Source organism: Oncorhynchus kisutch, linkage group LG18 (assembly GCF_002021735.2).
Source record: "Oncorhynchus kisutch isolate 150728-3 linkage group LG18, Okis_V2, whole genome shotgun sequence".
Classification (NCBI taxonomy): domain Eukaryota; kingdom Metazoa; phylum Chordata; class Actinopteri; order Salmoniformes; family Salmonidae; genus Oncorhynchus; species Oncorhynchus kisutch.
The window spans coordinates 24,624,444-24,768,622 of record NC_034191.2 but is presented as its reverse complement, the minus strand read 5'-3'; the positions used below and the strand labels follow the sequence as shown (position 1 = coordinate 24,768,622).

The 144,179-nt window shown below is 43.1% G+C and overlaps 1 protein-coding gene across 1 annotated transcript; it reads right to left on the bottom strand.

The window, feature by feature from the left end:
- Positions 1-45,068: 45,068 nt before the first annotated feature.
- Positions 45,069-136,305, bottom strand: LOC109909202 (CXADR-like membrane protein). Its single transcript, XM_020508238.2, has 7 exons — positions 135,777-136,305; positions 56,794-56,951; positions 52,465-52,666; positions 50,622-50,789; positions 49,152-49,274; positions 48,473-48,614; positions 45,069-47,700 (listed from the first exon to the last, which is right to left on the bottom strand). Exons 1-7 carry the CDS (start codon positions 135,835-135,837, stop codon positions 47,352-47,354), a joined length of 1,203 nt encoding a protein of 400 aa, XP_020363827.1. The 5' UTR covers positions 135,838-136,305; the 3' UTR covers positions 45,069-47,351.
- Positions 136,306-144,179: the final 7,874 nt, after the last annotated feature.

Below are 144,179 nucleotides of genomic sequence, written 5' to 3'. Positions count from 1 at the left end.
CTTCTCTGCTGCCAATGACTGGAACGAACTACAAAAATCTCTGAAACTGGAAACACTTATCTCCCTCACTAGCTTTAAGCACCAACTGTCAGAGCAGCTCACAGATTACTGCACCTGTACATAGCCCACCTATAATTTAGCCCAAACAACTACCTCTTTCCCAACTGTATTTAATTTTAATTTATTTATTTATTTTGCTCCTTTGCACCCCATTATTTTTATTTCTACTTTGCACATTCTTCCATTGCAAAACTACCATTCCAGTATTTTATTTGCTATATTGTATTTACTTTGCCAATGACCTTTTTTTGCCTTTACCTCCCTTCTCACCTCATTTGCTCACATTGTATATAGACTTGTTTATACTGCATTATTGACTGTATGTTTGTTTTTACTCCATGTGTAACTCTGTGTCGTTTTATCTGTCGAACTGCTTTGCTTTATCTTGGCCAGGTCGCAATTGTAAATGAGAACTTGTTCTCAACTTGCCTACCTGGTTAAATAAAGGTAAAATAAAAAAATAAAATAAAAATTCCAATTAGTGTCATGTCTACTCCTGTTCCTCTCATCTGACGTCGCTGGTATACTAACCACCGGTCCTGGGATCCATCATTACGCACACCTTGCATCCATCATTGTGCACGCTTACAGATCATTATGATACTCACCTGGACTCCATTACCTTCCTGATTACCTCCCCTTTATCTGTCACTCTCTTGGGTTCCTTCCTCAGTCGGTTTTGTTCCTGTGTTCATGCATTATTGCCACTGTTATGTTGTCTCGTTTCATGAAACGTTTCACCTCCACCTGCTTCTCGACTCACAGCATCTCTGTCCACCGTCAAAAGGAGCAGGGAGACCGCCACTGCACTGCGACTCCTGTGTTTCACCCTGGGGACCGGGTCTGGCTTTCTACCAGGAACCTCCCACTACGCCTCCCCTGCAATAAACTGAGCCCCTGGTGAGTAGTCTATGTTCTTTTTTCTATGTTGTGGTTTTGTGTTTGGCCTGGTATGGTTCTCAATCAGAGGCAGGTGTCGTTCATTGTCTCTGATTGAGAATCATACTTAGGTAGCCTTTTCCCACCAGTGTGGTGTGGGTGATTATTTTCTGTTCTGTGTTTTTCTTCACTGTACAGGACTGTTCTTTTGTTGTTTGTTGTTTTTCCAGTGTTCAGTTGTTTCATTAAAGAATATGAACACTTACCACGCTGCACATTGGTCCTCCTCTTCTTCCACCCATGACGAGCATTACAGAATCAGAAACCACCAAAGGACCAAGCAGCGTGGTAAGGAGCAGCGCTATCTGGAGGAGGTGACAACATGGGACAAGATAGAAAGGTGGTCGGTCGACCCAGGGAGAGTGCCGGAGCCCTTCCTGGGATTCTCTGGAACAGTGCGAGGAGGGATACCGGCGAATGGAGTTGGCACAGCGATCAAGGAAGCCCGAGAGGCAGCCCCAAAAATATATTGGTGGGGGCACACGGGGAGTGTGACTAAGTCAGGTAGGAGACCTGAGCCAACTCCCCGTGCTTACCGTGGAGAGATGTGGACCGGGCAGGCACCGTGTTATGCCGTGAGGCGCACGGTGTCCCCGGTGCACAGGCATAGCCCGGTGTGTTACATCGCAGCGCCTAGTATCGGCCGGACTAGAGTGGGCATCGAGCCAGGTGCCATGAAGCCGGCTCAGCGCATCTGGTCTCCAGTGCGTCTCCTTGGCCCGGGGTACATGGCACCAGCCCTACGCACGGTGTCCCCGGTTCGCCAGCACAGCCCAGTGCGGTCTGTTCCACCTCGCCGCACTGGCCTGGCGACGGGGAGTATCCAGACAGGTAGGGTTGTGCAGGCTCAGTGCTCGAGACCTCCAGTGCGCCTCCACGGTCCGGTCTATCCGGTGCCTCCTCCACGCACCAGGCCTCCGGTGGCAGCCCCACGCACCAGGCTGTCTCTCAGTCTTCTTCCTCCAGGTGATCCCTCCTGTCCAGCGCTGCCAGAGTCTCCCGTCTGTCCTGAGCTGCCAGAGTCTCCCGTCTGTCCTGAGCTGCCAGAGTCGCCCGTCTGTCCTGAGCTGCCAGAGTCGCCCGTCTGTCCTGAGCTGCCAGAGTCGCCCGTCTGTCCTGAGCTGCCAGAGTCGCCCGTCTGGCCTGAGCTGCCTGAGTCGCCCGTCTGCCCTTTGCTGCCAGAATCGCCCTTCTGTCCTGAGCTGCCAGAGTCACACTTTTTGTTAATTATAAATAACCCCAAATTGATCGGAAATTCAGTGTAGACATTGTTAATGTTGTAAATGACTATTGTAGCTTTACAGTGCCTTGCGAAAGCATTCGGCCCCCTTGAACTATGTGAACTTTTGCCACATTGCAGGCTTCAAACATAAAGATATAAAACTGTATTTTTTTGTGAAGAATCAACAACAAGTGGGACACAATCATGAAGTGGAACGACATTTATTGGATATTTCAAACTTTTTTAACAAATCAAAAACTGAAAAATTGGGCGTGCAAAATTATTCAGCCCCTTTACTTTCAGTGCAGCAAACTCTCTCCAGAAGTTCAGTGAGGATCTCAGACACTGGACAGAGGAACTCTACCTAGAAGGCCAGTTTGATTGCTTATTTAATCAGCTGTGCTAACATAATTGCAAAATAGTTTTCTAACTATCAATTAGCCTTTTAAATGATATACTTGGACTAGCTAACACAAAGTGCCACTGGAACACAGGAGTGATGGTTGCTGATGGGCCTCTGTAGATATTCCATAAAAAATAAAAAATACAGTGCCTTGCGAAAGTATTCGGCCCCCTTGAACTTTGTGACCATTTTTGCCACATTTCAGGCTTCAAACATAAAGATATAAAACTGTATTCCATCCTAATATTTTATTTTTATTGGCCAGTCTGAGATATGGCTTTCTTTGCAACTCTGCCAAGGAGGCCAGCATCCCGGAGTCACCTCTTCACTGACGTTGAGACTGGTGTTTTGCAGGCTAGACAATCTAGACAATATGGACCCTTTCTTTCTAAAATGATCTGCCGAAATTGTTGCCACCCCTATTACTAGCCTGTTCAACCTCTCTTTCGTGTCGTCTGAGATTCCCAAAGATTGGAAAGCAGCTGCGGTCATCCCCCTCTTCAAAGGGGGGGACACTCTTGACCCAAACTGCTACAGACCTATAGCTATCCTACCATGCCTTTCTAAGGTCTTCGAAAGCCAAGTCAACAAACAGATTTCCGACCATTTTGAATCTCACCATACCTTCTCTGCTATGCAATCTGGTTTCAGAGCTGGTCATGGGTGCACCTCAGCCACGCTCAAGGTCCTAAACGATATCTTAACCGCCATCGATAAGAAACATTACTGTGCAGCCGTATTCATTGATCTGGCCAAGGCTTTCGACTCTGTCAATCACCACATCCTCATCGGCAGACTCGACAGCCTTGGTTTCTCAAATGATTGCGTCGCCTGGTTCACCAACTACTTCTCTGATAGAGTTCAGTGTGTCAAATCGGAGGGTCTGCTGTCCGGACCTCTGGCAGTCTCTATGGGGGTGCCACAGGGTTCAATTCTTGGACCGACTCTCTTCTCTGTATACATCAATGAGGTCGCTCTTGCTGCTGGTGAGTCTCTGATCCACCTCTACGCAGACGACACCATTCTGTATACTTCCGGCCCTTCTTTGGACACTGTGTTAACAACCCTCCAGGCAAGCTTCAATGCCATACAACTCTCCTTCCGTGGCCTCCAATTGCTCTTAAATACAAGTAAAACTAAATGCATGCTCTTCAACCGATCGCTACCTGCACCTACCCGCCTGTTCAACATCACTACTCTGGACGGCTCTGACTTAGAATACGTGGACAACTACAAATACTTAGGTGTCTGGTTAGACTGTAAACTCTCCTTCCAGACCCATATCAAACATCTCCCATCCAAAGTTAAATCTAGAATTGGCTTCCTATTTCACAACAAAGCATCCTTCACTCATGCTGCCAAACATACCCTTGTAAAACTGACCATCCTACCAATCCTCGACTTTGGCGATGTCATTTACAAAATGAGGGGGGGGGGGTATTTGAACTTTTCCTGGCTTTCCACAAGGCCAAATACAATCATGTAACCCCATTCATATTGGGATCTGTTTTACATAATCCACTTCATCCTGAAATAGTGCAATCCTGCCACCATGTGGAAGAAAATCTATAATACGCAGAGACAGTGTATACTATACCATACCACTGGGCCATTCCAATTCTGATTAGTTCAAATAGCGCTGCAATGTTTGAGACTTCCTGCATGCAAGCCATACAGTACAGAGATCAAAGAGCAAGAAAACCTCACATGATCAGAGGAAACAAACTAACTCTTTGCATCCTTATTGAAAATGCATTGTTTTTGGTCACAAGAAAACCTGCTCGTCAGGTGCCCATTAAGCACATGATTTTATAAATAAACCAAATAATGTTCCTCTAAAGCAATTTGCAGCACCTTAAACCAGAACACCTACTTTCCTGTAATACTTCCCTTTTTAGATGTTCACCTAGTTATTTCCCTAATTTGACTATAATTAATCTCTTCAGTGCGGTCGGTCAGACGAGAGGAAATTACTTTGGAGGGACTTAGTGAGCCCTGACACTGGGGACTCCCCTGTTTTATCTCTGGCCTCTCAGATGGAGATAGCGATGGAGCAGGGAGCTAAATCAATTTTCCTGTGTTGTCTCATTAGCTTGGGCCCTGGGGTAAGCTGTGCTCCATGGAAATGCCATTGGAGAAGGAGACAGAGAGAGAGAAAGAGAGCGAGAGACAGAGAAAAAAGAGAGCTTAGTCAGGGGCAGTGTGCTCAGAAGATGGCTTCTCCTTTACAGGCCTGGATGAGGACAGTAGGGTTCACTAAGGGTTCAGTATTGGAGGTGTTTAATCAAATGTGCAGTGCAATCAATCATTAACATTTCAATGAAAAAATATTTAGTTGGTTAGGTTGTCTCACAAGATGCTTCGAAACTTCTGCCAAGCAAAACTGATATTTTCCAAGTGATAACACCTGACTGAACAGGGCACAAGCAAGAAACACCTTCATGTGACATACAAAAAACAAATGTCATCATGCCATCTGGTCTGCATTGAGTGGTTTGGGGTGGAGACACACACCGGACACACACACCGGGCACGCACCCACATACACACTGTGACGGCAAGGCACATCTCCAGACCCATCATGACATATGACGGCCTCGTGACAGTAATGTTGCTAAACTCCGGCAATTCGATCCAATAACCAATGCAGTGAATATTGCCATCCTTCCGTGCCCTATTTTGTCAACAGGGCTGAACACAGCAACAGCATTCTCAGTAATTCCAGGATGCTGTATATATCAGAGGGCTGTGAAATATATGTTCCATAACCAAACATATTGTATTTTCAGCTGTTTGATGCTGGTGTACAAAACAGAAAGTAAAAGACTAAAAAACAAAACGTAAGCATGAGAAGAATAGAAATAGCTCAAATTGAACAGATCTACCGATTCTGAGACTTGCTTTCAATGAGAATGACAGATCTATAATGACAGATCTATAACTTGATCTATAAGTTGGTCGGGTCGCCCAAAAAGTCATATATTGCAGCTTTAAGACTCAAGGGAGGAGTATTATACCAGACTAGCTAAGCAGATCCATTATCATCAATATCATATTAGATTTTCTAGTGATTACATCAAATCAACTAGTTATCAACTAGTGTATCTATCCATTGTGGGCAGACTGAAAATGTCTTAGGTGACAAAGCTGTCAAAAATGGAATCTTGGAAGAGCCTAGGGCTACCACGGTGAGCTCGAGGTCAGTAAGAAAGCACTATTCCAGCTGAAGGCACTTCTCTGGTGCTGTATAAGAGGGAGTTACATATCCAAAGAGCATGACGAGAGCCGGGTGTGTGTCTATCTGTCGGTCTGTGGACCTGTATGGAGTAATGGGGTCCAAGCGAGACTATCCTGTAACTGTGTATTGGCCTTTGGGGAGGATTCAGGGCCTAAGGGCCTGGGGGGAAAGAAAAGCAGTAGTGCCCCAGCCCTATCCCTGAACAGGGCCTGGTCTGCCTGTGAAACCTTAGCTACAGCACTGCTCATGGCCCAGATATGGGAAACTCAACGTGATGTTTAACCCAGATGTGAAGACAAGGATGCACACAGGACACCCAAGTATGGGGTTGGGAGCTTAGTGATTTGTAATCTGGGGACAGCAAGATCAGCCAGATCTTTGACTGAAATTACAGTGAGCACAGTACTTAAGCAATACTCCATATCTATGTATAAGACGTTTCCATCTGGTACCACAAATAACAAGGCTGGCCATCAAGGCCTCTGAGCTTTCCAGTTGCCAGCACTCACAGGGAATAGCAGAGAGGGATTTGGGCCCATAAAGCTTCATGCAGATGAGTTCCAGAAAGATTTTCTTTATTCTGCCCATGTATGCCTGACCAGGGCCCCAATGCAAATGAAAAAGCATCCAAAAAGCCTGCTCCGTTTAATCTCCCTTCACTCTCGCATAATGAAACATTTACATTAAAATATAGGCAAGGCAATCCACAGCTTTCAGTTCTCCCTGTAAGCAAAAATCAGCCGCGCTCACTGGCCATAAGGGACTCTGCATCGCCTTGCTTTTGAAAATACATTTAAAATGTGCCAGGCTGCTTTGATCTTGGCGGTGGATTGAGATAATCAGAGGGAACTGGTGCAGTAGATCTCACGGGGATAAAAACATTAAATGAATCCCTTTACCAGGGCTACGATCAGCCTCATCTACTAGCACATCTTTGATTATCCTCATTAGGATTCATGTCAACAGAGAGAGACTAGAGCTGGGAACTGTTCCTTGGGAGAAAGAAAGGCCATTGGCCTAGTCCTTAGCCAACTAAAGAAGACGTTGGAATTACTTGCTCTCTGCTGACCTTTTCATTGACTTACCACATTATGTTTGTTTGATAAGCATGTGGTGTGAAAATCAAAAGCACCATACATCTAAAATGTGATGGGGGTCATCGCTGTCGATTCACCTGACAGGTACATGACACCCTGTGCCTTCTGTGAGCCGGATGGCACTGCAATCGCTAGTCCTTCTTCAAGTCACTCAGAATCACATTTATTCGCCAAATACATTTGCTTGTACAGGATTTTGATATGGTAAATTGGTGCAGCCACAATAAACAGAATACACAGACAGACAGACAAACAAAGAGAATATATGGACACAGAGTAGCTACAGTATGTATACAATGAACACCAGGCTAAAAACTACAGACTACGTTATAAACTTGTACAGAGCTCAGTGGGAACATACAGTATAGGCTAGAAATGATTGATGGCATCAAGCATAATGTACAGGGGGCTTGAATGAGGGATGGAGAGTGAGGATGGATGGCCAAAGGGGAGATGGTGGGTATTTGTGAGAGATGATTATTTCTGTCATTTCCGTTATTGTGTGCGCTTTGTTCCGTCTGCTGCTTATGGGAACAAGATTTAATCTTTCCAATCAGCCTCCTGCTGTTTCAGAGGGAAGCTGTCTGGAAATCATATCAAACTGCCATGAATATAATTTGCTCTGGAGTCTAAATGTATTCATACCGTATACATCAGTATTCTCCACATATCAGCAAGCATGCAGGAAAATGTAAATAATGCACACAGTATACTATCATTATATCTTCCATGACTAGCTACAATAAGACAAAGCAGTAACAAACAGCAGAGGAAAAGAGGATAATAATATTAGCACACTATAAAACATAGGCCTACGACTTAATGGATCACTGCTCCAAAAAGAACACAGCTCCAAAAATTATACTGCACATCTTCAGTATCCACACTAGTCATTACATCACCCTTGGCTGTAGTAACTCCTGATTCCTCCCATTCTAAATGAGTGGCTGGAATAAAGAAACCATACATATTCATCCATCTGGATGGGAACCAGGAATAGACTAGTGTTACAAGGCGGAGCCAGATTAATTCTTTATTACTGTTTCCCTGTAGTATACAGTGCCTTGCGAAAGTATTCGGCCCCCTTGAACTTTGCGACCTTTTGCCACATTTCAGGCTTCAAACATAAAGATATAAAACTGTATTTTTTGGTGAAGAATTAACAACAAGTGGGACACAATCATGAAGTGGAACGACATTTATTGGATATTTCAAACTTTTTTAACAAATCAAAAACTGAAAAATTGGGCGTGCAAAATTATTCAGCCCCCTTAAGTTAATACTTTGTAGCGCCACCTTTTGCTGCGATTACAGCTGTAAGTCGCTTGGGGTCTGTCTCTGTCAGTTTTGCACATCGAGAGACTGAATTTTTTTCCCATTCCTCCTTGCAAAACAGCTCGAGCTCAGTGAGGTTGGATGGAGAGCATTTGTGAACAGCAGTTTTCAGTTCTTTCCACAGATTCTCGATTGGATTCAGGTCTGGACTTTGACTTGGCCATTCTAACACCTGGATATGTTTCTTTTTGAACCATTCCATTGTAGATTTTGCTTTATGTTTTGGATCATTGTCTTGTTGGAAGACAAATCTCCGTCCCAGTCTCAGGTCTTTTGCAGACTCCATCAGGTTTTCTTCCAGAATGGTCCTGTATTTGGCTCCATCCATCTTCCCATCAATTTTAACCATCTTCCCTGTCCCTGCTGAAGAAAAGCAGGTCCAAACCATGATGCTGCCACCACCATGTTTGACAGTGGGGATGGTGTGTTCAGGGTGATGGGCTGTGTTGCTTTTTTGCATTGTTGCCAAAAAGTTCAATTTTGGTTTCATCTGACCAGAGCACCTTCTTCCACATGTTTGGTGTGTTTCCCAGGTGGCTTGTGGCAAACTTTAAACAACACTTTTTATGGATATCTTTAAGAAATGGCTTTCTTCTTGCCACTCTTCCATAAAGGCCAGATTTGTGCAATATACGACTGATTGTTGTCCTATGGACAGAGTCTCCTACCTCAGCTGTAGATCTCTGCAGTTCATCCAGAGTGATCATGGGCCTCTTGGCTGCATCTCTGATCAGTCTTCTCCTTGTATGAGCTGAAAGTTTAGAGGGACGGCCAGGTCTTGGTAGATTTGCAGTGGTCTGATACTCCTTCCATTTCAATATGATCGCTTGCACAGTGCTCCTTGGGATGTTTAAAGCTTGGGAAATATTTTTGTATCCAAATCCGGCTTTAAACTTCTTCACAACAGTATCTCGGACCTGCTTGGTGTGTTCCTTGTTCTTCATGATGCTTTCTGCGCTTTTAACGGACCTCTGAGACTATCACAGTGCAAGTGCATTTATACGGAGACTTGATTACACACAGGTGGATTGTATTTATCATCATTAGTCATTTAGGTCAACATTGGATCATTCAGAGATCCTCAATGAACTTCTGGAGAGAGTTTGCTGCACTGACAGTAAAGGGGCTGAATAATTTTGCACGCCCAATATTTCAGTTTTTGATTTGTTAAAAAAGTTTGAAATATCCAATAAATGTCGTTCCACTTCATGATTGTGTCCCACTTGTTGTTGATTCTTCACAAAAAAATACAGTTTTATATCTTTATGTTTGAAGCCTGAAATGTGGCAAAAGGTCGCAAAGTTCAAGGGAGCTGAATACTTTCGCAAGGCACTGTATAAATCAGCTACCTGAAAGGCAAGTGAAAATGAAACCGCACGACCAAGCAGAGCAGTGGAGAGATGATGGACACACCCACTGGATGGCCACAGTAACGGTGTATCAATGAGTGTATCAATGAGTGTATCACTTACACGGTTACATAAATAGATTAATATAATAGTTTACATGCTTTACAAGAAGAACAATGTCCCTAATAATCCTGTTTACATGGACACATCTAAAACGAGGCTACCTGATGGGACTATGATAAATGCATAAAATCTCAAATCAAAATAAACTTTCTACCACAGCACCATCTCATTTTGGGATGCCTATTTCATTGTGTTCGGACATATAAAGTTTGTATGTGAAAACTATTTCTAACATACATACTTTCAGTTGTTCTGAACTCACTTCACTCGTGCTAAAGAGGGAGGCTCGCTCGGCTGGTGCTAGCACATGTGCAGATCAACTACACAGCTGGAACTCCGATTAAAGTGTTTACATGTACTAATAATTTGAAAGATTGCTCAGAAAAACTTAAAGGCAAATGCTTACTTCGATTATGACCTTATACCAATTAAGATAAGCAAAGTAAGGGGTTTACATGACTAATGCCACATTCGGCCAACTGACATAATCAGCTTAATATTGAATTATTACTGTGCATGTATGGGAAAAGATGATCCATTCTCTCACTGCAATTATCACATACTCCTTTTACCCCCGACCTGTCTTATCGCATTTACCTAGTTCCATCCATTTATTTACATTTATTTGACTTTCTCTCTCATGGTCAACAGGTGTGTTATACCAATCAAATAGAAAAAACATCAAAGCTTGGAATGCCAAAAAAGCAGGTAGAGATCCCCTAGAACTCTAAGCCAAAAGGACAAAACCCTCTTAATTACATTTTATAGCCAGAATAACTGAAGAAAAGGTTTGACATTTTCCTGTTAATACAGATAGGAGTACAGAAGCCTGACAACTGACAATCACTTTCCTACTGTAGCTCTGTGCCATGACATGCAGTCTCCTGTAGTAAAACAATGCCACCATCTCTTTCTCTCAAGGGCAGGTTCAACACAGTGTTAGGGGGACCATCCCACATCCGTCTAGTAAATGGGTTATAGTGACAACAGAACTATAGCTCAAGAAGGTCACCCATGAAACATCATACAACTGGTTACTCATACATGCTGTATCTGCGCAATACGATTCAGTATTGTGTATGCATGCCTGAGTGAGTATGAATGACAACTGGATGGCCACAGAGTGACCCTAATTTTCAGCAAAAGCTTTTTCTTTAGTATTCCTATTAGGCTGATGCCTTTTAACACAGTAATACAGGGCTGTGTAATCGGGCTGTGACACAGTTGTCATACATCATTGTTGCTCAGATAGTCAGCGGACAGACAGACTGGTTGCAGTAGGCCTAGAGGTATGATACTGTACATGGCCACAGAGATGGAGTGATTCTTAATAGCCAGGTTACCCAGAGACCACCAGGCTTGCTAAGCACCACCGCCGCTCATATTAGACAAAGATTCATGTAGATCAGGATTGTCCCAAGTGACACCTCTAGTAGACACCATTTAGCAAGTACCCCAACTGCAATTCCGAAGACATATTACTTTTGATAGAGCAATCTTGTTATGCCATACTGTGTTATGTTGACTGAGTACATTTCTCGAAGGGGCCATTTTTCTATCTAATTGTTCATCAAGAACTAAACACACTATAGTCTGGTACTTGGTGCAACTGGATAAGGAGGGGGACCCGAGTGAGTATTAAATTAACTTGCTTTGCTCTCTGGAAATCCCATCCATCTCTGGCCTATCAATGACACAACTGCACCTTGGCTTTAGCATGATTAAAGTCTTTGCACCCCCCGTTTATGGCCGTCATTTACTTTGCAGTGTTATCAAATGTGCATCTAAAGCAGCATCATAGGTTCTGTGGTGTTTCATCCATATAAAAACCTTTGCAAATAAATCCAGACTTAATAGCCTCTCCCCACATGAAGTTTACTACAATAACATCTTACATTACAGACATTGAGGTAATCATCACAAGCTGTGTGAGGTAACTAGGGTTTCAAATCTACTGGTAATTTACCAAAGTTACCGGAATCTTCAGTAATTTTAGCAATTAACAGAAATTCTATGGCAATCTATTGTAACATCCGTAATCTATGGTTGAATAAAAAAAAAATGTATTATTCATATACAGTAATAATGTGTTATATCTATGTTCATATTGTCCATGATTTTCTAGTAGATAGCTTATACTGTATATACATTTTTTTTATTTCACCTTTATTTAACCAGATAGGCCAGTTGAGAACAAGTTCTCATTTACAACTGTGACCAGGCCAAGACAAAGCAAAGCAGTGCGACAAAAACTACAACACAGAGTTACACATAAACAAACGTACGGTCAATAACACAAAAGAAAAATGTATGTACAGTGTGTGCAAATGTAGAAGGGTAGGGAGGTAAGGCAATATATAGGCCATAGAGGCCTATATAGCATTAACACTAGAGTGATAGATGTGCAGATGATGATGTGTAAGCAGAAATACTGGGGTGCAAAAGAGCAAGAGGGTAAGTAAAAATATACTAATGAGGTAGTTGGGTATGCCATTTACAGATTGGCTGTGTACAGGTACAGTGATCAGTAAGCTGCTGTGACAGCTGATGCTTAAAGCTAGAGAGGGAGATATAAGACTCCACCTTCAGTGATTTTTGCAATTCGTTCCAGTCATTGGCAGCAGAGAACTGGAAGGAAAGGCAGCCAAAAGGAAGTGTTGGCTTTGGGGATGGCCAGTGAAATATACCTACTGGAGCGCTATGGTGTTGCTATGGTGACCAGTGAGCTGAGATAAGGCGGGGCTTTACCTAGCAAAGACGTATAGATGACCTGGAGCCAGTGTGTTTGGCAACGAATATGTAGTGAGGGCCAGCCAACAAGAGGATGCAGGTCACAGTGGTGGGTAGTATATGGGGGTTTGCTGACAAAACAGATGGCACTTTGATAGACTATATGTTGCGAAATAGGAAACCGATTCTAGATTTAATTTGATTGGAGATGCTTAATGTGAGTCTGGAAGGAGCGTTTACAGTCTAACCAGACACCTAGGTATTTGTAGTTGTCCACATATTCTAAGTCAGAACCGTCCAGAGTAGTGATGCTAGTCGGGCGGGAGGGTGCGGGCAGCGATCGTTTGAAGAGCATGCACTTAGTTTTACTAGCATTTAAAAGCAGTTGGAGGCCACGGAAGGACTGTTGTATGGCGTTGAAACTCGTTTGGAGGTTTGTTAGCACAGTGTCCAAATAAGGGCCAGATGTATACAGAATGGTGTGATCTGCGTAGACGTGGATCAGAGAATCACCAGCAGACATCATATTAATCAAAGTGGAGGAGAGAGACTCAGATGAAATTGTGTCTGGTACATCAGATTGTCCACAGTATGTAACTATGTAACTACTTTAACTTGGTCCGGGATAACCATAACTATTCCACAACAATGAGTGAAACTAACGTTGTTCCTTTTAGATTTAAAAGTGGGTTGGGGTAAGAAACTGTTTCATACTCATCTGCCATTCTTTGGAATAGTCTTCCAAAGAATTTGAAAGTTATAACCTCAGTAGGTAGGTTCAAGTTCTCACTGAAAAAAGTGCTAAATAGTAGCATATCTCAAAAGTGAGTCGTTAGATTAAAGTACATCACTGAGAAGGAAATGGATAGCATATGGTCTGCCTTTTGGTGCCTGTTGTTTATCATATTTTGAATGTCTTGTATATATTAGGGATGTATTGTTTTATATATTAAGGCTGTGTGAGAAGAGGGAGATGTCCTTTCCATAGTTGTTCATTAGGAAAAGGAATTGTACTAATTATCTCAGGTTATGAAACAAACAACAATTTTGTCTGTCGTTGTCTGTTGCCCCCTTCCCTCTTCAAAAGGACCACAATGGAAATAAGCTTAAGCTTTATTGTGTTATCCTTGATGATTTTCTTAAATTGTATGTGAAGGTGTCACTGGCTGGAGCGCCCTTATGTACAGTGGGGCAAAAAAGTATTTAGTCAGCCACCAATTGTGCAAGTTCTCCCACTTGAAAAGATGAGAGAGGCCTGTAATTTTCATCATTTTTATTTATTTATTTATTTCACCTTTATTTAACCAGGTAGGCTAGTTGAGAACAAGTTCTCATTTGCAACTGCGACCTGGCCAAGATAAAGCATAGCAGTGTGAGCATACAACAAAGAGTTACACATGGAGTAAACAATTAACAAGTCAATAACACAGTAGAAAACAAAGGGGGGGTCTATATACAATGTGTGCAAAAGGCATGAGGAGGTAGGCAAATAATTACAATTTTGCAGATTAACACTGGAGTGATAAAAGATCAGATGGTCATGTACAGGTAGAGATATTGGTGTGCAGAAGAGCAGAAAAGTAAATCAATAAAAACAGTATGGGGATGAGGTAGGTGAAAAGGGTGGGCTATTTACCAATAGACTATGTACAGCTGCAGCGATCGGTTAGCTGCTCAGATAGCTGATGTTTGAAGTTGGTGAGGGAGATAAAAGTCTCCAACTTCAGCGATTTTTGCAATTCGTTCCAGTCACAGGCAGCAGAGTACTGGAACGAAAGGCGGCCAAATGAGGTGTTGGCTTTAGGGATGATCAGTGAGATACACCTGCTGGAGCGCGTGCTACGGATGGGTGTTGCCATCGTGACCAGTGAGCTGAGATAAGGCGGAGCTTTACCTAGCATAGACTTGTAGATGACCTGGAGCCAGTGGGTCTGGCGACGAATATGTAGCGAGGGCCAGCTGACTAGAGCATACAAGTCGCAGTGGTGGGTGGTATAAGGTGCTTTAGTGACAAAACGGATGGCACTGTGATAGACTGCATCCAGTTTGCTGAGTAGAGTGTTGGAAGCCATTTTGTAGATGACATCGCCGAAGTCGAGGATCGGTAGGATAGTCAGTTTTACTAGGGTAAGCTTGGCGGCTTGAGTGAAGGAGGCTTTGTTGCGGAATAGAAAGCCGACTCTTGATTTGATTTTCGATTGGAGATGTTTGATATGAGTCTGGAAGGAGAGTTTGCAGTCTAGCACACTTCACTATGACAGACAAAATTAGGAAAAGAAATCCAGAAAATCATATTGTAGGATTTTGAATGAATTTATTTGCAAATTATGGTGGAAAATAAACTTTTGTTATTGACCAAATACTTATCTAAATACTTTGTTATATACCCTTTGTTGGCAATGACAGAGGTCAAACGTTTTCTGTAAGTCTTCACAAGATTTTCACACACTGTTGCTGGTATTTTGGCCCATTCCTCCATGCAGATCTCCTCTCGAGCATTGATGTTTTGGGTCTGTTTCTGGGCAACACAGACTTTCAACTCCCTCCAAAGATTTTCTATGGGGTTGAGATCTGGAGACTGGCTAGGCCACTCCAGGACCTTGAAATGTTTCTTACGAAGCCACTCCTTCGTTGTGTGTTTGGGATCATTGTCATGCTGAAAGACCCAGCCACGTTTCATCTTCAATGCCCTTGCTGATGGAAGGAGGTTTTCACTCAAAATTTCACGATACATTGCCCCATTCATTCTTTCCTTTACACGGATCAGTCGTCCTGGTCCCTTTGCAGAAAAACAGCCCCAAAGCATGATGTTTCCACACCCATGCTTCACAGTAGGTATGGTGTTCTTTGGATGCAACTCAGCATTCTTTGTCCTCCAAACACGACAAGTTGAGTTCTTACTTTTTTCATCTGAACATATGACATTCTCCCAATCTTCTTCTGGATCATCCAAATACTCTCTAGCAAACTTCAGACGGGCCTGGACATGTACTGGCTTAAGCAGGGGCACACATCTGGCACTGCAGGATTTGAGTCCCTGGCGGCATAGTGTTACTGATGGTAGGCTTTGTTACTTTGGTCCCAGCTCTCTGCAGGTCATTCACTAGGCCCCCCCGTGTGGTTCTGGGATTTTTGCTCACCGTTCTTGTGATCATTTTGACCCCACAGGGTGAGATCTTGCGTGGAGCCCCAGATCGAGGGAGATTATCAGTGGTCTTGTATGTCTTCCATTTCCTAATAATTGCTCCCACAGTTGATTTCTTCAAACCAAGCTGCTTACCTATTGCAGATTCAATCTTCCCAGCCTGGTGCAGGTCTACAATTTTGTTTCTGGTGTCCTTTGACAGCTCTTTGGTCTTGGCCATAGTGGCGTTTGGAGTGTGACTGTTTGAGGTTGTGGACAGGTGTCTTTTATACTGATAACAAGTTCAAACAGGTGCCATTAATACAGGTAATGAGTGGAGGACAGAGGAGCCTCTTAAAGAAGAAGTTACAGGTCTGTGAGAGCCAGAAATATTGTGTCACGCCTTGGTCTTAGTATTTTGTGTTTTCTTTAATTATTTGGTCAGGCCAGGGTGTGACATGGGTTATTGTGGTGTGTTTTTGTCTTAGGGGTTTTGTGGGGTGTCTACGTAGTCTATGGCTGCCTGAGGCGGTTCTCAATCAGAGTCAGGTGATTATCGTTGTCTCTGATTGGGAACCATATTTAGGCAGCCATATTCTGTGAGTGTTTTCGTGGGTGATTGTTCCTGTCTTTGTGTTTGCACCAGATAGGGCTGTTTCGGTTTTCATTATTTCATTTCGTTAGTTTTGTAGTTTCTGTATGTATAGGTTTTCCTTCATTAAAATATATCATGAATCATCATCACGCTGCATTTTGGTCCGATCCTTGTTCTACCTCTTCGTCAGAGGAGGAGATAGAAGAGAGCCGTTACATATTGCTTGTTTGTAGGTGACCAAATACTTATTTTCCACCATAATTTGCAAATAAATTCATTAAAAATCCTACAATGTGATTTTCTGGATTTATTTTTCTCATTTTGTCTGTCATAGTTGAATCAATTCAAGAGGAAATAGCCTAATTAATTAAAAAAGCGTCTAATTAACAATTATTTTATTTTCAGTTATCGCTGCAACTTGCCCAACTATTGAATTTTTCACAACTACCACCATTTTGACAACAAAACATTGAAAATAAATACATATTGACCAAAAAAAAGTATGTAAAAAAAAAAGGATATTGCACACTGAATCCCTCATATTAAACACCAATGGTATTCACTAAGTTGATGGTTTATATTTAGGATAATGTTTTACAGCTTTTTCGAACACCAAAAAAAGTGTCAAGGTTAGCCAGTTTGGATTTGACTCCTATCACAACACATCAAGATAAATACGTCATTGACAGAAACAACTTGATGTTACTAGATGCTACTGCACTGTTGGAGCTAGAAACACAATCATTTCGTAACACCCAAAATAACATCTGCTAAACACGTGTATGTGACTAATAAAATTTGATTTGATTTGACTTGGGAGCTTGGCCCACCCACTGGGGATCTAGGCCCAGCCAATCAGAATGAGTTTCTCCCCACAGAAGGGCTTTATTACAGACATAAATACTCCTCAGTTTCATCAGCTGTCCAGGTGGCTGGTCTCAGACGATCCGGAAAGTGAAGAAGCCAGATGTGGAGGTCCTGGGCTGGCTTGGTTACATGTAGTCTGTGGTTGTGAGGCCAGTTGGACGTACTGCCAAATTCTCTAAAATGACGCTGGAGGCGGCATATGATAGAGAAATTTAAATTAAATTATCTGGCAACAGCTCTGGTGGACATTCCTGCAGTCAGCATACCAATTGCATGCTCCCTCGAAACTTGAGACATCAGTGGCATTGTGTTGTATGACAAAACTGCACATTTTAGAGTGGCCTTTTATTGTCCCCAGCACAAGGTGCACCTGTGTAATGATCATGCTGTTTAATCAGCTTCTTGATATGCCACACCTTTCAGGTGGATGGATTATCTTGGCAAAGCAGGAATGCTTCCTAACAGGGATGTAAACAAATTTGTGCACAACATTTTTGAGAAATAAGCTTTTTGTGCGTATATGGAAAATGTCTGGGATCTTTTATTTCAGCTCATGAAACATGGGAATGACGGACTGTTGTTTCTCTTTGCTAATTTGAGCTGTTCTTGCCATTATATGGACTTGGTCTTTTACCAAATAGTGCTATCTTCTGTACACCACCCGTACCTTGTCACAACACAACTGATTGGCTCAAAAAGCATTTTGACTATATTAGCCCACACAGCTACAAGGATGCACTTTCATGTTATGTTAATGACCTCATACTGTAGCTTACCTGTCTACTTTGGTTTAGATACAAGCATCATGAAACCTATAACACAATACATTAATTTGACTTTTTGAAAATCATTTTTTGGGGTTTTAGATATCAACCTCAAATCAAATATTTCAACTCACAATACCATGCATGTTTGGAATCCTCGGGTCTTCAGTATTCTACTGTAAGTAAACTAGCGTGTAGGTTACCTGTGTTGTTTTCTGTCACTAGAAGGGGAGGTTGTTTTCCCACGTTGGTTTTGTCCTTGCTGAAAGAGAGGGAAGGAGATGCTCTTGAACAAACCGTCCTCAGCCGACTCCTCCAGCCTCAGTTGAGGGATCAGGTGTCCGAAGGCCATGATGTTTATCACAACACCTGCGCACCGTATTTACAACGTATAGCCACTGATAAAGAGGGCGCACTTCGAGAGACAAGCCTACAACACTATAAAGAACTAATAAAACGAGTGCTGGTGCTTCTGTCGCTCTTATAATGTGGTCTCCATCGCCCCAAGATCCTTGTCATAGCGTCCTAAACGCTTTACTGCCGCTGAAAAGTATAATGTGGATGCTGAGGTGCAGTTGGTGCCAAGCGTCTCACAAAATCGCTTCACTCTGGAGTCGCGTGAGCCAAACGATGGGACAGAATCTTTGTGGAGGACCGCGCGCCACTGGGTAGAGTGAGCATGCGTCGTTTGTTAATGGATCTAATGAGGCCCTCTTTACGATTCAGTGGACAGTTTCAAATATGTTGATTTCATTAGAAGTTATGAAATTAAAATGCATGTTTATGTAAACCATTATTATTTGCCTGACCTGATGCCGTCTGTCACCCCAAACGTCACATATGTCATGTCCTGACCATAGAGAGCCCTTGTTTCTCTATGGTGGAGTAGGTCAGGGCTGACTAGGGGGTAGTCTAGTTTAATATTTTTATGTGGGGTCTAGTTAACATTTTCTGGGTTGGTGATTTGTATGATTCCAATTAGAGGCGGCTGGTAATCGTTGTCTCTAATTGGGGATCATATTTAAGTAGTTGTTTTTCCCACCTGTGCTTGTGGGATATTATTTTGTGCATCACCTAGTCACCTTTCATTGTTTCTTTATTGTTTTGTTGTGCGGTTCACTTACTTTAATAAATAAGATGTGGAACCCAGATCACGCTGCACGTTGGTCCGAGTATGCTTCCAACGACAAACGTGACAGAATATCCCACCACAACAGGACCAAGCAGCGTGCCCAGGAGGAGAAGGTATCCTGGACTTGGGAGGAGATATTGGATGGGAAGGGATCCTGGACTTGCAGGACAGGATCGCCTTCCTTGGCAGCAGACGCAAGGAGAGAAGGGAGGATAGCGATGAGGCCGGGGTTCGAGAACGGAGAGGGTTGTTGAGTTGGTGGAGGATGCACGACATTTGCCCTAAGAAGCGTGTTATCAATTTAATTCCACCTGAGTCAGCTCCTCGTACTTGTCCTGAGGAGCGTGCTATTAGTCTGGTGAAATCTGTGTCGGCTCCATGCACCAGGTCTCCAGTACGCATCCACAGCCCAGTAAGTCCTGTGCCAGCTATCCACACTCGCCTTGAGGAGCGTGTCATTTGTCCGGTGCCATGTGTGCCGGCTTTACGCACCAGATCTCCAGTGCGCCTCCACAGCCTAGTACGTCCTGTGCCAGCTCCTCACATCAGGCCTCAACGTCCTGACCATAGAGAGCCCTTGTTTCTCTATGGTGGAGTAGGTCAGGGTGTGACTAGGGGGTAGTCTAGTTTAATATTTCTATGTGGGGTCTAGTTTAATTTTCATAGGTTGGTGATTTGTATGATTCCCAATTAGAGGCAGCTGGTAATCATTGTCTCTAATTGGGGATCATATTTAAGTAGATGTTTTTCCCACCTGTGTTTGTGGGATAATATTTTGTGTTTCACGTTTCGTTGTGTCTTTATTGTTTTGTTGTGCGATTCACTTAATTCAATAGATAAGATATGGAACCCAGATCACGCTGCATGTTGGTCCGAGTATGCTTCCAACGACAATCGTGACAACATAAGATAGGCTATCACAGACTTTCCTTTATGTTTCGACCTGAGCTCCAGCCAATGACTGGTAATACATCCGGATCCCTTCAAGTTAAATGCTTCTCACCCACTATGTTTGTATTATGGTGATGAATGTGGGATTTGGCTAGAAAACATACCTCAATCCAGTGATGGAAGATGCAAAGATGCTAGGCTAGCTAATTCTAAAGCCACCTATTGGATTCCACAACACTTTCAGAAGCTACTCACTCCAACACGTTGCATTTTCATGGAATCCAATGGGCTGCTTTAGGACATTTTTCCAGGTTGTGTGTTGTTTATATGTCCAGCAGTAGAGTCTAGCTCTCACCCATCCCCACCCTTTCTCCCCCTCAATTGAGAGATTGTCTGAATCCAGGAGCTGGAGGTGATAGCAATCTGACAGTCTCCATTCACTTCACTCCTGTGCACGAGCTAGCCATGCTGTCTCTTCAGGCCCTGAATGGCTAGCCAGCCTGACATACGCACTCCAAGGGTATAAGTCTTTTGTCCAGTTTGTGAGCATGCGTGTTTTTATTTTTATTTTTTAAAATATTTTTTATTTCACCATTATTTAACCAGGTAGGCTAGTTGAAAACAAGTTCTCATTTGCAACTGCGACCTGGCCAAGATAAAGCATAGCAGTGTGAACAGACAACACAGAGTTACACATGGAGTAAACAATTAACAAGTCAATAACACAGTAGAAAAAAAGGGGAGTCTATATACATTGTGTACAAAAGGCATGAGGAGGTAGGTGAATAATTACAATTTTACAGATCTAGGATCTTAATTTGACCCCGTTTGCTACAGCAGGAAAATAATCCAGCAGCAACAGGTAATGTGAATTATTATGTGGATTATAATAAATGGTCTGACATTTCAAAGTGGAAAAGACAAACTTCAGAAGCCTTTTTAAACCTCAAATATACTAGACATTCTACATTTCCTGCATTGCAGGAAATTTATCCTGCAACAGGGTGAACAAATTAAGATCCTACATCTGTACATGCATGGGATGCATGACCACAAATCTGCATATTCCCCTCTGGTCAATGACCAGCAAACACTGAGAGCCAGGTCTCTCTCTTTCAGTACTGGACCCAGAATCAACCCCCTGCGGTACCCCACATGACATACAGTTGAAGTCTGAAGTTTACATACACTTAGGTTGAAGACATTAAAACTTGCTTTTCAACCACTCCACAAATTTCCTGTAAACAAACTATAGTTTTGGCAAGTCGGTTAGGACATCTACTTTGTGCATGACACAAGTCATTTTTCCAACAATTGTTTACAGACAGATTATTTCACTTATAACTCACTGTATCACAATTCCAGTGGGTCAGAAGTTTACATACACTAAGTTGACTGGGCCTTTAAACAGCTTGGAAAATTCCAGAAAATTATGTCATTGCTTTAAAAGCTTCTGATAGGCTAAATGACATCATTTGAGTCAGTTGGAGGTGTACCTGTGGATGTATTTCAAGGCCTACGTTAAAACTCAATGCCTCTTCGCTTGACATCATGGGACAATCAAAAGAAATCAGCCAAGACCTCCACAAGTCTGGTTCATCCTTGGGAGCAATTTCCAAACTCCTGAATGTACCACGTTCATCTGCACAAACAACTGTACGCAAGTATAAACACCATGGGACCACACAGCAGTCACACCGCTCAGGAAGGAGACACATTCTGTCTCCTAGAGATTAACGTACTTTGGTGCAAAAAGTGCAAATCAATCCCAGAACAACAGCAAAGGACCTTGTGAAGATGCTGGAGGAAACAAAAGTATCTATAGCCACAGTAAAACGAGTCCTATATCGACATAACCTGAAAGGTCACTCAGCAAGGAAGAAGCCACTGCTCCAAAACCACCATAAAAAAGCCAGACACCAGTTTCCATCTGCACATGGGGACAAAGATTGTACTTTTTGGAGAAATGTCCTCTGGTCTGATGAAACAAAAATAGAACTGTTTGGCCGTAATGACCATCATTATGTTTGGAGGACAACACAGGAGGCTTGCAAGCCAAAGAACACCATCCCTGGGGTGGCAGCATCATGTTATGGGGGTGTTTTTCTGCAGGAGGGACTGGTGCACTTCACAAAATAGATGGCTTCATGATGGAGGAAAATTATGTGGATATATTGAAGCAACATCTCAAGACATCAGTCAGGAAGTTAAAGCTTGGTTGCAAATGGGTCTTCCAAATGGACAATGACCTCAAGCATACTTCCAACGTTGTGGCGAAATGGCTTAAGGACAACAAAGTCAAGGTATCGGAGTGGCCATCACAAAGCCCTGACCTCTCCCTGTAGAACATTTGTGTGCAGAACTGAAAAAGCATGTGCGAGCAAGGAGGTCTACAAACCTGACTCAGTTACACCAGCTTTGTCAGGAGGAATGGGCCAAAATTCACCCAACGTATTGTGGGAAGCTTGTGGAAGGCTACCCAAAACATTTGACCCAAGTTAAACAATGTAAAGGCAATGCTACCAAATACAAATTGAGTGTATGTAAACTTCTGACCCACTGGGAATGTGATGAAAGAAATAGAAGCTGTTATAAATCATTCTCTCTACAATTATTCTGACATTTCACATTCTTAAAATAAACTGGTGATCCTAACTGACCTAAGAAAGGGAATTTTTACTAGGATTAAATGTCAGGAATTTGAAAAACTGAGTTTAAATGTATTTGGCTAAGGTGTATGTAAACTTCCGACTTCAACTGTATGTTGTCTGCCCATATGTCATAGACTAGCCTATGGTTAAAGAATTGAAGACTTCTCGTTCAGAATTCTTTAGACTGTAGCTAATAGACTAATCCTCAAAGCTCTGCTGATTTGTGTAGTTTTCCTGAGGAGTCTCAGCTCAATTACCTTACGGTGGGCTTCCTAGTCATCACTTGTATTCAATTAGCTCTCCTCTATTGAACTGCATGGAGTCAGCTTAGCATCTGTCAAATACACGTCTTAAGGGCCCAGAATAATTGTATTTTGAAGCCACATGGCATGCCAATTTGGACTAGGCCTACTCTTACTTTTCTGCACTCTGCCTCCATGAAGAGATATTACTAATTGCTTTAATTTACAATTAGGCCACCCAAACAATGTTTTTTAGTTGTTTTACTTCATAAATATTAATGTAACAGGTGCTCTACTTTCTTATTTAGCATCAATCAGGTTTAGTGAATTCATTTGAATCTCCAAGATTGAACCTAACGCCAATGGCTTAACTAAAACGCATTTATGTTTGAACATTTGCCCCCAAAAGTCACATGGGCAATCCTTTTGCCCAAAATAACATATTGACCAGCAGTTCTAGGGAAACAAAACATTTGTAACTATAAAATATTCCACAATATTGTGCCCTTTATACACAGATCAAAAGGAAGTTTGGCCACCCAAAAATGCCATAGAGAAGGACGAATGAGGAAGAGATAAGGCAGTAACCACCTGGAATAAGGTCATGACAATTACCCAGAACCAAGTTAGCTGGAGATGCACCATTGATGCCCATTTCTCCACTATGATCTAAAAGGAATCAGTCAAGTAAGTATCTTTCTTTTAGCACTGTGAGCAGGGCAGTATCAAGAAGAAAAGTATCAATAAGTAAATTGTGAGCAATTGACAGTCTTCAGACTGGAATGATGTCTGCACAGTTCATCTGGATGAAGGGGGAGTCGGGGACTCTTGATTTAAAAAGGGAATTATAATGCCAAATGGATGTTAAAAATAGCATCCTATTAACCTCTCCATTTGACTTTATTGCAGCGCTGTAATTAGTGTAGTCATCAGACAGTGAAATGTGCTTTAGATGCGAGTCACAGTGCAATACCCATTATCCACTGAGAGTCACTGAGAGAACTGAGAGGCAGACAGACATCGTTAAATGTGTACGATGTGTGTGTTAAGTTTGACTCAACCTTCAGACAAATCTATCAATTGCTCAATAGTATCTTTCACCAGCCTTTTGGCTTTTATACAGAGTTCAAACTCCGGCAAGAGAGGCATTGTGTCCTATACAGCAGCAGTTGCCATTTTAGATGGAAATCAATGGGCAGATGGTTACCAATTGTAATTTAAGCAGAAGATATTCTTGTCCAGAGAGATACATGACCATAATAGTTTCATGTGGGTTATCAAAATATATGTGAGTGCCCAGTGGGTACATACTACATTACTGTAGGCCTACAGTACTAGTGATGGGTCGTTCGCAAACGAGTCGGCTCTAAGAGCCGTTGTAGGTGGACGTTGGGAACCGGCTCGAACACCAGAAGAGCCGAATCTATTTACAAAAAAATAAAAAAATAAAGATATGAATAATCAAAAGATTTAAATGAATGGAATTAACTCATTTAAGGAACATATGGATGCTGTTTGACGAGAGAGCAACTGGGGATACAGCACGAAGGAATCCCTCAGCAGATGAGTGAGGCAGCTTGCATTTCTGAATGCAAATTTCTCATAAAAGCAAAATATAGTCAGCATTGCTGTGTGCTGCTGGTTATAACATAGCAATTAAGAAGAAAGAGAGAGAAGAGGGACCAGTTTAATGTTTTAAGTGGAATGCTGCAGTTTTACACATCGTTATTAATTTTCTTTGATATGGTGCAATATTCTATTATTATGTTGTTCAGATTGTATTAGTTTTGAATTGTTACATTTATATGCACTTTGTTTATAACCATTTAAAAAGTTATACTGTAAATGCACATGTGTAATAGCATCCTTCTTTTTTACATTTATTTCAATTTGTGGAATGCTGCAGTTTTGCAAATTGTTATTTATTTTTCTTTGATATGGTGCAATATTGTATTATGCTGTTCAGATTGTATTTGTTTTGAATGGTTAGATTTATATGCACTTTGTTTATATACATTCAAAAGTTATACTTTAAATGCAAATGTTTAATACACTGTGGTTATTAAGGAAGAGTATGATTTCATTTAATAATTGAATTTGAATTGTTTTAACACCAATCAGTCAAACTATCACAAACTGTTTGACTTGAAAAAATACAAAAGATATATATTTTTAAGATCCGTTTGGGAGCCAAAAGAGACGTCTCTTTTTTGTGAGCTCAGCCGAACGAGCCGGCTCACTGAAAAGAGCAGTAATGACCATCACTATGCAGTACCAGTCAAAAGTTTGGACACACCTACTCATTCAAAGGTTTTTCTTTATTTTTACTATTTTCTACATTGTAGAATAATAGTGAAGACATCAAAACTATGAAATAACACATGGAATCATGTAGTAGCCCAAAAAATGTTCAACAAATAAAGATAGATTTTAGATTCTTCAAAGTAGCCACCTTTTGCCTTCATGACAGCTTTGCACAATCTTGACATTCTCCCAACCAGCTTCATGGAATGTATTTCAATTAACAGGTGTGCCTTGTTAAAAGTTCATTTGTGTAATTTCTTAATACTTTTTGAGCCAATCAGTTGTGTTGTGACAAGGTAGGGGTGGTATACAGAAGATAGACCTATTTGGTAAAATACCATGTCCCTATTATGACAAGAAAAGCTCAAATTAGCAAATAGAAATGACTGTGCATCATTACATTATGACATGAAGGTCAATCAACATGGAAAATTTGAAGAACTTTTAAAGTTTCTTCAAAAGCAGTAGCAAAAACGATCAGACACTATGATGAAACTGGCTCTCATGAGGACCGCCACAGGAAAGGAAGACCCAGAGTTACCTCTGCTGCAGAGGATACGTTCATTAGACTTACCAGCCTCAGAAATTGCAGCCTAAATAAATGCTTCACAGAGTTCAAGTAACAGACACATCTCAACATCAACTGTTCAGAGGAGACTAAGGGAATCAGGCCTTCCTGGTCAAATTGCTGCAAAGAAACCACTACTAAAGGACACCAATAATAAGAAGAGACTTGCTTGGGCCAAGAAACACCAGCAATGGACATTAGAGGGGTGGAAATCTGTCCTTTGGTTTGATGAGTTCAAATTTGACAATTTTGGATCCAACTGCTGTGTCTTTGTGAGACGCAGATTAGGTGAACGGATGATCTCTGCATGTGTGGTTCCCACCGTGAAGCATGGAGGAGTAGTGACGTTGCTTTGCTGGTGACACTGTCAGTGATTTATTTTGAATTCACGGCACACATAACCAGCATGGCTACCACAGTATTCTGCAGTGATACACCATCCCATCTGGTTTACGGTTAGTGGTACTATAATTTGTTTTTCAACAGGACAATGACCCAACACACCTCCAGGATGTGTAAGGGCTATTTGACCAATAAGGAGAGTGATGCATCAGATGACCTGGCCTTCACAATCACCTGACCTCAACACCATTTATTATGCAAGTCAGTTAAGAACAAATTCTTATTTTCAATGACGGCCTAGGAACGGTGGGTTAACTGCCTTGTTAAGGGGCAGAATGACAGTTTAACTTGTCAGCTTGGGGATTCAGTCTTGCAAACTTTCGGTTACTAGTCCAACACTCTAACCACTAGGCTACCTGTCACCCCGAGATGGTTTGGGAAGAGTTGGACTGTAGAGTGAAGGAAAAGCAGCCAACAAGAGCTCAGCATATATGGAAACTCCATCAAGACGCCATCATTCCTGGTGAAGCTGGTTAAGAGAATGCCAAGAGTGTGCAAAGCTGTCATCAAGGCAAAGGGTGGCTACTTTGAAGAATCTCAACTATAACTTATATTTTGATTTGTTTAACAAATAATAACAAATAATGTTACTACATTATTCCATATGTGTTATTTAATAGTTTTGATGCATTCACTATTGTTCTACAATGTAGAACCTCATAAAAATAAAGAAAAACCCTTGAATAAATAGGTGTGTCCAAACTTTTGACTATCGTCCTAATCTTATCAATGCCATTTTTATTAAAGTACTCCAGTTGTTGCATTATCAGCATCCTTTCAGCAATTGTGTGAATCAGTACTGATAAAGCAGTTCCTTTGTAAACTGCCATTCATATATAACCATATGTGGACAGTGACACATGCATCTCTTCTGTATCGTTAGCTCGGTTTCCATCCAATTTGTGACAGATTTTCATGTGAATATTCTAAAATATGCTTAAAACAATATGCACATTTTCCCACTAGATGTTTCAAGTAAACTGACTTTTTGTGGACAAAAGGCGCATACAAATAACTTTTACAGTTAAATTCCCAGTTTTGGGGAAAAGTACAAATGGTCATACTTGAGTAAAAGTAAAGATACCTTAATAGAAAATGACTCAAGTAAAAGTAAAAGTCACCCAGTAAAATACTACTTGAGTAAAAGTCTAAAAGTATTTGATTTTAAATATACCCAAGTATCAAAAGTAAATGGAATTGCTAAAATGTACTTACATATGTAAAGTAAAAATCACATCAAATTCCTTATATTGAGCAAAACAGACTGCTCAATGTTATTTACTGAGGGATAGCCAGGGGCACACTCCAACATAACTTACAAACTAAGCATGTGTTTAGTGAGTCTGCCAGATCAGATGCAATAGGGATGACCAGGGATGTTCTCTGTTTAGTGAGTCTGCCAGATCAGATGCAATAGGGATGACCAGGGATGTTCTCTGTTTAGTGAGTCTGCCAGATCAGATGCAATAGGGATGACCAGGGATGTTCTCTGTTTAGTGAGTCTGCAGGATCAGATGCAATAGGGATGACCAGGGATGTTCTCTGTTTAGTGAGTCTGCCAGATCAGAGGCAGTAGGGATGACCAGGGATGTTCTCTGTTTAGTGAGTCTGCCAGATCAGATGCAATAGGGATGACCAGGGATGTTCTCTGTTTAGTGAGTCTGCCAGATCAGATGCAATAGGGATGACCAGGGATGTTCTCTGTTTAGTGAGTCTGCCAGATCAGATGCAATAGGGATGACCAGGGATGTTCTCTGTTTAGTGAGTCTGCCAGATCAGATGCAATAGGGATGACCAGGGATGTTCTCTGTTTAGTGAGTCTGCCAGATCAGAGGCAGTAGGGATGACCAGGGATGTTCTCTGTTTAGTGAGTCTGCCAGATCAGATGCAATAGGGATGACCAGGGATGTTCTCTGTTTAGTGAGTCTGCCAGATCAGATGCAATAGGGATGACCAGGGATGTTCTCTGTTTAGTGAGTCTGCCAGATCAGATGCAATAGGGATGACCAGGGATGTTCTCTGTTTAGTGAGTCTGCCAGATCAGATGCAATAGGGATGACCAGGGATGTTCTCTGTTTAGTGAGTCTGCCAGATCAGAGGCAGTAGGGATGACCAGGGATGTTCTCTGTTTAGTGAGTCTGCCAGATCAGATGCAATAGGGATGACCAGGGATGTTCTCTGTTTAGTGAGTCTGCCAGATCAGAGGCAGTAGGGATGACCAGGGATGTTCTCTGTTTAGTGAGTCTGCCAGATCAGATGCAATAGGGATGACCAGGGATGTTCTCTGTTTAGTGAGTCTGCCAGATCAGAGGCAGTAGGGATGACCAGGGATGTTCTCTGTTTAGTGAGTCTGCCAGATCAGATGCAATAGGGATGACCAGGGATGTTCTCTGTTTAGTGAGTCTGCCAGATCAGAGGCAGTAGGGATGACCAGGGATGTTCTCTGTTTAGTGAGTCTGCCAGATCAGATGCAATAGGGATGACCAGGGATGTTCTCTGTTTAGTGAGTCTGCCAGATCAGATGCAATAGGGATGACCAGGGATGTTCTCTGTTTAGTGAGTCTGCCAGATCAGATGCAATAGGGATGACCAGGGATGTTCTCTGTTTAGTGAGTCTGCCAGACCAGATGCAATAGGGATGACCAGGGATGTTCTCTGTTTAGTGAGTCTGCCAGATCAGATGCAATAGGGATGACCAGGGATGTTCTCTGTTTAGTGAGTCTGCCAGATCAGATGCAATAGGGATGACCAGGGATGTTCTCTGTTTAGTGAGTCTGCCAGATCAGAGGCAGTAGGGATGACCAGGGATGTTCTCTGTTTAGTGAGTCTGCCAGATCAGATGCAATAGGGATGACCAGGGATGTTCTCTGTTTAGTGAGTCTGCCAGATCAGAGGCAGTAGGGATGACCAGGGATGTTCTCTGTTTAGTGAGTCTGCCAGATCAGATGCAATAGGGATGACCAGGGATGTTCTCTGTTTAGTGAGTCTGCCAGATCAGATGCAATAGGGATGACCAGGGATGTTCTCTGTTTAGTGAGTCTGCCAGATCAGATGCAATAGGGATGACCAGGGATGTTCTCTGTTTAGTGAGTCTGCAGGATCAGATGCAATAGGGATGACCAGGGATGTTCTCTGTTTAGTGAGTCTGCCAGATCAGAGGCAGTAGGGATGACCAGGGATGTTCTCTGTTTAGTGAGTCTGCCAGATCAGATGCAATAGGGATGACCAGGGATGTTCTCTGTTTAGTGAGTCTGCCAGATCAGATGCAATAGGGATGACCAGGGATGTTCTCTGTTTAGTGAGTCTGCCAGATCAGATGCAATAGGGATGACCAGGGATGTTCTCTGTTTAGTGAGTCTGCCAGATCAGAGGCAGTAGGGATGACCAGGGATGTTCTCTGTTTAGTGAGTCTGCCAGATCAGTTGCAATAGGGATGACCAGGGATGTTCTCTGTTTAGTGAGTCTGCCAGATCAGATGCAATAGGGATGACCAGGGATGTTCTCTGTTTAGTGAGTCTGCCAGATCAGATGCAATAGGGATGACCAGGGATGTTCTCTGTTTAGTGAGTCTGCCAGATCAGATGCAATAGGGATGACCAGGGATGTTCTCTGTTTAGTGAGTCTGCCAGATCAGAGGCAGTAGGGATGACCAGGGATGTTCTCTGTTTAGTGAGTCTGCCAGATCAGATGCAATAGGGATGACCAGGGATGTTCTCTGTTTAGTGAGTCTGCCAGATCAGAGGCAGTAGGGATGACCAGGGATGTTCTCTGTTTAGTGAGTCTGCCAGATCAGATGCAATAGGGATGACCAGGGATGTTCTCTGTTTAGTGAGTCTGCCAGATCAGATGCAATAGGGATGACCAGGGATGTTCTCTGTTTAGTGAGTCTGCCAGATCAGAGGCAATAGGGATGACCAGGGATGTTCTCTGTTTAGTGAGTCTGCCAGATCAGATGCAATAGGGATGACCAGGGATGTTCTCTGTTTAGTGAGTCTGCCAGATCAGATGCAATAGGGATGACCAGGGATGTTCTCTGTTTAGTGAGTCTGCCAGATCAGATGCAATAGGGATGACCAGGGATGTTCTCTGTTTAGTGAGTCTGCCAGATCAGATGCAATAGGGATGACCAGGGATGTTCTCTGTTTAGTGAGTCTGCCAGATCAGAGGCAATAGGGATGACCAGGGATGTTCTCTGTTTAGTGAGTCTGCCAGATCAGATGCAATAGGGATGACCAGGGATGTTCTCTGTTTAGTGAGTCTGCCAGATCAGATGCAATAGGGATGACCAGGGATGTTCTCTGTTTAGTGAGTCTGCCAGATCAGATGCAATAGGGATGACCAGGGATGTTCTCTGTTTAGTGAGTCTGCCAGATCAGATGCAATAGGGATGACCAGGGATGTTCTCTGTTTAGTGAGTCTGCCAGATCAGAGGCAGTAGGGATGACCAGGGATGTTCTCTGTTTAGTGAGTCTGCCAGATCAGATGCAATAGGGATGACCAGGGATGTTCTCTGTTTAGTGAGTCTGCCAGATCAGATGCAATAGGGATGACCAGGGATGTTCTCTGTTTAGTGAGTCTGCCAGATCCGAGGCAGTAGGGATGACCAGGGATGTTCTCTGTTTAGTAAGTCTGCCAGATCAGATGCAATAGGGATGACCAGGGATGTTCTCTGTTTAGTGAGTCTGCCAGATCAGATGCAATAGGGATGACCAGGGATGTTCTCTGTTTAGTGAGTCTGCCAGATCAGATGCAATAGGGATGACCAGGGATGTTCTCTGTTTAGTGAGTCTGCCAGATCAGATGCAATAGGGATGACCAGGGATGTTCTCTGTTTAGTGAGTCTGCCAGATCAGATGCAATAGGGATGACCAGGGATGTTCTCTGTTTAGTGAGTCTGCCAGATCAGAGGCAATAGGGATGACCAGGGATGTTCTCTGTTTAGTGAGTCTGCCAGATCAGATGCAATAGGGATGACCAGGGATGTTCTCTGTTTAGTGAGTCTGCCAGATCAGATGCAATAGGGATGACCAGGGATGTTCTCTGTTTAGTGAGTCTGCCAGATCAGATGCAATAGGGATGACCAGGGATGTTCTCTGTTTAGTGAGTCTGCCAGATCAGATGCAATAGGGATGACCAGGGATGTTCTCTGTTTAGTGAGTCTGCCAGATCAGAGGCAGTAGGGATGACCAGGGATGTTCTCTGTTTAGTGAGTCTGCCAGATCAGATGCAATAGGGATGACCAGGGATGTTCTCTGTTTAGTGAGTCTGCCAGATCAGATGCAATAGGGATGACCAGGGATGTTCTCTGTTTAGTGAGTCTGCCAGATCCGAGGCAGTAGGGATGACCAGGGATGTTCTCTGTTTAGTAAGTCTGCCAGATCAGATGCAATAGGGATGACCAGGGATGTTCTCTGTTTAGTGAGTCTGCCAGATCAGATGCAATAGGGATGACCAGGGATGTTCTCTGTTTAGTGAGTCTGCCAGATCAGATGCAATAGGGATGACCAGGGATGTTCTCTGTTTAGTGAGTCTGCCAGATCAGATGCAATAGGGATGACCAGGGATGTTCTCTGTTTAGTGAGTCCGCCAGATCAGATGCAATAGGGATGACCAGGGATGTTCTCTGTTTAGTGAGTCTGCCAGATCAGATGCAATAGGGATGACCAGGGATGTTCTCTGTTTAGTGAGTCTGCCAGATCAGATGCAATAGGGATGACCAGGGATGTTCTCTGTTTAGTGAGTCTGCCAGATCAGATGCAATAGGGATGACCAGGGATGTTCTCTGTTTAGTGAGTCTGCCAGATCAGATGCAATAGGGATGACCAGGGATGTTCTCTGTTTAGTGAGTCTGCCAGATCAGATGCAATAGGGATGACCAGGGATGTTCTCTGTTTAGTGAGTCCGCCAGATCAGATGCAGTAGGGATGACCAGGGATGTTCTCTGTTTAGTGAGTCTGCCAGATCAGATGCAATAGGGATGACCAGGGATGTTCTCTGTTTAGTGAGTCCGCCAGATCAGATGCAGTAGGGATGACCAGGGATGTTCTCTGTTTAGTGAGTCCGCCAGATCAGATGCAGTAGGGATGACCAGGGATGTTCTCTGTTTAGTGAGTCTGCCAGATCAGATGCAATAGGGATGACCAGGGATGTTCTCTGTTTAGTGAGTCTGCCAGATCAGATGCAATAGGGATGACCAGGGATGTTCTCTGTTTAGTGAGTCTGCCAGATCAGATGCAATAGGGATGACCAGGGATGTTCTCTGTTTAGTGAGTCCGCCAGATCAGATGCAGTAGGGATGACCAGGGATGTTCTCTGTTTAGTGAGTCTGCCAGATCAGATGCAATAGGGATGACCAGGGATGTTCTCTGTTTAGTGAGTCCGCCAGATCAGATGCAGTAGGGATGACCAGGGATGTTCTCTGTTTAGTGAGTCCGCCAGATCAGATGCAGTAGGGATGACCAGGGATGTTCTCTGTTTAGTGAGTCTGCCAGATCAGATGCAATAGGGATGACCAGGGATGTTCTCTTGATATGTGTGTTGGACAATTAGTACTTTTGGGTGTCAAGGAAGATGTATGGAGTAAAAAGTACTTTATTTTCTTTTGGAATGTAGAGAAGTAAAAGTAGCCCCAAAAAAAATAGTAAAGTAGAGTAGTAAAAATAGTAAACAGATACCCCCCCCCCAAAAAAAAGTCTAAATAATTTACACCAATGTAAATTCCCATGTAGGCTACCGAATGAAAAATATAAGTTTAATGTGTTTCATCGCATTTTCAACTCTACTGATGGTTTTGAAAGAAAAACTGTTGCGTTCTATAGCAAATCTGCACACTCTTCTCTTGGCTGATGCGCTCTAGCAAACACTTAGTAGGTACCGTGCAGGTAGGCTACCTATATTATGAGATGAATATGGATAAGAGCGATAGGTCTATTATTTGTATTTGTCAAAGACACTTGATATTTATTGGAAAGGTGCATCAAGCTCATCACCTTGCACATTTCCCAACCTGTGAAGTTAATAATAATTTATTTAATCTGTAGCCTGATAAACTGCATGCTTTCCCAAGTGGTAGTGGGAGGACCACACATTATCATCACGCGACTCCAAGTTTACTTCGAAATGATCGATATGATGGTTATTATATCAATATTTGCATAAAGGCGTTTCCAACAAAGATCCCACCATGTCAAACGGAGAAATTGTGGGATGGCAGGTAAGTCATCTGCATCAAATTGTTGGATGGAAACGTGGTTTGTAATAACCATGATTCCTCTTGAGGCCTTATTATGGACCACCAGAGGGCAGAGGTGGTGCCAAGTCACTATTATTGGAGTCACAAGCAAGTCTTAAGTCACAACGTCCAAGTCTCAAGTCGAGTCCCAAGTCACATAAAAAAATATATACATGCAATGACTTAACTACAAATATTTGTCTATTTATTGAGGCTACCAGACAGCCCTTTTCATTATTTTACCAGACAGCCCTTTTCATTATTTTACCAGACAGCCCTTTTCATTATTTTGTCTAAAACACATTTTGATTACGTAATTGTAAAATAGGGACCTTGTATCAGTCATAAGGGCATGACATCAGCAGAAGGCAAGGCAGGTTGACATGCTCAAAGTGTACATTTATTTACTGGTGATCCAATGGTGAAAGCACAATATCATACAAAATATACAAGTAGATTGACCAAACATACAGAAGCGATAGCCCAAAATAAATAGCCTTTGTATGAGGCTTAACCTGTCCTATCTGTATGGACAGGTAGATGGCAAGACTGTACAGTCTACCCTTGAGAAACCAAATCGGTCTAACAGGAGCTCAAACAGGTAAGCCTACATAATACAGTGCCTTGCGAAAGTATTCGGCCCCCTTGAACTTTGCGACCTTTTGCCACATTTCAGGCTTCAAACATAAAGATATAAAACTGTATTTTTTTGTGAAGAATCAACAACAAGTGGGACACAATCATGAAGTGGAACGACATTTATTGGATATTTCAAACTTTTTTAACATATCAAAAACTGAAAAATTGGGCGTGCAAAATTATTCTGCCCCCTTAAGTTAATACTTTGTAGCGCCACCTTTTGCTGCGATTACAGCTGTAAGTCGCTTGGGGTATGTCTCTATCAGTTTTGCACATCGAGAGACTGAAATATTTTCCCATTCCTCCTTGCAAAACAGCTCTAGCTCAGTGAGGTTGGATGGAGAGCATTTGTGAACAGCAGTTTTCAGTTCTTTCCACAGATTCTCGATTGGATTCAGGTCTGGACTTTGACTTGGCCATTCTAACACCTGGATATGTTTATTTTTTAACCATTCCATTGTAGATTTTGCTTTATGTTTTGGATCATTGTCTTGTTGGAAGACAAATCTCCGTCCCAGTCTCAGGTCTTTTGCAGACTCCATCAGGTTTTCTTCCAGAATGGTCCTGTATTTGGCTCCATCCATCTTCCCATCAATTTTAACCATCTTCCCTGTCCCTGCTGAAGAAAAGCAGGCCCAAACCATGATGCTGCCACCACCATGTTTGACAGTGGGGATGGTGTGGTCAGGGTGATGAGCTGTGTTGCTTTTACACCAAACATAACATTTTGCCTTGTTGCCAAAAAGTTCCATTTTGGTTTCATCTGACCAGAGCACCTTCTTCCACATGTTTGGTGTGTCTCCCAGGTGGCTTGTGGCAAACTTTAAACAACACTTTTTATGGATATCTTTAAGAAATGGCTTTCTTCTTGCCACTCTTCCATAAAGGCCAGATTTGTGCAATATACGACTGATTGTTGTCCTATGGACAGAGTCTCCCACCTCAGCTGTAGATCTCTGCAGTTCATCCAGAGTGATCATGGGCCTCTTGGCTGCATCTCTGATCAGTCTTCTCCTTGTATGAGCTGAAAGTTTAGAGGGACGGCCAGGTCTTGGTAGATTTGCAGTGGTCTGATACTCCTTCCATTTCAATATTATCGCTTGCACAGTGCTCCTTGGGATGTTTAAAGCTTGGGAAATCTTTTTGTATCCAAATCCAGCTTTAAACTTCTTCACAACAGTATCTCAGACCTGCCTGGTGTGTTCCTTGTTCTTCATGATGCTCTCTGCACTTTTAACGGACCTCTGAGACTATCACAGTGCAGGTGCATTTATACGGAGACTTGATTACACACAGGTGGATTGTATTTATCATCATTAGTCATTTAGGTCAACATTGGATCATTCAGAGATCCTCACTGAACTTCTGGAGAGAGTTTGCTGCACTGAAAGTAAAGGGGCTGAATAATTTTGCACGCCCAATTTTTCAGTTTTAGATTTGTTAAAAAAGTTTGAAATATCCAATAAATGTTGTTCCACTTCATGATTGTGTCCCACTTGTTGTTGATTCTTCACAAAAAAATACAGTTTTATATCTTTATGTTTGAAGCCTGAAATGTGGCAAAAGGTCGCAAAGTTCAAGGGGGCCGAATACTTTCGCAAGGCACTGTATAAGCACTTGGCCCCCAGGACCATACAAATTACCCAATTGGCAATTACAACCTGGTTCTACAATGTAAAATGCAATTTACACATACATTGTTACATTCGTGCTAATCAAACTTAATGATTATTAATGATATTTAAACACCATGCATACACGGAACAATCATTTTATCTTACTCTACGTTCTGACTCCAAAGGGTAAAGAGAGTGCAGGCCACGTAGTCTATTTCAATGCGCACTGAGGCAAGCGCGCTCCTTTTACGCACAACCATAATGACAAAGACGTAGGACACAGACACACGGAACTCAAACTTTACACAGGAAATATGAACAAAGGAAACCATACTTTCAATTAACTATGCATAACTTCTACCTCATGAGTCTTGTGAACGTTCACAGTAAACATCACGCCCTCTCAGAGGGCAAGAAATGGTTGGCTAAATTAAAATTATCGTAGGCCTATCAAACATGACACAGAAATGTCTACGTGTGGCAATAAACGGCATGGGGATGAAACGCTAGCAGCTATTGTAGTATTAGATGGAATATAGATTTACCACATAGGACCTATGCATTTAAACGTGTGAAAGCAAGAGCAAACAGTTCAACAAGAGAACAAAAGCAGAGCGCAAGTGAAGAGCCGTGTCTTCTCCACATTAATAATTCGTTTTAAACAAATGCAAGCTTCATAAGTAAATTATCATTTTGAAGCAAGTACCAGTGGCCTATGCTAGTAATTGTTACCCGATTGCTGATGAGCTTGCAAAGTAAACAGTTCATATTCTTGATCAGGGGCAACTTTGGTTTTAGAAGAACATCTTTTTTTGTCCTATTGGATAAACACTCCAAACATCCTTCCCCACCGCTCAGAGGCGTCCGCATGGTCCCAAACCACGCCGCGGTCATGTTTTGTATCACATTCCAATGATAAAACTGGGGTGGGACAAAAATGCAATTTCGGAATGTGGGCTGTCACCAGTGTTCTCGATCACCAAATTTGTTTGGGAGCTGCATATTTATTTATTATGGCAATCCTTTCTTCCTATAATTTACTTTCGAGCTGCAACATTATTACCTAGGTGTTTGTGACTGACAAAAAACACCACCAACGCAAAGAGACGTACATTTACAACACAAACACCACCCACAGTTGATTTAGACTACAGGATAAATTAGATAGGTCTAGTCTATACAGATCCACACAGTCCTGTAGCTCTACAGCAAATCAGCAATCTGTTCGCTAGATCATCACCCGACCTGTATTGATTGACAGTTTTCTAGTCCAATCAGAGTGCCAAGTGTGCGTTTTACTAGCCAATCTGTACCATTTTTTTTTTACAAGAGCAATGCTGCGGCTACTGTCTCTGGCTGCTGTTAGAGTCATCCATGTACACTGTGCCACAAAATGAGTGACAAAACATTACAAAACCTGTCCAGATAAGTTCAAGTCATCAGTCTCTACATCAGTCTCTAAAGTCGTGTCCCGAGTCTTGAGGCTTCAAGTCAAGCCTCAAGTTATTCTATATCTCGTCTCAAGTCATCAAATTTGTGACTTGAGTCAGACTTGGGTCCAAGTCATGTGACTAGAGTACACAACTGCCAGAAGGAGCCTCAACCAAAGCTATTCATGGCTTCACTGTTTCATTCCCGATTACCACCAACATACTGTAGTCTAGATAGTCATGTGAGGATTTATTATAAACTGATAAAGTTAATTATTTTTATGCCTGATTTCTCAGTTTAATATGTGGATGGCTGTTATCATATTAGGGTCCAGCAGCATCATCACAGGTGGGGTAGTTTTCACTGAGATCTTCAACCAACACCAGGGGGCACAATTCTATAACTGATGAACAAAAACATATTTTCGGTGCTCCGATAACGTACAGAACTATGTCAATCTACATACATTAACTTTCAAGATAAAGGAGAGACCAAAAGCCAAATAAGGTTTGATTACATTTTCTTATGGCAAAAATATCAGATTAAGATATTCCACACCAAGATAAAGACACAAGGACTAGTCTTTATCATAGTTACGTTATAACCCATTAGAGTAACATTGTGTTTCCTATTCCTGTGTTAATCCTTATTGTATTCCACACTAGGACTAGCTTTACCTTTTTAATTTTCAATTACATTTCTCTAAAATTAGACAATGACCAGTGCTTGTATTATTGATTTTCATACCAGATAATTTGATTGTGTGTGTGTTTACATGTGTGTGTATCCGAGTGGGTGTGTCATTACACATTGTTAATCATGTGGAATAAAAGGGCACAGAGAGTAGAGATATGTGATGTGGGCTTTAAAATGTCTCAATCTTGTTGGATATGTATGAGGTGCTCTGGAATTATGGCAATGTTTAAACAAATAGGATCAGCAACAAGCAGATGTCAGATAGTCTGATGTGATATGTAGCCTAAACAATCCCCATTGTATTGCTTTCATATCTACAGTAGTCATTTCATAGCTCTTTTACTTCAGGAATATGTTCCATAACCCTTGTTTGTCGTGATTTGTTAAGACATTTTGTATGATACCTGTGTTCCCGTGAAAAAATTATAAGTCACCATTTCTCTCTGGATCTGTTTGACATGTATACTTCATCTTGGCAGTTCAATAAATTGTCAACAGAGGAAGATATTAGGAGGGAAAAAGATGAATGTCAGTTGTCACGAACTGGCACAAAGCCCGCAACAAAAAGGGAGACAACGTGGAGATCAGGAATAACAAAATATATTTATTAATTTAAGTAAACTAAATACAATTAACAATTGTGTGTAGTCGGTAATCAGTAGTGTGAGTGTTTGCCTACATAAAGGTGATAATGGGGGAGTGTTGAAAGGTGCCAAGGCAAACAAAATCTAAGAGTCTCCTCAATGAATGGGGAAGAGGTGTATTTATCCTGGGACACACCCCGGCCCAGGTGTGTCCCATGTCGCAGACGACCTTCCCAGCTCCGCCCGCCAACATCCTAATAAGGAAAACAAGAGCAAATAGAAAGAATACGGCAGACAGAGTGGGAGGGTCGTCACATCCCCCCCCATAAAACCGGGGACCAACAAGGACCCCGGAACACAGTACCAGTCACACAAACAAATTCCCCCAGTGTCCCAAATTCACCCAGCATCCCAAATTCATAATGGGGTACGTGTTCACACTTCCACTTGCCCTCAGGCCTCAGCAACGTTTGCGCACAGGAAGCAACCTTTAAGAGGAAAGAAGAAAACGAGACTAGAAGGGAACAGACCGGAGCGACTGAACAGGACAAAACCAAACAAAATACACAATGGTCAGTCACGTAGACATTCAGGAACAGGGCGCACAAGCGAGCTTGTCAGCAACAAGCTCCAACAAAAAGAAAGCCTCAGGGTCCTTCACATACATTTTGGCAACATACGTAAGTTTCCAACAATATCAAATGAGTCCGGGGCACGACCGAGAGAGGAGCGACCCCTAGGTAAATCTGGGTCACCTTCCCAGAGCAAACTCCCTTGAGAGCTTTCCTTCCCTAACCAACTGTAGCCACTCGTTGCAACTTGATTTTTGCACCCTCCAAATCCTGTTTAAATGCCAATTTCTCTTCATACTTTACATGGTCATGCTCTAGTTGTAACAGAAGCAGTTCTTTATGTTGTTCAAAAGACAGACTACTAGGGCTAACAGATTGGAAGGCCATTGTAATGAAACAGGGAAATGGCGAGTCCTCGGGAGAGGCTGCTCCAAGAATACCACTCTCCATCAGATTGGCTTTCAATATCAACCTAACAGAATTTGGTGTTTGTCACTAATTTCAATCTTGTAGAGTTCAGCGATCTTCAACAGCTGTTCTTTAGTACATATTTCTAACAGTTCCATTGATAGAAAGTGAATAAGCTTGTCTACACAAAGACACCATAGTCACCAGTAAATACAAAAGAATTATACGTTTGCTCTTCCCCTCTGCTGAGCACACCAGACCACTAGAGAAATGACAATCACACTGGGCACCACAGAAGAGTGATGAGACATATGGAGCTTCCCCAAAACAGACAATAACTCAACCCTAGTCTTCGTGAGGATTTGCGGTGGATAATTACGCACTGTAGCCCGCTGGAAAGGATATAAAAGAGGTGTATTTATCCTGGGACACACACGGGCCCAGGTGTGTCCCATGTCTCTGACGACCCTCCCAGCTCGGCCTGCCGACATCCTAATAAGGAAAACAAGAGCAAAGAGAAAGAATATGGCAGACAGAGTGGGAGGGTCGTCACCCAGTCAATATAAGGCTGACAGGTCAATAGATATCTTTGAACCTTACTGCAATAGGCATAAGTGTCACATCCAGGGGCCTGGAGATTAGCAGTTAGGCTGAAGCCTCTGCTACTGCTGTCGCTGGCCATTCTGTCACTGCGAAACTGGGAATCATGAGGCCTATTGGCAACACAGAGAAAGGTGCTCCCTACTGTAGCTCTCTCAACTAAGTCACCATGAGTCACCAGTATAATACCATTACAATGTCATACCAATGAGAGGCAGCTGCTAGTGAAGGTCAGTTTCACTGCTTGTAATTTGCCTTGATTGAAGCAAAGAAATTATATGCCGTATAACTTGTCATTGTATATTTTATTTGCAAATGAAATAGTATTAACTCAGAAGTAGTAAAAATATACATTTTTTTTACTTGAAATATTTACATGTATTGTTTTCAACAAATAAAGAGAAGCAACTACAAAGAAGATGACAGATTATTGAAAAGTAAAGAGTGGTTTAAATTTCCCTTAATGATGCTATGCTGAGCTGTCTGTCTGACATCCAGTCAAGGTTGTTACAGACAGAGCCAAACCCCCCAACCCCCAACCCTCACCCGTGATGAGCACAGCACACAAAGGTGCAAAGTACATGGATTTGGAAGAACCAAAATAGAAAACAAATTAAAAGCGTCATAAAACTCTCTGTAATATATATTTACAATCATGTTTTTTAGCCAAATACTGGTATACATTTATATCAAAGCAAAGCATTCCCCCTCATCTGCTCCATAGCTTTTGACATGCAGCTCCCTTTGCGTTCCTCCTTTCTGAGATGGACTTCCACCCCTCCCTTTTCAGAATGTCACAACAGATCATGTTCCCGTGCCAGAGGCTGTCCAAATACAGTCTGAGCTTCAATCTGTCATGCTGAACTGCTTATCCCCAAAACTGCTTTATTAAGAACACAAACGTATTGGCTACATGAAATTCATAGTCATATAATATAATGTAGGATAATCAGAATCATGAATCATTTCACTTACATTTGAATGATGATAACATTATAGTAGGGCTACTTTAAGACCCATTTTGTCGGTGTTGCAAATCTGGGGGTGGAGAAAAAGCCTAGTTTACATTCCCGACTGCTCAGACAAAAGGATCAGGATTCATTTGGAGAAAACAGAGCAGGTTTGACAGTCCACAAAGCTGGCACAGATGTGGAAAAGCGACGCGAGGGCTCATAATCTGGGGAATTTTCCACCTGAGACCTCCAGTTGCTTGAAAGCAAATCAAAAAGTCGGAGGAATTAAAGACAAAGCATCTTATCCTCCACCGAGCTGCTCCTATAGGCAGTGGAGGGAATTTAAATGGAGGAGCCTAGAGCTCTGGCTCGATATCAATCTTGTTTTATGTCCCCTCCTCTCCCACTACTCTCTCACGTTCCCTTGAAAACTGTGAGAGCATTTGTTTTGAGAATGCTAAGACACATAGCACTGTTCATGTGTGTGTGTGTGTATTGTCTCCTGGGCTATGCAACGGTTCTTTTTATGCTCCCTTTGCTGGGGAGTGCCATCAGTCAGTCGTAATGCCCGCCAACCATCCATCAAATGTATTCTGAAGGAACAGAAATAACAAGGCTGACTGTTTCAGCTTTTGGTTCACTATGTACTGTATGTGTGTGTGTCTGTATTTATGTGCATTTGTGTGTCTGTTTCTGTGTGTTTGTGTGTGTGTGTGTGTGTGTGTGTGTGTGTTTCTATGTGTTTGTATGTGTGTGTGTGTGTGTCTGTGTTTCTATGTGTTTCTGTGTGTTTGTGTGTGTGTGTCTGTGTTTCTGGTTGTGTGTGTGATGGGAAGCTGTCAATACACAAAAAGACCGGTGCATGGCTATATTAAAAGACAACTTTGCCAGGCAGATAGAATGCGAGCGACTTCCAGAGGCCTAGATGAGTATGAATTATGGACGGGCATTGTTACCACTAGAGAAAACAAGATTGCTGCATGTGAAACTGAATTGATTTCAATAACAGACATACAGTTGAAGTCGGAAGTTTATATACACTTAGCTTGGAGTCATTAAAACTCGTTTTTCAACCACTCCACAAATCTATTGTTTACAAACTATAGTTTTAGCAAGTCGGTTAGGACAGCTACTTTGTGCCTGACACAGGTAATTTTTCCAAAAATTCTTTACAGACAGATTATTTAATTTAGAATTCACTGTATGACAATTCCAGTGGGTCAGAACTTTTCATACAATAAGTTGGCTGTGCCTTTAAACAGCTTGGAAAATTACAGAAAATTATATCATGGCTTTAGAGCTTCTGATAGGCTAATTGACATAATTTGAGTCAATTGGAGGTGTACCTGTGGATGTATTTCAAGGCCTCCATTAAAACTCAGTGCCTCTTTGCTTGACATCATGGGAAAATCAAAAGAAATCAGCCAAGACCTCAGAAAAAAACAAGTCTGGTTCAGCCTTGGGAGCAATTTCCAAATGCTTGAAGGTACCACATTCATCTGTACAAACAATTGTATGCAAGTAAAAACACCATGGGACCAGGCAGCCTCCATACTGCTCAGGAAGGAGATGCGTTCTGTGTCCTAGAGATGAATGTCTTTGGTACGAAAAATGCAAATCAATCCCAGAACAACAGCAAAGGACCTTGTGAAGATGCTGGAGGAAACATGTACAAAGTATCTATAGCCACAGTAAAACGAGTCCTATATCGGCATAACCTGAAAGGCCGCTCAACTCCAAAACCACCATAAAAAAAGCCAGACTAATGGGGACAAAGATCATACTTTTTGTCTGGTTTTCTCTGGTCTGATGAAACAAAAATTGAACAGTTTTGCCATAATGACCATTGTTATGTTTGGAGGAAAAAGGGGGAGGCTTGCAAGCCAATGAACACCATCCCAACAGTGAAGCACGGGGGTGGCAGCATCATGTTGTAGGGGTGTTTTGCTGCAGGAGGGACTGGTGCACTTCACAAAATAGATGGCATCATGAGGTCGGTAAATTATGGGGATATATTGAAGCAGCATCTCAAGACATCAGTCAAGAAGTTAAAGCTTGGTTGCAAATGGATCTGCCAAATGGACAATGACCCCAAGCATACTTCCAAAGTTGTGGCAAAATGGCTTAAGGACAACAATGTCAAGGTATTGGAGTGGCCATAACAAAGCCCTGACCTCAATCCTGTAGAAAATGTGTGGGCAGAACTGAAAAAGTGTGAGTGAGCAAGGAGGCCTACAAACCGGACTCATTTACACCAGCTCTGTCAGGAGGAATGGGCCAAAATTCACCCAACTTATAGTGGGAAGCTTGTGGAAGGCTACCCAAAACATTTGACCCAAGGTAAACAATTTAAAGGCAACGCTAACAAATACTAATTGAGTGTATGTTAACTTCTAACCTACTGGGAATGTGATGAAAGAAATAAAGCTGAAATAAATATTTCTCTCTACAATTATTCTGACATTTTACATTCTTAAAATAAAGTGGTGATCTTAACTGACCTAAGACAGGGAATTTTTACTCTGATTAAATGTCAGGAATTCTGAAAAACTGAGTTTAAATGTATTTGTTTAAATGTACGTAAACTTCCAACTTCAACTGTATACTGCAAGTCACAGAAACTAATATAAACACTGCGTGTCTACACTGCAGTCTTTTCCATTCAGATAAGTTATGCCTAGCTGGTCCCACTATTCTTCTCCCTTGAATGAGCGGCTAACATGAGAATGTGTGGGTGTTGGTGTGGCCCTGAAGGCTTGTACCATTGTTTTCAATTTTCGCCTAAAATGACATACCCAAATTCAACTGCCTGTAACTCAGGCCCTGAAGCAAGGATATGCAGATTATTGGTACCATTTGAAAGGAAACACTTTGAAGTTTGTGGAAATGTGAAAGGAATGTAGGAGAATATAACACAATAGATCTGGTAAAAGATAATACAAAGAAAAAAAGTTTTGTATTTTTTTGTACCATCATTTTTTAAATGGAAGAGAAAGGCCATAATGTATTATTCCAGCCCAGGTGGAATTTAGATTTTGGCCACTAGATGGCACGTTTTAGACTGGTCCAATGAACCATTGCATTAATTTTCATTATGTTGTATCAAGACTGCCCAAATGTGCCTAATTTGTTCATTAATAACTTTTAATGTTCAAAACTGTGCACTCTCCTCAAACAATAGCATGGTATTATTTCACTGTAATAGCTACTGTAAACAGTGCTGTTAGATTAACAAGAATTTAAGCTTTCAGACAATATCAGATATGTTTACTTGTTACTTACAACCTCATGCTAATCACATTAGCCTTCGTTAACTCAACCGTCCCGCAGGGGACCCACCGATCCTGAAGAAGATTTATAATGTACATCATTCCCTTGGCATGGAATGTTGTCTCATTATGGAGATGTACACCCTCTGCATTGTGATTGGGTTACATATGATCTAGTTTATAGCAGAGATTAGTCCTAGCGAGATATTCTTCCAGGATACCCTTGTGCGCCTTCAGTCAGGGTCTTTGTCCACTACTTTGTATTCAAAGCCTACATGCCTCTAGTGCTCTCAGTAGAGTACGTACCATTGATGAGACCTCTACCAGAAGGGATAATATTTTTTTTTTTTATAATAAAATAAAAACCATTCATGTCTGTACTGTTACATATTGTTCTGTGAGTGATGACATCAAGGGAGTGATGACATCAAGGGAGCTATTAAGTAGCATTGGAATGTGCTTATTGATGATCCTGCTTGCCAAAAGATTTTCTCTGACCCTCCTCTCTTTTCACACCACAGGGCCAGGAATGTCAGGGACTTCACTGTTAGGGCTGACACCAGGTGACTGGCTTCTACCTCTGTCGTAGTTGTACAGCATGTAAGGATACCTATTACAAAGTGAGTGTATTCAACAGCTCTGCCACTGGAAAACAATACACTATCAAACAGTATCCACATGCAGGTCTTCTAACGTCATATTCTATTTTAGGCATGAATGAATAATTGTTATTGAAGTGTTTTCTGCAACTATTTGTGTACGATACCCCTAGCTAGTGGTGTCTCTAGCTTCCTACTCTTACAATCCTGTGTTATTTATTTTGAGGAAATGTTCACATTGTACATCTATAAGTAATAATTTATGATTTCTCTCTGTCCGCAATTGTATATAATCTAGATCATGCATTCTATTGTACTACGTACTACTTTATAGATTTTCTGATGTATTTTCTTGCCCATGTGACATGCAAGTATCATTGAAATAGAAACCAGGTGTGTGCTGAAAATGTCCACTGATGGCCTGAGGAAGAAACTTTTGTGTTTTGTTTTCACATTTTATTTATGCACTATGCTATATTCTTTGGACACCATGATGTTTCAATAAACATCTTGATTTTGCATTCAAGCCTAAATTTTGGATCTATTATTTTTTCGACAAGGTGCAGGTCTCTATCTCGTCCAGTATTGTTACTTTGACTCCTACGCACCTGCAACAGACCCTTTTCAGTAGTAAGGACCTTAAAAGAGCGCAGATGGACTCTGATCAGATACATATAATCCCATAGGTTTGGTTAATGCCCCTGTCTCACTGTGTTTTGGCAGTAGATTCCCAAAGCTGGATCAACACATAACTCAAACCACATGTGCATTCATGATAAGGACAGAAAAATAAACCATCAACAGGGATAGGGATTGCAAAGGCACACTAAATAGCCTACTTCATTCAAACTGCACAGGGGCAGACAGATGTACAACAAAGGGGATGGCTGATGCCAAAGCTTGGCCAATGTACAGAGAATGTACAGAGAAACTATCAAAACAATCAGACAGTAATCGAGTGGCACTCTGTTGTTGTGGATCCAAGGAGAGTACCTACCAGGGGTGGAACCATGCACACTGTACAATAGTCCCTAGAATCATACTCCTTCCTCTATTCAATCATCCACAGTATTTCGGGGATTAACTTCAATGTCATTTGTGTCTCTCTAACTATGTTTTACTTCCTTCTATTCAGTACCTTACAAAGCATAGAACATAATCGTAGTGACCATCTTTGTTCAACACACATTCACTGACTTTTTGACAGGTTTTGGTTTCCGTAACATTGCAAAACAGTGGAGGTAAATAAATGAGTAAATAAAGTAATGATGACCCATCCTGGGGATTGGTGGCACTTCCTCAGGCTGAGACACAGCTGTCTGTCACCCTTCACAACCTGAAATATAATAGATATTAAACCTCCTTTGTCTTAAAGTTATTTTTTTTATTCAGTATATTCAGTCATGTGTCTCTATTTACTGTACATTAACACCCAATTCATCCATATGCTAATTTGGGGAGGAGTTTCCTTACAATATGGGATGGTAACGCCAGTCCTCAGGGGCCTGATTGGTGTCACACTTTTGCCCCAGCCCCAGCTAACACACCTGACTCCAATTATCAACTAATCATGATGTTCAGTTTAGAATTCAATTAGTTTAATCAGCTGTGTTTGATAGGGATTGGGGAACAATGTGACAGCACTCTAGACCCCGAGGACTGGAATTGCCAATCCACAGAGCTGAGAGAGGATGTGGTGAGAAAAATAAAAGTTTCATCAGAACTCTGACTACCATGTCAGTGCTACATCCTATGAATGTGGCTAAAGTTTCTCCTATTGAGAAAAGCAAATGAGCTGTTCTCTGAATGGGGTCAGGACCATAGAACATGATGTGTCTCAGATGTCGTCATGGAGTTCGTAAAGCATCAGAGTCTGGAGCACAGGAGGCTGCTGAGGGGAGGATGGCTCATAATAATGGCTGGAATGGAGTGCATTTAATAGCATCACACAATGAAACCATGTGTTTGACGTGTTCGATACAATTCCATGTATTTCATTCCAGCCATTACTATGAGCCCGTCCTCTCCAAATAAGGTGCCATCGGCCGCCTGTGTTCTGGAGGGTTGATCTAGCGGTTTCTCTCCTCACAGGGCACACAGCATGCTCTCTGTCAGAAAGCCAGGGGTGTGTGGTTGTAGTGGGGGTGTGTCTGCCTGTTGGGAGTGGTGTGGTTGGATGAGTCAGAGACACCACTAGGCCAAAATAAAGAGGCGTGGTTCTCTCTCAGTATTTCATGCCCTCATCCCTCCGTCATGTCGTCAGCTGCGTGTCTCCACTTTGGATCTCTTTTCTCAACCCATTCCTTCTTTCTTCCTTTTTCTCTGCACTCTTCCTGTCCTTTTGATTTGATAAATAAAAGCTACACTCTGGGTTTTTCTTACACCTCACAGCACACAGCGCTGTGCTCGCTCATTGCTTCCCATGACTTCAAAGTAGAAAGAAAAGTGTAAAAATAAGTTATTTAGCCACGAGACAAACAAAAATGTGTTCTGTCTCAGTTTTTTTGTTTTTGTTGTTTTTTATTCAGTAGGGGGCAAGCATTTCTTATTTTCCCTTTTAAAGTATGCATTCATTAAAAGTTTTGGGGTTTATATTATTGATTATTTTAATTACATCCTTTTACTACTTGCATTTCGTTGTTTAACGGAAGAGTTTGTGTCTTGGAAGGGGTGGGTTTTACACATCAACATAGCCAGGATAGACTTTCTTCTCCATCCTACACAGTTTGAAAGGCCTTGGTCTGGGCAGGGACCATGAGAGTGGGGGGAGTGGGCCCAGAGATCTGTTTCCTGGAGTTGATGTTGAATTTCGGGGTGCCAGGGGGCTCAGGGGTCTTGTTGGGGGGTACCACCGTTGTGTATGCTGGGGGGGACTGGGGGAAGTCAGGGGGCTGTCCATTCTCCTTAAGGGCAGCTATCACTGGGGGCCGAGGGCGGTGCCCGTGGGGGGCGGTGTTGTGCACCATGGACTGTGTTGAGGAGGCCCCGGAGCGGGAGCTGCCAGAGCGGGACGAGGACAGAGAGTTGGGCTTCACCAGCTTGGCCTTGGGAGCCTCTGCATCCTCCCTGCACAGATACACAAAAACAAAAACAAACAAGAGCTACTTAGATTTGGCCAGTCATGACCCCAAGCATGCACACAGAGACAAACATAAACTTAGACAAACTCTACGGCCTTTCTGAGGAGAGCCAGTGGAGAAAAAGATCTTACACAATCAGAGAAAAGGGTTTGGTGACGCTCCACTGCACTTGCTGCATTATCATCTGGGTCTGACACAAGTGTCTAAATAAAAATTGTCCAACTCGTCTAGGTCTTAATCCACTACATTACACTGGCACCACGGTCACCGACCCCACTTCAGAAATCTGCCCCATCCCATCCCACCCGCTCAGTGGTTAAACATGACATGTAAAAAGGAAACACCTCCCCGTAGTCTGCATTATTTATCTAAACACCAGCAAATAAGCAGCTACACAGCCTCCAAGCAGTGAATTGTTGTCTCTTCTGCTGTAACAAGCTGCGCCATTAGCAGCCTGGAGGCCCCAGTTTACTGTAAATCTCGCTCTGGGAGTCAAACACGGCCTCAATCCGCACTTAGGCCCTGCTGCCTGCTTATGGCTGCTCTGGAGAGGAGAGAAGCTCTGGGCACGGGAGCAGAGAGGTGTGAAAAGGATCGCTCTCAGAAACCAATAAATACTACGCTTGACAATGAGAGATTTATTACAGACACACACGCAAGTGCACATACACGCTTCAGTATTTAAAAAGTTAGACAGAAAAAGAGTGAAAGAGGGACAGAAGATAAAGAGATGCAGGAAGAAGAAGAAAATGACTGACCTGATCTCATTGGGAGTCTCCTCCTCCTCATACTTCTTCTTCTCCTTCTTGCGGAAGACGAGCCAGATGATTAGGATGATGAGGAGAACACCAAAGGAGACGCCCACCAAGGCACCTGCCAGCACACCCATCCCTCGAACATCTGTGGATCATCACACATTTTTGACCTCGGAAGGGCAGCGGAAAACTACCATACATGCACCTGTACATACAGTATCCACACGCAAATATTGATGCTTCTCACGTAAACAATCCCTTTAAAAATAATGATTTAGTCCCGATAGGTAAATCCTTTGAATTTGTGGATGATAGATTTTGCTGGTGTTGTGTGTATTATGTGTTCCCTACAAAGCTATGAATCTAACAAAATGCTATCAAACCATTTCTGTTGCTGTGTTAACTTGTAAATCATGTCCCCAACATTTCACCCTGTTGTGACCTTAAAATTCCTGTGCCTTTCTGGAAATCTATTACCGTGACATTGAAACATTACTGTTTGAGCGAAGTCGATGACCAATGGCCACTGTTTTAACGGTACAGTCCCCAGTGTTGTGTTACTGAGGCGCAGGGGAGTGGAGCGAGGAAAAAACAATGTCCAGGTGCTGTTGGAAACTACAGTCATCCATCACCATCATAGCATGGTGTGGTGCGGAGCCGGAGAGCAGCTCTCTCTACTCACACTGCATGGTGACCTCAATGATGCAGTTCTCCTCGCCAACATCATTGCTGGCAGTGCACTTATAGACACCTGTACTGTCCTTCGTCAGGTTCCGCAGGGTGACGATCTCTGGATTCTTCAGATCTGTAGGAGAGATAGATAGACTGTGATTTAACAACCTGCTCAACTTGGGAAAGCTGATAGGACCGGGGTCTATGGTGCAGTTTGTACATGTATGTCCACTACAATGGTTTCAAGCACTTCTACAGTTAGCATGATCTTGAAGAGCAATTTGATTAACAGCATGTAATAAATCCTTGCAGTGAAGTACTGTACTTCATATCAAAGTCTACTCAGCTCTGATCCACTCCATTCTATGATAATCTAGTACAGATCAGCAGCAAGACAAATGCAATGTGAGGCTGTATTTGTATTGAGGCTGTATTAAATTGTATTGATGAGTGTTGAGCCTAGTTAGAACAGACTCAGGTCTGTTTTGGGCTAACCATTCCTGTCTGCAATAGCGTGTCAGCTCTGAGGTATCACACTCTGTGGGATGGAGCAAGAGGAGAGGAACTTGCAAATGTTGATCTTGGCCTCAGAGAGATTGGGTGTACTCATGCTCAGAGTGACTCTGGTGATTGAAGACCACCGGGCTCGTAGACCCTGGGGGAATTTAGGGGGAGTTTAAAGAGTTTGTCTGAGACAATGATGGAGATTTACGTGGCTAAGAGTCCCTTAGACATCCCTGTCATGACAGCCATGTGATATTACCTTTCACCACCACCCATAAATAATGGGCCACGACGGTGCGTTGTATCGCCCAATGAAAACGAATTAGACTGAACAGATGTTGTATCATGGAGGTCATTAATTTCTAGGCTTTCGGCATGGGCACGTGTCATCACTAATGCGAGTTGAGTGGGGAGAATAGGTGGTAAAACTGAAACGCAATGAAAGTGTGTTTTGTGCCTCAAAGGGGTAGATGCGTCTAGGATAGGGATTATCAAATAGATTCAGCCACGGGCTGATTTTCTTCTTGAGTGGATGGTCACCGGGTCATAATTTGTAATAATTTGTAGAATGCATAAATGCATAAAACATAATAATTTCAAACCTTGCTTACAGTTGTATACAATCACATATATCTCTCTATTATGCGTGGGAGTACTTTTGAACAGATTTTCAAAATTAAAATCATTCAGAGCTGATTTGCTGGTGATTTTACAGTCTTTTATGTCCAAATAAAATCAGCCACGGGAACAAATTAGGCTGCCAGTTGGGGAACACTGGCTGAATTGCCGCTATCAGGAATTTTTTGTGCTATAATGAATCTCCATTACATTTTGGTGTTTCGGAGGCAGACTGGAATTTAAGTGTTTGGGGATAAAAATGTATTCTGGGAAATACTATCATCAAAATATCACATACTATGTAATGTCCTCTTTAGGGGACCTGTGTTTCACATGCACATGGATGCAATCTACTTACCTCTCAGTGCCAGTAGGGGGAGGTTCCCAACACTCTTTCCCTTATCCAGCACCCTCTCCCAATTGTATTTGATAGGGTCTGAGCCGTCACTGGATTTGCAGCTCAGTTTAACATCACTGCCCTCCAGCAGCCTGCCGTCCATCCAGCATCGTGGCTTAGAGGGCTTCACTGTAGAAACAACAGAACAGTAGTTATAAAACACTACAAATAACATTATAATACTGTAGCAGCATGTGTAAACAGGAAATAATACTTGAGTGTAACAGTAGCCTGTTTGTTTTTCATGGAAGCCAATGCTGTGATTACAAGTTGTGTTACAGGCCCCAAACCTAGATCAATAAGTGACTGTGAGTTGGTTTTGAAAGCCTGCAGACAGAGACAGGTCAGGAGAGAGTGCTGTGCTCCTGAGTTCCTGTGGCCTGGGGATCACTATATGGCCAGCCCTTCTCTAGCTCTATGGCTGCTTCACAGCAGCTGCTCCAGTCCTCCTTATAACTCTCCATCCATCCCTTAACCCATCCCTCCACCCCTTCCTCCTTCCATCCCTCCCCTCCATCCCTTCCCTCCCAGTCTAACTGGCATGGTGAACATGCTGCTCCCACGCTCAGTAAGAGATATAATGAAGGGGCTGAGGAGAGGGCCGGGGATTCTGCAGTACATCTCACAGCTCTGTCAGGGCCAGTTAGACCAATCTATCTGCAGCCGGAGCAGGCAGAGCGAGGACACACACTGACACAGGGGCCCAGACCCAGCCAGCCACCAGCTCCTCTGCCAACCCATTATCTTAACGTCGGGACTGCAAGAGAAAAATGCAAATGTTCATCTCTCAAAATCAAAAGTGTCACTGCAAAGCTGAGGGCAATTAGTAAAAAATCTAGATGCTAACTCAATGAAATGTCATTATGGAGGAGAGGGAGAAAAGGAAAAAAGGATTAAGAGACTGTTCCATTAAAGTACCAATAACCACCGGTTTAACTAATCTCCCATGATGTTTTAATAAATTGCATGGGAGAATGATCTCACTTCTCCCGTTGGACTACGTTGTGGTATTGCTGCTCTCCACTTGCCTGTCTGTCCTTCAAAGCTGTTTGTTTATTCAACGATATGCAGAGACACATTTACCACAGAGCCAGTGAAAACTAAGCCATTTACCACAGAGCCAGTGAAAACTAAGCCATTTACCACAGAGCCAGTGAAAACTAAGCCATTTACCACAGAGCCAGTGAAAACTAAGCCATTTACCACAGAGCCAGTGAAAACTAAGCCATTTACCACAGAGCCAGTGAAAACTAAGCCATTTACCACAGATCCACCAAACCTCTGTGTATTGGGACAATGAAAAAACTAAACAGAACTAATAAAACAACAATGGGGTTTTTGCCCCTCTAAAGCAGCCCAACTGGCTTTGTCATAATAGTTCTGAAAGCTGAATGACGGCTCAGAACTCTGTATGGTGTTTAATAATTATAAACAGATAACAAATATTAAATCATCATAAAGAGCTTGTCTGCAGTATATTTGATGACAGAAAACGTATTTTCATATCATGGTAGCAAAATAATTCCTAATGTTTAACAACTAAATTCTGCATCATCTGTTTCAAGCTGACAAGAGGTCAATTCCCAATGCCAGCCATTTTTTGACATATATTAGATTATGTTACTTCTATGTGCCTCAGCAACCATACATCTCAAGAAACAAGGCCAAACAAAAAAATCTAAATCGAATCACTCCATCTGAATCAAATTGAATCATTAGATCAGTCAGCATGAGAGAGGAAATGTGCCTGCTAATTCTCTATTGATTAGCGTGTGTGAGAGACAGAGCTGGAGAGCAGACTCACCCAGCACTATGAGGTTGACTTGGCTCCAGTGGTACTTTCCCCCCATCTTGACCTTGCAGTAGTACTCCCCAGAGTCGGTCAGCTGTAAGTCACTGAGGAGCAGGGAGGCGTCTCCTTTCAGGTAGTCCCCAGCGAAAGACAGACGACTGGTCCCGCTGGTCACCTCGTTGGTGTAAACCTGGCCCCCGAAAAACGTGATGATCTGGGTTGGGGAGAGAGACAATGAGACACACAGAGAGCTGTATGCAGAGAGATATGTAAAGGCATCAGCTCTGTATGTGGATTTAGACATGCATGGACACTGCTTGCTCATAAAGACACATACACATACAGTACAGACATGTACCCTCTATTTGTCTTTCACTCTCTCTACCTTGTAAAAACACACACACACAACGGCATCAAACACAGCTGTCACAGCAGCCTATTACTCAGGGCAAGTGAGAGCCTGCAGATGGGGACTGCTAAACGCTGGTGCCACAGCACATCAGTGCCATCGGAGCTGGGTTTACCTGCTGCGCTCGCAGGTGACGTCTGCCCATTTACACACACACACACACACACACACACACACACACACACACACACACACACACACACACACACACACACACACACACACACACACACACACACACACACACGTTACTGTGCATTTGCCTATGGGCACACTCCTGCTGTGTTCATCCAATTTGGATGCGGAGTGTACAGTATTTGCAGGTGTGTATGTGTTTGTGCTTGTGGCTCTGAACATATGTTTATGAGACGTGGAATGAGTGGTCTGTCTAATGTGCAATTGAATTCAATACAGCATCCAACATCAGAGTTCTCAATGTTCCCCTTGTCTGTGGACGGCCTAAGGATGGGCCAATGGGTGTGTAGCACCATTAGCATACGCATCCCCAGGTCAGCGCCAGTGAACCCTGCCCTTGCTCGGGATTTCTCTCCCCTCTGTGCTCCTGACACATGTAGCCTGTACACTCGGCCACAGAGGCTAAATGTTGACAAGCTGCTCTTTTCCATTTCAACACGACCTTCCAGCTGAAATAAAATAATGATTTATTAATTCCGCTACAGGCACAGTCTCGTTTCTAATAAAATGTTCAGACGTTTCATTTTAATGAATGGTGCCTTCAATGTTATCTCCTCGTTAAATATTCAATGCAATGTGCCAGCCTCTTCAGAGGTATCAAAGACATTTGTTTTCCCCTTTCTTCCCTTCTCTCCCTCCTCCCTTCTCCCCTCCTCCCTTCTCTCCCTCCTCCCTTCTCTCCCTCCTCCCTTCTCCCTTCTCTCCCTCCTCCCTTCCCTTGTGGAACCAAATCTCTCATTGCTAATCAACAGATCAGTGTGTAAATGAATGACTTTCAAATAAATTAGAAATCTCTTTCATCTGATAAGGCCTGTTGAGATTTCACGGTATTACTGTTATCAGATGTTAGTTTTTTCTTAATGAAATGTACTAAATCAAAACAGAAACTGAAACTTTAACATCTTCTGAGAGCTAGAAGACAAGTAATTACATTAGGACTGTTTTTAGACTTGGGTAGATGATAAAAGGTGGGTGATAGGATGGATCCATTTTTATTATGGTGGGCTATACTCGGCCTTGTCTCAGGATGGTAAGTTGGTGGTTGAAGATATCCCTCTAGTGGTGTGGGTGCTGTGCGTTGGCAAAGTGGGTGGGGTTATATCCTTCCTGTTTGGCCCTGTCCGGGGGTGTCCTCGGATGGGGCCACAGTGTCTCCTGACCCCTCCTGTCTCAGCCTCCAGTATTTATGCTGCAGTAGTTTATGTGTCGGGGGCTAGGGTCAGTTTGTTATATCTGGAGTACTTCTCCTGTCCTATTCGGTGTCCTGTGCGAATCTAAGTGTGCGTTCTCTAATTCTCTCCTTCTCTCTTTCTTTCTCTCTCTCGGAGGACCTGAGCCCTAGGACCATGCCCCAGGACTACCTGACATGATGACTCCTTGCTGTCCCCAGTCCACCTGACCGTGCTGCTGCTCCAGTTTCAACTGTTCTGCCTTATTATTATTCGACCATGCTGGTCATTTATGAACATTTGAACATCTTGGCCATGTTCTGTTATAATCTCCACCCGGCACAGCCAGAAGAGGACTGGCCACCCCACATAGCCTGGTTCCTCTCTAGGTTTCTTCCTAGGTTTTGGCCTTTCTAGGGAGTTTTTCCTAGCCACCGTGCTTCTACACCTGCATTGCTTGCTGTTTGGGGTTTTAGGCTGGGTTTCTGTACAGCACTTTGAGATATCAGCTGATGTACGAAGGGCTATATAAGTAAATTTGATTTGATTTGATTTTATATTATACTAAGAGCTGGCAGTATTGATGTTGTCTAATTCATATCTCAGGGACTGGAATGTCTAGGTATACTATTTTCACAGCTGTTGTGATGTACAGGCTTCTCTGGTCTAATGTACAGGCTTTATTTAGTAACTGTGTCTCAGGAGGACTTTCAGCCACAGTAATTTGTTTACTACTGTATCTCAGTCGATATCGTTTCACTTCAAGGAATCTGAAAAAGCCTACAGTATATTCGGAATGTATTCAGACCCCTTCACTTTTTCAACATTTTGTTACATTACAGCCTTATTCTAAAATGTTTTAAATTAAAAAAAATCCTCATCAATCTACAAACAATATACATACACATTTATAAAAAATAAAATGTAAAAAACGTATTTACTTCAGTATTCAGACCCTTTGCTATGAGCCTCGAAATTGAGCTCAGGTGCATGCTGTTTCCATTGATCGTCCTTGAGATATTTCTACAACTTGACTGGAGTCCACCTGAGGTCAATTAAATTGATTGGACATGATTTGGAAAGGCACACACCTGTCTATATAAGGTCCCACAGTTGATAGTGCATGTCAGAGCAAAAATCAAGCCATGAGGTCGAAGGAATTGTCCGTAGAGCTCGGAGACAGGTTTGTTTCTAGGCACAGATCTGGGGAAGGGTACCAAAAAATTTACGTAGCAATGAAGGTCCCCAAGAACACAGTGGCCTCCATCATTCTGAAATGGAAGACGTTTGGAACCACCAAGGCTCTTCATAGAGCTGTCTGCCTGGCCAAACTGAGCAATCGGGAGAGAAGGACCTTGGTCAGGGATGTGACCAAGAACCTGATGGTCACTCTAACAGAGCTCCAGAGTTCCTCTGTGGAGATGGCAGAACCTTCCAGAATGACAACCATCTCTGCAACACTCCACCAATCAGGCCTTTATGGTAGAGTGGCCAGATGGAAGCCACTCCTCTGTAAAAGGCACATGACAGCCCGCTTGGAGTTTGCCAAAAGGCACCTAAAGGACACTCAGACCATGCGAAACAAGATTCTCTCGTCTGATGAAACCAAGATTGAACTCTTTGGCCTGAATGCCAAGTGTCACATCTGGAGAAAACCAGGCACCGCTTATTCGCTGGCCTATACCATCCCTACGGTGAAGCATGGTGGTGGCAGCATGGGGATTTTTTTCAGCAGCAGGGACTGGGAGACTAGTCAGGATGGAGTGAAAGATGAACGGAGCAAAGTACAGAGAGATCCTTGATGAAAACATGCTCTAGAGCACTAAGGACCTCATACTGGGGTGAAGGTTCACCTTCCAACAGTACAATGACCCTAAGAACAGAGCTAAGACAACTCAGGAGTGACTTTGGGACAAGTCTCTGAATGTCCTTGAGCGGCCTAAACAAAGCCTGTACTTGAACCCGATCGAACATCTCCGGAGAGACCTGAAAATACTTGTGCAGCAACGCTCCCCATCCTTCCTGACAGAGCTTGAGAGGATCTGCAGAGAATAATGGGAGAAACTTCCCAAATACAGGTGTGCCAAGCTTGCAGTGTCATACCCAAGAAGACTTGAGGCTGTAATCGCTGCCAAAGGTGCTTCAACAAAGTACTGAGTAAAGGGTCTGAACACTTATGTAAATGTGAAATGTATTTTTTACATTTTTTACATTTCTTAAAACCTTTTTTTCGCTTTGTCATTATGAGTTATTGTGTGTAGATTGATGAGGGGAAAAAACGTTTTAATCCATTTTAGAATAAGGCTGTAACGTAACAAACTGTGCAAGAGTAAGAGTAGACTGTAGGAAGTAGAAAAGGGCTGAGATGGGAAGAAAACAAATTGGAGGAACATTGTGTTGTATTAGTGTGCCTTTGAAAAAGCTATTAAAATAAATCAGATTGGTTGCAACAAAGAGATTGAGGGTGAAAGGGGGGGTATAGAAAAGGAGAGAGAAGAGAGAGAAAGAAGGAAAGAAGGAGAGAAAATGACAATGAAAGAGGCAAGAGAGAGAGAGCAGCTTCCTCACCACTCTCTGCTTGGAGTTGGGCTTCTGCAGTAGCCACTCGATGTCAAGCAACTGCACATTGGATTGCCAGAACTGATGGTGGCACGGCAGGGTGGTGTTGTCTCCGACGACTCTCTTCATTTCTGTCTGGGCGCCGGCCGTCAGCAGGCTCAGCAGCACTGGAGAGAGAGCGAGAGAGAGAGAGAGAGAGAGAGAGAGCGCGAGAGAGAGAGAGAGAGAGAGAGAGAGAGAGAGAGAGAGAGAGAGAGAGAGAGAGAACAAAGACACTGTCAGACAACTAGAACCAGATACACCACCAGACAGCAGCCACAGGCAGAAAATATCTGGAGTAAAAAACCTAGTGAGATAGGAAACCCCATCAGAATTACTAGGACATAACACATAATAGAGATAGAATCAAACAAACAAAACTATCTAAACCACAATGAGACAAAGACTATAACTAGAGTCAATTTCTCCCAAGCTCACCTAGCTGTCAGGTTGTTTGCTGTACGACAGGGTCTGAGTTGCACTAGGCTCCGTCAGCTGTGTATGTGGGGCTTGTGGCTTGGACACTGGCCAGTGGCCAGACTGTCAGGGCATGCTATGCAGTGGGGGTCGCAGGGTTAATTTATTGGAGGATGCTGGACAGCCCCGCTGGGTTGAGGGGAATTAGACAGAGGTGTCAGGGGGATTTAAAGAGGGATGGAGCTCGTGGGGGCCGTTGGGTGATCAAGGAGACATACAACTCCCTTCCACTGGTAGACCCAGCACAGGGAAAACAATGCATATGCTCCACAGCCCCCATGACGCCTCTGGCTTACTCGTTAAAATGCGCTAGATATTTTTGGTGCTTCAGCATTTCATTTAGCCACTGCAGAGAGCCAGCTAAGAGCCTGGCTTCAAAGTGCTCTAAATAAAGTTATCAAACGCTTGTTCGGCTGCAGTATGTCCTGGTCATGTAAATATACTCGTTTTTATTACTCAGTGGTGTGTCGCTGATTAGGTGCTGAGTGGTTCAATAAATCACTAAATATACAATGTGGTATACAAACACTGTATTTCCTGTGGGCTGGCCCTGGGTATATCGGGGCTTGAGAGATTAAACAGACAGCGACTCATTGAAAGAATGCCTTTGTGCCCTATCACCCTCGATCACATGTTGTCAATGCATCAGCCGGAGGCACATTTCTTCTTATACAGTGGCCAGCCTCTCAGGAACAGCACACGTAAGAGCGGTCAGAGTCAATGAGAATGATCGCTCGTCTGCCTCATAAAATAGATGACTTGGTGTAGGGATGTGGTAAAGAGGGCGACATCTTAAAAGTTCTGTCACTTTTACCCTGCCTTCATGTACATATCTACCTGAAATACCTGATACCTCTACACATTGATCTGATACGGGTACTCCCTGTGTGGAGCTCCACATTGATCTGATACGGGTACTCCCTGTGTGTAGCTCCACATTGATCTGATACTGGTACTCCCTGTGTGTAGCTCCACATTGATATGATACTGGTACTCCCTGTGTGTAGCTCCACATTGATCTGATACTGGTACTCCCTGTGTGTAGCTCCACATTGATCTGATACTGGTACTTCCTGTGTGTAGCTCCACATTGATCTGATACTGGTACTCCCTGTATGTAGCTCCACATTGATCTGATACTGGTACTCCCTGTGTGTAGCTCCACATTGATCTGATACTGGTACTCCCTGTGTGTAGCTCCACATTGATCTGATACTGGTACTTCCTGTGTGTAGCTCCACATTGATCTGATACTGGTACTCCCTGTGTGTAGCTCCACATTGATCTGATACTGGTACTCCCTGTGTGTAGCTCCACATTGATCTGATACTGGTACTTCCTGTGTGTAGCTCCACATTGATCTGATACTGGTACTCCCTGTATGTAGCTCCACATTGATCTGATACTGGTACTCCCTGTGTGTAGCTCCACATTGATCTGATACTGGTACTCCCTGTGTGTAGCTCCACATTGATCTGATACTGGTACTTCCTGTGTGTAGCTCCACATTGATCTGATACTGGTACTCCCTGTGTGTAGCTCCACATTGATCTGATACTGGTACTCCATTCTCATGCATTTTACTCCCCGTGTTTCTATTTTAATGTTGTGTTTTTTTTTTTTACTCTGCCTCGTTGGGATAGGCTGATAAGCAAGCATTTCATGGTAAAGTTGTAGTCGACAACTATGGCAAATATATTTGATTTGGTACATGGAGGGAGGTATCATACCTGCAAACCCGTTATTCATAAGCGGTTGAATGACTCATAATGATGACCATTACTCTGTGAACTTTGTGTGCAGCTCTAAAACTTTATTTGACTTTCACATTTCCCTGATGCAATAACCCTGGGCTCCACACCAATCACTCACATCCATCTGAGTCACCACGTTGACCCAACTCCAGACGCCCTCTCTGACTGGCACCCAGCACCACAGGAAAGGAGGCCATATTACAGTACAGCAGGGCCCTCAGTCTGCTCAATACAGCCCCGGTGACAGGGCACATTACTGAGGTCCTCCTACTGCTCTCGCTCTCCCCTGCTCTGCTGAAATCATTACTCATCAGAAAAATGGCCACCTATTTCAAGCCAAGAAGCTCCCAACTCCACTGAAGGTATCCCCATTCATGACTTTTTAATGCAGCATTTGCAGAGCCATTCATCTTGTGGGCACCCCGCAGATTTTACTTGGATGGAAGTCATGGAGGGGAGCCTAGGAGAGAATGATCCAGCCAGCACAGAGGACTGTGGGCATCCTCTCAGCATAGCTCCTAATCACTTTGAGGAGGAGGAGGAAGGAGGAGGTTGGCTGGAGTGTGTGTGTGTGTGTGTGTGTGTGTGTGTGTGTGTGTGTGTGTGTGTGTGTGTGTGTGTGTGTGTGTGTGTGTGTGTGTGTGTGTGTGTGTGTGTGTGTGTGTGTGTGTGAGAGAGAGTGAGAGAGAGAGTGAGTGACCGTTGAGTGTTAGGGCCCGGTGATGGTCCGTTGGGAGCCCAGTGCATGCTGCTGGCCAAGGCCTGTTCAAGCCGTGCTGTCTAGTCAGTGCCCTCACACTTGTCACCACGGAACTGAACCCCCTGCTCGGTGTGCTGGGCCTGATAACAGCTAGTAAGCTCACCTCACCTCCCTACTTCCTCCCTTCGCCAGGGGACTCACAGGCTGGGGAGTCGGGGAGAGAGAGAGAGTTTTGCATGGGAGCGATATGAGTATGACCAATTATCAAGGTTGTGTGTTGTATGTGCAATTAACTGTGCTGTATATCGCCCACTCCTTTAGCCATCTCTCAACGACCTTCCAACAAGCACACTGAGCCAATACAGACTGCATGGGTTTGGAATTAGGCTTCACTTTATCATCGGTCAATGGATTTACCATATATGAAATGATCTCATTTCAGCCAACAACATGACAAACAATACTATGCCTTTATAGTAACACTACAATCAGCTTTTACATCCTCAGTTTATGGTCTTGGAGAGGGGATTTTGTGCTCTGGGGTCCAAAATAAGTCTACCTTGAAGTCGAATTGTTCTCAGATTTTTGGGATTGGCTTCATTCACAGTGTTCACAGCTGTGGCGGTTTGGACCGATGGAAACCATCATCTGTGAGATACCCAGTATGCGGCATACCAGGGTGACTTTGTATAGGAACCTCAGGTAGTCTTTAGTTTATGCCCTTGACATTAAAGTCTGGGGCGGCAGGGTAGCCTAGTGGTTAGAGCATTGGACTAGTAACCGGAAGGTTGCAAGTTCAAACCCCCAAGCTGACAAGGTACAATCTGTCGTTCTGCCCCTGAACAGCAGTTAACCCACTGTTCCTAGGCCATCATTGAAAATAAGAATTTCTTCTTAACTGACTTGCCTAGTTAAATAAAGGTTAAAAAAAATGTCTAATATAGTGGGATATTTCAGCTTACTTGTAGTTTGTTATTTCAGCCGTTTAAAAAATAAATAAAAAATAAATAAAAATAAAAATAGCACATAAATCTTGAAAAAGCCATACATTCACATTAGTAAAATCATGGAGGATAACACACAATAAAGTCTGGGACTTATTTCCATTGTGGTCCTCTTGAGACAAGATGGCTAGGTAAGATCGAACCCAGTATGGCACTGAGGTAATAAAACATAAAACCTTACATCGCAGGGTACATTCATATGGGCACAGAAGACAAACAGTTTGGTACTTTATTGTTAAGGCAACTCATTCTGCTCTGAGGCTACAGTATACAAGTAAGTACCTTTCCCAGCATTAATCCTGAACCTGTATAAGCACACATTAGCAACACCTGATCTGGTGCTGTGGTTGTGTGCATCCCTAACATGCAGAAAGTAATCAGTCAGATATCTGGACGCAGAACCATAAATACTAGTGTAAATCAGACTTTAATCTGGGATACCCTAGCATCAACAGGCAGCCAGCTGAGTTCCTGAAAGCAGCTCTTGCCTATGTGAGTATGTGGACTAAGGATCTTTGATGTTATACTGAGGATAGATACAGGCCTATAATTCCTATGGTCAGACTTTATCCCTCCTTCTCATAGAGAGGTATAACTTTAGCTTGTTTCCATGGGAAAGATGCATTGTTCAAGAGAGAGATTAACGATGTGTAATACAAGGAGCAATTTCCTCGGCAGAATTTCTAAGAAACCTTGCAGGAATATTATCCATGCCTGGGGCTTTGGAGCATTTATGCTCTGCTAGCATACTGGCTACTTTGGCTGTTGCTACCTTTGAAAGAGAAAAAGAGTTTAGCTGAACCCCTAACTCAGTATAATAATTCTTGACTTTGTCATTTCCATACAAACTAGAACTGGTGGGCAGCATGCTGACAACAGAAGTAAAAAAAAATAGTTGAATTACTATGAATACCGGAGACACAGTAAATAGTCTGAGACATTATCTACTGTCAGGCACAGCAAAATTGTCAAAACATCACGAGCAGATATCAAATATCTCAAATACAGTACATTCAAAGTAACCTTTCAGAAATATTTTACTTGAAAAGACAAATCCCACTTGGCACACACTGGTTGAATCAATGTTGTTTCCACGTCATTCAATGAAATTAAGTTAAACCAAAGTGCAATAGATGTTGAATGGATGTCTGTGCCCAGTGGGGTGGTTGAATATTTTTATGTAGTTGGAAATACAATTGGAAAGTATGTTACAGTATTGTAAAATACTTATTTCAAATACTGTTTTCAAATTCCTGGATTAAATGCATGAGTGTATTTTGTCAGTGTATTTGAAATACAATTTGGCAGACTATTATTTTTTATTTTTTTTACAAATAACCATTCAAATACAAATACTTGTTTTGGGCTGTGTATTTGAAAATACTGAAATACACAAAAGGTATTTTAAATACCAGATACTCAAATACACATGTATTTGATCCCAGGTCTAATCACGAGGCCTCTATGTGTTCACGTCTTCTTGACATTCCATAGGGCCCTGGGAAATTGTATGTTAAGGAGGCCATTTTAGCTGAGAGCTGTGAGTCAAAGGGGTGTTTCGCGATAAGGTAACTATGTTAATAACTTCTGGCTCTGACGAGACACCCCCCTCTCTCCCCCTCCTCTTCTCTCATTTCCTCTACTCTCTGGACTGGGATCAACATGGCTGAAAATTGACATTTTTTGACAGGGCTCAGTTTTTACCCAAGCACAGAAAAGAGCTAAAGAAATGTATTATAATGAACAAAAGGGGTCCTGGCAGCAGCATAGGCTTAGAGAGAGACAGAGAGACAGAGGGACAGAGAGCGTGAGGGAGAGCTGGGGCGACTATAGTAGAGGAACCAATTTCTATGAAAATGCCCTAGGGGGAGTTGTGCTCCAGTAAATCCACCTCCCGCAGAATGGTACAGTCTTATTATAGAGCAGCGAGTGGGACGCAGGCCCCAGATCTTTCACATTGCCCAAAGTCAAGCTCCACGTCCCATTCAGCACTTTGGCTTGGCTGGGGCCTCAGCACCGCTAAAGCTCCTGACCTCTGGCTCTCACAACTGTAGAGATCAGGGGAGGAAAAAGAAGAGAGGGAAAAGAGAAGAGAAGGCCCAATGTCTTGTGTTTAATAAGTCCACTCTGTTCGCCATGGTCAACAGATTCTGGCCACAATGAGCTTGAATCTCACCGTAGCTCTAGGGAAAAGCAGTGGGAAAGTGGAGGACGCAGAACTAACTCCTTTAGAGTTCTATGTGTATTTGTCCTTTGTAATAAGAGTGCATGTGTGTGTGAGTGTGAACAGTATGTGGGTGCTTATGTGTGTGTGCTGCATGCTTTGTGTGAACATCTGCTGTCTCAGAAATGCACTTCCATACTTCCATCTGCATAATGGGAAAACAAGACCTATCTCATGCTGACGGTAAATCAAGGCAACTGTGCAAACATGTGAAGTAGAATATAACAGTTGTAGGGCATACAGAGTTTCAAATTGCATAGGAGTTACCAGCTGATCCACACAAGATCCAGACAGAGAGAGAGGACTGCAGCATTCATCTCTCAGCACAGTCACTCTATACTAAAGTTGTATCTTGCAGTCTTGGCAGGAGGAGAAAACAGAGGGAGCGGACAGGGAGAATTACTCAGAGAACAATGGGCTGGGACATAGAGAAATGCCTCCCGGATAACCAGGTGCAATGAATTTGGCTTAGCTCCATGGTATGACTAATATGTGTGAAATGCATCAGAAGCAACTGATGACACACAGTTGAGCTGGGGACACATTCAAATGATGGAAAACGCTGAAATAGTCAGAGGTCACAACCAAAGTTTCCTCAAAAAATGTTTGGCACTGAGCATATTTCAGGTCTGCTGAGCACAAACTTGAACGTTATGACAATTCTGTGCATCTTCCAGCACGCGTTTACTGTTAACACTGAGGCTGTAACCGCTTTAAGTTACAGTTTTAACAGTGGCCTTGTAGGCTACTGTGGCTGTTTGATCATAATGTAGCCATAACATTTCAACATGGAAATACAGTAGCTGTTCTATCATTCAGCCTACAGTAGCATCCAATGTGTGGTGTTCAATGTAGGCCTACATTACATGAGACTTTTGAAACATGCAGGGCTTGACATTATAACCTGTTTATCCACTTGTCATTCAGTGAAGGAGGTGACTGGAAATGTGGTGTTGTTTGATGCAATAAATTACTTCACAAAATAAAATGCATTATTATTTCCATGCCATTATTACAGAGAATCAGACAAATTATGCTACCCTCTGCCTATTGGCTACTTAGCTTATTTAAGCCTGTCTTAAAATACAACACTTTAAGACAAAAAACCTGACTCACTTTTTAAAGATGTCTAGAAATGTATACATTTTGTGCTCCTGTTGGAAGCAATCAATCCCCTATTGCTGACTATAAATGATATATAACTGGGCTAATAACTCACTTACTAGCAAAGGATATGAACAAGATGTGCAGACGTGGCTACATGAAGCTCTCGCTTTGATCTCAAAACAAGCGCATCTACTCATGCTGTAAGCACAGTCCAGTTCAAAGTAAATGACACAGATGGTCTATGGTCTATTTGCATATAGGCCTACTGCAGCGCTGATTGTTTATGCCGCACGGGTCTGTGTAGAGTACTGGCTGAGTAGTGCATGTCAATACAATAGAATCCTACTCCGATGTGTTCTGCCTAAAACAAAAATCTCTTTCATAGTTAGTTTTGGTATGTTGCATTAAAATGGGATAATATTGCATTGATTCAATCACAATTACCACAGTAAAGAGAAACGTCAATAGTGTTAACAGGGAAAACTCTAGAACAGTGGTCACCAACCGAGTCAAGATCACTACGAGTCAAAATGCAACCCAAGATCTACCACTCAGTAAGCTATAGGCCCAATCCATTATCACTGCACATTGGCTTTGCCAATGCAATGTTGTTCAGGACATTTAAAAAAAATCATATTTCAAAATTTGAGGTAGCCTATATGATCATACAGGTAATAGATCCGTTGTTATATTACTTGTAAAGCACAGCTGAGTGAGCGTACATTTAAACAATTTGCTTTTTATTTTACTGGGCTGATGGTGCCTGCATCTGATGGTCAGTCTCAGCAGAAGGAGAGAGCAGCAGACTGACGGTCCGCCTCTCAACATTCCTCCGCTCTCCCTTTCCTCCACTGACACTGACCAACAAGGGACACAGTTTTCCAGCTGATGATGAAACTCGAGCCAAACAGCATATTTCTGCCTCATGCACATGTTGTTACTCCTGTGAACAGAGAAAGTGAAATATTCCTCGATATTACTGTAGGTTTACCTGCTAACCTACAAAGCATTTGGTCGATTTGGTCCTGCCGTACATACCTACACGTATGCTACAGTCACAAGACACAGGCCTCTTTACTGTCCCTAGAATTTCCAAGCAAACAGCTGAAGGCAGGGCTTTCTCCTATAGAGCTCAATTTTTATGGAATGGTCTGCCTATCCATGTGAGAGATGCAGACTTGGTCTCGACCTTAAAGTTTTTATTGAAGACTCAGCTCTTCAGTAGGTCCTATGAGTGAGTGTAGTCTGGCCCAGGGGTGTAAATGTGAACGGAAAGGCACTGGAGCAACGAACCGCCCTTGCTGTCTCTGCCTGGCCGGTTCCCCTCTCTCCACTGGGATTCTCTGCCTCTAACCCTATTACGGGGGCCGAGTCACTGGCTTACTGGTGCTCTTCCATGCCGTCCCTAGGAGGGGTGCTTCACTTGAGTGGGTTGAGTCATTGACGTGATCTTCCTGTCCGGGATGGTGCCCCCCTCGGGTTCGTGCCATGGGGAAGATCATCGTGGGATATACCCGGCCTTGTCTCAGGGTAGTAGGTTGGTGGTTGACGATATCACTCTAGTGGTGTGGGGGCTGTGCTTTGGCAAAGTTTGGCCCTGCCCGGGGGTATCGTTGGACGGGGCCAGTGTGTCTCCCGACCCCTCCCGTCTCAGCCTCCAGTATTTATGCTGCAATAGTTTGTGTCGGGGGGCTAGGATCAGTCTTTTATATCTGCAGTATTTCTCCTGTCTTATCTGGTGTCCTGTGTGAATTTTAGTATGCTCCCTCTTACGCGCTCTCTTTTTCTCTTAGAGGACCTGAGCCCTAGGACCATGCTTCAGGACTACCTGGCCTGATGGACTCCTTGATGTCCCCAGTACACCTGGTCATGCTGCTTGTGGCTATGGAACCCTAACCTGATCACCGGACGTGCTACCTTGTCCCAGACCTGCTGTTTTGGACTCTCTCTCTACTGCACCTGCCGTCTCTAACTCTGAATGATCGGCTATGAAAAGCCAACTGACATTTACTACTGAGGTGCTGACCTGTTGCACCCTCTACAACCACTGTGATTATTATTATGTGATCCTGCTGGTCATCTATGTACGTTTGAACATCTTGACATTTTTCCTAGCCACCGTGCTTCTACATCGGCATTGCTTGCTGTTTGGGGTTTTAGGCTGGGTTTCTGTACAGCACTTTGACATCGGCTGATGTAAAAAGGGCATTAAAAATAGATTTGATTGATATGAAAAAAGACCCACTAATAATAAGAATGCAAGCCTATAGAATCACTTTCCTACTCATTAGTTACTGCTGCAGTGCTTTCTGTGAAGCTGAAAGGAAATAGGAAGAATGAGCATTTTATGGCTTATAAAAGTGTTGAATACAAAGTGTTGACAGCTCTGAGTAAGAACTTAAACTCACTCATAAAAACAGCAGCTCTTTGTTGTATTTGTTGACAGTCTCTCTAGTCATGGTTTTAAACATTCTGAAATCTCACAGTATCAAGCTTTCTTTTATGCCTGCTACATTACTGCAGACAGTCATCTCGATTTGTACCCTCACACATTAAATGGTTCAAACAGTTCGCCTATCTGGCACACAGGGCAGCAGAATCCTGAATCGGGTGCACCTACAGTACCGTCTGAGACACAAAAAAAGGCTTTATCATTTTTTTACAGAAATGTTTAGCGATCGACTAGGAATGCCTTAGAGATTGACTAGTCGATCCCGATCAACCGCTTGGTGCTCTAGAAAGTTGAGTGAAGTGCAATCTCTTGATTCTCTCTGTGAGCTAATATTTACGTGCAGCAATCTCGGGGCTAGCTTAGAGGGAACATTGGTCACAGCCAGAAGTACAGCTTGGTGTTCAGAAAGATCAGTGAAATGAATACTTGTGGGTTTGTACACAACCTGTTGCTATACAAATGGTAAATATATTGGTGCTTTCTTCACAAGGAAACAGTTATTACAGAGATGGGCACAGAGGGGGGTAAAGCATATGCTCTCATTTAAACTGCTCTGAGGTGGACTTGAAACACTGAAATGCTCTCACATCTCTGATGGCTCCCCAGACAAGAGCCATGCTCTGAGACACTAGTACAAACTAACAGGCTACAAAAACAATCCTCGTCAGACCTCTCACAGAGACTCCTTTATACAGCCTCATATACAGGCTCTTTTTAATTAGTTCTTCTGAAGGGATTCAATATTTTTTAACTCTACCAGAGATCACACCTTAACATTAAATTGTACGCGTTGCAGGCACTCCCTAATTCGTGGTCCAAGTCATGAATATTTTTCTCCTGTGGAATCCAAGAGAGCTGTGTTTTCGCTGACTGGAGGCTGCTTTTTGAAGGGATAAAGTACCCATAATCCTTCTCTGCATTGCGCCCAGCAACCAACACCCCTTCTGCTAATATGGAACTTTTCTCCATGCCACTAACAGCACTATTAAAGATCAGGGCCATTTCAAGCATGGAGAGAGCCGGGGCTTGAGAGGAAAATGTTTAAAATGAGGGCCCAGTCATGTACACACTCATCTGCGATGATGGATTCCTAAGAGCCTGGCTAGAGCAGGCGGGTACAAAGGAATGGAATCGCTTCAAGGATAATCCATATGACCTGGAGGAGAGAAACAGGGAAAGGGAGAGAGCCTATGGGAAATAAGGAATGGGAGATGAAATTCCACTAAGGTCTGAATAATATACGACCCTGTGGTACGTTTTCACCTCAAGCGCTATTGTTGGCTTCATTAACATTTATTTCAAGTGCTTGTCATCTATGTCACATCAAGCAAAAAACGGACACCATCCCACTGATAGAATCCTAAAATAGATGCTAAATTGGTTTCATGCCGAGCGCTTTTAATTCACCCAAAAGTTTTCAATAAACTAGCAGCAGATAAATGCCTCAAAAAGCTAATTACAACTTTTCCCAAAGGAACGCCAAGTCACGGAATCCTGCTTACATCTTCCAAACCCTGCAGCTGTCGTCATCATACTGTATACATGGGTGTTATCCAAGCTCTTATGGATGTTCCATCAGCTGCTTAGCCGTTAGCTTAAACGACCAGGGCTCCAGAGTGTACCACATGTGGTACTCGAGGCGTTCCAATAAGCAGCCACCGCCGCCCCACTTCCTCCCTTTACCTTTGTGGCTCAGTAAAACCGTAGCTCCACATATGACAGAGTGGAGTTACGAACTCCTTTGGCCCTGCAGTCCAGGGGGGATGGAAACAAGACCCGTAACATATCTCATGCAAATCATAACCGTGAAAAGGAACAGTGAGAACTAAAAGAAATTCACAGACAACCTAAATCTACCGTCAAACACATAAGGTTTATTTCAAATACACGGTAATGGGGAGGGGGGGGACTGAGCTGGACCAAAGGAAAGAACTAATAAATATATATTTTTTAACCTAATCTAGTCTTACCTGCTTCAAGAACAGTTAGCTACCTAACCAATAAAATACAGTGGGTGGTCCACCCAGTTCTAACTAGGGTACTTACACAGAGTTCTTCTACGGGTAATGTATGCCCATGGGCGACTTGGCTTCATATACCCTTTTCCCACCCAAAAAACTAACAGTCATACATACTCACAAGATAACGGACAAAATGAGATCTAGGCGCAACAACAAAAGAGAGATGTATCAATCCAGAAAGAGAGAGAGTTTAGGAAACAACTGACTGGGTTTTTAAACCAAGGGAAAGGGAATGTGATTCGGTAAGGGAAAAGGAGCAGGTGTGTCTTCAGTGGTGACTGATTGGCGACAGATGAGTGCCACCTGTGACTAGGGCAGAAGGAGAGAAAACAAACACACACAGGATACCTGTATCCGTAACAAGTGGCACAGGACTTAAAACTGCTCAAACACAAAGACACCACTGATAGTCATTGGTCGAGTTTGAATTAAAACCCATATTCATAATTTGGAATGGACATTCAACCAAAAGTTTGCTAGATCAAATCCCAGAGCTGATAAGGTAAAAATCTGTTGTTCTGCCCCTGAACAAGTCAGTTAACCCACTGTTCCTAGGCCGTCATTGAAAATAAGAATGTGTTCTTAACTGACTCTCCTAGTTAAATAAAGGAAAAATAAAAAATACATTCTTCATTTACATTTTAATTATACCAATGCATTTTAAGAGATTCCAGGCTCCCTCGCAGGATAATCGCTGGAGGCTTGTATGGTGTTAAACCGTTTAAGGTGTTATTTTCAGCTTGAAATAACACCATGCAAAGGACCTCCTATTTCCATGATGTGTTCTAAGTAAACAAGCCCCCCCCAAATGTCAAATGGCCTGGCTTGCGCAAGATAACACGCTTAAGCTGAATTGTGGGGATTGGACAAAGACCCTCTTCTCTGCTGTGGCAACACATCCTCCCCACATCTGGCCACTACAAAACATACCAGCATGTGTGTGCATTCGCTTTGCTACAAATGACTAGAGTGTCTATATACAGTACGTACTTAGCTTTCTCTTCAAATTAAATCAAATCAAGCTTTATTTATACAGCACATTTCAGACATGGAATGCAACACAATGTGTTTCACAGAAAAGAGTGAGAGAGCGTGAGAGAGAGAGAAGTTTAGACTTACTCCTCACAGAAAACAGCTAAAATGACTAATGTGCTGGTCCTTGGCAGAATCTCTCTATCTCTCTCTCTCTCTCTCTCTCTCTCTCTCTCTCTCTCTCTCTCTCTGTGTGTGTGTTTGCTTCACATGTGGTTGGGGTGTGGGCCTTGTAAAGGGCACATTCCCCCCAGAACACACACACAGAGAGAGGGAGAGAGCGACACACAGAGACGCACACTAAGAGAGAGACACACGAACACACACACCCTTGCAAAACCTTTGCTAGCCCCCAATGCCCCACAATTTAGAGCGGCCACATTTCATGGACAGGGGACTGAAATCCCTTGACACGGTAAGACATTCTCAGACAGGCTAGAATAGACTGCTTTTTTGCCATTTCCACAGAAACATTAGACAACTTCGCTGAAAATAATTTTCACTTGTGTGTATACAGTAAGTAAGGATGGAAAACAATGGCAATATTTGACTGAGTCAGAAATTCGGGATATTTAAAGAAAACAATTATACATCCTGTTAAGAAATTACATGTATTTTCACAGAAACTATTAGGAAAACCTGTATTTAATTCAAGCACAATCACAGTTTCTCCAAGAATTCAGCAAAACTATTGTTTTCTGAGCTGGGCCTATTTTTCGCTTTGAGTGCCATTAAGTTATTTTTCTTGGCAAACAAAAAGGTTTTTTTCCAGGATTGTGCAAACAGAAAGGAAATATTAATCACAGAGGATTATTACTGTAACAGTTAGCTGGTGAAGAAACAAGAAACAATAACTAGAAAAAGTCAAACAGTCATAGATTTGCCTCCATGGGGTTCAGGCTTGGCTTGACCCTGACATCAAAACAGATGGTGCAGTCAACAAGGAAGCTGGCCTTATGAATTAAAGCACTGTTTAATACTGCCTCACCTGCTACTGATAACAGGAGCTGTCCTGTTGGGTATTGGCATGATATAAGCAAAATTATGCTTGGGACAGACATATGGAGAAGACCTGAGACCAAACACAATTGCCATGGTATCCATACATGTATCAACAACCTTTTTGTGTACTATTTCACCTGGCACAACAGGTGTGCAATTCTCTCCATTATTCAGGACACAAAATAGACAACGTTTATTTCCCTGTTATTTATGCGGTCTAATCTCCATTTGAGGCTGGCTGCTGGTGAACTCCACTCACATTGTTGGTGCTGCCTGAATTTGTGCATTGGCCTCCGAAGATCAATACTTAATACGCTATGGTGCTGCCAAGTCCATTTAGCTGCAATCTGCTATTTTTTATGTCCATTAGGTGGAAAATAAAGCTGACTAGGTGGATGACCACAGGAAGTGGAATGCCTGATGTTCGCCCAGTCTCTGTGGTGATGAATGCTCTGTAGCAGCGTACTGTACGACCAATAAAAACATCAGATGCTGTCTGCCTCAAGTATTGTGCCATTAACTTTTATTAAATGCAGTTCAATACTTTGATGATGATGTTTTAAAGGAATCTCTTTAACTCCTTTTACAAGATGTGGGAAGACAATAAAACACATGAGAGGAGACAAAGGATGGTGGTGGTACGTGAAAACAGGGCTGTTTGAAAACAAAACGGCCTGGGTTTGGACATGCTAACGCTAAAGCATGGCTTTAGACAGCATAAAACGGCCTGGATTTGGACATGCTAAAGCTAAAGAATGGCTTTACACCATAAAACAGCCTGGGTTTGAACATGCTAACACTAAAGCATGGCTTTAGACAGCATAAAATAGCCTGGGTTTGGACATGATAAATCTAAACCATGGATTTAGACAGCATAAAACAGCCTGGGTTTGGACATGCTAACGCTACATTTTGTGGGTTCAGCTTGAGCGTGCTGCTGGGGCTCTGGATCCTTCCCTGATTCCTTTCCTCTCCACACACATTTCATTTCATTAGCTTGTCCACTGCCACTGTCTGTCAGTGTCGAGGCCCTTGAGTTCACCCAGGGTTAGACAGAGCATTTCTGAGCAAAGGCACTGAAGCGCTGGGCTGTGTCCATGGATGAATATGATCGGAACAACAACAGAACAGAGCGGCTCCTACGTTGTACATTTCACAAGCTAATTGAAAACAGAGGGGACACTAACTCCCTCCCCTGATCTGAGGCTGCTAGCTCACCAGCAACATATTAGCACTGTCTCCAAACTTATGGTATGTATGTCAGCTCGTGGATTTGATTTTGCAACCTTTCAGTTACTAGTCCAACATGCTAACCACTAGGCTACCTAATTTGACTTGACTGACAAAGCAGAAAATAACAAACACAGTACACCTGAAACCAGGAGTGGATGCCTGATGCTGTTGTTGCTGCCTAGGAGTGGAGTCACCCTGTCCATCCTGTCTGATGACTGGGAAGAGCACGCCAATGGACGCCATCTCCATTTTTCGAACTTGATCACTAATAATCAGAATAATTTGAGAGTGCTCTTCTCGACCATTGATGGTCTGATAAATCCGAACCTCGCAAACCTATGTGACTTTTCTTCCATATCGAAATGTGAGGAGGATGCAGCATTTTTCAGAGATAAAAAAAGCAAACATTAGGCTGGGTATCAGTGAAGCAAGACCTGATGAGAAGTTTGATAATATGTGCCCTAGCCTACCACACAAAGGCACTATGGATTAATTTCCCCTGGTTGACATAGACATGCTCAGGAAAGTGATATCACAACTTAAGCCTTCTACCTGCCTCTGATCCTATCAAGTCAAATCAAATGTATTTATATAGCCTTTCTTACATGAGCTGATACCTCAAAGTGCTGTACAGAAACCCAGCCTAAAATCCCAAACAGCAAGCAATGCAGGTGTAGAAGCACGGTGGCTAGGAAAAACTCCCTGGAAAGCCCAAAACCTAGGAAGAAACCTAGAGAGGAACCAGGCTATGAGGGGTGGCCAGTCCACTTCTGGCTGTGCTGGGTGGATATTATAACAGAACATGGCCAAGTGGTTCAAATGTTTATAAATGACCAGCATGGTCAAATAATAATAATCACAGTAGTTGTCGAGGGTGCAGCAAGTCAGCACCTCAGGAGTAAATGTCAGTTGGCTTTTCATGGCCAGTCATTAAGAGTATCTCTACCGCTCCTGCTGTCTCTAGAGAGTTGAAAACAGCAGGTCTGGGACAGATAGCACGTCCGGTGAACAGGTCAGGGTAACATAGCCACAGGCAGAACAGTTGAAACTGGAGCAGCATCCTATCGCCACCACCTTCTTTCAAAATAGTTTTTAATTGTATATCTGAAGGAGTGCAAGCTATTGTTAATCATTCCCTGTTCATAGGGACATTCCCACTGCACTAAAAACTACTATGGTGAAACCCCTTCTAAAGAAAAGTAATCTAGATTCTTTAGCTCTTAGCAATTTTCGGCCAATCTCCAACCTTCCATTCTTAAAAGCTCTACAGGATCGGTGTCCCCCCCGCGGGACGGTTGAGCTAATGTGAGCTAATGGGATTAGCATGAGGTTGTAAGTAACAAGAACATGTCCCAGGACATAGACATATCTGATATGGGCAGAAAGCTTAAATTCTTATTAATCTAACTGCACTGTCCAATTTACAGTAGCTATTACAGTGAAAGAATACCATGCTATTGTTTGATGAGAGTGCACAGTTATGAACTTGAAAATGTATTAATAAACCAATTAGGCACCTTTGGGCAGACTTGATGCATTTTGAACAGAAATGCAATAGTTCATTGGATTAGTCTAAACCTTTGCACATACACTGCTGGAATCTAGTGGACATAATCTAAATTTTGCCTAAAATGGAATAATGCAGTGTGGCCTTTCTCTTGCATTTCAAAGATGAGGAAATAATACATGAACATTTTTATTTTATTTGTATTAACTTTTACCAGATCTAATGTGTTACAGATCTAATGTGTTACTAATGTGTTACAGTTGAAGTTGGAAGTTTACATACACTTTGTATGGAGCCATTAAAACTCGTTTTTCAACCACTCCACAAATGTCTTGTTAACAAACTATAGTTTTGGCAAGTCAGTTAGCACATCTACTTTGTGCATGACACAAGTCATTTTTCCAACAATTGTTTACAGACAGATTATTTAACATATAATTCACTGTATCACAATTCCAATGGGTCAGAAGTTTACATGCACTAAGTTGACTGTGCCTTTAAACAGCTTGGAAAATTCCAGAAAATGACATCATGGCTTTAGAAGCTTCTGATAGGCTAATTGACACTATTTGAGTCAATTGGAGGTGTACCTGTGGATGTATTTCAAGGCTTACCTTCAAACTCAGTGCCTCTTTGCTTGACATCTTGGGATAATCAAAATAAATAAGCCAAAAAAAATGTTCATCCTTGGGAGCAATTTCCAAACGCCTTGCCAGCTGAAGAACACCATCCCAACCGTGAAGCACGGGGGTAGCGGCATCATGTTGTGGGGGTGGTGCACTTCACAAAATAGATGGCATCATGAGGGAGGGAAATGAAATGGATATATTGAAACAGCATCTCAAGACATCAGTCAGGAGGTTAAAGCTTGGTCGCAAATCGGGTGCAAATCGGAAGCATACTTCAGAAGTTGTGGCAAAATGGCTTAAGGACAACAAAGTCAAGGTATTGGAGTGGCCATCACAAAGCCCTGACCTCAATCCTATAGAACATTTGTGGGCAGAACTGAAAAAGTGTGTGCGAGCAAGGAAGACTACAAACCTGACTCAGTTACCAGCTCTGTCAGGAGGAATGGGCCAAAATTCACCCAACTTATTGTGGGAAGCTTGTGGAAGGCTACCCAAAATGTTTGATCCAAGTTAAACAATTTAAAGGAAATGCTACCAAATACTAATTGAGTGTATGTAAAATTCTGACCCACTGGGAATGTGATGAAAGAAATACAAGCTGATATAAATCATTCTCTCTACTTTTGTTCTGACATTTCACATTCTTAAAATAAAGTGGTGATCCTAACTGACCTAAGACAGGGAATTTTTACTAGGATTAAATGTCAGGAATTGTGAAAAACTGAGTTTAAATGTATTTGGCTAAGGTGTATGTAAACTTCTGACTTTAACTGTAAATATTTCCATATTTTTTCTCATTGTTTTTATTCGTTTTTTCCAGAGAAGCACATTGTGTTGCATTTCATCTCCGAAATGTGCTGTATAAAAAAAGCTTGATTTGATCTCCTCTGGGGTGAAGAGGTGCCATGACAGCTTTCACGGCTTGTGAAAGGCGTTGATTTGTGAGGTATCAGACAAAGACAAAGTGCTGCTGTGGCTGTGGCTGTGCACGGCAAATTGGAGCCAGTGCTTACAGGAAAGGTCCCGTTTACGCTCAGAGGATCGCTAATGGCCCAGGTTACCATCTGTCCTGCTGGCTACTCAGGTCCAATGGATCAGACAGACACTGAGTGCCTGCTAGGTACACACAGACAGTTACTACTTGCTGGCCTAAGGAAACTATGCAGCAGTTCAGTAGGCCTAATATAGCAGCCTATCAATAGTAAACAATTTAGAGGTATCTTTAAATCATAATTACTGTACTTTGTCCATTTGTAATGTGCCATACACTAGATATCCATCAAAATAATGCATGTGATGTGTTAGGTTTGGAATGGGCACATTGAACCTTCATAGCCACCAATCTTACAGCACAAGGACACGACATGCCTAAAAAGCCCTTTTTAAAGAGAGCACCAGGAAAGGCCTAAAACATTCTCCCCTCTCTGGGGGCCAGCAGCACTAGCAGAGCAGAGGTCCCCATGCATCCACATGTGGCATAAGCTTCACAGCTCTCACACACTCCCCCAATAAATAAGGCTGGCCTTTGGGCTGATCAGCTCAGTCAGTCTCTCTCAGGGCAGGGTTGTCCCTCCCGGCCCGTCAGCTAGATAAGGAATTTCCACGCGGCCACATCCGAGGGTGGAGAGGAGATTGAAACCAGATGAATGGGACTTTGGTGCAGCAGGCTCGCCAGGCCCATATTTCACTCCCCAAAGCATGATTAAACGAGATGCGGAGCTTTTTGGGCCAAGGCTGAGAACTCAGTGCTCAGAGACAGGGCGTGGGCTCACTGCGACAGCCCAAGCTAGAAAAACAGGGCAAAGGGCAGACCTACAGTCTCTCTGATTTGTTGCTGTAGTCCCAGGAGTTAATTCCAGACACATCAAGAATGCACTCCGAATTTGCTTCAGACAAAATAATTGATCTACCCTGATTCAGACTTCTCAGTGAAATGGGAGCACTGATGAATGTAATTAAATTAGATTCTGTCTAAAAAGGGGTTTGGTGGGAATCTGTCACATTACATTGTGTTTTTGTGTGAAATAAAGCAGTGCAATGTAGGCCATGGGGTTGAAACTGACAACCAACGGTGCCAAAGAAAATGAGGGCAAACGGCAACATTTTGGGAGTGAGAAATAGGAACGTCCTTGTCTAATCCAGGAGTGTGAAATAGGAACGTCCCTGTCTAATCCAGGAGTGTGAAATAGGAACGCCCCTGTCTAATCCAGGAGTGTGAAATAGGAACGTCCCTGTCTAATCCAGGAGTGTGAAATAGGAACGTCCCTGTCTAATCCAGGAGTGAGAAATAGGAACGTCCCTGTCTAATCCAGGAGTGAGAAATAGGAACGTCCCTGTCTAATCCAGGAGTGTGAAATAGGAACGTCCCTGTCTAATCCAGGAGTGAGAAATAGGAACGTCCCTGTCTAATCCAGGAGTGAGAAATAGGAACGTCCCTGTCTAATCCAGGAGTGAGAAAGAGGAACGTCCCTGTCTAATCCAGGAGTGAGAAATAGGAACGTCCCTGTCTAATCCAGGAGTGTGAAAAGGGTGAAAAAAACTGACACAGATCTACAATTGCTAGAGTTACTAATTATACCTTAGACTGTAAAATTGCATTGTTGAGTTACTAAATTGACACTTTAATACCCCTGTCTGCAATTACTGTACTGGATGTAAGCCCTTGTCCAATGAAATGCAATATATGGTAACTCACGCCCTTCCCCCAAACTTGAATGTTTTACAGCAATGTGGTATAAAGTACATTTTCCAGTTGTCCAGGACATCAGATGTGCACAGTACAGAGAAGTTGAGCAACTTGGAGGGTGTTGGCCTGTGCTCAAGGGGACTGGGGAAGAAAGAGAAAAAACAAACCAACTGCACAGGTCTTGTTTTTCCAGCTTGGAGGCGATTTTCTGTTGGCCAGCGGAGGACTCTGCTAAATGTGTATGTGTGTGTTCAGGGCAGATGGTGTTTGTGAATGATTAAGGGTCTGCTTTCATTGGTTGTCCACAATGGCCCTCCTGAGCGAGGGAAAGTGGCATACTTTTTTTTCCAGCCCCTGCTCCAGGAACTGTCCTTGTTCCCTTTGACATGTAGCTGGTTGGCCACACTCACAACCCAACGCCAAACACACTCCATATCACCACATTTCAGCTATGTCACTGCTAAAAGAATTGTGGCAGCTTTGCTGGCCGCTGCCCTGCGCTATACTTGAGTAAGTAAAGAAAAACCTTGTTTTTAATTCAGCCATAATGTTTGATCTGCATTTGCTTGGCCAACGAGAGATTAATCTCATTACCCTGTGCTAAATTGCATGCTTTTGGGCATCCTCTCTGACAAGACTAACATTTTACCGTTGGTTAATTAAGAGAACCATTAAAAAGACACTGGACCTACTGGACACGTAATACATTCCGAAGACAGCTCAGCCAGTAGAGAGCAAACCACGTAGATGACAAAATACCCAGCACTATAACAATGGCAGAATGGGGAAACCTGGCACAGGACAGGCTAGTTCTGTGGTCGAACATGTGCTCCAAGTGATGCGGTGTGAGTTTAGTTAGTTGTGGTTTACCTGCTGTGAGAGTGCCCTGTTAAACTCAGCCAGCCTTGCCACAATATACATGCAGGCTAAGCTTATTATTATCCTCCTCCTATTCAAACAGCTCCCTTCATGTGGCACATTAATCCTAATTTACACCCGTTTGAAATTAGAAAGAGAGGAGAAGGAGAAAGGGAGAATGAGAGAGAGAGACAGAAAGAGAGAGAGAGAGCGAGAGAGCGAGAGAGAGAGATAGGGAGGCTGCTGCTGTTCCTGCTATCCTTTCCTCTCCTGTCCTCAGGTTCTTCCCCTGTCTGCATTGGCTTCCTCATCTCTCTGTGTGAATCATGAGCCAGGCCCGAGCCTCCATGACTTGATCCCCTGTGACATCAACCCGGGAGACGTAGTGAGCAACACAAAGCAAAACAGCCTCTCTCCCTCTCTCTCTCTCTCTCTTTCTCTCTCTTTCTCCTTCTCCTCTCTTTCTAGTTTCAAATGGGTGTAAATGATGATTAATGTGCAAGAAGGTATCTGAGGATATGTCAGAGGACTCTAGATATTACAGTTTTTCTCAATTGCTAAACCACAATTTCTGAAACCTTGCTCCATTTCCTGAAAACTTTCAACACAAAACCTCATCTTCAAACACTATTTTACATAACCTCTGACTCCTCTTGCAAAATGAAACATTCGCCTCAAAACAGTTTTACCTGTGTTCAAAATCAAACACCGCTCTCAAATCATAAACAAAGTGTTCAAAATGATATACACTCTCAAGCAGTCAGTAAACAATACACCAAAAAATAGAAAACACATTGTTCAAAACAAACAATTCTCAGGGAGAAGTACATTTTTAATAAAAAAATATATTCACATTTTTCCTTCATTGTCTTTTGATGAACGAAACAGGTTCTATCATAGTAGCTCAAAATTTATCAGAAATTACTCCTCTGCTTTTATCTTTGCAATTTTGTCTTTTGTTCTTCCTCCTCCTTGTACGCCTATTTTTACAGTACTGTACCCTGCATCTCACAAACTTGTCCTTGTGATACTGTAATTCTTGTTCTTTGTTGATATGAACCTGCAACCAGCCCAAATCTATTGAGCAGTAAGTACTGTTAATAAATGGAAAGCACAATGTTCAGGGCCATACAATTTGTCCATTGTACAGTATACAGCCTACAATGCACTGTACTACAGTATCCATTCTCAGACTTTCTCCTTCCCACCTTCAACAACCTGTTTGCTCTCTGAACTGGCTTATATTGGTTGTGTCGCATCATTTGAAACAGGTTAAATCAGTTTTGAGTGGTTGTGTTCAATCAAAGACATATGTTCTCTATTTGTATTTGATTGTTGCCACTTGTGTTTACCAGTATGGATGACATGTGCATTAGAGTGCAGAATGTGTTTACCAGTATGGATGACATGTGCATTAGAGTGCAGAATGTGTTTACCAGTATGGATGACATGTGCATTAGAGTGCAGAATGTGTTTTGAGAATGAGAATGTGTTTAGAGTTTTGCTGAAAAGTCTAAGTGAGATCTGCAAATTGTGTTTTACCATGTGAAATGGTTTAAGGTATTGAAAACAGACTGCATAATTAGCTAAATGAGTCCAGGCAACTGAGAACTTTGTTCAGCCAATGGGTTTTTAGTGTTTTAGCAATTGAGAAAAACTGTAATTTAACAGATATTTGCTTTTCGGAGACTGAAATTAGTCTCTCTTCCTCTTCTCCTTCGTTAAGCCATTTCTTCCCCCTCTCCTCCCTCTCTTGATATGTTATGTAAATTCATACCTTCCATTAATTTGTTTAAACACAGCAACACAGCCCTAGATGAGTGCTTATGTAGAGTGGCAGCCAAACTAGAATCAACACAGGGCCCTTTTAGCCATGAAAAAAGTGTACCCTCGAGGGCTGAATACATTTATTTATTTTAGGCAACAGAATATAAAATGTTCTGTAAGGCCAGACATGCTAAGTGCTTTGTCTCTTATGCATCAACCCTTGGGGCAATTTATTCTTCTTAATTAAAAAGGGAGCAAGGAGCAGAGGAGGGATAGCTACTGTTGAGGCGGGTGGGTTTCTTGTTGTATTTCTTGTCAGAGTTTTTGGTATGATCCTCACTGCCGTGGAGTCTGCGGTTCTGCTGATGCAGGGGCTTTGTTTCAAGATTAATGAAAGACATTTGGCTCATTGGCGTTTGGATCCAACTCAGAGGTTAAGAACAACCTCCAACCGGCAAAGGTTTATGCGCCACACTATACAGAATGTTCTGCTCACTCAGTGAAGCAATTCTTTCTCTCCTCCTCTCCCATTTTTACCCTCCTAACAAAGAAATAAAAAGTGAACCTCAGATTAATTTGAAAATGCCTACTTTTTCACTTTCTCCTGCTGACAAATCAGATTTCAAGCAGGAAAATGAAAACCATTACCCCCAAATAATACCATTACCACGTTTTTGAAGGCAGTAACCATGTTAGAATAGAATATCATCTGTTCTAAAAAGGACAAACGACTCTTGATTTGGGACTGCATGAGAATGCTATTCAGACTACAGCTCAGCTTTCAACACCATAGTGCCCTCAAAGCTAATCAACAAGCTAAGGACCCTGGGACTAAACACCTCCTTCTGCAACTGGATCCTGGAGTTCCTGACGGGCCGCTCCCTGGTGGTAAGGGTAGGTAACAACACATCCGCCACCCTTATCCTCACCACAGGGGCACCTCAGGGGTGTGTGCTCAGCCCCTCCTGTACTTCCTGTTCACTCATGACTGCACGGCCAGGCACGACTCCAACACTATCATTAAATTTGCCAATGATACAACAGTGCTAGGCCTGATCACCGACAACAACGAGCCTATAGGGAGGAGGTCAGAGACCTGGCCATGTGCTGCCTGGACAACAACCTCTCCCTCAACGTCATCAAGACAAAGGATATGATTGTGGATTACAGGAAAAAGAGGACCGAGCATGCCCCCATTCTCATCGACGGGGCTGCCGTGGAGCAGGTTGAGAGCTTCAAGTTCCTTGGTGTCCACATCACCAACAAACAATCATGGTCAAAGCACACCGTGACAGTTGTGAAGCGTGCACGACAAAACCTATTCCCCCTCAGGAGACAGAAAATATTTGGCATGGGTCCTCAGATCAGAGCACCTGACTGGTTGCATCACTGCCTGGTATGGCAACTGCTTGGCCTCCGACCGCAAGGCACTGCCGAGGGTAGTGCAAATGGCCCAGCACATCACTGGGGCCAAGCTTCCTGCCATCCAGTACTTCTATACCAGGCGGTGTCAGAGGAAGGCCCAAAAATTGTCAAAGACTCCAGCCACCCTAGTCATAGACTGTTCTCTGTGCTACCATATGGCAAGCGGTACCGGAGTGCCAAGTTTAGGTCCAAGAGGCTTCCAAGCCATACGACTCCTGAACATCTAGTCAAATGGCTACCCAGACTATTCGCATTGAACCCCCGCCCTCCCCTCTCCATACCCCTTTCACTCTCTGTTGTCATCTATGCACATTCACTTTAATTAACTCCACCTACATGTACATACCACCTCAACTAACCGGTGTCCCCACACCTTGACTCTGTACCGGCACCCCCCTGTATATATTGTTATTTTTTACTGCAGCTCTTTAATTACTTGTTACTTTTATCTCTTATTCTTAACCATATTTTTTTTAACTGCACTGTCGGTTAGGGGCTCGTAAGTAAGCATTTCTCTGTAAGGTTGTATTCGGCGCATGTGATAATACAATTTGATTTGATTTGATGTCCTTTATGTTCAGGAGATGATTCATTTGCCATTTATATGCCGCCCTGTACCATGCAGCATCACATACATACATGTATGTGGAATCAAGTACTCCATATTCATAAAACCTAAAAACACCATGCTGCGAATGCCATCCATCTTATAGAATTCTCCACTTGACTGTGTCCGTGCCAGATAAATCCTATTCCACAGCAGCAGACTGTGGGCTTTGCTTTCTGGGTGTGATGAGAACATCATTGGGTGTCAGGACTTCACAACACAGTAAACATCACAGGTAATATGTAGGTACTAAAGCCTATAACACAAAGCTTTGGCATCTGCCATTGTCCAACATACTTTTCAAAGACGATTATATCAAACAGCGAACTGCAGCATCTTCCTATTCAGAACTACAGTGAGGTCTGGAGGCAGACAGAGTGAAGCTGTATAAAGAGACTTTGTCATGCTGTCTGTCTGATTGCCACCCACCCATCCCAGTCTAAGAGGCACCGCATTACTAGTGGTGATACACTTCACTCTCAGGCTACTCCCTTTGTGTGGAAGAGGACCATTTCAAACCAGAGTCACCATCGCTGTCTGGCTTCTCTGCTGCATTGGGGAAGATGGGGATAGGGAGAAAGGGTTCTGGGGGGAAGAGGGTGAGGGAATGTTTTCAGGAGCCTGCAGTGAGACGTTTTTTCTTTCTTCCATTCATCCCAACCCTTATCCTTCAATCCGTTCCTGTATCCAATCCTTCTCCAACAACCTCTTTTGCCTTGATGTAGACAAGCCTACAGTGCACCCACAGAACACATACTACAACACAAACACACAGTCTCGCCCTGCATGGCGACTGTTCGGTGAAGGGGAATAATGCACTTGCCATGCATGGATGGGCCAATGCCAGGGCAATGACAACATTCTCCCAGGGATCCAATAAACAAGAACTGATTCAATCAGCTTTGTTTCCGGCCCAGATGCCATGCAGTAGCCCGGTCGGTCTCTTCAGCTGGAGCAGCAAGCCAGCGGATTTGAGGAGAGGAGAGCCGAGCCGAGCCGGGCGACGCTGTGGTTAGCAGGATATGTTTCAGACCAGCCCGCTCTGCTCCGGGCTTATTTATCCCACCGTGGCCAATCACACAGGCTGTGGGTGCAATTTATATTCCCTATCGTCGGGCGGATTAGTCCAGTCTAATCTGCTCAACTCATAGAAAAAACCTTCACCATTTTTCTCACTCTAATATTTCTATTAGTCCCGCCTGAATTCCAGTGATGTGCTGCGACACAAGTGGCTCTGCGTGAGAGACTCCTCTAATAGGTGGTGGAGGGGGAGGTCAGGCAGGCACAGGACTTCTTAATGCAGACATAGGTGGAGAGGATCAGGGTGGGACTGCATGCTGATTATGGGTCTGGTGTGGATGAGAGGGAGAAATGACTTGTATGATTTAATGAGCAGTGGCTATTGGCCTGGAGCAGAGTCTTAGGAGGGCGCACACACACGTACAGAGGCAACTGGAGCAGTAATGCTGCCCTTAGCGAAATGCTACAGACTCCATAGTGCGACCTTCCAGCCCCAATGTCCTTCCTCCCTCAGATGTCCTTCATGACAAGCCAGGTCCCCTTTCACTCATTACAAAGCAGGAAGGATATATAGATGAATGTGGATGAGAGAAAGAGAGAGAGAGAGAGAAAGGCAGAGAGAGACTTGCATGTTTGGTATATCAAACTGAATAATATACTGAATAATAACTGCCACTGAGGTAAGCACAAGAGACCCCCTTTCACTTTATGAAGAGCAGATTAATAGCCAAACGCATAGAAAAAAATATCTAATGACATTTGAAGGCCTTCATATTGACATCGGGTCCCCAGCAGCGGTTTTGTATGCTGTAGTAATGCTCCTGGCCAGTAGGTACAAGCGTGCCTGTGTGCCTGCCGGCTGATCAGCAGCGTAATGTCACCGGGTTTTACCAGAAATTATTCTTAATGTCACTCCGTCTCCCACGCTTGAATGTCACTGCCTTTTAATTGGCCCAGTAAAATAGCAGTGTTGTTTGCAACTGGGAGTGACGGATGGGAGGGGACAAATGAGGTGATGGTGGTTTCAGAGACATGTTCTATGATGGGGGAATCAAAACCTGATTTTGCAATTGGGCTGATTCTGTGGTGCAATATTTCACTACAGCCAAAGCAACATTAGGTTACACTGTGTGGGAACAGAACCGAGAACCATTCATTGACCCAAGTCAATAGTGTACATACAAAGAACAGTGGATACCCTATACTATTGAGTGATAATGTATGTAGGGACCTGATTGGTTGGTTTTGTAGAGGGGAATTGTGGGACAGAGGTCAAAACAGTCAGGACTGCCCTTAAGCCCTGCCTGTGGCCCAACAGACTCTGGGGACACTGTTAGACTGATATGACACACACACATCAGCCAGTCAGTCAGCCACAGTAGCAACCCAGCACTGAGCGTCACATGCCAACCTAACTCTATGTCCCTTCTGACTGCGCTGACATGGTGACATCCCCATTTGGCAAGGTCCTAGACTGGTGCCAGGACTATGAAAATGATCCCTCTGCTCATAAACAAACAGCTTACAGTCGGAATCGTGTGCCCATTGGAAGATTAACGCAAGGAAACATTTGCTCTCTGTGATTTTGGTTTTGAAATATAACAGGAATTTAAGAAAAGATCCCACTGGGAATGTGCTAGCACTAATGTTTCTGGAATGGAAAGAAAATGATATCAGATCTCTAGTTTTGAGTAATAAAAGAGCTCATTCTCTGTTAGCTCGGAGGAGGTGCTCTGAATGAGAAAGCCACATAAGCAAGGATCTCAGAGACGTAGAGGAGGAAGAAACAGGCTGATGGGGTTGGTGTTGTGTGGGGGCTCGGTAGTGTGTGATCCGTGTGCAGCCTGAATATCTGGTTGCAGGGTGAATTTATCACCTCGCTATGACTATACATGGCAATCAGGTGAAACTGGGGATAGCCTGCCTGCCAAGAGGCTCCAGGTTCAAGTTCAGAGTGTGTTTAATCTCAAGCAGACACACTTGGATACTGACAGACACACGCATGCACACACACACACACACACACACACACACACACACACACACACACACACACACACACACACACACACACACACACACACACACACACACACACACACACACAGACACACACACACTGCTTCACAACCTTCTCTTTTGCCATGACTAACAGAGTACACATTACTCATTGCAGCTCTGCCGAAGCTCTTTGTTTAGATTAGGTGAGGCAGAGCAGAGCCCCGTCAGGCCCTGTGGCTGTGAACGCCACACGTCCGCCTGCCTGCCGTGCTATATACACACAAGCACGCACACACACTGCCAGTCTGCTGGCCTTATGTAGGCATTGGTGGAGACCCATTGCCTTTCATGGGAGAGCTGACTTCGTTTCCTCCTGTCCTAAGGCTCAGTGTTTTCCATCCACAGCCATCATACTGTTCGGAATGACAGGAAAGGAGGGGGGAGGCTGAGCTGCAGGAGACAGGGAGATGAAGAGTACTCTGGTGCTCCCACAGTGTTACAGTGGTTCAGTCATTTGGCACCAGACTCGTCCCCACTCTAAGCCCCTCTTTCCTGAGTTCCAAACACCTGAGTGGTTCTGGGACGATCTGAGCTAGATAAAAAATATATACTGCTCTTGTCACTGTAATGTGTATGTGAGGCCTGCTGGGAAGAAAAACTCTGTCAGCATTGGTTTCTTCCTGCTTTTTCTGAACTTCGAGTATGATTTGTATTGAAGTTGGATTTGTATTGAAAGCACAGTATGCTCCCACTAAAACTAAAATTGGCATAGGCCCACCCACTCGGGAGCCAGGCCCACCCACTTGGGAGCCAGACCCAGCCAATCAGAATGAGCTTTTCCCAATAAAAGGGCTTTATTACAGACAAAAATACTCCTCAGTTTCATCAGCTGTCCGGGTGGATGGTCTCAGATGATCCCACATGTGAAGAAGCTGGATGTGGAGGTCCTGGGCTGGCGAGTTTACATGTGGCCTATGGTTATGAGGCTGGTTGAAAGTACTGTCAAATTCCCTAAAACAATGTTGTGGTGGCTTGTGTTAGAAAAATTAACATTCAATTCTCCAGTTCAGTTTTAGATGCAAGATGGCGCTGACAGACATGGCAGCTCCTAAAAGCAACTTTGCAGAATTTCGTTTTTTTCCTTTAATTCACCCGACCTAGAATGCCTCACAATCAAATGCCGACCGCATTACCGCCAAAGATAATTATGTTCGATTATAGTCACAGCCATGTATATTCCCCCTCAAGCCGATACCAAGATGGCCCTCAAGGAACTACACTGGACTTTGTAAAAACTGGAAACGACATATCCTGAGGCCGCATTTATTGTAGCTGAGGATTTTAAACAAAGCAAATTTGAAGAACAAGTTACCTAAGTTCATTCAAAAATCCCCCTTCCGGGATGGATACAATGCCCCTCCGCCCTCCCTTCGGCAAATCAGATCACAACTCCATTTTGCTTCTCTCTTCCTATAGGCAGAAACTAGAACAGGAAGTACCCGTGCTAAGGTCTATTCAACACTGGTCCGACCAATCGGAATCCATGCTTCAAGATTGTTTTGATCACGCGGACTGGGATATGTTCCGGGTAGCCTCTGAGAATAACATTGACGTATACACCGACACGGTGATTGAGTTCATCAGGAAGTGTATAGGGGATGTTGTTCCCACTGTGACGATTAAAACCTAAACAAACGAAAAAAACGTGGATAGATTGCAGCATTCGGGGTGCACTGAAAGTGCGAACCACCCCATTTAACCATGGCAAGGTGACTGGGAATATAGTTGAATACAAACAGTGAAGTTATTCCCTCTGTCAGGAAATCAAACAGGCAAAACGTCAGTACAGAGACAAAGTGGAGTCGCAATTCAACGGCTAAGACACGAGACATATGTGGCAGGGCCTACAATCACGTACTACAAAGGGAAAACCAGCCATGTCTCGGACACCGATGTCTTGCTCCCAGCCATGCTAAACACCTTCTTCACCTGTTTTGAGAATAACACAGTGCCACCGATGCGGCAGGCTCCCAAGGACTGTGGACTCTCGTTCTCCGTGGCCAACGTGAGTGAGACATTTAAGCGTGTTACCCCTCGCAAGGCTGCTGGCTAAGACGGCATCCATAGCCGCGTCCTCGGAGCATGCGCAGACCAGCTGGCTAGAGTGTTTATGGTCATATTCAATCTCTCCCTATCCCAGTGTGCTGTCCCCACTTGCTTCATGATGTCCACCATCATTTCTGTACCCAAGAAAGCAACTGAACTAAATGACTATCACACCTCCATTTTGCTGATCCGCAACCCAGGGGTTCTCACAAGGGTCTGAGCTCAGCCCCCTCCTGTACTCCCTGTTCACCCATGACTGCGTGGCAATGCATGCCTCCAACTCAATCATCAAGTTTGCAGACGACACAACAGTAGTAGGTCCGATTACTATCAATGACGAGACAGCCTACAGGGAGGAGGTGAGGGTCCTGACGGAGTGGTGCCAGGAAAATAACCTCTCCCTCAACATCAACAAAACAAAGGAGCTGATCATGGACTTCAGGAAACAGCAGAGAGACCCTATCCACATCAACGGGACCGCAGTTGAGAAGATTTGAGAAGATGAAAGGTTGAGAAGATGAAAAGCTTCAAGTCCCTTGGCATACACATCACTGACAATCTGAAATAGTCCACCCACACAGACAATGTGGTGAAGAAGGCACAAAAGCGCAATAGCACCTCTTCAACCTCAGGAGGCTGAAGAAATCTGGCTTGGCCCCTAAGTGTAACGTCTGCTTCCAAATCACACTCTGCTTCCAATTCACACACGTAGATCCCCTGAACGTAGCTCACTTTCGAGCCAACTTTCCAGCTCACAGTCTCAAACACATAGATCCCTAGAACACAGCTCACACTCCAGATCCCAATCAGCTGAATTCTGATCACCTGTTCACACACCTGTATGTCATTATCACACACTATTTAGTTCAGTTCTTTGCACCCCATCATTGTGAGGTAGTGTTTGTTTTGTGACACACTTCTATTTGGAGCTCTGTTTTCCCGTAACTTACTCCTCCCGCGTATGATAGTTTTTGCCTGCCTCACTAACGACGCCTTTTGCTTATTCCCTGCCTGTACTTTAGCCTATCACATGTCCTGTTATCAATCTATTACCTGATTCCTGGATGACGTTACTAGCCTTTTCCCTGCCTGTACTGTTGCCTTTTTGGACCCCCAGTGTATGACCTTCTGCCTGCCCCTAGACCAAGCTACCTGCCTCCTCCTGTGGTCCTTTACAATATACACCTGAAGCCCTGCACTTGAAAACAGCTCTCTGTCTACCATCATGTTCATTACACTGAGACCCTCAACATTTTTACAGATGCACAACAATCTTGTTGGGCTATATCACTGCCTGGTTTGGCAACTGCACCGCTCACAACAGTAGGGCTCTCCAGAGGGTTGTGCGGTCTGCTCAACGCATCACCGCGGGCACACTGCCTGATCTCCAGGACACCTACAGCACCTGATGTCACAGGAAGCCTAAAAAAAATCACCAAGGACATCAACCACCCAAGCCACGGCCAGTACAGGTGCATCAAAGCTGGGACTAGGGCTGTGGCCATTACAACATTTTGCCAGCCCGTGATTATCAACCAAATAACTGTCGGTCTCACGGTAATTGACCGTTAATTAACATAAACATATTTAGCATCTCCTGGCTTCCATTGTTGCAGCCCTGAATAGCATACTCTGAGTTGTCCTTATGTTAGGTCCTGATCTCGCTATGACAAATGGCTATGGATTACACTAGGTCATTTAGCAGATTTGTAAAACAAATTTTTTTAATTGAACCTTTATTTAACTAGGCAAGTCAGTTAAGAACAAATTATTATTTACAATGATGGCCTACCCTGGCCAAACCCAGAAGACGCTGGGACAATTGTGCTCCGCCCTATGGGACTCGCTATCAGAGCCTAGATTTGACCAGGGACTGTAGTGACGCCTCTTGCACCGAGATGCGGTGCCCTAGAATTGAACAAAGCTAAATAAAATAAAATAATACTTTCTCCAAACGATTAGAGGGAGTGGCAAATCTTTGTTGAGTAGTTATTCCTATATGCTTAATTATTTAGCATCTCCTGGCTTCCATTCATCCAAGTTGGCGTAGCAGTGAAGACGTGTTTTGTTCGTGTCTCGTGTACTTTTGTATTTTTTTGTATATATATTTCAATTTTATTTTCAATCTCTTTTCGATTTTTTATTTGATTATGCCTTCCGGTAACCTGCCTCACCCAATGTGATACGGAATCGCTATTATTTTTTATTTTAGAACACATTCAAGAACCTCCGGAAGCTAACCAGCTAATTAGCTATTCAGTCATTGTTAGCCACTGCTAGCAGCTTTTACCTTCTGCACAGATACCAGCCCTGTTCTTAGCCTGGATAATACTCTCCAGTCTACTAGTATTGGACTGTCTCTCCACAACAACGCCGGATTCCTGCCGTAATCCCTGGACCACTACTTCTGATCTTCACAGCTAGCATGCAGCTAGCTAGCTCACAGCTTGCAGCTAGCTAGCTCACCGTGGTACCCCGTTCCGAAGCTATCCCTGAGACCCACCTCCCGGCCTACTCAGCTGTTCACCCGAACCCCACTCATACACGGCTAGAGCCCGATACTCCACCGGATCCTTGCTGTAAACTCTGGACCTTGGCACCGGATCACCGCTGCTACCGATCTACAATACCTCTTTCGCCATCTGGCTTGGATTCTCTGTCGACACGGCGCCCCGCCGCTCCACCACGACTGGTCCGGCCTCCGTCGGAGGGCTACTAACAGGGAGGGTTCCCTGTTCCATCTATTGCTGCCCCCTAGACACTGCGATCACTTGGCTACATAGCTGATGCCTGCTGGACTGTCCATTAATCACGGTATTCCATTCTGTTTATTTATTTATTTATCTTTCGGCCTCTCTGCCTAGTCATCGCCATTTTACCTGCAGTTGTTGTGTTAGCTGATTAGCTGTTGTTGTCTCACCTGTTGTTTTAGCTAGCTCTCCCAATCAACACCTGCGATTACTTTATGCCTCGCTGTATGTCTCTCTCAAATGTCAATATGCCTTGTATACTGTTGTTCAGGTTACTTATCATTGTTTTAGTTTACAATGGAGCCCCTAGTTCCACTCTTCATACCTCTGATACCTCCTTTGTCCCACCTCAACAATTACAACCAGCATGTCCAGAGATACAACCTCTCTTATCATCACCCAGTGCCTGGGCTTACCTCCGCTGTACCCGCACCCCACCATACCCCTGTCTGCGCATTATGCCCTGAATATATTCTACCATGCCCAGAAATCTGCTCCTTTTATTCTTTGTCCCCAACGCTCTAGGCAACCAGTTTTGATAGCCTTTAGCCGCACCCTCAAACTACTCCTCCTCTGTTCCGCGGGAGATGTGGAGGTAAACCCAGGCCCTGCATGTTCCCAGGCAAACTCATTTGTTGACTTTTATGATTGAAAAAGCCTTGGTTTCATGCATGTCAACATCAGAAGCCTCCTCCCTAAGTTTGTTTTACTCACTGCTTTAGCACACTCTGCCAACCCTGATGTCCTTGCTGTGTCTGAATCCTGGCTTAGGAAGGCCACCAAAAATTCTGAGATTTCCATACCCAACTATAACATTTTCCATCAAGATAGAACTGTCAAAGGGGGAGGAGTTGCAGTCTACTGCAGAGATAGCCTACAAAGTAATGTCATACTTTCCAGGTCCAGACCCAAACAGTTTGAAATACTAATTAAAAAAATTACTCTCTCCAGAAATAAGTCTCTCACTGTTACCGCCTGCTTACCGACCCCCCTCAGCTCCCAGCTGTGCCCTGGACACCATTTGTGAATTGATCGCTCCCCAACTAGCTTCAGAGTTTGTTCTGTTAGGTGACCTAACCTGGGATATGCTTAACACCCCGGCAGTCATACAATCTAAGCTAGATGCCCTCAATCTCACGCAAATCATCAAGGAACCCACCAGGTACAACCCTAAATCTGTAAACAAGGGCACCCTCATAGACGTTATCCGGACCAACTGGCCCTCCAAATACATCTCCGCTGTCTTCAACCAGGATCTCAGCGATCACTGCCTCATTGCCTGTATCTGCTACGGGTCCGCAGTCAAACGACCACCCCTCATCACTGTCAAACACTCCCTAAAACACTTCTGCGAGCAGGCATTTCTAATTGACCTGGCCCGGGTATCCTGGAAGGATATTGACCTCATACCGTCAGTTGAGGATGCCTGGTCATTCTTTAAAAGTAACTTCCTCATCAACTTAGATAATCATGCTCCGTTCAAAAAATGCAGAACTAAGAACAGATATAGCCTTTGGTTCACTCCAGACCTGACTGCCCTCGACCAGCACAAAAACATCCTGTGGCGGACTGCAATAGCATCGAATTGTCCCCGCGATATGCAACTGTTCAGGGAAGTCAGGAACCAATACACGCAGTCAGTCAGGACAGCAAAGGCCAGCTTTTTCAAGCAGAAATTTGCATCCTATAGCTCTAACTCCAAAAAGTTCTGGGACACTGTAAAGTCCATGGAGAACAAGAGCACCTCCTCCCAGCTGCCCACTGCACGTAGGCTAGGTAACACGGTCACCACCGATAAATACATGATAATCGAAAATTTCAACAAGTATTTCTTAAGGGCTGGCCATGCCTTCCTCCTGGCTACTCCAACCTCGGCCAACAGCTCCGCCCCCCCGCAGCTACTCGCCCAAGCCTCCCCAGCTTCTCCTTTACCCAAATCCAGATAGCAGATGTTCTGAAAGAGCTGCAAAACCTGGACCCGTACAAATCAGCTGGGCTTGACAATCTGGACCCTCTATTTCTGAAACTATCCGCCGCCATTGTCGCAACCCCTATTACCAGCCTGTTCAACCTCTCTTTCATATCATCTGAGATCCCCAAGGATTGGAAAGCAGTCCTCCCCCTCTTCAAAGGGGGAGACACCCTGGACCCAAACTGTTAAAGACCTATATCCATCCTGCCCTGCCTATCTAAGGTCTTCGAAAGCCAAGTCAACAAACAGATCACTGACCATCTCGAATCCCACCGTACCTTCTCCGCTGTGCAATCTGGTTTCGGAGCCGTTCACGAGTGCACCTCAGCCATGCTCAAGGTACTAAACGATATCATAACCGCCATCGATAAAAGACAGTACTGTGCAGCCGTCTTCATCGACCTGGCCAAGGCTTTCGACTCTGTCAATCACCATATTCTTATCGGCATACTCAGTAGCCTCAGTTTTTCTAATGACTGCCTTGCCTGGTTCACCAACAACTTTGCAGACAGAGTTCAGTGTGTCAAATCGGAGGGCATGTTGTCCGGTCCTCTGGCAGTCATTATGGGGGTGCCACAGGGTTCAATTCTCGGGCCGACTCTTTTCTCTGTATATGTCAATGATGTTGCTCATGCTGCGGGCGATTCCCTGATCCACCTCTACGCAGACGACACCATTCTGTATACTTCTGGCCCTTCCTTGGACACTGTGCTATCTAACCTCCAAACAAGCTTCAATGCCAAATCACACTCCTTCCGTGGCCTCCAACTGCTCTTAAACGCCAGTAAAACCAAATGCATGCTTATCAACCATTCACAGCCTGCACCCGCACGCCCGACTAGCATCACCACCCTGGATGGTTCCGACCTAGAATATGTGGACATCTATAAGTACCTAGACTGTCTGGCTAGACTGTAAACTCTCCTTCCAGACTCATATCAAACATCTCCAATCTAAAAATCTAATCTAGAGTCGGCTTTCTAATCCGCAACAAAGCCTCCTTCACTCACGCCGCCAAACTTACCCTAGTAAAACTGACTATCCTACCGATCCTCGACTTCTAAATCAAATCAAATCAATCAAATCAAATTTTATTTTTGTCACATACACATGGTTAGCAGATGGTAGTGTGAGTGTAGCGAAATGCTTGTGCTTCTAGTTCCGACAATGCAGTAATAACCAACAAGTACTCTAGCTAACAATTCCAAAACTGTAGTCGATGAACAGCATTCTCACATAGGTATTCCTCTTGTCCAGATGGGTTAGGGCAGTGTGCAGTGTGGTTGAGATTGCATCGTCTGTGGACCTATTTGGGCGGTAAGTAAATTGGAGTGGGTCTAGGGTGTCAGGTAGGTTGGAGGTGATATGGTCCTTGACTAGTCTCTCAAAGCACTTCATGATGACGGAAGTGAGTGCTACGGGGCGGTAGTCGTTTAGCTCAGTTACCTTAGCTTTCTTGGGAACAGGAACAATGGTGGCCCTCTTGAAGCATGTGGGAACAACAGACTGGGATAGGGATTGATTGAATATGTCCGTAAACACACCAGCCAGCTGGTCTGCGCATGCTCTGAGGGCGCGGCTGGGGATGCCGTCTGGGCCTGCAGTCTTGCGAGGGTTGACACGTTTAAATGTTTTCCTCACGTCGGCTGCAGTGAAGGAGAGTCCGCATGTTTTAGTTGCGGGCAGTGTCAGTGGCACTGTATTGTCCTCAAAGCGGGCAAAAAAGTTATTTAGTCTGCCTGGGAGCAAGACATCCTGGTCCGTGACAGTGCTGGTTTTCCTTTTGTAATCCGTGATTGACTGTAGACCCTGCCACATACCTCTTGTGTCTGAGCCGTTGAATTGTGATTCTACTTTATCTCTATACTGACGCTTAGCTTGTTTGATTGCCTTGCGGAGGGAATAGTTACACTGTTTGTATTCGGTCATGTTTCCAGTCACCTTGCCCTGATTAAAAGCAGTGGTTCGCGCTTTCAGTTTCACGCGAATACTGCCATCAATCCACGGTTACTGGTTTGGGAGTGTTTTAATCGTTGCTATGGGAACGACATCTTCAACGCACGTTCTAATAAACTCGCACACCGAATCAGCGTATTCGTCAATGTTGTCGTCTGACGCAATACGGAACATATCCCAGTCCACGTGATGGAAGCAGTCTTGGAGTGTGGAATCAGATTGGTCGGACCAGCGTTGAACAGACCTCAGCGCGGGAGCTTCTTGTTTTAGTTTCTGTCTGTAGGCAGGGATCAACAAAATGGAGTCGTGGTCAGCTTTTCCGAAAGGAGGGCGGGACAGGGCCTTATATGCGTCGCGGAAGTTGGAATAGCAATGATCCAAGGTTTTTCCCGCCCTGGTTGCACAATCGATATGCTGATCAAATTTAGGGAGTCTTGTTTTCAGATTAGCCTTGTTAAAATCCCCAGCTACAATGAATGCAGCCTCCGGATATACGGATTCCAGTTTGCAAAGAGTCAAATAAAGTCAGCAAACTGGATGCAGTTTATCACAGTGCCATCCGTTTTGTTACTAAATCACCTTATACCACCCACCACTGCGACCTCTATGCTCTAGTTGGCTGGCCCTCGCTACATATTCGTCGCAAGACCCACTGGCTCCAGGTCATCTACAAATCCATGCTAGGTAAAGCTCTGCCTTATCTCAGTTCACTGGTCACGATGGCAACACCCACCTGTAGCACGCGTTCCAGCAGGTGTATCTCACTGATCATCCCTAAAGCCAACACCTCATTTGGCCGCCTTTCCTTCCAGTTCTCTGCTGCCTGTGACAGGAACTAATTGCAAAAATCACTGAAGTTGGAGACTTTTATCTCCCTCACCAACTTTAAACATCTGCTATCTGAGCAGCTAACCGATCGCTGCAGCTGTACATAGTTCATCGGTAAATAGCCCACCCTATTTACCTACCTCATCCCCATACTGTTTTTATTTATTTAATTTTCTGCTCTTTCGCACACCAGTATCTCTACCTGCACATGACCATCTGATAATTTATCACTCCAGTGTTAATCTGCAAAATTGTAATTATTCGCCTACCTCCTCATGCCTTTTGCACACAATGTATACTCTACAATGTAGACTCTTTTTTTTCTACTGTGTTATTGACTTGTTTATTGTTTACTCCATGTGTAACTCTGTGTTGTTGTCAGTTCACACTGCTATGCTTTATCTTGGCCAGGTCGCAGTTGTAAAAGAGAACTTGTTCTCAACTAGCCTACCTGGTTAAATAAAGGTGAAATATTATTATTATTATTTTTTATGCTTAATTATTAATGTAACTTTAGTTGTTCTACAAACATTGGGCTATAAGTTTTGATTTTTAATACATTGTAAGGCTGCATGTTGCAACTCTAATGATGATTTCAAAAAAGTAGCTTGAAAGGCATGAACTCTGCTTTGTTTTTGCGCAGGCTGTACAGTTGTGGCCAAAAGTTTGGAGAATGACACAAATGTTAATTTTCACAAAGTCTCCTGCCTCCGTGTCTTTAGATATTTTTGTCAGATGTTACTATGGAATACTGAAGTATAATTAATTAATTATTGACAATTACAAGAAGATGATGCAAAGAGTCAATATTTGCAATGTTGACCCTTCTTTTTCAAGACCTTTGCAATCCACCCTATCATGCTGTCAGTTAACTTCTGTGCCAGATCCTAACTGATGGCAGCCCATTCTTGCATAATCAATGCTTGGAGTTTGTCAGAATTTGTGGGGTTTTATTTGTCCACCCGCCTCTTAAGGATTGACCACAAGTTCTCAATGGGATTAAGGTCTGGGGGGGGGGTTTCCTGACCATGGACACAAAATATCAATGTTTTGTTCCCCAAGCCACTTAGTTATCACTTTTGCCTTATGGCAAGGTGCTCCATCATGCTGGAAAAGGCATAGTTCATCACCAAACTGTTCCTGGATGGTTGGGAGAAGTTGCTCTCGGAGGATGTATTGGTACCATTCTTCATTCATGGCTGTGTTCTTAGGCAAAATTGTGAGTGAGCCCACTCCCTTTGCTGAGAAGCAACCCCACACATGAATGGTCTCAGGATGCTTTACTGTTGGCATGATAAAGGAATGATGGTAAGCTCACCTTGTCTTTTCCGGACAAGCTTTTTTCTGGATGCCCCAAACAATCGGAAAGGGGATTCGTCAGAGAAAATGACTCTATCCCAGTCCTCAGCAGTCCAACTCTGTACCTTTTGCAGAATATCAGTCTGTCCCTGATGTTTTTCCTGGAGAGAAGTGGCTTCTTTGCTGCCCTTCTTGACAACAGGCCATCCTCCAAAAGTCTTTACCTCACTGTGCGTGCAGATGCACTCACACCTGCCTGCTGCCATTCATGAGCAAGCTCTTTACTTGTGGTGCCCTGATCCCGCAGCTGAATCAAGTTTATGAGACGGTCCTGGCACTTGCTGGACTTTCTTGGGCGCCCTGAAGCCTTCTTCACAACAATTGAACCGCTCTCCTTGAAGTTCTTGATGATCTGATAAATGGTTGATTTAGGTGCAATCTTACTGGCAGCAATATCCTTGCCTGTGAAACCCTTTTTCTGCAAAGCAATGATGACGGTACGTGTTTCCTTGCAAGTAACCATGGATGAAAGAGGAAGATCAATGATTCCAAACACCACCCTCCTTTTGAAGCTTCCAGTCTGTTATTCGATCAAAACCAGCATGACAGAGTGATCTCCAGCCTTGACCTCGTCAACACTCACACCTGTGTTAACGAGAGAATCACTGACATGATGTCAGCTGATCCTTTTGTGGCAGGGCTGAAATGCAGTGGAAATGTTCTTTGGGGATTCAGTTCATTTGCATGGCAAAGAGGGACTTTGCAATTAATTGCAATTCATCTGATCACTCTTCATAACATTCTGGAGTATATGCAAATTGCCATCATACCAACTGAGGCAGCAGACTTTGTGAAAATTTATATTTGTGTCATTCTCAAAACTTTTAGCCACGAATGTACACACTAAATCAGTCACTCATTCACAATTTGACAAGCACTTGATAATCCCTGGAATTTCACAGCGGCAACCCCTTTGTGTGGCCGTATTGCACCCTAAAAAATTCCCTTTTGCGGCCATTGGCCGTTGTGCCCTTCTCCCTGCATTCATTCCGAATCACCTCTCACTAACATGGCTCTCCATCACGTGATCGGGTCTTTCTCACAGGCTACAAGTGAAGGCAGACACACCGGGGACACAAATGCATGTGTCCTCATCCAATTCCGAGATGCATATTGAGGATATTGGAAGAACTCTCCATTTACTTTTCGTCAGCAAACATGAAGAGTAGGCACTAGCCTATGTCATTCTACTGTCCCCCATCCTACAAAAGTCGACCTATTCTGTTACGAGAAATAAATATAAATATACTGAAGAGCCAGTTAGGCTCTACAGCCCTTGTAAAGTGGATTAATGTGCTTAATTTAGTTATTAAAAGTTATTTGGCCACTTTAGTTGTGAAAGAACCCTATCAAAACATACAGTTGAAGTTGGAAGTTTACATATACTTAGGTTGGAGTCATTAAAACTCATTTTTCAACCACTCCACAAAATTCTTGTTAAAACAAACTATAGTTTTGGCAAGTCGGTTATGACATCAACTTTGTGCTTGACACATCATTTTTCCAACAATTGTTTACAGACAGATTATTTCACTTATAATTCACTGTATCACAATTCCAGTGGGTCAGAAGTTTACAGCTTGGAAAATTCCAGAAAATGATGTCATGGCTTTAGAAGCTTCTGATAGGCTACTTGACACAATTTGAGTCAATTGGAGGTGTACCTGTGGATGTATTTCAAGGCCTATGTTAAAACTCAGTGCCTCCTTACTTGACATCATGGGAAAATAAAAATAAATTAGCCCAGACCTAAAAAATGTGTAGACCTCCACAAGTCTGGTTCATCCTTGGGAGCAATTTTCAAACGCCTGAAGGTACCACGTTCATCTGTACAAACAATAGTACGCAAGTATAAACACCATGAGACCACGCAGCTGTCATACCATTCAGGAAGTGGACGCGTTCTGTCTCCTAGAGATTAACATACTTTGGTGCGAAAAGTGCAAATCAATCCCAGAACAACAGCAAAGGACCTTGTGAAGATGCTGGAGCATCTATATCCACAGTAAAATGGGTCCTATATCAACATAACCTGAAAGGCCGCTCAGCCACGGCTCCAAAACTGCCATAAAAAGCCAGACTACAGTTTGCAACTGCACATGGGGACAAAGATAGTGCCCTTCTCCCTGCATAGTACTTTTTGGAGAAATTACCTCTGGTCTGATGAAACAAATATAAAACAGTTTGGCCATAATGACCATTGTTATGTTTGGAGGAAAAAGTTGGAAGCTTGCAAGCCGAAGAACACCATCCCAACCATGAAGCACAGGGGTGGCAGCATCATGTTGTGGGGGTGTTTTGCTGCAGGAGGGACTGGTGCACTTCACAAAATAGTTGGCATCATGAGAGAGGAAAATTACGTGGAAATATTGAAGCAATATCTCAAGACATCATTCAGGAAGTTAAAGCTAGCTCGCAAATGGGTCTTTCAAATGCACAATGACCCCAAGCAAACTTCCAAAGTTGTGGCAAAATGGCTTAAGGAAAACAAAGTCAAGGTATTGGAGTGGCCATCACAAAGTCTTTACCTCAATCCTATAGAAAATGTGTGGGCAGAACTGAAAAAGTGTGTGCGAGCAAGCAGCCCTACAAACCTGACTCAGTTACACCAGCTCTGTCAGGAGGAATGGGTCAAAATCCACCCAACTTATTGTGGGAAGCTTGTGGAAGGCTTCCCAAAACATTTGACCCAAGTTAAACAATTTAAAGGCAATACTACCAAATACTAATTGAGTGTATGTAAACTTCTGACCCACTGGGAATGTGATGAAAGAAATAAAAGCTGAAAAAAATTATCTCTACTACTATTCTGACATTTCACATTCTTAAAATAAAGTGGTGGTCCTAACTGACCTAAGACAGGGATTTTTTACTCTGATTAAATGTCAGAAATTGTGAAAAACTGAGTTTAAATGTATTTGGCTAAGGTGTATGTAAACTTCCGACTTCAACTGTATATACCTACATGAGGTGTGCAACTATGATTAGAAAAAGTTGCAAAAAAGGCATTGTTTCTTATGCTGGGCAGGTGATAATATATCATTCACAAGTGATAGGCTAATATTGTCACCCATCAGACTATTCTTGATTTAATCTTGTCTTTACATATACTAAATAACATATGTGTGAAATTTGTTTTGATTTAGAATGGACCAATTTCATGCACCTGTAATGAAACAGGGGCAGCGGGAAAAAAATACATGTCATCTATGCACTTAAATAGCGAATGGAGGAAGCTTGTCCCGTGGTTCATTTTCAAGCCAGCCAGGTAGGCTTTTCTCCTGTTGTAATTATAATTAATGAGCTTAATATTAGGAAAGTTGAGAAATAAATATAGTAGGCCTAGCCTACAGAAAGCTGATGAGATCCACCTATTTTTAGTAGAGGCCATCACTGTTTTCAATTCAATTCAAGGGCTTTATTGGCATGGGAAACATGTGTTAACATTGCCAAAGCAAGAGTTTTCTTGCGCAATTGCATAGACTATAGAAATTTGGTGCAACATGAGCTCATGAGCTCTAATGAAGTGTTTCATTCGATTTTTGATTACTTTTGAATTGATGTCAGAGTGATTATAGGGACAATGCAGAGTACCAGGCAGTTAACACGTTTGGTAGGCTACTAATGACGAGCAGCAGCATCAGAGCTTGGAGAAGCCTAATCACCTTGACTAAACAGTCACGTGGAATTTGACTGCCTTCATGACTAGTAACCGCCGGTGTGGTGGTAATACGGTCATCGCAACAGCCCTTGCTGGGACCGAGAGACTAAAAAACAGCTTCTATCTCAAAGTCATCAGACTGTTAAATAGCCATCACTACCTGGCTTCCGCCCGGTTACTCAACCCTGCACCTTAGAGGCTGCTGGCCTATATACATAGACATGGAATCACTGGTCACTTTAATAATGGAACACTAGTCACTTTAATAATTTTTACATACTGCTTTACTCATTTCATATGTATATACTGTATTCTATTCTACTGTATTTTAGTCAATGCCACACCGACATTGCTCATCCTAATAATTATATATTTCTTAATTCCATTCTTTTACTTTTAGATTTGTGTGAATAGTTGTGAATTGTTAGATACTACTGCGCTGGAGCTAGGAACACAAGCAATTCGCTACACCTGCAATAACATCTGCTAAATATGTGTATGTGACCAATACAATTTGGTGTGATTTGATTTGAACAGCTCTGGTGGACATTCCTGGGGTTAGCTTGACAATTTCACACTCCCTCAAAACTTGTGACATCTGTAGCATTGTGTTGTGTGACAAAACTGCACATTCTAGTGGCCTTTTATTGTCCCCAGCACAATGTGCACCTGTGTAATGGTCATGCTGTTTAATAGGCTTCTTGATAAGCCACACCTGTCAGGTAGATGGATTATCTTGTCAATGGAGAAATGCTCACTAACAGGGATATAACCAAATTTGTGGACAACATTTGAGAGAAATACGTTTTTTGTGTGTATTGAACATTTCTGGGATCTTTTATTTCAGCACCTGAAACATGGGACCAACACATGTTGCATTTATATTTTGTTCAGTATATATGCTCTGCATACATTCTGAAACTTCACTGGCAACACTGTCCAACAGGAGGTTCCAGTTCAGTGCACAATAAAACTCCACTCTCCACTGTGGCTCCAGGGAGTCATAACAGGCTCATTATAAATGAATGAAGAGCGCTACATCTACGGCTACATACAGTAACGTTATGCACGACTGACATACTTTAATGGAGGGCGCTTAGAACGATTTTTAACTAGTCATGGAAATTATGGTCAAGCCTATTGATTTGGGCACAAAGTAAAATGTTACGATGTCACTTGATATTGGGAATAGATGCATGAAGAGCTTGAGGGTTTTGTCCATTAATGACCATGTAAATTAAGCTGTTACACAAAGGGAAATTAAAGGGACATGGTGGATTGTGGCTGGATTTCCATATGTATACTGTATGTAAATGAATAACAGGTGCTACACTTGTGTAATGATGTCACAGGGCTGATGAGTCATGTATCAACATTGTTGTAGCCTAACTGTGTTTCTGCCATGGAGACTGGCCTTATGTACATGTTGAAGCCTAAATCGGCGATATAGCTCATTAAACAATGTCTGTTTCATGTACATGTTGAAGCCTAAAGCTGCCTGGGATATAGTAGAGTACACAATGTCTGTGTGTGCTAACAACCACACTACATATGACCAGGGTGGAGCTCCTTGTCTTTCTTTTTTCCCAGTCTCTCCCAGTCTCTCACGCTCTCTCTCTCCTTGCCTCCTATTTACGTGTGTAAAACTCTCCTCACCCACCCTTCTCTCCCTCTTCTTGTTTGTTGCAGTAATCTCTCCCCACCCCTGGCTACCTATTCCCTTTCTCTCCCTCTCTCCCCATCTCGATCGCGCTCCCCTGTCTCATCAGCTGACATGCACAGTGTCCCTCAGAGAGGGCCAGATGAAAGACACAGAGTCCCGTGACCTTCACTTCACAGCAGGGCCACTATCAGTGACAAGCATTCAGCTGCAGTGAGACACTGTGTATACACACAGAGGCAGGGAGGCAGGCACGCACACACAGGCAGGGAGGCAGGCAGGCACGCACATACAGACACAAGCTAGTGCACACAAAGACATGAAAACCACACATCAAATTCTCACGATTCAAAAGCACTCATCCTCGCCAATCCTAAACGCCACTCTGCCAGGGATGACACCTCCAGAGGTGGAGAGCAGCAGCAGCCATCATGGCCCTCAGCCCAACCCCTCACAAGGCAGTAGTGGGATGGGGTTGGAGCGTTTAGAGCCTCCTGTGGGTTGTTTCCTTGGCCTGTGGCAGCAAATACAGAGCATCATGTTTTAATCAGCCTGAGGGACACATGGGTACTCCCCATCATGCTAACAGGTCCTCCTACATCATGGCAGCAGGGGGCTTGATCACATGGGTCCTTAGGGTCAGGTGGAGAGACAACCTGGTTGACCCCCGGGGCGGGTTATCAGGATGCTATTTCCTTAGCAAAGCCCATAAACATAGGATGAGCTATCTGAGGCCGAGAGACTCAGTAACCTTGGGATATGGGGTGTGATGGATGGAGACAGTAGACATTGGCCCTGTTCCATCATTGATCAGGGAATCTCAATCACATGAGGACCTGTGAAGCTTCAACTCATCCATGGTGTGCTCTCCAAATGAAATGGGACCAAGGCAATCAGGACCACTGGAAAACACACCTGGGGGTGGTAATTATAATCACAGAGCAACTGCATGTCATTATAATAAATGATCAGGAAAATACGTAATCAAAACAATTGGCATAATTAGCTAGCTAGCATCTCTGCAGTCATTACATTCAACAAAGCTTGTTTACTGTACCAAACAGGTAGAAGGCAGCACCATTTAGACTAACTGCCTTTGCTTGCTTTTTGGGTGACTGCTTTATTTTTCAGAGTGCTCTGTTGTAAAGAGCGGGCTATGGTGAGAAAGAGAGGAGGAGTGGAAGAGTTCAGTAATGTAATCAGGGCTTGGTCGTTTTGACATCTTGCTGCTGACTGCACTACTGGGGCTGAGTGTAGGACTGAGGCTGAGGATGGTGGGGTGTCCACACTGTGTAATGCCAAGGAGAAAAAAGCCTGTGTCATGCCAAGCTGGGAGTAGGGACCTTGCATGTCCGTGGACATCTGGCGTCTAACCCGCACTATGAAAACAGATCCCAAGACCCCGGGCCTCCTGTTTACTATAACCAGACAGTCACCAGGATTGGTGGATGCAGACTCACAAACTACCTCCACACCCTATAACACACCAGAACAGGGTGGTTCTGTGAAGGCTTTACTGCTAATCCTGTTTGTGGAACAGACCAGTCTGTGACAAAAACAATACTATGGTAGAAAATTTAGCCAAATGTTATACTGAAGCATGACTTGGTACAATGTTTTAGCTTATATGAGGTTCAGTTTATGTGAATAATAACAAATAAAGATCCATCCATTTATGACTGCAAGTGGCGTATTGGCTGACATTGTAAATAAGAATTTGTTCTTCACTGACTTGCCTATAAATAAAGGTTTGAAAAAAATAACATAGAATTTCAGCTGTCACAGAGGAGAGACAAAAACACTTACGAGTTTGAGTTAGTCATAGACACACAGCCAGACCTGTTATCGAAAGCACTGGGAACATCCAGCAGTGTGTGCTGTTGATTACCAGCCAGAGTATTCACACTAGATACTGTAGATTGTCTGGAGACACAGCGTTGTTGTCATTAGCAAATAGCATCTATGCACATGAACTGGAGCAAAGGTGTCAGAATATGAGGCCTCAAGAAGACTAAATGTAAACCGTCCTCGCCAACTACACAACACTTTATCTAGTGCACTTCTTGCATCTCACACGACTATGTCTCCATGATATTATTTATGATATTGGTTTCATAATAACAGGAATTACACCAGGCTAATTTCTTGGTACATAATAATACTTCCTACTACAGAAAGAGCTAGAGAGAAAGATATAAACTGATAGAGAGAGAACACTAGAAAGACAGAGAGATGTAGAGATAGAGAGAGAGGGAACAAGAGAGATGGAGGTGGTGTATGGTCTTCAAACCAGTGACCTTTCATAACCAGCACTGTAACCGTTAGGCTACCTGCCACCCTAAACCATAGCATAGAAACACAATCATGTCAGCCATTAAGAGAGACAAAGAATGTCTGACTGTTTAGACTGAGTAATTGGAGAGAGATCATTTTGGTCTGGTCACACATAAATTGACAATTCACAGAAACGTACACACAGCCATACACACAACTAGACACAGTCATTAGGTGTTGCCCCCCTGATTATTATGAGCTGGACTTAATAACTAGTGGAGGGGCACCACGTGTTTTTAATGTGTCAGCTCTGTGACCCGCTACATACGTGACACGATAAACATTCCTAAACATCTGCACATTTAGAGTGTTTTTCTCTCCCTCACTCACTCACTCTCTCTCCCTCCCACTCTCTTCTATTAATGGGGCTGCCAAGAGACAGAGAGAAGCTAATCAGAATGTGACAGAGAGAAGCTAATCAGAATGTGACAGAGAGAAACTAATCAGAATGTGACAGAGAGAAGCTAATAAGAATGTGACAGAAAGAAACTAATCAGAATGTGACAGAGAGAAACTAATCCGAATGTGACAGAGAGAAGCTAATCAGAATGTGACAGAGAGAAACTAATCAGAATGTGACAGAGAGAAGCTAATGAGAATGTGACAGAGAGAAGCTAATGAGAATGTGACAGAGAGAAGCTAATCAGAATGTGACAGAGAGAAGCTAAAGTCATTTAAGTTGTTTCACAAACATATAGGTACATATGCAAACGCATATCTCCATGAAATTATTTATGATATTGGTTTTATACTAACAGGACTTACTTGGCTGATTTCTTGGTACAGTATAATAATAATTCCAACTAGAGAAAGAGCTAGAGAGAAAGATATAAACTAAGAGAGAGAGCTAAAAAGAGAGATGGTGAGATATGAAGAGCAAGGGAAAGAGGGAGAGATGGAGAGATGGGGGAGATGGTTCTCTCTGATGAGAGTGAAGAGTCTAACTCTGGAGCCTCCTCAGATCTCCTCCTGTCCTCATCTAACAATGGCAGTGCACTCATGCAGCACACACTTCGGGCTGAGCCAGCTTCAATCCCTCTCCCTCCCTTTCCTCCAGAGAACAGGTTAGGATGAAACAGCATAAAACAGTGTGCGAGTCTTTCTCTATTAGTCTCCTATATTGTAGACTTGCTATCAATGATTCTCTCAGTCCCTAAAATTCTTTTAGTTCCAATGCAGAGTTCACTAAATACGTTTCTTATTAGTCATGCCTGAACCAGGAGCTATGCTACTTTGTCTATTTGTCTGCCTTCCAAATTTCCCCTGGCAAACCTTACAGCTCTCTGTGGCAATCTGTTTTGTAAATAGAGACTAAACCAAATAGGGGCTGTGATTGATTGGAAAGCATGTGAAACAGCTCAAGTGCCCAGATTGACTCATTTAGGGCCATTTACTGTTCCAACGAGAGGAGGCCTGCCCTGCCCTACCTGTGGCCATCAGGACTGGCTGAGGTGTGCCATGTTCAATTTCAGAGTAATAGGGGAGTGTTTCCTTCTCAAATGGATCATTGTGCCCAAGCTCCCAGGAGATAATTGGAATGGACAGGTAGGTCTATTCTTCAAGCAGACACTGATCATGCAGTCTAGAGGGGGACCGAGACAGTCTGTCTGCTTGGTGAGTTATTTGAAGGTAAAGACAAAGGAATATACAAACGGTGTGTCTAAAACTATAGTTTAACAGCTCTGGAACACATATTTAGAAAAAAGCTGCTCTTAAATAATCCCTCAGGGGTTGGAATTTCTCACTATCTCACTAATTGTGTACTTTAGGAACTCAAACTCCCAGCCACTCCTGATTAATGTACCTAAGATGGTGAAGATCAAATGTAATATGAATTAGACAGACAATGAGATCACCCAGGCTGTTAACACTGAATTAACGTACAGTCTAAGTCTAATAACCCAAAGAAATGGGCAGACAGACAACACGGCTTAACAGTTAAAACCATTATGGGCTGTTAAGATTCGATGTAGGATCTTCATTTGATCACTCATTTGTTACTGAGAATTTTCCTGTAAAGCAGGAAATTAAAAGTTGTTGTGTATTTGAGTTTTAATATAACTTCTAAAGTTTGTCATTTCTACTTTGAAATTTCAGATTTGATTTCTCCTAAATAAAAATGTATCAACCTCTACAAAAATGTCAATTAATTATAATCCACATAATAATTCACATTTCCTGTTGCTGCAGGAAAAAAATGATGTTGTAGAAAACTGGCTCAAATTACGATCCTGCATCTGTAGCATTTCAGTATATGCCACAGGGATAGCACGGAGTCTACGAGACTGGTGCTCTGAACCACGTGTCCCTAAAAGGTAACATCTGGCTGGTGCCATGAGAACTAAAGTGATAAGCATTGTCTCTCTCCCACACTGGGCAGTTCCCTATCTATGCACCATTACAAATGGTCCTCCAGAAAATGCAGGGGAATGGCATGTAATGAAGTTGTTTCTGGCCTCCACCTTTTCCTAATGAAATGCTAGGCAATAACTCATTTAGGACATAATTATGATGGATGCGGCCGTGAGATTTGTTAAACCCCAGCGAGAGAGGAAAAGTATTGATGAGTGAGGGAAAATAACTTCCCCGCTAAAGAGTCAGCTATCTGGACAATCTCTTTCTAAAATTATCTGCCGCAATTGTTGCAACCCCTACTACTAGCCTGTTCAACCTCTCTTTCGTATCGTCTGAGATACCCAAAGATTGGAAAGCTGTCGTGGTCATCCCCCTCTTCAAAGGGGGAGACACCCTAGACCCAAACTGGTACAGACCTATATCAATCCTACCCTGCCTTTGAAAGGTCTTCAAAAGCCAAGTTCACAAACAGATCACCGACCATTTCGAATCCCACCGCTTCTCCGCTATGCAATCTGGTTTCCGAGCTGGTCATGAGTGCACCTCAGCCACGCTTAAGGTCCTAAGCGATACCATTACCTCAATCGATTAAAGACAATACTGTGCAGCCGTATTCATCGACCTGGCCAAGGCTTTCGACTCTGTCAATCACCAGATTCTTATCGGCAGAATCAACAGCCTTGGTTTCTCAAATGACTGCCTCGCCTGGTTCACCAACTAATTCTCAGACAGAGTTCAATGTATCAAATCGGAGGGCATGTTGTCCGGACATCCGGCAGGCAGTCTCTATGGGGGTACCACAGGGTTCAATTCTCGGGCTCACTCTTTTCTCTGTATACATCAATGATGTTGCTCTTGCTGCTGGTGATTCTCTGATCCACCTTTACGCAGACAACACCATTCTGTATACTTCTGGCCCTTCTTTGGACACTGTGTTATCTAACCTCCAGACGAGCTTCAATGCCATACAACTCTCCTTCCGTTGCCTCCAACTGCTTTTAAATGCAAGTAAAACTAAATGCATGCTCTTGAACCGATCCCTGCCCGCACCTGCCCCCCCCCCTCCCCCCCGTCTAGCATCACTACTCTGGACGGTTCTGACTTAGAATATGTGGACAACTACAACAACTACAAATACCTAGTTGTCTGGTTAGACTGTAAATTAAATCTAGAATCGGCATCCTATTTCGCAACAAAGCATCCTTCACTGCCAAACATACCCTCGTAAAACTGACTATCCTACCGATCCTTGACTTCGGCGATGTCATTTACAAAATAACCTCCAACACTCTACTCAGCAAATTGGATGCAGTCTATCACAGTGCCATCCGTTTAATCACCAAAGCCCCATATACTACCCACCACTGCGACCTGTATGCTCTCGTTGGCTGGCCCTCGCTTCTTATACGTCGCCAAACCCACTGTCTCCAGGTCATCTATAAGTATTTTCTAGGTAATGCCCCGCCTTATTTCAGCTCACTGGTCACCACAGCAGCACCCACCCGTAGGACGCGCTCCAGCAGGTATATTTCACTGGTTACCCCCAAAGCCAATTCCTCCTTTGGCCACCTTTCCTTCAAGTTCTATGCTGCCAATGACTGGAACGAATTGAAAAAATCACTGAAGCTGGAGACTCATATCTGCCTCACTAACTTTAAGCATCAGCTGTCAGAGCAGCTTACAGATCATTGCTCCTGTACATATCCCACCTGTAAATAGCCCATCCAACTACCTCATCCCCATACTGTAATTTTTATTTTGCTCCTTTGCCCCCCAGTATCTCTACTTGCACACTCATCTTCTGCACATCTATCACTACAGTGTTTAACTGCAAAACTGTAATTACTTCGCCACTACGGCCTATTTATTGCCTTACCTCCCTAATCTTACCTAATTTGCACACACTGTATATAGACTTTTCTATTGTGTTATTGACTGTACGTTTGTTTTTTCCATGTGTAACTCTGTGTCGCACACATATTTGCTTTATCTTGGCTAGGTCGCAGTTGTAAATAAGAACTTGTTCTCAACTGGCCTACCTGGTTAAATAAAGGTGAAATAAAATAAAACATAACAAATCTTCATGATGTGGATCATGAACTATTTAGATTCGGTTGCAAAATTCCTGGAACAATCAATAAATTCCCTTGTTTTCCCGAAATCCCGTTTGGAGGATTACCGGAGTCAGAAGGGAATAGGCAGGAAATCCGGAATCCACCAACCAGGATTTCAGGATAAGCAAGGAATTCATATTATTTAAAAAACCCAAATTCCCAAATGAGCTACAGTTAGAGTTAGAGTTCAGAGGAATGAGTTTGTTTGGTGAGTTCCATTCCGTGGTTGAAAGGGACACTAAGAAACCCTGAGTGGTGGAGAAGAAGAGAGAAAGAAATTGAGAAAAGGAATGAACTTCAAAGGTCTGCGTGATACCCCCAGTGCGATGAGAGTGCTTTACACAATCTCAAGAGGCAGGGCATAAAAACAAAGCAGCTCGGCAGTCAGTCGAAGATATGTGAGATTGAGAACAACAGAGAATAAAGAAAAAGAGCAAGGGCTTTCATATGTGAACTCTCTCTGAAACAGCCAGCCTCTAGCCTTCCTCTCACACCATGTCCAAATCAAATACATTCATACTGAGCCACCGATGGAATCCAAAAGACCTGCAGTGCTATGCTCAAGAGGACAACACGTGGCAAAGGAAGCATAGAACAACAACCATGTCCGCCATCGTAAGAGAGAGAAGACTGACTGGCATGGTTTCTAGATGTCTATTGTTTAGGACACCCTCAGTGGGAATGATACCATCCGGCAACATCAGGTTTTCAGGGATACAGTATCTACAACCTAGCTTCCCTTTCCCCTGAAACCCAGATGTGGGGATCCTGCTTAGTGTTGATTCACAAACATACAAGTATATATGGAAACACTCCTGCAGAGCTCAGAGGTTGGTTGTTTTGACTGAGGAGCATGTGGCTGTTGCCCTGCGCTGTAGTAAACCGCCCCATCTCTATACGGCTGCTGATGAAGGCAACTGTATGCAGTTGCACTGTGTGACTCACTGAGCTGGCTGCTCTTAGGGCTGGACTACTGCTCACTGGGGAACTATGTGTCAGTCTCTCTACTGCAGTTCCATAGATTGAGCCATAAATAAAGAAGATCACACAATTGTTTATGTGGACTCAAGTCTCACTTTTTCTCTTTGCTTTTCTCTGTCTGTCTGTCTGTCTGTCTGTCTGTCTGTCTGTCTGTCTGTCTGTCTGTCTGTCTGTCTGTCTGTCTGTCTGTCTGTCTGTCTGTCTGTCTGTCTGTCTGTCTGTCTGTCTGTCTGTCTGTCTGTCTGTCTGTCTGTCTGTCTGTCTGTCTGTCTGTCTGTCTGTCTGTCTGTCTGTCTGCCTGCCTGTCTGTCTGTCTGTCTGTCTGTCTGTCTGTCTGTCTGTCTGTCTGTCTGTCTGTCTGTCTGTCTGTCTGTCTGTCTGTCTGTCTGTCTGTCTGTCTGTCTGTCTGTGTCTCTGTGTCTCTGTGTCTCTGTGTCTCTGTGTCTCTGTGTCTCTGTGTCTCTGTGTCTCTGTGTCTCTCTCTCTCTCCTTTTCCCTGCATGACACAGATTGTTTTGAATATATTCATTTGAAATCCACTGGGTTGCTATAACTAGGAAACACACTAGAAGGGATGCAGATAATGTAGACAGATAGCAGACAGTTTCTAGCCTGGCCTCCTTTATGCACCACTATCATCTTGATGTCTTTGTACTGGAACATTGTTTCCTAGTTTGGAGAATTAGGTAAATCAGATTCACAAAACAAGTGGATTAACTTAATCACTCCTCCGTTTTGACAATGACCTTCGCTTCTCAACCACAATAGGGATTAGGGGAAGTTGAGGACATAAGCCATGCAGCAGAGAAAGATTAGAGTTTTCCCGTGACAGAATTATTGAAATGTGCTATTCAGAATTCCTTCACGGTGCCGGGCTACAGTAGGATAAGATGCAATATGGTACAGTACAAACCCTCTCAGTTACAGTTGAAGTCGGAAGTTTACATACACCTTAGCCAAATAAATGTATGTTTTTCACAATTCCTGACATTTAATCAGAGTAAAAAATCCCTGTCTTAGTTCAGTTAGGATCACCACTTTATTTAAGAATGTGAAATGTCAGTTGAGATAATTATTTATTTCAGCTTTTATTTATTTCATCACATTCCCAGTGGGTCAGAAGTTTCCATACACTCAATTAGTATTTTGTAGCATTGCCTTTAAATTGTTTAACTTGGGTCAAACCTTTTGGGTAGCCTTCTACAAGCTTCCCACAATAAGTTGGGTGAATTTTGGCCCATTCCTCCTGACAGAGCTGGTGTAACTGAGTCAGGTTTGTATGCTTCCTTGCTCGCACATGCTTTTTCAGTTCTGCCCACACATTTTCAATAGGATTGAGGTCATGGCTTTGTGATGGCCACTCCAATACCTTGACTTTATTGTCCTTAAGTCATTTTGCCACAACTTTGGAAGTATGCTTGGGGTCATTGTTCATTTGGAAGACCTATTTGCGACCAAGCTTTAACTTCCTGACTGATTTCTTGAGATGCTGCTTCAATCTATCCACGTAATTTTCCTCCCTCATGATGCCATATATTTTGTGAAGTGCACCAGTCCCTCCTGCAGCAAAGCACGCCCACAACATGATGCTGCCACCCCCGTGCTTCATGGTTGCGATGGTGTTTATCGGCTTGCAATCTTCCAACTTTTTACTCCAAACGTAACAATGGTCATTATGGCCAAACAGTTCTATTTTTGTTTCCTCAGACCAGAGGACATTTCTCCAAAAAGTATGATCTTTGTCCCCATGTGCAGTTGCAAACCATAGTCTGGCTTTTTTACGGCGGTTTTGGAGCAGTGGCTTCTCCTTGCTGAGCGGCTTTTCAGGTTATGTCGATATAGGACTCGTTTTACTCTGGATATAGATACTTTTATACCTGTTTCCTCCAGCATCTTCAAACAGTCTTTTGCTGTTGTTCTGGGATTGATTTGCACTTTTCGCACCAAAGTACGTTCATCTCGTGGAGACAGAACGTGTCTCCTTCCTGAGCCGTATGACGGCTGCGTGGTCCAATGGTGTTTATACTTGCGTATTATTGTTTGTGCAGATGAACGTGGTACCTTCAGGCGTTTGGAAATTGCTCCCAAGGATGAATCATACTTGTGAAGTTCTACCACTTTCTTTCTGAGGTCTTTGCTGATTTCTTTTGATTTTTCCATGATGTCAAGCAAAGAGGCACTGAGTTTGAAGGTAGGCCTTGAAATACATCCACAGGTACTCCTCCAAATGACTCAAATTATGTCAATTAGCCTATTTAAATAATGGTGAAATAAAAATTCTAAAATGTCAGGAAAAATAGCAAGATACTGTACACAGCAAAAGCATCTGGTGTAGCTTACATTGAAGTCCACTGTCACTGTAAACAAAAGTATTGCAGCACCCACAACAGCTACAGAAGCGGGAACGTTTTAATTTGCAGTGGGGATTAGATTATGGCTACGGTTTGTGTATTCAAGAACTCATATCCTTTGTGAACTGAATCACATAATATTTCTTAGGGCCCATGCTATTGATTCATATGAAGGAAGGAAGTCAGTTCAAGTTATTCCTGGGGCCATATGAAAGACAATACTGCCATGGGTCATACAATGTATAATATGCGTTCACCTTTATCCTCACTTGAATGAAACCTGAGGTCAGGTGGGAGCAGCAAGGTCACTGGACTAGCAGCTCAATGCAAATGGAGGAATGAGATCAGCAATAGGGACGATGGGTGACCATTGATTTCTGGTGACACAGGAACAATCAATTGCCATGCACAAGTGTCTTCTAAACGAAGGACGCTGTTGGAAACAGATCTGTCCGTTTAAAAATAAAAGAGCAGAACAGAGAGGAACATGCTGATATGGGACAGTGAAGGACATTTCCTCTCTCTGTGACGCATGTGTCACTTCAGTATGTACTGGGATTGGTGTGCTATCTATTGTTTCATGTCAGCTGGATGGGGTAGGGTAAATGTTACTGTAAAGTAGGCTGATTGCTGACTGGTAACCGTGTGAGCATATGTGTGTCAATGTCTGTGTGTGCGTCAGTGTGCGTGTGTGTGTGTGTGTGTGTGTGTGTGTGTGTGTGTGTGTGTGTGTGTGTGTGTGTGTGTGTGTGTGTGTGTGTGTGTGTGTGTGTGTGTGTGTGTGTGTGTGCGTCTGTGTATGTATGTGTGAGCATCAGTGTGTGTGTGTGAGGCAGGATGGGAGTAGGTACGAGGAGGGACTGTAAATAACAACAGCCACAGGGCAGTGGAAGGGGGAAACGTGCCGTGAATTTATCCCCCCCCCCCTCCCCCTCCCCCCTCAACCGACCAGCACCTAACCCCCTCATAAGTCCCACCCAGAAATGCAGGAGATGGATGATAGGAGTACAATGTGCTGTTTCTGTAGGCATGACATTAAAATGTGGTGACTAGCGTTACATAAGGTCCGAGGGCGGAGCTCGGGAGGGGGGTTGTTTATCCTAGCAGGGTCCACTTTAAAGGTTGTCCTGGGAGTGGTACAAGGACAGGAGGCCCTGCATATGACAGGCCCCAGTGACGTGGAAGAGTAACAGTCACAGAGGGTTAAGAAGTCCAGAGGAGCCAGTAGGACCGCTGTAACAGACCAAACACCACTCTCCATCTTCCTCGTCTCTCCTTCCCCTCTCTCCCGGGGACGAGTGAATTGTATGTTCATTACCCAGCATGTCACCTGTTCTTGACACCTATCTATCTCTCTCTCCCAGTACAGCAGCTTATGATGGAAGTCATGTTCTCCTCCATATCATGCACCGGCACACAAGCACGCACACACACACACACACACACACACACACACACACACACACACACACACACACACACACACACACACACACACACACACACACACACACACACACACACATACGCATACACACACACACACACATGGAGAATAAAGACATACTGTACATATTGACACTTCGACGCAGACATACTGTACACCAAGAATGCAGACATGCAAATACATACACAAGTATGCATGAATGCAGGCAAGCACACACGTAAACACACACACATACACGCACACGGAGGTTGGGGAGGAACTGGCAAGCCACTGAGTCACGAAGCAGCAGTCGGCAGGCTGCAGTCGGCAGGCAGCGCAGTGCTTACATTGTCCCCTCAGAGGCGAGTATAAACAGATTGATTGGATTACTCCTGCTGACTCACACGTTACATTAGCAATCTGGGGGGGTTGTTCATAAACTATCCTAATTCTGCCCCCCTCCCCCATCCTCCCCCCTCAGTCAGGCCCAAGGTTAGCTGAGGGGCAGCCCACCTGCAGCGGTGTCTAAACGGTGGACAGGCCACCTGAAGCGGTGTCTAAACGGTGGACAGCCCACCTGAAGCGGTGTCTAAACGGTGGACAGCCCACCTGAAGCGGTGTCTAAACGGTGGACAGCCCACCTGAAGCTGTGTCTAAACGGTGGACAGCCCACCTGAAGCGGTGTCTAAACGGTGGACAGCCCACCTGAAGCGGTGTCTAAACGGTGGACAGCCCACCTGAAGCTGTGTCTAAACGGTGGACAGCCCACCTGAAGCAGTGTCTAAACGGTGGACAGCCCACCTGAAGCGGTGTCTAAACGGTGGACAGCCCACCTGAAGCGGTGTCTAAACGGTGGACAGCCCACCTGAAGCGGTGTCTAAACGGTGGACAGCCCACCTGAAGCGGTGTCCCTCACACCATCTCTGATTAGCAATCTGTCATGGTAGACATACAGCCACAAAGAAGAGACTGAGAACCAGACCCACTGAGACTGATGGTTCTGATGGTGCTGGAGCCAAGCGTGGGTGGGGTGCAGAGTTTGTTGTGTACTCAAAAATGTACTCAAAAATGAGCCCAATGTCACCGTGACTGCGCCGCACCCCTCTGAGGGAACCGTAGGCTACGAGGGGACATGATGGACGATTCGTGCTGCCTCCCTCCACCATGGTCAGGCATGCACACACACAGACAAACACACATACACAGCAGAGAGCACAGCACAGGCCTCATTATGACCACGGCCCTGGCTAATGCCACAAGATCAATGACAGATCCTGCCTGTCTCTCTCTCTCCTTCTCTTTCTCTCCCTCCATCTTCCTCTCTTTCTCTCCCTCCCTCCCACTCTTTTTTTCTCTCTCCCTTCTCAAGTGCTGTTTCTGCCTCTCCACCTTGCTTACTATCCCAGACTTTCTCCTTCTGTCTCTCTATCTTTCTTTCAATGGTTCTCTCTCTTTTCTTATAGCTCTCCTACTCTGTCCCCTAGTGTCTACCTACAGTGAATTCCTTTACCAAGCAATAGCCTCCAATATGTTCCTGGAGCCAACCCAACTCAACCCCACTTCCACTTCCACCCTGCACCCAACCCCACTTCAGAGCAGAGAAAAATAGGCTGCCTCTGTTGAGCAGAATGCACATGGCTGAGTGGTCATCCTTCACACCCTGCAGTGGCTATATGTTCATGATTTTTTACATTTTCTTGAACCTTTATTTAACTAGGTTAATTAAGAAGAAAATATAATTTACAATGACGGCCTACCCCAGTCAAACCCAGACAATGCTGGGCCAATTGTGCACAGCCCTATGGGTCTCCCAATCACAGCTGGTTGTGAAACAGCCTGGAATCAAACCAGGGTCTGTAGTGACGCCTCTAGCACTGATATGCAATGCCTTAGACTGCTGCGCCACTCAAAAGCCCTATGATGCTGCACCCTTACACAGCCTGTCCCATAACCATCACATTGCTGCAGTGGCTCTGTGTCCATGATGCTCCACCTACACATCCTTGCAGGCTACATGTCCATGATGTTCCACCTACACATCCTTGCAGGTTACATGTCCATGATGCTCCACCTACACATCCTTGCAGGCTACATGTCCATGATGCTCCACCCATACATCCTTGCAGGTTACATGTCCATGATGTTCCACCCATACATACTTGCAGGTTACATGTCCATGATGCTCCACCCATACATCCTTGCAGGCTACATGTCCATGATGCTCCACCTACACATCCTTGCAGGCTACATGTCCATGATGCTCCACCCATACATCCTTGCAGGCTACATGTCCATGATGCTCCACCCATACATCCTTGCAGGCTACATGTCCATGATGTTCCACCCATACATCCTTGCAGGTTACATGTCCATGATGCTCCACCCATACATCCTTGCAGGCTACACGTCCATGATGTTCCATCCATACATCCTTGCAGGCTACATGTCCATGATTCTCCACCCATACATCCTTGCAGGCTACATGTCCATGATGCTCCACCCATACATCCTTACAGGTTACATGTCCATGATGTTCCACCCATACATTCTTACAGGTTACATGTCCATGATGTTCCACCCATACATCCTTGCATGTTACATGTCCATGATGTTCCACCCATACATCCTTGCAGGTTACATGTCCATGATGTTCCACCCATACATCCTTGCAGGTTACATGTCCATGATGTTCCACCCATACATCCTTGCATGTTACATGTCCATGATGTTCCACCCATACATCCTTGCAGGTTACATGTCCATGATGTTCCACCCATACATCCTTGCAGGCTACATGTCCATGATGTTCCACCCATACATCCTTGCAGGTTACATGTCCATGATGTTCCATTCATACATCCTTGCAGGCTACATGTTCATGATAATCTACCTGTACATTTTTGCAGGCTATGTGTCCATGATGCTCCACTCGTACAAAGCCCTTTCCATTACTCAGAGATGAGGGAGGGGTGAGACGTAAAACAAAACAACAGTGTCATATAAACTGGTGGACTATGGCTCTGCACTTGTAGTGTTTTGTTGCTGTACTATACACAGCGTTACTGGCTATGATTAGTTGTAGTCAAGCCGAGGCTGAGAGTATGTGGTGGCTACACTCTAAACATTAGGATTAATGGTCTGATAGGGTCAGCTAAGTGAAACATCATTCATGCTTCAGTTCCATTCAAAAGACACACAGGGAGACTATAACACAAAACAGACATTTGGGATTTATAAAAATGCATTATTGCTTATTTCTTCCAAATCCAATTCTAATACATCAGGGACTGAAAACAAAAACAAATGTACGGTAAATATACTGTATTACCTTAACAGATCTCAATACGGTGCAGCTGAAAAATCTAAAGGTGAGATAATGGTGGTTTTCAAAACCTATGTAGCCTCGCCATTGGCCAGGCATGCTAATGCATTCAAATGATAATGCATGGCGTGATACATCCAAATGACCGCCCCCCAGGACAGGAAGGGTGAACTGCCTACCCCCCCCCCCCCTGCACAAATGTTCTGTAAAATCAATTGCAGGAGATGATTCGCTTGATGGGAGGATGGTCTAAGGAGACGAGGGGAGATAGGAGGAGAGCGACATACTGGTGAGGTAACTGGGTCATACTGGTAGTAAAGGAATAGAAAGGGGGATACCTAGTCAGTACAGTGCTAGAATAAACCCTCTTTGTTATGCACTGATGCACCCTCATACTGAATGGTTTCCCCTCAGAGGCAACTGAGACCAGACAACAACAAAAAATACAAAAATGGGGCTAACCAGTCAGTTGATGAATAGGCTCCCCAAAGCACTTGAATGCACTGGGGTATAACGGAGCTATTGACATGCCTTCAGAAAAAGCGCTCCCAAGACAATCCATCTTCACCAGCGCAGTTACCATGGGCCAATGGTGAGCACTCGTTAGCTAGCCTCCTGAAACACAAACTACAGCACAGCTCCATCCATAAGCAGAGTGCCACTGCCTGCAACTTCCAACAGCATTACTGTACATTAGGATGTGCGTCCTCAGGGTGCACACTCAATACATGTCCTCTAACAAGAGAAGTAAGAGACCACTGTTTCATCCTGCCATGCTATGTGGGTTGAATATCGAATAAGGAGTCATTTCTCCAGTCTAATGTCTTTATAAAGGTCCTGTAAGCAGTGCATTTGGAGGAAAGGAGTACGTCTGCAAGGCAGGGAAGTATTTATCCTTCAGCATGCTGCTGTGCTGTCAAGCACGTCCCCTGCTGGATCTGGTGTCCCTCCGTTCAGCCAATGATAGAGAAGACACGGTCGGCCATTGCTCACAAGGCACTTTTCTAAGGTCTTGTCAGTTTGCCCTCCAGGTGACTTGTAACTGAAACCCCCCAATCCAGCTGCCTCACAGGCGTCAATCGCTCGCAGGGGTGATCTCTGGCTATTGATCCGCTCATGTGATCTGCAGATGGAGCTTGACAAACGATATGTCACCCTTTGTTGTTTTGTTCTCAAAACTGGAGAGGATGTGGAAATCCTATACAAAGGGACTGCTACTTGATAGACTTTTCTCTGCAAAACGGAATCAACTGACATGTTGTTTTATACATGTACATACATGTACTCTCTACAACGGTTTGGTCAAAACAAGCATCATGATATAACATGGGTAAGCCTATGATGCAAAAATAGGCATCTCGTTTTCTATTCCATCTGTGAAATCCCTGTGCATCCAGTGTCCCATCAGCTCAGCCAGCCAATTCATTAACTTGATCTCCACTGTAAAAAGCATCAAGACATTATTTCTCCTTACTTCTAGCGTAACATTTGGTTTGCAACAACGGGGGTTTGTACAAACGTTGCTGTCTGGCTCTTGACATTTGCAACAATGTTTCAATATTGAAATTAGATTTTAACTGTCCTATTGAGAATGAACCTGTCAGGACGAGAAGGCCTTATTTTCTCAGCCAGTAGAAAGGATGAACTAGCATCATTTCTATGGATATATACAAAGAAATGTCAGGTGAAACAAAAATGGAGAAATGCAGATATTTTGCTGTTATTCTAGCTGCAAGGTTTGACGTGACTGTGTTAGCTGTAGTTGGCTAGATAGCAAGCAAGGGATAAGAATGTTGCCAGCCAGCATGGTAACGGTACATTTAGAACTAACGACTGGGTTGCATCTGTACATAGATACAGAACAAAAAGACTTAACAACTGGGTTGCGTCTCTGGCAACCTAAACGATAGAATGAATGTCCAGCTGGCTTGGCTAGCAAACATAGCTGTGTCGGGCTAGGCCTTTTCTTTCTTTGAAATAGTAGCCTATGAATGCATTGATCAAAATAATATTATTTAATTGGTAACGCTTTATAAAAAAAAGCAATTGTACACGAGGTTGTGCAAAAAACAACTTTTTTAGCATGGCTGTTGATGATCTACGGTATTCGGGTCCACCTCGTACCTATGACCGCAGCACAGCCGTGCTAAAAAAGCACTTTAGCACGCTCTCTCATGTACAATTGCTTTATTATATGCATGAGTACATGCCTGTATGCCCACACAAACGCTCTCATTACAAATCACACATGGATCGCTTGTCAAATGTTTCTGATCAATCACTAGATAAGCGGCCGTGAAAGAGGAGACTTCGGACATCTCCTGTCTCTCTCTGCACTGTGCGTTGCAATATACCTTTCCAGCGCTAAAGAGTAGCCGCCTTCCTTCTCCGCAGAGTGAGGCGTTCTCTTTCATGCCGTCTGTCAGGAAACACCAGCAATTCATTACCAGAGAAGAAGAAAGTAATCTGACGGTTAAACCAGCTATTTGAAGACAGAAAATGATGTCCCGTAATCCCTTTCTGAACAGCGGTAAGCCTTGCCGTTATCACCGCCTTTAAACACATTAACTTAGGCTCTAATTCTGTACATGACACAGCAGCGAGAAGCTATAGAGGTTTGGAGGAAAAAGCATACTAACTGTTGTCACTACAATTTAAATGGGCAAAAGGAGGAATGCGTAGTATCAGTGCAATTTAAACAATCAACATTAGCCTGTAATAAGCAAAACAGCCTTGAGGTGAATGAATTTCCATGCTTTAATAAACATCCCCATTACACAATAGGAAGATGCAATCTAAAGAAACACATGATGCACACACGCACACACACACTAACACACACACACATAAACATACACACTAACACAAAGGATTCTCTAGTAACGAGTGACCAGGTGAAGGAGAGATGGGCCTTGTTTTACTTATGAGCGTCATGGAAGAGGGAGGAAAAGGCGAAACAAGCACCCACGCACCACACTACCTCCAGCTGCAGTAGGATCCCTCCATCCACACTGCTGCAGCCTAACGTCCCCTCCCTGAGCAGGAGCTTTTGGTAGCATGAATAACTCATGGACTAAAGGAAACATGGTAAATACTCCACTAATGGCCCGGGGTGACCGAACAGGAAAACGCTGCTGCTGCACCGTGTTATACTCAGGTCAGGTTCACTGAAACACAGCAGTCAAAGGTAGTAGTCATACAGGGAACACTCTGAAGCAACACTATAAGACCATGTACTGTTTCACATCCCATCGCCAAACAGGAAGCGCACAAGCATCAATCATGGATAACGTGATTCTATGAGGCCACTAGTTGGACAACGCTTCAATACGGCCTGGCCCTGCTGGTGATCTGAAGAGATGAGCGAGGGTCACTTTGACAAGGGAGGGCCACAGGAGAAGGAAGGATGGGAGAGGGGATGGAGGGGGAGTGAATCCCACCAGACAGCCTGCTTGTGCCTTCTGTTTGCAGCCAGGGGGGAAGAGACACTTGCTGATTGCTGAGACTGCAGATGACTTCTCGGCCCTACACTCAGCCCAGTGCTCCAACACGGCAGGATAGACTTAATTGCCTCATTAGCAAAGGGGCTAGTGACGAGTCGGCTCTTCCACATTGTTCAATGTCAAGAGTGCATCCAAGAGGAAAGGTTCATAGAGTAAATAGCATTTTCTCTTCTACATAGAGCAAATGTTTTTTTTAAAATTGGGTCCAGTAACCAAGGAGATGAGGCATGCCCTTATTCTCTCCTCACAAACAAGGGATAGACCATCCATTAAATAATATGTTCTTATTCTATACTCTAACCCCATGCCATTTGTTTTTATGACATAGCACACAGTTGATGGTACAGTACTTCCCACCACTGTACATTTTGAGTTTGGACTACTCTAGAATACACAGTCATCATTGCCAACTTTAATTATTTTAGGAGCTTGATTTTGCAAACGTTGCTATTCCTCCTCCACAACAACTCTGGACCTCAGACTGCAAATCATGCCAAATGTTAACACTCCAGATTTCCCTTTCTGAAATGACACAGACAATAAAGTGATGTGTGCTGTTAAAAACCTCACATTGAATATCAAGAAGACAAGCCGTGCCCGTCATGTTCTATTTGCTCCCAACTGAACCTTTGCTCCAAAAACTTAACAAATATTTGAAAAGGAACATCTCATTCACAAGCAGACTGTTCAGCACCACTATGGAATACATTAAAATGTGACAGTTTTGACAAAACCACAAAACCTGGAGGGCACTTTAAACACAGTCCTACGTCGTGTCTTCTCTGGTGGCGTAGTGAACTACATGTGACCAACGTAAAGAATCCAGGAGAGACACAGGAGAAGCAGAAGATGACTAAACAATGGAGTGAAAATGGTAGCATCTGCAGGAAATGTAACTAGGAGCTTAGACCATCCGGGAACAGGGAAGTAGATGGCATTAATTTGCCACTCCCCAGGGTACTGGAAGCCTCCTCAGACACAGGAGTTGTGTGTGTGAGAGAGAGAGAGAGAGAGAGAGAGAGAGAGAGAGAGAGAGAGAGAGAGAGAGAGAGAGAGAGAGAGAGAGAGAGACCACACACTACACTTTTATCAGAACACAGGGGTGGTGCTTCTGCTGCCTCAGTCAAGGGAAAACACAATGTGCCCACTTTGGAAAGGCAATATTAAAAGCCTTGTACTGTGAAAATCTAATGCTTGTGTGTGTTTGGGTTGTATTTTACATTGCTATTTCTGCACGGCACTCTGCGACTTGGTGGATAACATCAAACCATAGAGCTACACATCTGCATGGGCAGTATAGTGGAAAGGCTCCATTTCATCATCTAGTCAAGTCTAACGACTCGTAAAAACAAAGGTGATGATGCCATCTGTTCTGGAACAGTTTCACAGGAAGAGGAGAATGTTCTTACTTTTCAGCAATCTACTGTACACTCACCATGGTCTAAGCCTGGGGTGCCAAACATACATAAAACAACATCTCTCTATATATTTTTGGGGGGTGGGTGAGGGGTCATTTTAAAGTATGTTAAATATACTTTAAAATGAACCAAACCAAATTGAAACTGTGTAGTAATCAGTTGTGTAAAGTACTTAAATAAAATACTTAAGTTGTTTTTTGGGGTATCTGTACTTTACTTTACTACTGTACTTTTAACAACTTATACTTTTACTTCATTACATTCCTCAAGAAAAGTATAAACTTTTTACTCCATACATTTTCCCTGACACCCAAAAGTACTTAGCAGGACAGGAACATTGTCTAAATCACACACTTATCAAGAGAACATCCCTGGTCATCCCTACTGCCTCTGATCTGGCAGACTCACTAAACAGAGAACATCCCTGGTCATCCCTACTGCCTCTGATCTGGCAGACTCACTAAACAGAGAACATCCCTGGTCATCCCTACTGCCTCTGATCTGGCAGACTCACTAAACAGAGAACATCCCTGGTCATCCCTACTGCCTCTGATCTGGCAGACTCACTAAACAGAGAACATCCCTGGTCATCCCTACTGCCTCTGATCTGGCAGACTCACTAAACACACATGCTTAATGTGTAATGATGTCTGAGTGTTGAAGTGTACCCCTGGCTATCTGTAAATAAATTTGAAAAACAAGAAAATGGTGCCATCTGGTTTGCTAAATATAAGGAATTTGAAATTACTATACTTTTACTTTTGATACTTAAGTATATTTAAAACCAAATATATTTAGACTTTTACTCAAGTGGTATTTTACTGGGTGAGTCACTTTTACTTGAGTCATTTTCTATTAAGGTATCTTTACTTTTACTCAAGTTTGACAATTGGGTACTTTTTCCACCACTGGTAGTAATGACAATGGTTCTACATTCATACAGTTTATTGATTGTGTCCTGCTCGCTAATAACCACCAAAATGAAAGCTAGACAGTCAGGGAGCATCGCATTTTTCAAAAACAATGGATAGAGGAGTATTTTTCAAAAAAATGTACAGGGAGGTAATATAACCAATTTTAAGTGCGGCCCTCCAGACCTCGTTGAAGACCGAATGCAGCCCCCAGGGGCAAAATGAGTTTGACACCCCTGGTCTAAGCACCTAAATGTGACTTAATCTCCTAAGCAAACATTAACTTCTTCCATTGAGTGCATCTCGCCTCGTAGCGTTTAAAGGTTGAGCCACCGTTAGTGTGACACATTGCAGGCTAGCGTAATCAGCAGCATTAAACACTTAATTGCAGGAAGCCTAGCGATTGATCAGCGATATCCAGTTTACAATGTTTTTGCTGTGGAATGAACAGCCAGATAAATGCCTGGCATTGTGTCTCGATAATTAAACCATCCATCATGATGCCTCTAGTACAAGATAACAGCATGCCACTACAGTGGGATCTAAATATGGCATTCTACAGTTACTAGCACTCAATAGCAATAAAAGATCTGCAGTCGTGATGACCAATGCATTTATCCTTAGTTTAAAAAAATATCAGCATCAGTTTACAGTACGTGTTTATCTTATAAACCCTTTTTCATGGTTCTAATAAAATAATTGCAACCTACATGTATCTGAAGTACAGGATGTTGTGTAATGGTCAATTTATGACAGACATGAAAGAAAAGTATTAAACCACGAACAAGCTTTGGATTTTAAAACCCTTCCATATCAAACAGGGATATACAGGGATATACACTGTGTATAAGACAGTAGTTTTGGAATTGTTAGTTAGATTACTTGTTGGTTATTACTGCATTGTCGGAACTAGAAGCACAAGCATTTCGCTACAAGCATTTCGCTACACTCGCATTAACATCTGCTAACCATGTGTATGTGACAAATAAAATTTGATTTGATTTGATTTGATTTGGAAGACAGATGGTCCTCAAGCTGTTGTTGCTACCTGCAGGTTAACCATTCCTTCTTCCTACTTTTAAATGCACTAATCAATGGACACCAAATTCCCCCTGCAAACACCATCCATCTTTGGATCTTTTCCGGATGGAGTGGTGATGACAATGGGGGTGAAGATGAATGCAAGAAGAAAAGGAGGCCTCTGCTGATTACTGGCGCTAACGCTTGGGGGAGAGCAGCAAGAGGGAAATGGAGTGAGACAATGGAGCACGTGGGTTCAGAACACCTAATGGAGTGGCCTGCTAGCAGAGCTAATAGACTGTTTCAAATTGAAAGGAACAGCAGGCGTCTAAATAGTCAGACGTGGAACATTCCCCCTGTTCTCTCAGTTGGCTCTCATTCCACAAGAAAGAGAGGGAGAAAAAACAACAGGGATGTCATTGCCTTGTGAAACATGCTTTTGCATCATTGGTTGATTAAAAAAAAATCTGAATTAAATTTCAATAATTAATTTACTGCTTAATGTCATACGAGGGAGAAGAAGTCAATCCTTCGTGAATTAAGGTTGCTGTCCTGGTGCGAGGGAAGCATGTTCAGAGATTCTCCTGCTTGAATGTGTGAAGAATCATGTCTTTGGGCTTCATAGATCATAGAGCAGGGTTTTCCAACTGGCGGCCCCAGGCAAAAGGTTTTATTTGGCCCCCCAAGTTTTCTTAGTGAAAAAAAGAGAAAGAAAACATCTGGGGTTTTTTTCTTGCATTTTCAATGTTGGACATAAAAACCTGTAAAATACCAGGAAATCAGCTCCAATGGATTTTAATTGGGGAAATCTGTTCCCAAGTATTTCCACCAGTGGAGGCTGCTGAGGGGTGAACGGCTCATAATATTGGCCGGAATGGAGCAAATGGAATGGCAACAAACACCTGAAAATCATGTGTTTGATGTATTTGATAACGTTCCTCTAATTTTGCTCCACTCATTACCATGAGCCCGTTCTCCCCAATTAAGGTTCCACCGACCTGTGATTTCCATGCTTAGTAGAGAGACGTGATCATATACACATGTAAGCAAGGTTTGAAATTATTATGTTTTAGTGAAATATAATATCTGTTTGGGCTGCTTGCGGTCAATTAGCGGTCTACAAATTATTGTAATCGGGTAGCGATTTTAGCATGTAAATCTTGGTGGGGCAAACAAACAAAACATTTGGGGGATGCATGCCAGCAAAGCCACTGCACAACACAACACAACACAACACTAAACAATAGATTAATTGCACTGTAACGGTGACAAATTGTGCCCACAAACTGCTAGGGCCTTCATAAAGATGTCCCAACAGCAGTCCCAACACCTTACCACTGCTACACCTGGCTATATTCGAAGCCTTGTCTGGAAGCAAAATAGTTCATTCAGCCTCATTTACTGCCTTTAAAAAAACATAGCTGATATGGCTGACTTGCTTAAACAAATGTGGATTCTACTGACAATTGAGATGTACAAACTAGGGCATAAGGGGACGACAAGAAGTTAAGAGGCAATCCTGCGAGCTAGGACGGACCTAGTCAATATAACTATTTGTTCAGCACTTTTGAAATGTACAGCGACAGAATCCAGAACATGGGCTGTTCTTAGTATTCTCCCTGTACACCCAGTCCGAACCATAGGGTAAATAAAGGGGGCATATAAGCAAACAATGAACGCTCTTACAATATTCGATGATTACATTTTTCTAAAACAGATTATAGGCTACATGTGTATCACAAAGTCAGAACAGTAGGTGAAATTAACAGGGGAAAATAGACCAAATGATTATGGTGAGGCAACTAATAGAAACTACACAACATACACTTCATATCACATTCTTACAGTAGCTACAGTTTACATACCTCCCTGGCATTTTACATAATATATGCAGCAGCGTACAAGACATTTTTGGACTCACCTTGTTGTGCTGTGTTCACTTGAACAGGAAGATGGTGCAGCAGTCCTTCATGGGAAAATTTTGTCATCAAAGTCTGACATTCTCTGGATTGATGATGCTTTCAAGACAACTGGGAACTTGGAAAAAAACAAGGTTGAATCATGATGACATCAGTGATCTTCAGATCGTAGCCCTAGAAATAGGCCCGAGTTCCCAACTTACAATTCTGAGTTGGATGACCATTCAAAATGTATTATTCCAGTAGGAGCTTGTTTTTCCCCGAGTTCTCAGTTGTCTTGAGCTCATTGAAGTCAGATTTCCCAGTTCCGAGTTAACAGTTGATTTAAAAGTGGCAAAAATCATGCTGGGTTGACAGCATGGCCAATGTTGAATGTTTATCATTCTAAGATTGGAAAAAGAGACCCTTAAACCCAGAATTGGGACCACACACTAACTCTACGGAATAGCAGTCTAGTGATTGCTTTGCAATGCTTGCAGTTAGCCACTGATTCCTTCCAAACCACTCAATATTGAATTTGTGATCTCCAACTTGTTGTGTAGTGTTTTTGTCCAATGGCCGATGAGCACCGATATGTTTCATCTATAATTTCTCTTCATTATTTCTCTTCATATGACAAGGATCAAAAAGGATTTGCCAGTAGATTGTCGACTTGATTCATGATGATGACTGCTAGCTAAGATTTTGAAAGTATGATCAAAGCTACTGTAGATATAAGGTGATTTGATGTCATTTTATCTGTGGCCAATGACCTTGAACCTTCTTGGATGGGCACTTCTAATGTAACTCTATGGCACACCCAAGGAGCTTGAATTTGTTTAGCTCTACTTTAGATTTGGCAGTGACGTAGTGTCCCCATGAGTGAAAGAACACTGAGCCAATCACAGCGCAACTAGAGAATTGTCACGTTCGCTGGAATAATTAGCGGACCAAGCTGCAGCGCAATATGGTTTCCACATATTATTTATTAGAAACGCACAAAACAACAAAGAAAGAATGAAACAAACAACGAACCGTAACAAATAGGTGTAACATACACTAACTTAAAACAATATCCCATAAAACACAGGTGGAAAAAATGCTACTTAAATATGATCCCCAAACGATAGCCAGCAGCCTCTAATTGGGAATCATACCAAACACCAACATAGAAAAACTAAACTAGAACCACACATAGAAAATAATAACAAGAAAACCACCCAGTCATGCCCTGACCTACTATACCATAGAAAAACAAAGGCTCTCTATGGTCAGGGCGTAACAAGAATATTACCAACCCCTACGCTCCGTATTTTCCACTGGCTGCCCCACCACCATAGAAAGCAATGAGCTAGGCTGAAAGACCTGCATTTTGGAGCTGCCTTACTAAAGAAAGCAAAGAAAAATACCATGTTTGTATGCAGTTTTATTTATCATTCAATTATTTATTACTCAATTATTATTATTATTATTTTTTACATTGTTTGCAAACTGATATGTGACATGTATTATCGCCAAAATAACATGGAAAACAGGCAACCCCTCACAAAAATAAAAACTATATTTTTATTTTGCTTTTTTTTAGATAAATATGTGGGGCTGAATTACGGGATGCCACTGATTGTAAAAATGTTCCGCCCCCTCCGACCATCCGCTCAAGAAAAATTTGGCCCGCGGCTGAATCTAGTTGATGGTCACTGTCACAGAGTGCTTTATAGTGAGAACCTATTCCTCTGAGAGCAATATTCCCAAATTATTCAGATCTTCAGTCACATCATGCCTTTTGAATATCAAAGCCTCTATTTGGAAATAATAATCAATTAGTCCCTCCAGGATTCTGTGATTCTGTGATTGCAATTTTTGGGGGAAAAATCAACAATTCCTTGCATTTTATTTGAGGGCATGCACATTTGACCAATCGCATAAAACAGTCAAATCACAATTCATAATCGCAGACTTGCAATGTCAACACCTCAGCTCTAGCTAATGGGTGGTCCAGATGACAGTGGGCTAGAGCGTTTGACACAAAGGAATCGCACACTACAGCCTCGGAGGAAAATAAGGTTTGGCCAATTTTAGCCATGGAACTAACGTACAGAATGACAATCCCATTCTTTTCAATGGAGGAAAATCGCATATAAAATACATTGTAAGGCACTTGTTATTCTTCTCGTGTCGTTGATGTAAGCAGCATGCTAAGCTGCTTGAAAATGAAAGACCTTTGCGACAGAAACTATTTATTTTCCTGTACCAATAACGGATCCCTCAGCCTCTCTGAAAACAGAAATACCTGGTTCCCAAAGAGAGAACACAGATCAAAAGCATGTTTTGCTATGAGTAGACAAGTGTGCCACACTTATTTTGGGCTGCCAGTTTTCAGTTAGGTAGAGCATGTTTGAGAGAAGCAAAACAGAGCTGTGAGCTTGGAATGATAGCATCCTAACAATGAATGATGATAATGGATTTATTTTAAATGGTACTCAGAAGATGTGTTGATTTTGATAAGTCTCTATTCACTTGGCAGTAGCTATCCATTGAAATATGTGGTTGAAGTCCAACAGTGCCAATCATTTATGTGCAACAATATCATACCAGGGGATCGGAAAAACCATGATCAGTCAATGGGAAATATCATTATACTTTTGGGTAAAGTATTTATTTTTAGGGCAATATTGGTAGAAATGTTACAAATAGGGAGTTTCCAGACCCCCATAAGACATCATAGTAAAATGGAGGGATGTATTCCAAAAGGAAATAGCAAAATGGCATTATACTGGGAAAGATGGGTTCATCTCTGGACATCGGAGGGTTGTCGTTAAAATCAGAATGAATGGTGGATTGATCGCTTTGGGTGAAAATCTGGCATTTGCAGAAAGAGTAAATTAGGACCATGCCCTTTGTAGTTTGGGGCAAAAACATCAGTATTTGTCTTGTCATTTGTTCACCCTCAGATCTCTGCGTCCTTATAAAACAATCAAAGAGACCCTCATCAAACTGTTTATGTTCACTAGCGGCAACGTTTTCCTGATCAGAAGCAATAATGGTCCCCGCTCTATTGACTTTCATGGTTATTTACCCCAACAAATAATGCAGAAATCCTCACTTTTGCTCGTAAATGACCATGGTGGCAGAGATGAAAGAAATCCGTAGGGTACTCTGTTGTTTGAACCCCTTTTATGAACCTAAAATGGAAGGTTTGCAATGCTTGATAGATATCATAGAAAGAAGAGCTTGATGTACCAGAATTAACGTAGCCTACTGTACTATACATGTGGCTTGAGTTAACGTGAATCTGAGCCTCTCCAGAGCATCTGTCAAAAGTTAGCCGTACAGGGAAATAGGCAGTTCCTGTTCATGTGTTCCAAAATAATCTGGAAGCAATTTTGTCAGTGAAGGTTGAAAAGCGGCTGAGATTTATAGATCAGAAAACAACACACACCCAGTTCTGTCCAGATGTTTGTGGCCCACGTCAATGCTACATAATATTTCAGGCAAAGACATACTGTATTTTGAGACAGACCTCTTGAAAAGACATTGATCAATGGGGAAATTGATGTCCAATGTCAATGTAGTGTATTGATGCAAATAAGATGGTGACAGACAAAAGGGGGTAAAATAGGAAGGATATAGAAAAAAGAGAGGAAATCTGTCATACTGAAATGTACATTTTCATCTCGCCAGAATGACCTTCACTTGTATCGAAGATGATTTTGGCTGTTAAAACCTCTCATGGATATGTGGGATGGTAGCATCCCACCTCGCCAACAGCCAGTGAAAGAGCAGGGCGCCAAATTCAAAACAACAAAAATCTAATAATTAAAATTCCTCAAGCATACAAGTATTTTACACCATTATAAAGATACAATTATCGTTAACGTCTTTGGCATAGGGGGCAGCATTTTCACTTTTGGATGAATAGCGTGCCCAGAGTGAACTGCCTCCTACTCAGTCCCAGATGCTAATATATGCATATTACTATAAGTATTGGATAGAAAACACTCTGAAGTTTCTAAAACTGTTTGAATGATGTTTGTGAGAATAACAGAACTCATATGGCAGGCAAAAACCTGAGAAAAAATCAAAACAAGAAGTGGGAAATCTGAGGTTTGTAGTTTTTGAACTCACCCCTATCGAATACACAGTGGGATACGGGTTATTTTTGCACTTCCTAGGGCTTCCACTAGATGTCAACCGTCTTTAGAACATTGTTTCAGGCTTCTCATGTGAAGGTGCGTCGGATGGGAGCTGTTTGACTGAGGGGTTTCTCTTTCTCAGTCATGCGCTTTCACATGAGAGGTAGCTCTCGTTCCATTGCTTTTCTACAGACAATGGAATTCTCCGGTTGGAACATTATTTAACTTTTATGATAAAAACATCCATCCTAAAGATTGATTCTATACTTAGTTTGACAAGTTTCTTCGACCTATAATATAACTTTTTGAACTTTTTGTCCGATGTTCGGCTGGACCAGGACGCGCTTTTGGATTTGTTTACCAAACGCCCTAACAAAAGAAGTTATTTGGACATAAATGGACATAAATGATGGACATTATCGAATAAAACAAAGATTTATTGTGGAACTGCGATTCCTGGGAGTGCATTCTGATGAAGATCATCAAAGGTAAGTGAATATTTATAATGCTATTTCTGACTAATGTTGACTACCCAACAATACTCGACTCAGCAAACTGGATGCAGTTTATCACAGTGCCATCCATTTTGTTACTAAAGCACCTTATACCACCCACCACTGCGACCTGTATGCTCTAGTCGGCTGGCCCTCGCTACATATTCGTCGCCAGACCCACTGGCTCCAGGTCATCTACAAGTCCATGCTAGGTAAAGCTCCGCCTTATCTCAGTTCACTGGTCACGATGGCAACACCCACCCGTAGCACGTGCTACAGCAGGTGTATCTCACTGATCATCCCTAAAGCCAACACATCATTTGGCCGCCTTTCGTTCCAGTTCTCTGCTGCCTGTGACTGGAACGAATTGCAAAAATCGCTGAAGTTGGAGACTTTTATCTCCCTCACCAACTTCAAACATCTGCTATCTGAGCAGCTAACCGATCGCTGCAGCTGTACATAGTCTATCGGTAAATAGATCACCCAATTGACCTACCTCATCCCCATACAGTTTATATTTATTTACTTTTCTGCTCTTTTGCACACCAGTATTTCTACCTGTACATGACCATCTGATCATTTATCACTCCAGTGTTAATCTGCAAAATTGTAATTATTCGCCTACCTCCTCATGCCTTTTGCACACAATGTATAGAGACTCTCTTTATTTTTTTATTTTTTTTTCTACTGTGTTATTGACTTGTTAATTGTTTACTCCATGTGTAACTCTGTGTTGTCTGTTCACACTGCTATGCTTTATCTTGGCCAGGTCGCAGTTGTAAATGAGAACTTGTTCTCAACTAGCCTACCTGGTTAAATAAAGGTGACATCTAGTGGAAGCCGTAGGAAGTGCAATATGACCCCATTTACACTCTATATTGGAATGACAAAGAGTTGAAAAACTACAAACCTCAGATTTCCCAATTCCTGGTTGGATTTTTCTCAGGTTTTCGCCTGCCATATGTGTTCTGTTATACTCACAGACATCATTCAAACAGTTTTAGAAACTTCAGAGTGTTTACTATCCAATACTACTAATAATATGCATATATTATCATCTGGGACAGAGTAGCAGGCAGTTTACTCTGGGAACCTTATTCATCCAAGCTACTCAATAGTGCCCCCCTGTCACCATGAAGTTAAAAATACACACATTGAAAATATTCCACAGAGAGTGCAAGAAAGCAGGCACTATTTCACCTAAAATCACTCTCATTCAGAACACAGAACTAGGGCCTGGATTCAATCAGATCTAGCGCTAACCAGCATTATCCAGCATTGGCTGGATCCACATACAGTGCATTCGGAAAGTATTTAGACCCCTTGACATTTTCCACATTTTGTTACATTACAGACTTATTCTGAAATGGATTACATTGTTTTTCCCCGTAATCAATCTACACACAATAACCCATAATGCCAAAGCAAAAACTGGTTTTTAGAAATTTTAGCAAATGTTTTAAAAATAAAACACTTAAATATCACATTTACAAAAGTATTCAGACCCTTTAGTCAGTACTTTGTTGAAGCAACTTTGGCAGCGATTACAGCCTCGAGTCTTCTTGGGTATGACATTCAGAGACTTGTGCCAAAACCATTCCTTCATTGTCTTGGCTGTCTGCTTAGAGTCATTGTCTTGTTGGAAGGGGAACCGTCACCCCAGTCTGAGGTCCTGAACGCTCTGGAGCAGGTTTTCATCAAGTACTCTGTACTTTGTTCCATTCATCTTTCCCTCGATCCTGACTAGTCTCCCAGTTCCTGACACTGAAAAACATCCCCACAGCATGATGCTGCCACCACCATGCTTCACCGTAGGGATGGTGCCAGGTTTCCTCCAGACGTGACACTTGGTATTCAGGCCAAAAAAAATCAATCTTGGTTTGAGAGACCTTTAGGTGCCTTTTGGCAAACTCCAAGTGGGCTGTCATATGCCTTTAACTGGGGAGTGGCTTCCGTCTAGCCACTCCACCATAAAGGCCTGACCGGTGGAGTGCTCCAGAGATGGTTGTCTTTCTGGAAGGTTCTCCCATCTCCACAGAGGAACTCTGGAGCTCTGTGAGAGTGACCATCGGGTTCTTGGTCACCTCCCTGACCAAGGCTCTTCTCCCCCGATTGCTCAGTTTTGCCAGGCAGCCAGCTCTAGGAAAAGTCTGGTGATTCCAAACTTCTTCCATTTAAGAATGATGGAGGCCACTGTTTTCTCGCGGCCCTTCAATGCTGCAGAAATGTTTTGGTACCCTTTCCCAGATCTGTCCCTCGACACAATCCTGTCTTGGAGCTCTACGGCCAATTCCTTCCACCTCATGGCTTGGTTTTTGCTCTAGCATGCACTGTCAACTGTGGGATCTGATATGTCCAATCAATATAATTTACCACATATGTACTCCAATCAAGTTGTAGAAACATCTCAAGGATGATCATTGGAAACAGGATGCACCTGAGCTCAATTTCAAGTCTCATAGCAAAGGGTCTGAATACTTATGTAAATAAGGTATTTCTGTTTTTATTCGTAATAAATGTGCAAAAATGTCTAAAAAACTATTTTCGCTTAGTCATTATGGGGTATTATGTGTAGATTGATGAGGAAATTGTTTTATTTAATCCATTTTTGAATAAGGCTGTAAATTAACAAAATATGGAAAAGGTTAAGGGGTCTGAATACTTTACTAATGAACTGTAGCTGATGTTTTGATGGTGTTGGAGGTGTAACTGAGGTATGAGCTGACAAATTGGGGAACGGCTGCTCGTGTGTCACAAACCACTCCCTTCCTTATTATCCCTACTGTGTTAGAAGTTCACAACGGCACTACAAAGTGTAGGCTCTATTGATGTTAGAAATAATTACATATAAAAAAATTCAAGCCATTGATGTTAGACTAATGCATGTTTTCATGTTCATTTGGATATGGTGATTTAGTCTAATTCGAGTGTTTGAACTTGCAAAGCGGCTGCATGAACTTCTAACGCGGCTGCATGGGAATTGTGGGATTATAGACAGCTCTAACGCAGTTCCACCTCTGACACTGCCAAAACAACTGATATGCTGATGTTGGCCAAAGCGGATCTGATTGAATCGGGCCCTAGGCTTGCTCTGCACAGAAAAACATCCCTAAAAGCACTTCAATCAATGAAACAAGGTTCTTTCAGAAGAAAATCAGGAAAAGTGTATTAGCCATCTAAAGGCCATAGGAATCAAGTAAGACATAACACATCAGGAAAAACTGCTAGAAAAGCAAATCAGTGTTTGTTAGTGATATGGGTGTATAGTTCTAGTAGTGACAGTTAGACCTTTGTGCTCAAACATAGTCTCATTAGGGTGCTCATTACATGTGTGCTCACATCTTCTAAAAGGTTATTCCACCCTGTGTGTATCTCTGCAATCTAGAGCTTGAAATATTTGGAGTGTTTACGTGAATGCAGTCTCCGCTAATGCGGGAACATTGCTTTCAATTTCAATCACGCTGTAACGCTGTACTTCTGTGATACAGATTGAATACAGCCCCTAGTCTATGAATATGGACTAGAGCAACAGGGTAGCCTAGTGGTTAGAGCGTTGGACTAGTAACCGGAAGGTTGCAAGTTCAAATCCCCTACCCGAAAAGGTACAAATCTGTTGTTCTCCCCCTGAACAGGCAGTTAACCCACTGTTCCTAGGCCGTCATTGAAAATAAGAATTTGTTCTTAACTGACTTGCCTAGTTAAATAAAGGTATAAAAAATATGTAATACCTAGACCTACATTCTTAATGCTTTCTATGGTCATCAGATTTTTTTTTAAATGGCTGTGTGTTTGTATGAGTGTGAGATATGGGGGCTAGTATGTGTGGAATTGTGATTCAGGGCCAAACACATCGAGATGTCACTTCAAAACCTCTTGCTCTGGAGGTTCCTGTCATCTCCACATTTGAGAGATGCTTTGTCCACCCCTGGAGACACACTAAATATAGAATAGGAACAGAAACCCGTTTTAAACCTAGTCACTCTTAGCATATATCTCCATACATTACAGATCAGATGAACGATGATTATGCAACTTGAGGATGCAACACAAATTCCCTCTGCCATTGTCATAGAGCAGCATAGATGCAAGACTGCTAAATATCATAGCGGTCAAAGTGGATAAGCTCCATTTGAAATTAGGGTGTTTGCGGGTTGGAAATGTATAACTCCAACGGAAGGGCTACTCGCTTTTTCCCATTACATTTCTGTCAAGTGAATTACAATCTGTTTTTACTTCCTGGACAGTCATTTAACATGTTCCATTCAAAACCACATATTGCTGAGGGAATGACAGGCAGGCAATCCATCATTAAGCTCCACTACTTTGGTTTGGTTACTCTGGTTCTACTTCCAGCTTTTTTACAGACTTTGCCATATCATTTGACCTTCCACTGCACCATTCATTTTGTGATGTAAGCCTTGATAAAGCCAGTTAAGGAATTCTGTGGTGTTTAATTGTGGTACTTATCTATAATGTGAACACTGGATATTACATCTCCCACAGATATTAAGTTAATTAAGGATGTCTCTGGACTTCCAAGGCCAAAGACAAATTAAAAGGAAATGAGCTCTATTAATTAGTATTGATCATTCCATAATAAAATTAGCTCTTCTCTCTTAGCTCAGCCGCTGGGTTGGTCTTAAATAAATACTGTTCATAACTATAAGGGAAATGTCCTTCAACCTGGTTTGCCATTATGAAAGACCGCACAGAGGGGTATGTCACCACTACATGTATGCCATCTGACTATCAATTCCAACCTACACATTAGCAATACACTAATCTGCTAATAACAAAAAAATAATACAAATTCCATCGTACTCGACATCATCATCACCACCACCACCAAAACATCACCATCATCACCACCACCACCAAAACATCACCATCATCACCACCACCACCAAAACATCACCATCATCACTACCACCACCACCGCCACCAAAACATCACCATCATCACCACCACCACCACCACCATCATCATCACCACCATCACCAATATTCACCACCACCACCACCACCATCATCATCACCACCATCACCAATATTCACCATCATCACCACCACCACCACCGCCACCAAAACATCACCATCATCACCACCACCACCAAAACATCACCATCATCACCACCACCACCACCACCATCATCATCACCACCATCACCAATATTCACCATCATCAACACCACCATCATCACATCAATTTCATCACCATCATCATCATCACCACCAGCTAACAAAATTAATAGCTGATAATACAGTTCACTAGAGCTATGATTGCATGTCTAGACTGTTAACCCAGTTATCCCCAGCCTATTGGCTAAGGAAAATGAACACAATGACAACCCACATAACTTGTCTGCCTCACTCATAGGCCTATTATTGCAGAGCAGGCTACTGAGACCTCATTCAGGTGTAGCTACTTTGACAATAGAGAACACGTAAAGCTCTAGCTATGGTATTTGCTGAATTTATAGAAACCTCACAGTGAAATTTTGATGCGATGTTACTGCAATAATTATGGAAGATGTGTTGAATTTGGACAAAATAAGACTTTAGGACACAATTTAACATACAAATATACTGAACAAAAATACAAACGCAACATGTAAAAATGGCAAAGATTTTACTGTTACAGTTCATATAAGGAAATCAGTCCATTTAAATAAATCAGTAGGGGTGTGGCATTGTCTTGTGTGACAAAACTGCACATTTTAGAGTGGGCTTTTATTGTCCCCAGCACAAGGTGCACCTATGTAATGATCATTCTGTTTTATCAGCTTCACGCAAACAAATGTGTGCACACAATTTGAGAGAAATAATATTTGTGTGCATATGGACAATTTCTGGGATCTTTTATTTCAGCTCATGAAACATGGGACCAACACTTTACATGTTGCATTTATATTTATGTTCAGTATATATTGGCAGAGGTAATGTATTTAATGTGCTATTGCAAAGAACATATATACTATATTAAAGGTCTAAGTTTGATAAACACATTAGGCTACACACAAAAGGCTACAGCCAATAAACTGTCATCAGAAAAAATATACTAATGGAATGCACCATCACAACAACGGACAGAATTGTTGGAATTTAACCAAAGGAGACAAGAGTAGGCCTATTCCATGTTTGCTTTGCTCAACTCTCACCAACTCTGACCCCGGCACACGCCGGCACGCGATATCTAGCTTCCTCACCTCGCGGTCAAGTCCCTCTCAGGGCACCAGCCAGGCACTCTCAACACCTGCCATGATCTATTAGAAATATCTATTTTTGCCAATCGGTGACACAACACATTAGTTTGTGATTCGGATTATAGGTGGCGTGCCCTGTCTTTGTGCTTTTTGTTAAGAAGCAGTTGTGTTAAATCTGTCATTAACATTCAATGGACAATACAATACACTCAGACTACAGTCTTTCTCCAGAACCAGTCTAGTGGATGGATGCCTGAAGTGCAGCATTTGTACAGTGATCATAACACAGAAACATCTGCTTTCAATTCACATTGTAGGGGCTTTTTTCCCGAAGGTAACTTTTTTCTTCTTAACACACATTTTTCATTGAATTACTTATCACAATGAAGTCTCATCTCACTATTTATTTTACATTTTAAAATGGCTAATTTGTCAAACTGATCTAGGCTATTCAAAAAGAACTTGAGATAAATATTATGAACAGCTTATGTTACATTATTTGTATTCTAATTTCGATATAATTCTGGATACAATTACGCACGATGGAGCGCTGTCAGCTATGTAACATTTTTGTGAACAATAGCCCACATAACGGCTCTGTATAAATCATAACCCCAATTACATCCTTTATCGTGTTATTGATCATCTCTTATTAATAGCAACATATTTTCATACGAATGGGAACTCACTTACCCAGAAACAAAGAGCGAAATGTTGCAGACATCACCGCACCCGACACGACTGGAAATCCCATGCGACGAAGCTGGAAACAATGCGCTCAGACTGCCTTAAAATTCATGCGGGTGAACGAAGTGTACAATCACAATAAAGAAAGATTTCAGAAATAGGAGAGAGCAATTAAATATAATCTACAATGAGCAGGGATCCAAGGACATTATATATTGGAACACTCGAAATGTCAATTATTCCCTTCACTAAGGAATGCAGCTCTTTCGTGTCATCAATTTCATCATTATCGGCCACGCGTCAAATCAAAGTTCCCTTCCTTTCTGTGTCGTTCGGGACGCGTGCGTGTCTCAGGTTCCCTCTGTCTCCGTGGCTCTGAACGTTCTCCTCTCCTTCCTATACCGCTGTCCGCTGCACTAGACAGTGAGGGGAAGAATTCCGATAGGTGGATGTTGCTGCATGCTGGATGGAGACCTCTAGAGCCCGAAGCGCTCACATTGCCTCATCTGACCACAAAGGCATCTTGGGCTGGTCTGACTGTGGGGTAGGTTACTTGAGGCCCACTTCCTTAGCAGTGCATCAAAAGGGTAACAATGTTCCCCCCTACAGATGTCTGAATGAAAATATTTTTTTATTTTATGTTTTTGCATTATTTTTACAATAGTGCATGCTGGATCTGGAAAAATAATGTGATAGTTTGGGAGACAGCACAGTGGACATTTAACACATGGGAAAGATTGAAATGGAAAATAAATTACTGTAATTCCTTATTTTTTCTATATATAGCATATAAATTCAATATATATTTGCAATTTCAAACAATTGTAACAAATGTCACTACTCAACACATAGTTCTAGCATTTTTCTGTCGACACATCTATTGGCTTGTAGGAATACGTGTCCATTATCCTGGAGTTATAGTGCACACACAGTCAGGATTTATGTTTCCATTCATGGGCACCCTGGCTGTATAATGTATGACTGTGCAACAGTGAGGTAAATAAACAAACAGAGAGAGGAGCAACACTTCCTGTCAGGCATCGAGACAGGCATTTCTACTGAAATAACACACAGGGCTGAGGTCTCCAGTGGCCACCAGGCCAGCCCTTCCCCTCACTGCTGCTTCTCTTTGAAGTGGCTATTTGAGCACAAGACCCCCCATTCCTTTCCATCCCAATAACTAGATACCCTGAAACAATGCCCCCTCCTTCCCCTCCATCTACATCAAGCTAATGTGCCAGGAGAGATATGGAAGTGCTTCTATTTGTCTCACTCTACCCATGAACATAGAAAGTGCAGTTTTGTCAGAGAGCTCCTTCAAATTTTATACAAACTGATATGTTTTTTTTTTGTATTTGGGCAGGCACCGTAGCCTAGTGGTTAGAGTGTTGGACTAATAACATGAGGTTGCGAGTTCAAATCCCCAAGCTGACAGGGTACAAATCTGTTGTTCTACCCCTGAACAAGGCAGTTAACCCACTGTTCCTAGTCTGTCATTGAAAATAAAAAATTGTTATTAATTAACTCACTTGCCTTGTCAAAATAAATTCCTAAATGTGTCTTATTTTGACATAATGTTATTGATAGACGTCGATCAATCTTATGGCAAACATGTCATTTATATAATTGTCTTATTGCGACAACTCAATTCATTGTCGAAGAATAAGAGAAACTTCGCTCTTCCAACACAGATTGTCAAACTATGATGGATGGAAGATTACCCTTGATGCTGCAATCCAAGACATAACCATAGACAGGCTTGGCACTGTCAGCACAATTCCAGGAGAGAAGCAAAGCAATATCATTGGGGGTGCAATGCACAGCTTTCTCAATGAGCAAATGTGATAACATGGCACAATCTCTGAGCAGTTGATCGTGCGATCACCACTGAACTGATTGCAAACACATAGGTACCTGTACTGAATTGTCCCCAAAGGACAAGTTTGCCACAGCTACTGTAGGGGCGGCAGGTAGCCAAGTGATTAAGAGTGTTGGGCAAGTAACTGAAAGATTGCTGGTTCGAATTCCTGAGCCACTAGGTGTTAATGTGCCCTAAGCAAGGCACTTAACCATGATAGCTCCTGAAAAGCTAAAAGACTATAATGTAATGCAGTTAGATTAAATATTGTGAGGTAGATACTAATTATCATGCAGCAGGTCACCCATCATAAATGGGAAGCAGACCCTGCCTTGGAAGTGAACTTGGTGGCTTGGCCTTGGTGCATGATATTGCACCTTAATGCAGATGGCTGATATTTATACCACAGGCCCTGAAAAGTCACTAGTGTGGAAACAGGTCCTTGTCAGCACTGATTGGTGAACTAGCATTACAATGTGCCACATTCTGTCCTGGCGTTCATTGAGGCATCACTGTTGGCATAATGATTCCATTTGTGGGAACAGATTCCCTTTAAAAATGATAATGGTGATGTGTTGGGACTCTTCTTTCACCGCATGAAAATGTAATCCTCCTATGTGCAAGGTCCATACTTTTTTAAAAGCTTCAGACACAACATGGCTCCCGTTTTAGAGTCCGAGCACTCCTAACACTAGCACTCCTGTATATCCAAGATGGCATAGCAGTCAGACATCCTTTGTCCTCGTCTTGTCGTGTCCCATGTATATATATATTTACATATTTTCTTCGCATATCTTTTTATATATATATATTTTTTTTCTTCAAAAACTCAACTTCAAAACACTCTCCTGCAACCCGCCTCACCAATTTATATAAAAAAAAGTTTTATTCACCTCAAATCTGAAATCCACAACAGAAGCTAGCCAGAAGCTAGCCAGAAGCTAGCCAGTTCACTGGCTAACGTCAGTATTCAGCTAACCACGGTTGTCGGTCATCAGCTATCCTTTAGCTCAACGTGACTCAGACCAGAGCATACTATTTCTATCGCAAGCTCTGGACATTTACACCTGCATTTTGCAGCTAGCTAGCTGCTATCCGAGTGACTATTGGCATAGGTCGGTCCCGGAGCAAACATCAATTATTCCGGAGTGAATAATCCAACTGGCCCCTCCGTCGTGACGTTACCTGAACGCCCATCTGCGGCCCGCTAATCGTTAGCTGTCTTATCGGCTGCTATCTGAATAGGTCCATCGGACAATTTTCTTGCGTCACTATAACTATATCTATTTTGCCAATTGGATTGGTCCCCTCTACCACACGGAACCCCACTAATCTACCGACGAAACGCATGAATGAGGTGGCTAAAAACAGACCTCCATCCTCTGCCAGCTTGCTACCCATGGCCCGGCTAGCTGTCTTAATCACCGTGACCCCAACCAACCTCACTACTCACTGGACCCTTTTGATCACTCGTGTCAACATGCCTTGTCCATTGCTTTTCTGGTTAGTGTTTATTGGCTTATTTCACTGTAGAGCCTCTAGTCCTGCTCATTATACATTATCCAACCTTTCAGTTCCACTACCCACACATGCGATGACATCACCTGGTTTCAATTATGTTTCTAGAGACAATATCTCTCTCATCATCAATCAATGCCTAGGTTTACCTCCACTGTATTCACATCCTACCATATCTTTGTCTGTACATTATATCTTGAAGCTATTTTATCGCCCCCCAGAAACCTGTTCCTTTTACTCTATGTTCCAGACGTCCTAGATGACCAATTCTCATAGCTTTTAGCCATACCCTTATCCTACTCCTCCTCTGTTCCTCTGGTGATGTAGAGGTGAATCCAGGCCCTGCAATGCCTAGCTCCACTCCTATTCCCCAGACGCTCTCTTTTGATGGCTTCTGTAACTCTAACCGTAGCCTTGGTTTCATGCACGTTACACCCCAGCCATCCTACAATCTAAGCTTGATGCCCTCAATCTAAAACAAATGATCAATGAACCTACCAGGTACCACCCCAAATCCGTAAACACGGGCACCCTCATAGATATCATCCTAAACAACTTGCCCTCTAAATACACCTCTGCTGTTTTCAACCAAGATCTCAGCGATCACTGCCTCATTGCCTGCATCTGTAATGGGTCAGGGCTCAAACGACCTCCACTCATCACTGTCAAACACTCCCTGAAATGCTTCAGCGAGCAGGCATTTCTAATCGACCTGGCCCGGGTATCCTGGAAGGATATTGACCTCATCCCGTCAGTAGAGGATGCCTGGTTATTTAAAAGAAAATGCCTTTCTCACCATCTTAAATAACAATGCCCCAATCCAGCAATTTTTAACCAGGAACAGATATAGCCCCTGGTTCTCTCCAGACCTGACTGCCCTTAACTCTCCAGACCTGACTGCCCTTAACCAAAGCCCCATATACTACCCACCACTGCGACCTGTACGCTCTCGTTGGCTGGCCGTCTCATCATACTCGTTACCAAACCCACTGGCTCCAGGTCATCTACAAGACCCTTCTAGGTACAGTCCCCCCTTATCTCAGCTCGCTGGTCACCATAGCAGCACCCACCTCTAGCACGTGCTCCAGCAGGTATATCTCTCTGGTCACCCCCAAAACCAATTCCTCCTTTGGCCGCCTCTCCTTCCAGTTCTCTGCTGCCAATGACTGGAACGAACTACAAACATCTCTGATACTGGAAACACTTATCTCCCTCACTAGCTTTAAGCACCAGCTGTCAGAGCAGCTCACAGATTACTGCACCTGTACATAGCCCATCTACAACTACCTCTTCCCCTACTGTATTTATTTATTTATTTAGCTCCTTTGTACCCCATTATTTATATTTCTACTTTGCACATTCTTTCACTGCAAATCTACCATTCCAGTGTTTAACTTGCTATATTGTATTTACTTCGCCACCATGGCCTTTTTTTGCCTTTACCTCCCTTATCTCACCTAATTTTCTCACATTGTATATAGACTTATTTTTCTGTTGTATTATTGACTGTACGTTGGTTTTACTCCATGTGTAACTTTGTCTTGTATGTGTCGAACTGCTTTGCTTTATCTTGGCCAGGTCGCAATTGTAAATGAGAACTTGTTCTCAACTGGCCTACCTGGTTAAATAAAGGTGAAATAAATAAATAAATAACTCATGTACTGTAAGTGGATTTACAATTCAAATATAATAAGCAATGCGCTATGGCTCGGACGTCAGGAACGGACCTGGCGAGTGTTCCTGGTTGCTCTTACACCGTATTTCCGTGGTCGTGACATCACACGGAGGTGTAAGCATTTTCTTGATGAGCTAACACACCACAGATGTACATGAGCTCTGCGGGAAGTTGAGCCTGTCTTTGAGTCCTGACTTCAGAGACAGCAGACAGACTTAAAAGGATTCTTGAATAACAATATGGACTGAAAAATCTATTTTGTTTGGGCTCTGTTTTTAGGCACCGTTGGGATCCTTCACAGTTAGTCTTTCACGGCTCACAGATCTTTTATAATTTAATGAGGGAGAGGGTGGCCCCGGGAGATTTATGGTCAGCATCTCGAGGCAGCATAGACCACTCAGCCTATTGATCTACATTGGATGTTTGTTTTATATGTCAGTAAAGCGCATTCCCTCCTGTGTAATAGAACACAGCCAGGCCTTTAGTGATGCTCATATCCACATGCAGGTACAGTGGGGCAAAAAAGTATTTAGTCAGCCACCAATTGTGCAAGTTCTCCCACTTAAAAAGATGAGAGAGGCATGTAATTTTCATCATAGGGACACTTCAACTATGACAGACAAAATGAGAAAAAAAATCCAGAAATCACATTATAGGATTTTTTATGAATTTATTTGCAAATTATGGTGGAAAATAAGTATTTGGTCAATAACAAAAGTTAATCTCAATACTTTGTTATATACCCTTTGTTGGCAATGACTGCTGGGCAATGTTGCTGGGCAACACGGACTTTCAACTCCCTCCAAAGATTTTCTATGGGGTTGAGATCGGGAGACTGGCTAGGCCACTCCAGGACGTTGAAATGCTTCTTATGAAGCCACTCCTTCGTTGCCCGGGCGGTGTATTTGGGATCATTGTCATGCTGAAAGACCCAGCCATGTTTCATCTTCAATGCCCTTGCTGATGGAAGGAGGTTTTCACTCAAAATCTCACGATACATGGCCCCATTCATTCTTTCCTTTACACGGATCAGTCGTCCTGGTCCCTTTGCAGAAAAACAGCCCCAAAGCATGATGTTTCCACCCCCATGCTTCACAGTAGGTATGGTGTTCTTTGGATGCAACTCAGCATTCTTTGTCCTCCAAACACGACGAGTTGAGTTTTTACAAAAAAGTTATATTTTGGTTTCATCTGACCATATGACATTCTCCCAATCTTCTTCTGGATCATCCAAATGCTCTCTAGCAAACTTCAGACAGGCCTGGACATGTACTGGCTTAAGCAGAGGGACACATATGGCACTGCAGGATTTGAGTCCCTGGCAGGGTAGTGTGTTACTGATGGTAGGCTTTGTTACTTTGGTACCAGCTCTCTGCAGGTCATTCACTAGGTCCCCCCGTGTGGTTCTGGGATTTTTGCCCACCGTTCTTGTGATCATTTTGACCCCACGGGGTGAGATCTTGCGTGGAGCTCCAGATCGAGGGAGATTATCAGTGGTCTTGTATGTCTTCCATTTCCTAATAATTGCTCCCACAGTGGATTTCTTCAAACCAAGCTGCTTACCTATTGCAGATTCAGTCTTCCCAGCCTGGTGCAGGTCTACAATTTTGTTTCTGGTGTCCTTTGACAGCTCTTTGGTCTTGGCCATAGTGGAGTTTGGAGTATGACTGTTTGAGGTTGTGGACAGGTGTCTTTTATACTGATAACAAGTTCCAACAGGTGCCATTAATACAGGTAACGAGTGGAGGACAGAGGAGCCTCTTAAAGAAGAAGTTACAGGTCTGTGAGAGACAGAAATCTTGCTTGCTCTCTGTCTGTCATTTGCTATTCATATATTTTTTGGGGGGGGAGCAGTGCTCACTCCTTGCATTTAAAAGACCAATGACTTCAAAAGCAGATGTTACACTGAGTCTTCTTTTTGATTTCTCCATGAAGCTTTAATCGTGGTAGAGAATCAGAGAGGGAGAGAGAAATCAGAAAATGTTTATCATGCACTGATTAAAGACAAGGGAAATGACTGAATCAGAATCAAGAGCCAAACGTGGAGGCAATGTTTTGTTTTGCTGCTTGAATGGATCAAGAGGGGTCAGTCGGAAGATTATTGTCAAAAAGGCTGAATTTGATCACTGTTTATGCTGAATCTCATGGTTGTATCTTTGAGAGGTAAAATATACCACTGTGTCAGAGGAGGCTGGTGGGAGGAGCTATAGGAAGATGGGCTCATTGTAATGGCTGGAATGGAATAAATGGAACGGTATCAAACACATCAAACATATAATGGAAACCACATTTGACTCCGTTCCATTTATTCTATTCCAGTCATTACAATGAGCCCATCTTCCTCTAGCTCTTCCCACCAGCCTCCTCTGCGCTGGGTATAACAATGCCTGGTGCATTCAAGGTAAACAGATCAATCTCTTTTCAACATAATTTCCACGACATTTGCTTGGTATTTTCAGCACCACTAGACCCAGGAAAATGCTATATCTTATAGCCATAAATCAACAATATTCTCAAGTACTAAAATAAATACATTTCGCATAATTGGAATACTATTTGTACCTTTGTGTGAATGGTTGTGTGCTCAAAATCCCCCTCAAAGGTAGTGTGTGAGATACTGCATATACTCATGCTGCATATCTGGGGAACAGATTGTCTTGTATATACTGTATAGAGTGAACCATTCATTCAAAGATATCAAGTTATATTCTGCAAACTGAGTTACTATGTTAGCATAGCCCACTTCCTTCACTAAGAGGTGCAAACGGGTTGCTTATGAATTCTCGCCTGGCTCAGTCTCTCCTTTCCGCTCCCCAAAGAGCCACTGTTGTTTTTGGTGTTGTTGTTTTTATTTCATCTCTATTCCACAGGGCCAGCCTCTTTGACAGGAGGAAGTTTATCCCAAAGAGAAACTGTACCAGATTGCGTACCCCTCCCATACCCTTCGCCCTGCGAAAGCGGATAATGGGAAAAGAGAAAACTATCGTTACGTACCTATTAGGACATCGAAGCGCCCCAACCACCGATTGGGAGCTTGGGATGCATTATTGAACCAAATGAATTAGCTGATTAGCTTGGGATTTAAATGCAAATTGACTGCATTCCTTGGCATTGATCCCTTTGTCTTTTAAGTTCTATTCACATAAATGCTGGACATGGATGATGATGTGGACCCCAGGAAGAGCAGCTGCTGCTTTTGCAACAGCTAATGGGGATCCTAATAAAATAGCAAACAAATAACAAATGCAATAGTGGCTAGCTTTCTAAGCAAACAAGGATGCCTTGACAAAGGCTTCAGTGAAGGGTGGGGGTTATGGAGGAGGTAAGGTGTTTTATGTCATGCCACCTCCCCTCTCCT

Bases quoted from the DNA above. Each gene is read 5' to 3' on its own strand.
- LOC109909202 (XM_020508238.2), bottom strand. From the start codon at position 135,837: ATGGGATTTCCAGTCGTGTCGGGTGCGGTGATGTCTGCAACATTTCGC. The intron at 52,667-56,793 runs GTGAGGAAGCTG...TCCCCAACCCAG, and splicing joins CCAACTCCAAGCAGAGAGTG to ATCATCACGTTTTTCGGGGG. The intron at 48,615-49,151 runs GTGAGTAGAGAG...GATGATCCACAG, and splicing joins CATTGAGGTCACCATGCAGT to ATGTTCGAGGGATGGGTGTG.